We start from the raw sequence: 119,221 nt of genomic DNA on the forward strand, positions 1-119,221 counted from the left end.
TCGACTCACCAACACTGAAATGAGTCCTACTGTAAATAAGAGTGAGAGTGTGGACTGCAGCATTAACGTCAAACTGAAATGTTATTTTCTCCATGATTAAGTGTAATTATCTCAATCAGACTTTCAGCAGCTCTCATGTCTAATTCCTCTGCAGTCATTACTCTTAATTAGAGCTCTCTCAGTGATTCATAGAAGACATTGTTTTACTGCCGGAGCTCCACGGCTACAGGCCGCCTATCGCTTCCTCCTTAGTTCCTCTGAGCCAATCATAGCGGCCCGTCCAGGTGGTGGCTTGGTCAGCCTCCGGGGCGCTGATTCAGGATCAGCTCTATCACCTGTGGAGGTTTGAGGCTGATCTAGGAGCAGCGTCTGCTCTGTCCAAAAACCAGCTCTTCCAGTCTATAAATGCAGCTCAGCGTGAAACCGGTCATTAGCCCGTCACAGCTCCGATCGTAAATCAAACCCATCGGCTCTGTTGTCATGGTAACACCAGAGGCTTTGTGATTTTTACTGGAGCCACAAATCAAGGTGGGACGGTTGAGCCGACAGGACTCTGGCACGCCGCCACCGTTTCCAGGGAAAGTCGAACAGTTTTTAGGTCACGTGAGGATTCTAATGATCCGGCGCTCAGGACACAGGAGCGCTGGTCGCTCACGTCCTGCAGGACCAGCTTACGTTTGTGGCGTTTGTGTAATTTGGCGTGCCAGGTTTTTTCCTTACGTGATGTCCACAGCACATTAGGGAGGAACATTAGCTCATCAATCATCCGCCTTGTTAATGAACGCAGGAGTTTACCTGGCAGTTATAGAGGTGGAGCCGTGTCACATAAACGCTGTCTGATAATCGATGGACGTGAATCACCGACTTTTATAGACGTTCCATTCCTGTCTGACATCATTACGTTCTGGCAGTTGATGCTAAACGTGCTGCTGCAACTGGAGGAAGGTTCAGATATTAGTCCGATACTTAGAGGGCGTTAGTACCTGATGATTATCTGCTGATGTTAGACGACTGCAGAAATCCTCACCACATTTATGACTGCATTTTTTTTCTTATGTTCAACACCAACATCTGCACATGGCAACTCTAGTTTATTTACCAGGTTAAAGACTGTGTTCACAGTTGTGTAAATGAACATTAATTGCTGGTCTGCGACAGGATATTGAACTCTGATCCAGACAAGAGGATGTGGGAGTGATCTCGTTATTAAAACTCACTGTCACTGAAAAGTTAAAGTTGCCTTAGATACATGAAAGCATTTGATTTAATATCTTTTAGAAATTCTGCGAGGATGTTGTGAACAGAAGCAGATGTTTACAGGTGAGACGTCACAGCAGGAACACCTGCGACCAGCTGAGTCTGAAGCGAAGGCTGCAGCTCGCTGTTGATCTCAGAGGGAAATTTTCACACAGTACAAAGACCCAGTTTGGTACCTGAACCTGTGTGTGTGTGTGTGTGTGTGTGTGTGCGTGTGCGGGTGTGTGAAGGTGGAAAGTGAGTGGAGGAACACTGGATGACTGGAAATCCCCACCATCAAGCCTCGACACCGTCAGCTCTTCTCTCCTCATCTCTTTATGCTTTTCTTTAACACACACACACACACACACACACACACACACCAAACTTTCCCTCCATCGAGTTTCTTTGATGAGTTGGTGTCACGCATGTGTACGGTCACACACACCCACACACACACACACAAGCATGCAAATACCGGACCACATGTAAATACATACAGAAACACACAAAGGTGCACAACTGTTGACCTGCTGCCACAAAACTTAATTGACTCCATTCACAAGTTAGAAACCTTACGTCTCTGCAGAGAATCCTCTTTCAGCAGGATTTATACCTCCTAAAGGCACCTACCTCCTACCGACCTACAGCACAGGCTCTGTGTAGATGCTATAACCTGACGTGCACCTCCCCAGAAACGTAACTCCACGTCTGTCTCTGTAAGCTGAAACCATTTCCCTCAGCGGAAACAAAGCTTTGATTTACTTTAATTTCACAGATAAGAAACAATAAATCGTGAAGACAATAAAGCCTCCACACAATATCGTTTTAAAGCCTGTGTGTGATTTGTCCTGACTTCATATGTGTGGAGAAATGGTACAGGGGGTGAATTTAACTCATCCATAGGACACATCTTTTATTAAGTTACACATCATTAAGGGCAGGACCGCTTGATAATCGCTTGATAATTACAGGCGGGGCTGCTTCATCCAAATATGGTCACTTCTAGCTTCAAAAAAATACGTTGGCTACGGCTTGAATGCCGAACTCGAGGCTTCAAAACTGGAGTCCACAAACCAATGAGGGACGTCACGGTCAACCCAGTCTCACTCTGAAGTCATCGAACACCTGTGTTTGGTCAGTGACTTCTGGCGTCAGACACTGAGTGCGTTTACATGGACAGTTTAATTCCCTTTTCATTCAGAATGAAAGTTCATTCCTATTAAAAGTGATCTTGTAAACACCTAATTCAGAATGAAAATGGCCAATGCAATTGAAAATTCAATCCGATATAAGGGGCTGGAATATTCCGTTTCTAATTCCGAATGAAAGAATATCTTGTACTTGTATACACTCATTCCTCTTTAAGTTCATTCCGGTCTTTCTGCACATGCTCGTTTCCTTGGCCTTCTGGCGCCATGACGTATACAGCGCGCATAGCAACGGGCTGAGATAGAGCAGTCGGACTCGTTGCACTAGCCGGTTTCCATTCTCCACAGCACGGTCTTCTACCTCCCTTCTTCGACCTTCTACCTCCCTTCTCCTCCTCAACAGACGAAGCATTAGCAGAACAAGGTTGTTGTCGTACTGCTGCTTCAAGAATATAAGCAAAACAAGCCTGAAAAAGGCACTAAGAACGGCGTCGTCAAGCATCTTGTTATCCGGAGCGAGGACTACAGTGTTTTCTTCCGGTAAACATAAACACGTAACATCCGCCCCGCCCCCTATCCAATCAGAAACCTTCCCTGCCCCAAACCTTGCACTGACCCGAATAAAGGCGATTAAACTGATCTCTGTGTAAACCCTCATTCTGAATGAATATTTCCGAATGTAAACTACCTGGAAAGACTTTAATTACGAATGACTTCATTCAGATTTATTTCATTCTGAATGAGAAGCCATCATGTAACCGCACCCAAAAAAAGCTGTCCTTTCACTTTCCCGTTGGCATGACACGCAACTGATTGCCGTTATTGTTCAACAACGTCTGGCGGCGTCAGGGGGAAATGTGAGAGGGCAACAACAAAACTTAAGACAGTGGAAGTCAGCCAAGTACTGGGGCAGAAGGGGGGTAGATGGGTCCAACAACCACCGACTTTCACCCAGGAGGTCAGTGTTCACTTCCTGTAAGATTGCAAAGCCAAACCCTGTTCTTTTGTCCTAAACCCAACCACATGTGTTTGTTGAAGGAAAAAAAACTTCAGTTGGTGGTGTTGTACCTACGTAGTGCTTTTATTTTGAAAGAGACTGTATGCAAACTGTACATTTCCTGTGAAAACAGAAGTGTATTTTGAAAACAGACAATGCATGTAACAGGCTGAAGTTGACACGGCGTCCCAGAACGTCAACAACCAACACACCCAGGGTACCTTGGACGTCATATGTGGACGTGGAAAGTCCATGACCAAACGTGGACATGTGACGAGGTCACAGTGAGGATGTGATGTCACAGTAGCTACGTCCATTAATTCTACAGTCTGTAGCACGCACATTCAAATGCTCATGCCAGTTGGATAAATGAGACTTGGATTATTCTGCACGGGCTGTGACACAGTTTGTAACAGATGTTTTTTAAATGTAGTTGTTAAATGTTTACTTCAGTTCATGAAGAATGATCTCTGTTTTCAGATTCTCCATGGAGACATGAACACAGTGAGGAATTGAAATACAGATGCTGATTTGTGGGTGGATTTGTCCTTTAGTGTCACAGCTGACAGACAGAGAGGAGGCTGAGAGGATCAGAGGACAGATACATGTGATCAGTGATGGTGATGTGAGTGTGACGCTGAGCTGCAGCAGCAGAGCAGCTCTGATGTTAATTGTTTTTATGTGCAGTGATTAAGTTGATTAGAGGTTTGTTAACAAGTGGCTGCTTTTAATTTGTCTCCTCTGGATAAACACACACACACACACACACACACACACACTCTCACACACACACAGCTGATGGATGATTGATGCTAATTGTAGCACTCGACTGATTGGAGGGTCTCAGCCTCAACAAGTGGGAAAATTTAGTTACCAAAGTTACCAAAACACAATAAAAATCTACAGTTTCAGAGACGAACCTGTAAATGTAAAGCCTGCTCAACAAAATGGACTCCACATCATGAGGTAAAATAACAGCAGGCATGGCGTAGCGTTCTTAGTTCCTCTGTGTTTGTGTGCGTTTGTGCCCTTGGGCTTTATTTTCGTGGCTCAGTTACTTTGGTGTTTTCCTGACCCTGAAATTGGCACAAAGTTGCTGCGCTGCCACGTTGATGAGTTCATCAACCAGAGCAAAGTAAACACTCTGCGTTAACTTACTGTTTGTCGTGTCAATCACAGGAAGATGTTGATTTAAAGGGCTGCTGGAGAGATGAAACTGAATCTGCTGCTTCTGTAGGTCATAAAGGTCTGTCTGTTAAAAAGTCTGTAGCTGCTTTAACTTTGAACTCACATTCAGTCACAGCTGACTGCAGTTTGCACACTCGTATGCACATTGTTTTACTTTGATGTCACGTTTAATGTTCATTACTGTTGTAGTTTATTCTGGTGCTGCTGCTGTAACATGCAAATTTTCTCCCTGACATCGGCTAAATGAAGCATCCGTCCTTCTTTCTGATAACTTCCTGCTGTCAGTCGTGTTCAGCAGTGAAACACGTTCAGCTTGACTGAGAGTGACTGACATTCACTCTTCGACCGTAAAAGACTCAGTACACTTCCATGTAGTACACTATGTGCACTATGTAGGCTACTCATTGGCGTAGTGCGCAAATTTCGACAGGGTAGTGTTGTCCCAAACCAAACACGGCCGTTGTGCGCTTACCGGGAAATGACAACCGCAAATTAGCTAGTTAACAAACTAGCATTAGCATTCACACTCTTGTCAGTAAACGTCAGTGTAGTACACTTTGTATTTCTTACGTGATACACTCATTTCAACAGAGTGGCGTTGTCTCAAATCGTACACTGCTGTTTTGCACTTACCAGAAGTGAGGACGGCTTTTTTTTAAACCCGCCTCTTCTTCTTCTCTGTCTTCTTTTCAAACGGCGAATTGCAAACGGACAGTGGAGCATTATTGTCAACATTTGACCGCTATGTCTCCCCACACATAAACAAACTTACGCCACAACATCAATGCTGATTATAATATGCCTCCATGGCTAGCAGCAAGTTAGCTAGTAAGCTAACATTAGCACTCACATTACTGTTGGCAGTGCCAAATCAGTATAGACCCAACAAACATCACTGACGGCTTCAGTGGTTCTCAGTGCAAAAAGCATGTAGCCAGCTCAGGCTCCTTGTTGTCTCCAGCCGCCATGTCAGAAATTCAGAAGATGCTACGTCACAAAGATGGCGACCGCTGAGGGTGAGAAGTGTCTGTCATTCCCCACTCAACCTTTGGACTATTTTGAGTGCGCCAGAAGTACGCTGCATTTTCCTGTACTATGCAGTGTGAACACACGTGTTTAGCACAGAGGTATGAGATTTGAGACACACTGTTGAGGCTTAATGTTAGAGTGGATGCTACAGTGGGACACGTCCTCCCGTCTGGAGGGCAGGGACACAAAATACTCAGGTAAAAAATGACAGTCCACGGCTCCACATCCACGGGTGTGTGGACACTGGAGGAAAGCCGACTTCAGCTCTGCACATTGATGCTTCTGATGAAACACAGGAAGTTGTAACTTTAACCTCAGTTATTGTTTCAAATATGAGACGAAGCACAGAGATGAGATGATGTCAAACACATCATCTAAATACTGACTGACTCCGCAGTGTGTGTGTGTGTGTGTGTGTGAACCTCGTTGTGTCAATGCTCCCTCAGTTATCTCTGCATCTGATCAACAACAGAACATCCCCTGAGCGGGAGAGCCGACTTCTCATGAAGTCAGAGGATGTGAACATAAATATGAGCACGAGTCTTTTGTGTTTCGCTGCATTCTCTGGTTTGATAATTGAATCTAATAACCGTCATCCGCCGCCGCCGCCGCTCACCTGGACTCACCCGTCGCCTCACTCTAAGCAGATAAAGAGAAGTGATAATTTGTTTCTGTCAGTCGTGCACCTACATGCCTCCTGCCATCTGTTATTTCATTTCAGCCTCCCATTGTGAATATTGAAACGTCTCCATGGCAACGCTACCAACAGACAGGCAGGTAGCAGCGACTGGGCGGGGGATGGGGGGTACAGCTTTATGATGTCTCTATCATCATCATCATCATCATCATCATCAGTCTACGAGGCTCCAGACTCACTTTATTACACTGTTACAGTGATTTTATTTTATGTCAGATCTGCTCTTCTACTTCGTGGCGACGCTGTAAAACTCCTGTTAGAGACTGTTTGTTATTTATGAGGAGCTGTGTTCAATCGTTGTTCGTGAGAGCCCCCGCCCACGGGGACAGGACCGCTCCCTCACGATCCAACGCATCGACTTAAACATAAGTCAACACGGTCACGTTGAAGCCAAAGTGCCAAAAAAATACATTTAAAAAACTCGACATCAACATCTCTCTCCTGAAATCATGACCCGTGACCTCGATGTCAGCAGTTTCATGTAGGAACTATTTGCTTCTTATTAAACAACACTCACCAACCGTATCACTGCGCAGAAGGAAGTGTGCATCTACTCATGAACGAGAGGCTCGTGCTTGTGACAGTGTGACATGTAAACATTAATGGCTTCATCCTCAATGAGCTGTATCGTTAGCTAGCAGTCAGGAACATGAATATGTACAATGTAGAACAATAATAATGATGATAATAATAATTTGTTAATATTAAATAGATAAATAATAATAGTAATACTAAACTGCTGTTAATATAGATAATAATAAAAAATGAATAATAAACACATGATAAAGATACTTCTACTACTACTACTACTACTAATAATTATTATTATTATTACTATATGAATAATAATAGCAATAACAAAATAATTTGTTAATAATTAAATAAATGAATAACAATAACAATACAAAATTTTTGATATTATAAATAATAACAAAATAATAATAACTACATAATGATACTAATAGGCTACTAATTCCAATACTACTAATAATAATAAATGAATATTAATGAAACAGATTAATAAATAATAACAATTATAAAACATTGGTAATATTAATAATATTAATGAAAAATAACAAATACACAGTAATAATAATAATAATAATAATAATAATAATAATAATAATAATGAACTCTGACAAAAAAATTAAAAATCAAAAATTCAAATGACCTTAATTAAACCAAAATTTAATTGTAACATTCTCTCATATAACAATCATAACAAAACCTCCACATCAATAATGTGCACATTTATTAATCAGTTTTACTTCAAAAGCCCCAAAATCTATAAATCACAACACGTGACGCCGTCTGTCTTCAGAGTTGAAAAGGAAACACGTTCAGAGGAAGAATCTCTTTCTGTTTCTTTATGACGTCACGTCAGCAGATTTCCAACAACAACCAAACATTTGATTTCATCTCATTTTATTTATATTTTTTCCAAATCTGAACACAGGAAGTACAAAGCTTCTGTCATTTTTTTGTCCCTTTGTGAGAGGAGTGGTACAGTTAGTGCATTGGATCCTAAAACGATGAAAAAATAGATCTGACTAAGAAGAAGAAGAAGAAGAAGAAGTGCTACATAAGGAGATGATGAGGTAAATCTGTCCAGGAAGAAGAAACCAACAGATGAACGGATGCAGTGAGAGAAACAAACAGTCCACACTTTATAATTATTATTATTATTATCATTATATACACGTCAGATGCATAGAATACTTTCAATCCATTTTTTACATAAATACCTACATTTGTTTCCAAAAAGACAAAAAACTACCAGCAGACTGAGACGTGATCAGCTGGTTTCTGATACCGTGCCGCTGAGAACAACACGCCGCCGAGCGCTCAGTGGAAAACAAGCGCCATCATCCTGCAGGGGGAACGACTGTTTATTAAAAAGGATTAATCCGCCACTGAAAATAGTCCCCAACAGAGTCACTGTCTGATAAAAACTCTGGTGAGCAGCTGTCTGAGGACATCACTGATGAACATTTATATCTGTGATTTAAAGATCTTCAGGAGGAACCAATGAGCTCTGAGCTGAGAGCAGCAGACAGGAAGTCAGACAGTACTCAGAGTCGGACATGGGATTTACTGACGATGATAAAAATATAGAATAATAATGAATAAAATTGTGTGGAGACAAAAGACTTCAGGTTCCTCCAGCAGGAAGTTTGACTTTTAATCCACTAATTAACCTTCACTTGTTAGATATCGTCAGCCTGTGATGTTCTGCACGTTTCACCAAAAACAAAACAGAGTATAAACGTAACCAGGGTTGGAAATTAGCACCAGCCAAACGCTGGTAAAATATGCAAAAAGCTGATAGATTTGTTTCACTCCAGAAAAAACAAACAATTGTAATCTATGGAGGGACTGTAACTTTCAGAATCCAGCAGTCACTGAGGCAGGTAGACAGAAATGTTAATTTCCAGCCCTGGACGTGACGTAGAAACCTTCAGGTGGTCTTTGTCAACTCATAAAGCCAAAAAGTTAACACCAGTAATAATCTCAGTGTCCTGTGCAGCCTGGTCTCACAGCTCAGGCAGTGTAAGGATGCCCTTTAGCCTTTGGATGAGACTCCCTGGAGCTTTCAGTCAAAATCAAATCAAATCAACTTTATTTATATGGAACTTTTCATACAAGCCTCTGTTTGTGTCCGTATCTAACGTTGAGCATAAATGAGCCACAGGATGTTTTTTTGCATCACACAGGCATTAATGTGCGTCCATACACAGAGAGCTCCTGACTGAATATCTCCATCAGAGAAACATCTGAGGACAGAAGGGACAGAAACTTTGACCTCAGTGAGGAGGTGAGTCTGACCTCGCTGATAGGTGTGATACTTTCTTTTAAAAGATGAAAAAGAAAAAAGAATTAAAACATACTGTTAGTGATTAATGGGCACAGGACTGAGTGAAATAAACAGGTCTAATTACAGAACGTAGTCTGGGTGAAGTCAGGGTGTCCTCATGTCTCTATGATTGTTTTCACCCAGCGTGAGGACGCCACCAAGAACTGACAAGATCTGATGTTTCACCGTACTCAAAGGGGAACGTTGCTATTTTTCATCTTGGACCTCAACTTCCTGGAGTTGTGTGTCACAGTGACTGAGAGGAACAACAACAATTTTAGAAATTGGTCCAGTACTGAGCAATGTGTTCATCTGCCAGTGTCCGTCCACTAACAGTGTTTGTGTTTGTCACTGACAGGATCAGACTGTTATTCTGAGTGTGTGACATCATGATGAAAGGATCCCTACAGAGATAGAGCTTTGTGTTAAAGAGTCCTATTTGTTTCACCCAGGGGTCGGCAACCTGCGACTCTTCAGAGCCTCTCCATTGGTTCTTTGTGGCTTTGACGTAAAATTATATTGAAATGAACAACAGTTATTTTCTAACATTCAGATTTTCATTTGTCACTGTTATAGGCCTGAAGTGATTATTGTGTATTACAGCTGTAAAAATGTGCAGCCTGTACATCGAATTAAAAATTGCTTTAATATTTCATCAATTAAAATGTGTGTCACACGTCTACGACCTGCTGCCTTTACTCTAAATGGACAGATTCATTTGCTCTCACCACCAATGCTGCAAAGCTAAAGTATTAAATAATTATAAATAACCCACTGAAGAGTCGCCATATTGTAGTAAATCATATAACGAATGTTCATTTGGACCTCTTTGTAATGTCTTTATTCAAGTATAATTTGCAGCTCCAGACAGATTTTTATCCTCTTTTTTTGACCAATAATGACTCTTAACAGTAACAGTTGCCGACCCCTGGTTCAACCAGAAACAGTCCTGAAATCACCGTCACCAAACCCACCAGACTGCATTTAGATCCACAGTCATGTTAGTGTGTATAGAGGCAGCATGTCGTCACATCTAACTGGTGCATTAAGGGTTCATTTAAACCAAACCAGAGCTGGTGATTGTTGGAACAGTGGGAAGATGAACCAAGATGGTTTCTGTGAGTTTGATTGTGTTTCTGTTGACTCTGAGTGAAGTGTGTTTAATGATGATAAGTTTAAATTATTTATTTATTTGTTTCTGGTTCAACACAAAGGATCTGACTCTTTAACACAAAGCTCTATCTCTGTAGGGATCCTTTCATAGTGATGTCACACACTCAGAATAACAGTCTGATCCTGTCAGTGACAAACACAAACACTGTGAGTGGACACTGACTGTTTGACCCACCACTGGACGGTTTCAGAAACAGTTGTTCTGATTCGTCACTTCGACACAACAACATGTTGAAAAATCGACTTTGAAGTCAAATGAATTTTCAGACCAAACAGAGCCTGGAGAATAAAAATAAAACCATCACAGCCAGATACTTTTTGACAGAGTTTATGTGTTTCAGGTGGACTCTTGTTTTGAACTTTATCTGAGAAATGTTACAGAGAACTTTCCTGTCCAACTCCTCCACCTCACACCACCCTGTGTTTCTTCTTCCTGCTGGAGGAACCTTATTTTCCTCCTCTCTCAGACATGTTTCTCAGCTGAGCAGATTTCCTGCGAGCCGGTGGCCGTCTGTTGCAGACAGACGCTCAGAAACCAGCTTCTCCTCTCACTTTAATCGTCTCTCTTTTTTTTTTTTTTAAATTTTATTTTCAGGAACGCTGGCTTTCGTTTGGCACCAAAAATCCACCACAGAGTGTTCAGTCAACAGCTGTGACCACGTTTGGACTCCTGTTTATTTTTATTTTCGCCTCTCGGAAGCGTCAAGTCTCCTCGTCAGTCCGACTCTGACAGGAAGGTACAGTTTGTTTTTTTTGAGCTCCTCCTTCGTGGCTGATCAGAGTTTTGTTTTTTATCCTCGTCTGTCACAGAGAGTTTTGACCTCTTGTTGCATGAGCGCGATGCATTCAGGGACATCCATCAGTCCTTGGAAAGGTAAGCTGTTGACATCCGTGTGTGTGAGTGTTGGTCATGTGTGCTGCCGTGCGTGTGTGTGTGTGTGCGTGTGTGTGTGTGTATGTGTTTTCTATAAATCTGAGTAGGATGTAATAAAAGTCTTTATGTGACTGTAATTAATTTTTACATTTTATTTTTATCACTTTACTGCGACAGATTATTGAACCTTGAGTCTGTTTCTGAGAGATTTGAGCTGTAATCAGACTAATCAGTAAAGATCTGATTTCCTGCAGATGTTTCTGACAGATTGTGATCACGCCGATGATGCCAAATCATTTTTGGCAAACGTGTGAACAGGAAACGCCTCCACCTGTCTGTTGGTCTGCAGCTACTGTTACAACACTGGCATCACAGCGTCTGTGCTTCAGGACGGTGATCTGTTGGAGTTAGTTTTGGTAACTTTCCATTTTGAGGTCTGTTTTGATTCCTGTCACATGAGTCAGAACGACATTTGTTTTGTTCAAGTGTTGAAATCAGAGAGAGGAGATGATGTCATGTTGCAACATCAGGTTTTATTTTGAAATTCAGGCCTGGGCTGATGTTTGACAGGACCTGAGGTCACTGAACTTTAGTCATCAGTGTAACTGTGAACTTTCTGACTTAACCAGAGAAAATATCACAGTCAGAGATACTGGCCTCAGTGTTTAGTTTTTCCTCCTCGTTACCTATGATTAATGTTTCAGTCCCTCCAGGAATTCACCGGGTGTTTCTGGGATTGTTGCTCCTGCAATAAAACTGCAGGAGCAAGTGAAAATTGCAGAAATAGTTGCGATGCTGTCTCAGACTCCACGCCTTTAACTAAGAGCCTTCATTCATCCGTAGAGAATTCGGGTACAGTCACACATGAGCGAAATTAACACCAGCGAATATTCGCCTTCTGTTCACTTCCTTTCAGTGCGAGCAGAGGGGTGAGAAAACATTTGCTTCTGATGGCGAAGCAAAATCGCATCTTTGCATCACCTGGATTTCAACTTTGGTGAACTCTGACCGGTGACGCCGCAGCTTCAACCAACAGCAAAGACGTTTGTGTGGAGGAGATGCTCGGTGCTTCTTAAAGTCAAGGATGCTTCCTTTGTAGGACGGATCCTTCCAAGTCAGATCCTACAGAGGCCAGACTCCTTCCTAGCATTCAGTGAACACACATCAGAACACGTGTGTGTCATTGAAGAGGCCCCGCTAGGGTCTCAGAAAATATCACGGTATTACAGAATTATTTCTTATCATCAGTCAGAATGATCCTCAAAGGGATGAAAACAGAAAAGTTATTGTTGGTTGAACAAACGTTTTATTACAATAACTGAAAGTTTGTGTAAAAAGTCTCCCCTGAGAAAATAACTCAAATATTAATGATAACTTTTAAATCACAGTATACTTTAAAACCGTAATATTGCTGCAACCCTGGGCCCCGCCTTTAATCTGTCTGGAGGAAGGACTCGGTCCTTGGAAGAATTCAAAGGATCCTTGACATTACAACAGTCCTTCAGTGGGATTCAGTGACGTCACCGTCATGAAATTCAGACGTTTAAAGATCCTTCCTCGACTCTGAGAAGCACCAAGTGTTTTCCTGTCTAACCTGCCGATGTTGTGTGATATTGTCCATGAAAGGTACAAAGTGCCCGACATGAGAGAAGCAGCCTGGCTGCAGTGAGTCAGGAGACGAGCGTGAAACGTAACATTGGGGAAAATTAACATCAGATTTCGCAGTATTTATTAGCGAGTTAGCTTTCCGCATGCGGCGTACTTGGCTTCAGCAGACGATGGTCACGCCCCTGCAGCTGCTCACATGCGACCGTACCCTTACAATCTATTTGTGATGACAGCTGAACGCCAACAATCAGCTGTTGCTGCCATTCAACACAGCGCTGAAGGACCGTCTCCATGAGCCGCTCTCCTCCTGCTCTGTTAGCACGAGCTAACACAGCAGCAGCGGCTGTTATTAACCGTTGGGTGACATTAGCCGTGAGATGCTAACAGTTAGCCCTGTCACTGTGTGTGTTACTCTGTCCCAGGTACAGAGGAGAAGCTGAGCTAATCTATACGATGCGTGCAGCTCCTGTTTTAAATGATCTAATCTGCAGTAAAGTTTTGGTTGGATGAAATAATTCACTGAATTTGTGTTAATTATTGTGACCGTCCTGCAGAGACTGGATTCTTCACAGACTTGTTTTCAGACAAATAAAGTTTGTTGAGAGGACAACAGTTCTGAGTTTGTTCTGCTCTCAGCTGCGGGAGGCGTTCAGGGACTTTCTGCTCACTCACACCATCAGTTACACGTTTACTGTTAATGAATTTTAAATTCAACGATTCAGGAGATTTTAAAGTGACACGTTTTTATTATTTCTTTAGACTTACTTTATGATTTAGAGCTGTTTATTTTACAGCTAAGTGTTTGTTGGTAGAGTGAAGTTCTCACTGTGTGTAATATTAACAATATTAATATTACACACATATATAAATAATATTATATCATAATATTAAAAAACTTAATTTTTTTACAGCGGTTCAGGCCTCAGTTTGACCATGGTTGATTTTACAGAGAAATTAAACTTATAATAATCCATGTTCATAATGGACTTTACTTTCGTTTAAAGGAGGAAAAACTGAATCAACAGCTGAAGTTTAGAGACTTGTGTTAGCATCGTTAGCTCATCCTCCTGTTAGCATCGTTAGCTCATCCTCCTGTTAGCATCGTTAGCTCATCCTCCTGTGAGTCTAACCGTTGATATGCTATATTTAAACATGTAAAAAGCACCTGAACGCACCTTTAAAGGTAAATTTAGACGTCTGACACGAATCAGAGTGACTGTAACAGTGTGTGTGTGTGTGTGTGTGTGTGTGTGTGTGTGTGTGTTTGTGTTTGCTGCAGTCTAGTCCTCACTGAGGACGTCCACGTCCTCCACTGCTCCTCCTCCTCCTCCTCCTCCTCCTCCAGGCTGCTGTGTGGCCGCTCTCCAGCGGTTGACGTGCTGACTGCCCTTCCTCTTCTGCTGAGCTTCAGGAGACTCCTCCTCCAACTTCTGCCGCTTGTGCTTTGTCCTGCGGTTCTGAAACCAAACCTTCACCTGCAGACAGACAGAGACAGGTGTGTCTTCATACAGGTAAAATATTAATATTAATATTTTCAGATTTTATTAGTTTAACTGGGAGAATCTATGACGACGTGCAGCTCAGTCACTATAAGAAAATGTTGGCGTTATACGTTTCTGCAAATCACAGAAATGTTACATTTGTACCTTTTATACAGATCATATTTCTAAAGTGACATCATATATGAGCAAAATGTGTCATCAGAGAGGGCGTGGCACCTTGGCGAAAAGCCTGACGAGCTGCAGACCACCCTTCCTACAGCTTTTAAGCCATTGAACACCATTGTTTTTTGGCGACTGTTGGTGTGTTTCCTGTCAGGATTGTGTTTCCTGTCAGGATCGTGTTTCCTGTCAGGATTGTGCCCCCAAAACCTGAAATCTTCCGAACCATAACAAAGTGGTTTTTATGCCTCTGCACCAGTGATATCAGTGACCAGAGGCATTATGTTTTCAGGTTGTCTGTCGGTCCGAGTCATTCTCATGAACATGATATGTCGAGAACACCCCAACAGAATTGCTTCAAATTTGGCACAAACATCTGTTTGGTGATCAAAGGTCAGGGTCACTGTGACCTTGTGTCATTTTCAATCTTGTGAATGTGATATTTCAAGAATAACTTGAGGGAAAATCTTCAAATTTGGCACAAACGTTCACTTGGACTCAGAGTGAGACTGTCTCATTTTTGTGAACAGAATATCTTAAGAACACATCTGAGGGATTTTTCAAAATTTGGCAGAAATGTTCACTTGGGCTCACGGATGAACTGAACCTCAGATTTTCACAAACAAAGGTCACTGTGACCTTCGTCCCTTTCCTTCTTGTGAACGTGATAAGAACATCTTTAAGCAACTTCTTAAACTTGAGCACAAACTTCCACTTTGAGTCAAATGTGAAGTGAATAGAATTTGATTATCAAAGGTCATTATGACCTCATCTGCCAAAATTCTCATGAACGTTTTATCTCAAGAGCACCTTCTAAATCTTCAAATTTGTCACAAACATCCACTTGGACTCAAGAATAAACTGATTGGACTTCTAGCTTGTCGATATCTCACCGTACATTTACGACAGTGTTGCTGAAACGTAAAGAAACACAGAGTTTCAACATGTCTTCTACATACTAACAGATATAACGTATCTGTGGTTTGCAGACATGTATGACGCCAACATTTATCAGGTGACTGGTTTGTACTGTGGTCAGTGCTACATGTCACAGTAAAACTATCAGGGGTGTGAGAAAATATTAATACGCAATAGTTTAGATGCAAAGATTTGTGTCAGTGGTTTATTTTGTGTTTTGTGCCAACTTTTTGCCTCAGTCCAGCCATCCGTCCTCCATCATCACCCGAATATGTTCTGTATGTAAACTATTCATTAAAAATTAAAAAAATAAATGTTTTTGAGAATCGCTGCAGCATCACAAAATATATCAATACTAAAGTGTAAAAATATTTTCTTACACCTCATTTCATATATAATGATTCATTTATTGAGCAGAATGGATCTGCTGCTTATTTTTATTAGAGTTACACAGTTAACACTGAGAGGAGCCGCTCTGCAGGAGTGCTTTTACTTTTCATAATCAAACACATGTTGCTGCTCTGATGTTTTTTACTTTAGACTTTGACTTCGAGTATTTAACACCATGTTTATAGTCACCAGTGACAACTTGTTCTGATACTGTGCTTCCACATATTAAGAGGCCTGTTACTTCTTCTTCTGTCAACTCCAAAACATCATTCTGTCGACTGTCAGCTCCTGATGCTGTAGTGCTCCCTCCACTCCTGACAGTAATAATACTGACTGTGATTTAATATCTCCACACTGGTAAAACATGAGCGTGACTGTTAAAACACGTCCTGTCTGCAGCAGCGAGCGCGCTGACTCAGAGCTCAGGTTGCACAATCTGTCAGATTAAATCTGAATGACAGGTCGACGCTCAGGTGTCTCCTCTGAAAGGCCTCAGGTGTCTCTTTAAAATCACATCGTCTCCGTGTGACGGGACGTCGTGTAATTATGATGCCGTGTCACTCTGAGTAATCTGTCGCTGTCAACTCCAACGCTGAAAACTCACAGAGGCGTGAGAGGAGCCCATTTCTGACAAAATACAGATAAAACTCAGAGCTCTTGTTATGTTATGAGCTTCATTTGGAACATGAGGACACTTTACAGGAGGTTCAGTCAGTGGGGGAAGATTTACACAGATCTTTTATTGAAGTAAAAATATAAATACCACAGTGTAGTAAGCCTACAAGTTAAAGTCCTGCATACAAAATCTTACATCAGTGAAAGTACTCATCATGCAAAATGACTCCATTCAGGACGTTAAATTTATCACTTACAGTGTTTATAATCAGAATATTACAGAATTATTGATGTGTAAATGTAAGCAGTATTTTAATGATGACTGCTGTATATATTTTAATCTTTAACAATTTATAACTGATCAATTTTACATCTAAAATCTGCAAAGTAACAAACAAGTGTGCAGTGAATAATATAATAATTACCACTGAGATGTGCAGTAACAGTATAAAGTGGTGGAAGGTGGAGATACTCAATTACAGTACCACAAAATTGCATCTAATTAATATACTGTATATGAGTAAATGTACTTAGTGAGGGCCCCAGTCACACAGGAAGTGTTTTGCAGGTTACAAAACGTGATGCGGACTGTTGAATGCCAGGAAACCACCCATCACCCCCTCACCCTAACCTTACCACGTGATCAGTTCACTGTTTCTGTATCCTGCAGTAATCAGTGTGTAGTTGCTGCCATGTTGAGGCAGAGAGACATGAGACCCTAAAAAAGAGGCTGGATCATGGGGAGTACCACCAGTTGGTCCAGGAGCTTCTCCTCCATCATGGACGTTTACAGTACTGCACTTATCTGCTGTTTTCTATTGAGATGGTGCTAACTGTGCTTTGTAAAGTCGTATAGCTCTGGGTATCCAGCAACCACTACCACCAGTTTCTCCTCCATTGTTTACCAGCTGTAAACTGGTTGTCGTGACCACCACAGAAGCCCCGCCTCTCACATCATACCATTGGACAATGGGGTAAAAGATGACGAGTTCAGAACGCTCCGGCATATAGGCCAGGTGCCTAGAGTGCAGAAACGTGAGGCGCGTAGAAAAAACAGCGAGCAAAAAGCTTCATTCTCATTAAAAACTGTTGCAAGAAGCCGCCTCCAGCTGCTAAGGCAAGGCGAGGCAAGTTTATTTGTATAGCACAATTCAACACAAGGTAATTCAGAGTGCTTTACAGAGACATTAAAAGCAACAAGACACAATTTAAAACAATAAAAACAGTCAATTAAAAAGGGAAATAGAAATTGAGAATGATAGTGATAATAAAATACAGTAACATAAAATAAAAACTGGCTCAATACATTGGCTCTAAGAGCACTGCATACACAGTCATTATCGCTAGAACATTTGTATAGCTGCCTAAGCTATACGGCCAAGGGTCCAGGCCGTGATGGCTTATATCACTCCTGCTACTCCTTGCCACCAAAAAGTGCTCTTAGACAACATTTAAGTTTAATTTCAAAAACCGGCTCTGTCAGAGATTTCAGCTAGGATCTCTTGTCCCTGGCTCTGAACCATTCTGAATTTGGTTGGTCGGGTCTGTTTTTTAATGAGTGTATAGGACGTCTCCCTTAATAATACACCCAATGCGCGCCCACTATTTGCTCTTGAGTCCTTCACTCAGAGTTTTACCGTCCCGCCGGACACAGGTTCCACACACTGGTCTTATTCAGATCGTAATGAACTCTAAAGATCCATCACAGGACGTCTAAAGCACTTCCTGTGTGATGAGAGTCGTAGTCTTCACCTCTGCAGTACAGTGTTGCAGACTGCAAACTTCATTATTCCCCAAATAAATCAGAATGTAACTAAGTACTGTACTTAAGTAGAAACTGCAGTACTTCTACTTTAGGTATTTCCATGTACTGTAACTTTCACCTCCTCCACGACATCTCAGAGGTCAATACTGTACTTTTTACTGCACAACATTTGTCTGACAGCTTTAAACTTCTACAGCAGTAAAATATATAAATAAAACAAACACATTAATGCAGCAGGAGTATTAATTCAAAAACACAAGATAGAATAGGACATACTATTACTACTCTCTGCAGACTTGACTGATAATATTTAGAGACTTTTACTTCAGTGAGGTTTTGAATGCAGGACTTTAACTTGTAGTGAAATGTTCCCACAGTGCAGTATTAGTATTTTACGGAGGTGAAGATTTGAGTATTTCCCTGCCGATATAACAGGCTCCTCTCTGTGGTGGATGAAATAAAATGAACAGATTTTAAATATATTTTCGGTATTTTTCTGTAAGTGCCTGTTGAGGACGTGCCGACAGCCGTTTCTTAAAGCTGGTGTTTTAAGAGTTTTTGGATCGAAGCCCTGAGATCTCTTACAGGAACGCAGAGCGCTCGATCATTATGGTCTATAAAATGCAATGACTGCAAAAGTTTAATTTATGTGTGATTAATAACTGCTGATGGCTGTGGTTCTCCGCTGATTGATGGATTACTCTCTTTCTTTCTCCTCCTGTGCTCTGTTGTGAAATTAGCTCATAAATATCCGTGGATGATTCACGTCCTTTCACTGGCGTCAGGACTCTTTTCGCCGTGGCGACCTGATGACAAACACTGTCAATCACTCCTGAGGAAAGGCAGAGGGAGCGCCTCGGAGCTGACTAACCGTCGACTCACTTCCCCTCCATCATTCCCCTGATCTGGATCACAGCCAGACACCTGAAACAACCTGACGTCACGTCATACCTGACTTCAACCTGATGAACACAGAGGGACACTTTGCTGGAAAACTACACTGAGGTTGCTCAGAGACCAGGAGTAGTTTGTCATATTGGTTACTGAGCGAGGTATTAACACTGGCAGAGTTTAAGTTTGATATATTAGTACATCAAAAGAAAAGTCCGAAGCAAGACGAAGCAACAAAGACAAATAAGTCATGGTACACTATACCATGAAAAGGAAAGGTTTAGTTCATCAAAAACAAGAAAAATTGTAGTACGCTATGCCAAAAATGAAGATCATTCTATAATATGCCAAAAAGGTCATATAATAGTATATCATGAAAAGTAAAAAAAAAAAAAAAGGCTAATATAGTACGACAAAAGTATGACAAAAGTCATAGTGATGAAAAGTTTTTGAATTTTAATTTTAAAAAGGGCATAGTATATAATGTAAAAAAAAATGTCATAAAGTCATAGTATAGTATGTCATTGAAAACTGTTCAAAACGTCATAGTATAGCATGTTGTCCAAAATAAAGAAAAAACGTCATAGTATAGCATGTCGTCTGAAATTATGAAAAAAAGTCATAGTATAGCATGTCGTTATAAACTGTTAAAAAAGTCATAGTATAGTATGTCGTCCAAAACCATGAAAGAAAGTCATAGTATAGTATGTTGTCTGAAATCATGAAAAAACATTATCGTATAGTATGTCGTCTGAAATCATGAAAAAACGCCGTAGTATATTATGTCATCCGAAATTATAAAAAAAGTTATCGTATAGTATGTTGTCAAAAACCATGAAAAAAGGTCACAACATAGTTTGTGGCAAAACAAAAAATAAAGGTCATACTACAACATAAAAAAAGAACAAAAAGGTCACGGTAGCATGTCATAATGAAATTCACAGTATCGTTCACCATAAAGATTTTTTTTCAGTCATTGTTTGACTGTCATGTCCATTGCTGCCTGTTTTCACTTTTGAACTGTTTAAGACCTGATGCTCATTTGACCAGAGGTTTATTTATAATTGTCTGTTCATTATTTGACATTGTACCGAAGACGTCTGTTGCCTGTTGGAGCTCATCACTGTACACCTACAGTCGTGAAAAAAATAGGACACCCCATTAAATATTCAGTTCCTTAATAACAAATGTTCACATATCGATGTCTGATCTTGTTTTTCTTTATCTCTGGGAAAGAAAGTGATTTAATTGCAGGTAAACAACAAAAGTTAACCTTGTTTTACTCATTAAACACAAGATATCAATAAAAATGCATATTCTAACTGAGGAAAAAGTTAGGACACCCTACCCCCTGATAGCTAGTGTTACCCCCTTTGGCTGAAATAACTTCAGTGAGACGCTTCTTGTAGCCGTCTACCAGTCTCTGACATTGGTCTGAGGAGAGTTTGTCCCACTCCTCAATGCAGAATTCTTTCAGCTGTGAGATGTTTGAGGGGTTTCTTACATGTACAGCCCGTTTCAAGTCACCCCAGTTTTGGGTCATTGTCATGTTGCAGGGTCCAGTTCCGCTTCAGCTTTAATTTTTTTACAGATGGTCTCACATGTTCATCAAGCACCCTCTGATAGACGATAGAATTCATGGTGGATTCTATGATGGTGAGCCGGCCAGGTCCTGCTGCAGCAAAGCATCCCCAAACCATGACACTTCCACCTCCATGCTTCACAGTTGGTATGAGGTTCTTTTCCTGGAATGCTGTATTGGGTTTACGCCAAACATGTCCTCTCTTCTGACGTCCACATAATTCAATTTTAGACTCATCTGTCCAAAGAACATTATTCCAGAAGTCCTGGTCTTTGTCTGTGTTCACTCTGGCAAACTTCAGTCTGGCCTTCATGTTTCTCTTAGAGAGCAAAGGTTTCCTCCTTGCACACCTCCCATGAAAGTTAAACCTGTGCAGTCTCTTTCTGATTGTAGAGGCATGCACTTTCACATCAACAGTAGCAAGAGCCTGCTGTAGGTCCCGTGATGATACTTTAGGGTTTTGGAGACTTCTTTTAGCATCTTGCGGTCTGCTCTCGGGGTGAACTTGGACGGCCAGACCTGGGCCTGGTGGCAGTTGTTTTGAATGTCCTCCACTTGTAGACTATTTTCCGGACGGTGGAATGGCTGATTTCATATTCTTTTGAGATCTTTTTGAATCCCTTACCAGACTCATAAGCTGCTACAATCTTCTTTCTGAAGGCCTCAGACAGCTCTTTTGATCTCACCATGGTGTTCACTGTCACTTCAGCAGTCTGGAGCACACCAAACTAAATGTCTGAGGTTTAAAAGGGCAAGCCTCCTTCAAAAATGCTGAGTAATGATGTTCTAATCATGTGCACCTGATGTGATACACCTGTGTGTGATTTTAGCCATTTTAAGTGGGAATAAATGTGGGGGTGTCCTAATTTATTCCTCACCAGAAATTGCATTTTTTTAAAATTACATTTTACAGAAAGTTATAAAAATCTTTTCTTAAGTTTTAATTGTTTAGTTATATTACCTGAATCTCCCAGTATTGTTAGAATTGATATTAAATATCCATATGTCCACAAACACACAGGCTTTCATAGGGTGTCCTAATTTTTTCACATGACTGTACATACTTTTACTCACCTCTGTATATACAGTATGTATTTATATCATCACTATGCATATAACTTGATTACATTCCTGTTTACATTCAGTTTATTCATTGCTGCTACTGCTTTATTTATATTACCTTTATATTATATTTTTTCATGTTATGAACTGTCTCTTATTTTAACTTGGTCTATTTTATGTTTAGAGTCTCATGATGTTTAAACTTGCGTGATCTTTTTTATTTACATATTTAATGAGCATTGTTGGTGAGAGCCTAAGACTTCACATTTTCATTGCCACTGACTGTTTCTCTGCTACTGTTTTGCACATGGTAAATAAAAAACTTGAACTTTGACTTGTATTTATTTATGTAATTTTATGAAATTTTGTATGACTTTTTTTTACTAGAAAAAAAAACATGTTTTGTTCAGCTATATTTTTCTTAAGGTTTTTACTCATTGATTCATAATTACTTTTTTTCCTTTATTTCTGTGAAAAATGTAATTTTTGTGTAGCTCCTCTCTGAACACTTTAATTGATTTAATTGATTCTTGGACTCCCGTAATTATTCATGTCTGATTAATGTAGTGATTAGATTTGAGATTAGGTTTTTTTTAATAGCTTTGATTTATCAAAAGTCATTTATTTATACAATAAATAATTCAGGGAGATGTTCTGGAATACATACTGATACTTTGCTTACCTATATTGTTACAATTTATTCTCAATTATTGTCTCAATATGTCATAGTATAGTATGTCGTCAAAATGTATGAAAAAATGTCATAGTATAGTATGTTGTTAAAATCTATGAAAAAGAGTCATAGTATAGCATGTTGTCAAAAACTATGAAAAAAAAAGTCACAGTATACCATGTCGTGAAAAACCATGAAAAAACGCCATAGTACAGTATGTCGTCAAAACCTATGAAAAAACGTCATAGTATAGTACGTCGTGAAAAATTATGAAAAAACGTCATAGTATAGCATCTCGTCAAAAACTATGAAAAAACATCATAGTATAGCATGTCATCCAAAAACTGAAAAAACATCATAGTAAAGTATGTCGTCAAAAACTATGGAAAAAAGTCACAGTATAATTTGTCGTCAAACCTGAAAAAACATCATAGTATGGCATGTCGTCAAAAACTATGAAAAAGTCATAGAATAGTATGTCAATAAAATCTATGAAAAAAAAGTCATAGTGTAGTACGTCGTCAAAAACCATGAAAAAAGTCATTATATAGAATGTCATCCAAAACTATAAGGGACGTCATAGTATAGTATTTCGTCAAAATCTATGAAAAAACATCATAGTATAGCATGTCGTCCAAAAAACATGAAAAAAAGTCATAGTATAGCATGTCGTCCATAACCATGAAAAAAGTCGTAGTATAGCATGTCGTCCATAACCATGAAAAAAGTCGTAGTATAGCATGTCGTCCAAAACCATGAAAAAAGTCGTAGTGTAGCATGTCGTCCAAAACCATGAAAAAAGTCGTAGTGTAGCATGTCGTCCATAACCATGAAAAAAGTCGTAGTGTAGCATGTCGTCCATAACCATGAAAAAAGTCGTAGTATAGCATGTCATCCAAAATCATGAAAAAAAGTTGAAGTACAGTATGTCATACAAAACCATGAAAAAAGTCGTAGCATAGTATGTCGTCCAAAACCATGAAAAAAGTCGTAGCATAGTACGTCGTCCAAAACCATGAAAAAAATCGTAGCATAGTATGTCGTCCAAAACCATGAAAGAAAGTCGTAGCGTAGTATGTCGTCCAAAACCATGAAAAAAAGTCACAGTATAGCATGTCGTCCAAAACCATGAAAGAAAGTCGTAGCACAGTATGTCGTCCAAAACCATGACAAAAAGTCATAGTATAGCATGTCGTCCAAAACCATGACAAAAAGTCATAGCATAGTATGTCATCCAAAACCATGAAAGAAAGTCGTAGCACAGTATGTCGTCCAAAACCATGACAAAAATTCGTAGCATAGTATGTCATCCAAAACCATGAAAGAAAGTCGTAGCATAATATGTCGTCCAAAACCATGAAAGAAAGTCGTAGCATAGTATGTCGTCCAAAACCATGACAAAAAGTCATAGTATAGTATGTCGTCCAAAACCATGACAAAAAGTCATAGCGTAGTATGTCGTCCAAAACCATGACAAAAAGTCATAGCATAGTATGTCGTCCAAAACCATGACAAAAAGTCATAGCGTAGTATGTCGTCCAAAACCATGACAAAAAGTCATAGTATAGTATCTCATCAAAATCTATGAAAAAAATCAGAGTACAGCATGTCGTCCAAAATCTATGAAAAAACGTCACAGTGTACTATGTCATCAAAAACCATGAAAAAAGTCATAGTATAGTATGTCGTTAAAATCTATGAAAAAAGTCACAGTATAGTATGTCGTCAAAATGTATAAAAAAAGTCATAGTATAGTACGTTGTTAAAATCTATGAAAAAAAGTCATAGTATAGCATGTTGTCAAAAACTATGAAAAAAAAGTCACAGTATACCATGTTGTGAAAAACCATGAAAAAACACCATAGTACAGTATGTCGTCAAAAACTATGAAAAAACATCATAGTATAGTACGTTGTGAAAAAGTATGAAAAAACGTCATAGTATAGCATCTCGTCAAAAACTATGAAAAAACATCATAGTATAATATGTCGTCAAAAAGTATGAAAAAACATCATAGTATGGCATGTCGTCAAAAACTATGAAAAAGTCATAGAATAGTATATCAATAAAATCTATGAAAAAAAAGTCATAGTGTAGTACGTCGTCAAAAACCATGAAAAAAGTCATTGTACAGAATGTCATCCAAAACTATAAGGGACGTCATAGTATAGTATTTCGTCAAAATCTATGAAAAAACGTCATAGTATAGCATGTCGTCCAAAAAACATGAAAAAAAGGCATAGTATAGCATGTCGTCCATAACCATGAAAAAAGTCATAGTATAGCATGTCGTCCAAAATCATGAAAAAAAGTCGTAGTATAGTATGTCGTCCAAAACCATGAAAGAAAGTCGTAGCATAGTATGTCGTCCAAAACCATGAAAAAAAAACACAGTATAGCATGTCGTCCAAAACCATGACAAAAAGTCATAGCGTAGTATGTCGTCCAAAACCATGACAAAAAGTCATAGCATAGTATGTCGTCCAAAACCATGACAAAAAGTCATAGTATAGTATCTCGTCAAAATCTATGAAAAAAATCAGAGTACAGCATGTCGTCCAAAATCTATGAAAAAACGTCACAGTGTAGTATGTCATCAAAAACTATGAAAAAACGTCATAGTATAGTACGTCGTGAAAAAGTATGAAAAAACGTCATAGTATAGCATCTCGTCAAAAACTATGAAAAAACATCATAGTATGGCATGTCGTCAAAAACTATGAAAAAGTCATTGTACAGAATGTCATCCAAAACTATAAGGGACGTCATAGTATAGCATGTCGTCCAAAAAACATGAAAAAAAGGCATAGTATAGCATGTCGTCCATAACCATGAAAAAAGTCATAGTATAGCATGTCGTCCATAACCATGAAAAAAAGTCGTAGTATAGCATGTCGTCCAAAACCATGAAAAAAGTTGTAGTGTAGCATGTCTTCAAAAATAATGAAAAAAAGTCGAAGTACAGTATGTCGTCCAAAACCATGAAAAAATTCGTAGCATAGTATGTTGTCCAAAACCATGAAAAAAAGTCACAGTATAGCATGTTGTCTAAAACCATGAAAGAAAGTCGTAGCATAGTATGTCGCCCAAAACCATGACAAAAAGTCATAGTATAGCATGTCGTCCAAAACCATGACAAAAAGTCATAGCATAGTATGTCGTCCAAAACCATGAAAAAAAGTCACAGTATAGCATGTTGTCCAAAACCATGAAAGAAAGTCGTAGCATAGTATGTCGTCCAAAACCATGACAAAAAATCATAGTATAGCATGTCGTCCAAAACCATGACAAAAAGTCATAGCATAGTATGTCGTCCAAAACCATGAAAAAAAGTCACAGTATAGCATGTCACCCAAAACCATGAAAGAAAGTCGTAGCATAGTATGTCGTCCAAAACCATGACAAAAAGTCACAGTATAGTATGTCGTCCAAAATCATGAAAAAAAGTTGTAGCATAGTATGTCGTTCAAAATCATGAAAAAAAGTCGTAGTATAGTATGTCGTCCAAAACCATGAAAAAAAGTCGTAGCATAGTATATCGTCCAAAACCATGAAAAAAAGTCATAGTATAGTATGTTGTCCAAAACCATAAAAAAAGTCATAGCATAGCATGTCGTCCAAAACCATGAAAAAACGTCATAGTATAGCATGTCGTCCAAAACCATTAAAAAAATTCGTAGCATAGCATGTCATCCAAAACCATGAAAAAAAGTCGTAGCATAGCATGTCGTACAGAACCATGAAAAAAAGTCGTAGCATAGTATGTCGTCCAAAACCATGAAAAAAAGTCATAGTATAGCATGTCGTCCGAAACCATAAAAAAAGTCATAGTATAGCATGTCGTCCAAAACCATGAAAAAAAGTCATAGTATAGCATGTCGTCCAAAACCATGAAAAAAAGTCATAGTATAGCATGTCGTCCAAAACCATGAAAAGTCGTATGTCGTCCAAAACCATGAAAAAAAGTCATAGCATAGTATGTCATTAAAAATTATGAAAAAACGTCATAGTAAAACATGTCGTCCAAAACCATTAAAAGTCGTATGTCGTCCAATCGACTCCCGTAATTATTCATGTCTGATTAATGTAGTGATTAGATTTGAGATTAGGTTTTTTTTAATAGCTTTGATTTATCAAAAGTCATTTATTTATACAATAAATAATTCAGGGAGATGTTCTGGAATACATACTGATACTTTGCTTACCTATATTGTTACAATTTATTCTCAATTATTGTCTCAATATGTCATAGTATAGTATGTCGTCAAAATGTATGAAAAAATGTCATAGTATAGTATGTCGTCAAAATGTATGAAATAAAGTCATAGTATAGTATGTTGTCAAAAGTCGTGAAAAAAAGTCATAGTATAGCATGTCGACCAAAACCATGAAAAAACGTCATAGTGTAGTATGTCGTCAAAACCTATGAAAAAAAAGTCACAGTATAGCATGTCGACCAAAACCATGAAAAAAAGTCATAGTATAGTATGTCGTTAAAATCTATGAAAAAAGTCATAGTATAGTATGTTGTCAAAAGTCGTGAAAAAAAGTCATAGTATAGTATGTCGTCAAAAACTATGAAAAAACGTCATAGTACAGTATGTCATCAAAAACTATGAAAAAAAAGTCACATTATAGCATGTCGACCAAAACCATGAAAAAAAGTCATAGTATAGTATGTCGTTAAAATCTATGAAAAAAGTCATCGTATAGTATGTCATCAAAAACCATAAAAAAAAGTCATCGTATAGAATGTCGTCCAAAACTATAAGGGACGTCATAGTATAGTATCTCGTCAAAATCTATGAAAAAACGTCATAGTATAGTATGTCGTCAAGAACCATGAAATAAAAGTCATAGTGTAGCATGTCGTCCAAAACCATGACAAAAAAGTCGTAGCGTAGCATGTCGTCCAAAACCATGACAAAAAGTCGTAGCGTAGCATGTCGTCCAAAACCATGACAAAAAGTCATAGTATAGTATGTCGTCCAAAACTATGACAAAAAGTCATAGCATAGTATGTCATTAAAAATGATGAAAAACGTCATAGTATAGCATGTCGTCCAAAAACATAAAAAGTCATATGTTGTCCAAAACCATGAAAAAACATCATAGTATAGAATGTCACTAAAAATTATGAAAAAAGTCATAATATAGTATGTCGTCAAAAACTACGAAAATAAGTCATAGTATAGTATGTCATCCAAAAATATTGAAAAAAGTCATCGTATAGAGTGTCGTCCAAAACTATAAGTGACGTCATAGTATAGTATCTCGTCAAAATGTATGAAAAAAGTCAGAGTACAGTATGTCGTCAAAATCTATGAAATAAAGTCATAGTATAGTATGTCGTCAAAAACCATGAAAAAAAGTCATAGTATAGTATGTCGTCCAAAAACTATAAAAAAACAACGTCACAGTATAGTATGTCGTCAAAAACCATGAAAAAAGTCATAGTATAGCATGTCATCAAAAACCATGAAAAAAAGTCATAGTATAGCATGTCGTCAAAAACCATGAAAAAAGTCATAGTACAGCATGTCGCCAAAAACTATAAAAAAAACGTCACAGTATAGTATGTCATCAAAAACCATGAAAAAAAGTCATAGTATAGCATGTCGTCAAAAACCATGAAAAAAAGTCATAGTATAGCATGTCATCAAAAACCATGAAAAAAAGTCATAGTATAGCATGTCGCCAAAAACTACAAAAAATACGTCACAGTATAGTATGTCATCAAAAACCATGAAAAAAGTCATAGTATAGCATGTCGTCAAAAACCATGAAAAAAGTCATAGTATAGCATGTCGCCAAAAAACTACAAAAAATACGTCACAGTATAGTATGTCGTCAAAAACCATGAAAAAAGTCATAGTATAGCATGTCGCCAAAAACTATTAAAAAAAACGTCACATTATAGTATGTCATCAAAAACCATGAAAAAAAGTCATAGTATAGCATGTCGTCAAAAACTATTAAAAAAAACGTCACATTATAGTATGTCATCAAAAACCATGAAAAAAAGTCATAGTATAGCATGTCGTCAAAAACTATTAAAAAAAACGTCACATTATAGTATGTCATCAAAAACCATGAAAAAAAGTCATAGTATAGCATGTCGTCAAAAACTATTAAAAAAAACGTCACATTATAGTATGTCATCAAAAACCATGAAAAAAAGTCATAGTATAGCATGTCGTCAAAAACTATTAAAAAAAAGTCACATTATAGTATGTCATCAAAAACCATGAAAAAAAGTCATAGTATAGCATGTCGTCAAAAACTATTAAAAAAAACGTCACATTATAGTATGTCATCAAAAACCATGAAAAAAGTCATAGTATAGCATGTCGCCAAAAACTATTAAAAAAAACGTCACATTATAGTATGTCATCAAAAACCATGAAAAAAAGTCATAGTATAGCATGTCGTCAAAAACTATTAAAAAAAACGTCACATTATAGTATGTCATCAAAAACCATGAAAAAAAGTCATAGTATAGCATGTCGCCAAAAACTATTAAAAAAAACGTCACATTATAGTATGTCATCAAAAACCATGAAAAAAAGTCATAGTATAGCATGTCGTCAAAAACTATAAAGAAAAACATCACATTATAGTATGTCATCAAAAACCATGAAAAAAAGTCATAGTATAGCATGTCATCAAAAACCATGAAAAAAGTCACAGTATAGTATGTCATCAAAAACCATGAAAAAAAGTCATAGTATAGCATGTCGCCAAAAACTATGAAAAAACGTCACATTATAGTATGTCATCAAAAACCATGAAAAAAAGTCATAGTATAGCATGTCGCCAAAAAGTATAAAAAAAAAACGTCACAGTATAGTATGTCATCAAAAACCATGAAAAAAAGTCATAGTATAGCATGTCGTCAAAAACCATGAAAAAAGTCATAGTATAGCATGTCGTCCAAAAACTATTAAAAAAACGTCACAGTATAGTATGTCATCAAAAACCATGAAAAAAAGTCATAGTATAGCATGTCGCCAAAAACTATAAAAAAAACGTCACATTATAGTATGTCATCAAAAACCATGAAAAAAAGTCATAGTATAGCATGTCGCCAAAAACTATTTAAAAAAAAACGTCACAGTATAGCATGTCATCAAAAACCATGAAAAAAGTCATAGTATAGCATGTCGCCAAAAACTATATAAAAAAAAAGTCATAGTATAGTATGTCATCAAAAACCATGAAAAAAAGTCATAGTATAGCATGTCGCCAAAAACTATAAAAAAAAAACGTCACAGTATAGCATGTCATCAAAAACCATGAAAAAAAGTCATAGTATAGCATGTCGCCAAAAACTATAAAAAAAAAACGTCACAGTATAGCATGTCGTCAAAAACCATGAAAAAAAGTCATAGTATAGCATGTCGCCAAAAACTATAAAAAAAAAACGTCACAGTATAGTATGTCGTCAAAAACCATGAAAAAAAGTCATAGTATAGCATGTCGCCAAAAACTATAAAAAAAAACGTCACAGTATAGCATGTCGTCAAAAACCATGAAAAAAAGTCATAGTATAGCATGTCGCCAAAAACTATAAAAAAAAAACGTCACATTATAGCATGTCGTCAAAAACCATGAAAAAAAGTCATAGTATAGCATGTCGCCAAAAACTATTAAAAAAAAAACGTCATAGTATATTATGTCGTCAAAAACCATGAAAAAAAGTCATAGTGTAGCATGTCGCCAAAAAGTATAAAAAAAAAAACGTCACAGTATAGTATGTCATCAAAAACCATGAAAAAAAGTCATAGTATAGCATGTCGCCAAAAACTATTAAAAAAAAAACGTCATAGTATATTATGTCGTCAAAAACCATGAAAAAAAGTCATAGTGTAGCATGTCGCCAAAAAGTATAAAAAAAAAAACGTCACAGTATAGTATGTCATCAAAAACCATGAAAAAAAGTCATAGTATAGCATGTCGCCAAAAACTATTAAAAAAAAAACGTCATAGTATATTATGTCGTCAAAAACCATGAAAAAAAGTCATAGTATAGCATGTCGCCAAAAAGTATAAAAAAAAAAACGTCACAGTATAGTATGTCATCAAAAACCATGAAAAAAAGTCATAGTATAGCATGTCGCCAAAAACTATAAAAAAAAAACGTCACAGTATAGCATGTCATCAAAAACCATGAAAAAAAGTCATAGTATAGCATGTCGCCAAAAACTATAAAAAAAAAACGTCACAGTATAGCATGTCGTCAAAAACCATGAAAAAAAGTCATAGTATAGCATGTCGCCAAAAACTATAAAAAAAAAACGTCACAGTATAGTATGTCGTCAAAAACCATGAAAAAAAGTCATAGTATAGCATGTCGCCAAAAACTATAAAAAAAAAACGTCACAGTATAGCATGTCATCAAAAACCATGAAAAAAAGTCATAGTATAGCATGTCGCCAAAAACTATAAAAAAAAAACGTCACAGTATAGCATGTCGCCAAAAACTATAAAAAAAAAACGTTACAGTATAGCATGTCGTCAAAAACCATGAAAAAAAGTCATAGTATAGCATGTCGCCAAAAACTATAAAAAAAAAACGTCACAGTATAGTATGTCGTCAAAAACCATGAAAAAAAGTCATAGTATAGCATGTCGCCAAAAACTATAAAAAAAAACGTCACAGTATAGCATGTCGTCAAAAACCATGAAAAAAAGTCATAGTATAGCATGTCGCCAAAAACTATAAAAAAAAAACGTCACATTATAGCATGTCGTCAAAAACCATGAAAAAAAGTCATAGTATAGCATGTCGCCAAAAACTATTTAAAAAAAAACGTCATAGTATATTATGTCGTCAAAAACCATGAAAAAAAGTCATAGTGTAGCATGTCGCCAAAAAGTATAAAAAAAAAAACGTCACAGTATAGTATGTCATCAAAAACCATGAAAAAAAGTCATAGTATAGCATGTCGCCAAAAACTATTAAAAAAAAAACGTCATAGTATATTATGTCGTCAAAAACCATGAAAAAAAGTCATAGTGTAGCATGTCGCCAAAAAGTATAAAAAAAAAAACGTCACAGTATAGTATGTCATCAAAAACCATGAAAAAAAGTCATAGTATAGCATGTCGCCAAAAACTATTAAAAAAAAAACGTCATAGTATATTATGTCGTCAAAAACCATGAAAAAAAGTCATAGTATAGCATGTCGCCAAAAAGTATAAAAAAAAAAACGTCACAGTATAGTATGTCATCAAAAACCATGAAAAAAAGTCATAGTATAGCATGTCGTCCTCCTTAGTTTCCCATGATGCTTACCTGTGTCTCAGTCAGACACAACCCACTGGCCAGCTGCTTCCTCTCGGCTCCGACGACATAGTGATTTTTTTCAAATGCTCGTTCTAAGCGCAACAGCTGAGAGGGCGAGAACGCTGTCCGGATCCTTTTGGGTTTTCTGGAGAACGGACCATGAAGCAGCAGGTTCTCTGGACTGCTGTCGTCCCCTGAACACAAACACAAACAAACAAACACAGCGATTAAGAAACAATAATCTGTAGTGACACCTGCCCCACATGTTTACAGGAACAGGAACTGAATATAAATATCACATTTGTTGAATCGTTCTACCAGAAGAGCTGAAAAAATAAAGACAGAACAACAAAACTTAGACACTTTACTTTCCCCTGTTGTGAACTGAATCACTGCAGGATGAACTCTGCAGTGGTGTGAGACAGCGATAAAGTGATCAAGATATTTACACAGATGAAAAACAGTAAGTTAAAGTTGGTATATAAATGCTCAATTTAAATGTTCACGCTATGAAAACAACCAAATCTGTCGTTTTATCACCGTCAGTGATCGTCCAAGTTTAGCAGAGTCCAGTAATGGAAAGTAACTGAATACATTTACTCAAGTATTATACATAAGTGCTGTACTTACTGTATCTCAGTAGCTTCTTAAGTTAAATCAACTCTTTAAAAACCTTCTTGGATCAGCTGGGTTACTGGTGTTTTGTTTTTTCTTTTTTATACATATTTATTGATCATTGTTGGAGTGAGACTGAGACTCTAAGATTCATTTTTCTCTGGTGACTGGATCAGTCCAGTCACTAGAGAAAAATGTTGGTATTGAACGTTTGTGGAAATCACGGATACGTTACACTGGTACGTTTCATCTGTCTCCTATCAACGTTTCTATAGTGAAGCAGTTCTGCTACAGTCTGAGATCTCAGGACTTAGTTTTGTTTTGTCTGTTCCTGGTTCTCGGACTGAGCTGGGAGACAAAGATTTCCTGTGCTCTGCTTCTGTGACCTGGAGTAACCTTCAGAACGAGAAACTACATGAAAAATCTCTGCTTAACTTTAAAGGATGAGTGAATCAGTTGGTTCTTGTCATTGTGTGCAGGTGTTCTAATATTTCTACATGTTACTGTGAATATTTTATGTTTTTATTGTGGTGTTGTTTGGCTGTAACTTTCCATGTGCTGCCAGGTCTTCCTAAAGTCAGCGGGACTCACCTGGTGAAAAATGTGTTAAATGAATAAAATCATCTGCACTGACTTTGGGTGAGACGCCTGCAGCTGCAGACCAATGTTTGACACCAACAAACAAAACCAGATTGTTTTTACCGACACATCTGTGCTCAGGGTTTGTGCCACAAACCAGATATTTAAGTCACAACATGATCTTTTCCTCACTGTGAGTGTTTTTGTGCCTAAATATGACGTTAAAAAAGTTTCAAACTATCTGCAACATAATGACGTAGCAATGCAACGTATCTGTGGTTTATAGAAACGTACAAAGACATTTATTCTGGTGACTTAGTTTAATAAGATGTTAGTGTGCTTTTCGTCATCCTCGGCCTCTTCAAACACCTCAGGGAGTTCATACGAGTCGTCTTGAGCAGTTTGAAGAATCAGCATATAGTGCAGACTGAGAAATCATTTTTCAGACAGTTGGAGTTGACGGGCTCAGAAGTAGGAGACAATCAAGATGAAGCCAAGTCTCTGAACATTTCACCTCATACAATATCAGCATGTATCAGTGAACCTAACCTTTTATTTTATCCTCTAACTGTGGCAGATTCTTCAGTGATTGTCCTGCAGTCAAATGTTTCCACTCCGCTCTCATTTTTGTGACAATTAAGAACATCAGCATTTCATCAAACAGTTTTCATTGAGTCCTGTTTCCACAAATATTAACTCCTGATACTGTCGATCCCTCCGCTATAAAAAGAAACAGTTTTCTGTTTTTATCAGCAACTTTAGTTCCTCAGGTACAAATTCTGTGGCACAGAGTGCTGCAGGAGTCGCTTCTTAAACGAAGGAAAGTATTGAGGATTTTAGCACTTCGCACAAAACTTGAATCTTAAATCAATCAGGAAAATTTGATGATGATGAAACGTGTGACTGTTTTATAGTGATGGGAGTAAAATCACAAAATAAACTCTATTAATTTACTTTCAGTCTAAATGTTATTGATCTTATATTTGCAGCTGACGGTCTTTACAGTTATTATCCTTTTCTTTTTAGGAGAATATTAACTCTGAATTTTACCCCAAGCGACAGGCAGCTGAAAATAATTTGAGTTGAACTTTGACCCTCAAACAGCTGAAGAAGTGAAAGCAGACAGAGAGAAGACAGACCGGCAGAGAACGATGATACAGATCATTTATCCATTAAAGTATTGAACAGTTTATGTGAAGAGTTGATTTACAGAAACAGATAAGAGCCCTTTTTAAAATGAATAAATCACCAGTCTGACAAATATTCATTTGAGGGCACAAAAACAAGATCATTTAAAACAGTTCAACATTTAAAAGCTTTGAGACAACCAACACCAGTCTGACTGTTACTTCCTGACTTTTAGGAAAATCAGTGACAATGGAGATCTCTGTTTCGGCAGATTTGTTAAAGGTAAATATGCACGTGTGTGTATGAACATCTTACATTACATCTTCATCTTACATTAAAATAATCACAGAAATCCACCTATAGCTCCTCCCTCTGCGTCAACACTGTGCTCTCCTCCCCTCATGTCTGTGACCTCCATCTTTGATCGAACCCTCTCCTCTGACCAACACATCAAACACATCAGCGTCCTCCATCTCAGAAACACCACCCACCCCATCCATCCCTCTGCTTTACAGCCATTCATCACTGCAGACTGAGACAGTCTCCTCTACGGGTCATCAACACTCTCAACAAACTACATCCAGACTTTAGCTGCTCGTCTCCTCACACACCTGTGACCACATCACCTTCGTCCTTCATCACCTCCACTGGCTCCCCATCCCCCAGCATATCCACCTCACACTCCTCATCATCACCTGTAAAGCTCTCCACAACCTGAACCCACTCACCAGAACACACCTCTTTAACACTGCCTCCATCCTCCATCCTCCCTCTCTGCATTGTTTCCCCTCTTATCAAGTATTTTGTTGTTCTCTGTGAAGCATCTGAGTATCCAGAAAAGCACTATATAACTCCAATGTGTTATTGTTAATAACATTATTAAAAAATATAATAAATTGTTCTTGTTTGGGGACGCCCAATAGCTCAGCAGGTGGAGTGGGGACAAAGGCTGCATCCTGTCGCAGCAGCAGTGGGTTCGATTGTTTGGACTTCCTTTAACTCAAAGGAAGGTGTGTGTGTGTGTGTGTGTGTGACTGAAGTCTGACTCAGCGTTTGACCACAGCCATGATGATGTCATCAGTGTTTCTAAAAACAAAAACTGGGTCAGTTCACACAGAGAAACATCGTCTCACTGTCACAAACACGTCTGTCGTAATAACATTTAACATGTGACATTAATAAGAATTCACATATTTATTACACAGGCTAAAGATGTAGAAATATGTGTGAGAGGTTGATCAGCTGTAAATTCCTTGGCACACACACACATTTCAGAGGACCTCTCATGGACGACTAACAAGAAGCGTCTGTACATCCTGAGGACGCTCGGGACACTGAACCCGTCACAACAGTTTCTGGTGTCGTTCTGCCGCCGCTCCACTGACAGCATCCTCACATACGGCGTCTCTGTGCGGTGCGGTGGATAAAACGCCTCAGCAGAAACTCATAAAATCTGCATAGATCATCAGACATCAACAGCTTGCTGCCCTGGACGACACCTTCACCTCCCGCTGCAGAAAACACACAACATCATGAAACACTCGTTCCATCCTGCTCATCAGCTGTTTGACCTGCTGGCCTCCAAAAACACTACAGCTCCATCAACAGTCTGAACCCCACAGTCGTCACCACTCTGACCTCTGACCTCTGACCTCACTAAAACACAGGACAGTTCTTTTATAACTTATTTCATGTGCAATAATCTGCATGAGCATTTTATTTAAATCCCATTTTAACTGCATACGTTGGCAGAGTGTATAACATGTGCAAATGTGTAGAATGTGAACGGAGGCATTTATTTATTTATTTTTATTACTATTTGTTATTTCTATATATGAGCCCGGCCCATGAGTGCACCTGGATTTCATTGTATGTTTGTACAATGACAATAAAACAAAATCTAAAATCTGAAAAACAGAGGAAACTGGACGATGTTCATCAGAGAAAATAGAAATTACTGGTCGATTATTAACTAAATTTTAATCATCAACTAATTGTTTGAGACATTTTCAAAGCAGAATGTCAAATATTTGCTTCTTAAAATGTGTTTTTTTCTTTTTCTCTCTGTTTTATATCTCAATTAACTTTAAATATCTTTTTACAAAATAAAACATCTGGTAACTTGTGACGGACGATTTCTTATAAAGAAAAATAATCTGCAGGATAAAAATAAAATAAAATGAAATTGTTTACTTGTAATATGTAAATTAAGTATATACAGTTATTAAATAATGTCGTCATTCACTTCAGAGGAAAGTACTTTGTTCTTTATCCACACAGCTGGAGCCATTTACAGTTCAGTTAAAGATGCAAACCACAGAAATATAAATACAAAAACCTGAACCTGCGACAACATTAAAACTTATTTTGCACCCTCAGGAACATTTTCCTGCTGACAGCGACACACTGTCTGTCTGCACGCTATCTTCCCTCTGTGGTGTTTCTGATTTTCCTTCAGTGTTTAAAGGCTTTCATTTCTGACCACTCAGATTTTCACACGTTAAAGACACAGACACTAATTTGTTTATTAGACGTGACGACGTTCAGTAAATCCGTCTGAAACTAAGTCGGTAAAAATGGACATTGAGTTTCTCTTTGTGTCGTCGCTTTCGCTTCAAACCCACATCAAACATCTGCTTCACGTTTCTGACCGCTTATTAAAATCAAACGTGAATGTCACAATAATATTTTACATAAAAACAAAGTTTCCTCAACCGCTGCAGCTCGGCTGAAAGGAGCCGCCACCGTCGACACGCCGCACGCAAAAAAGTCGGTTGCTCGGCGGCTTCGAGGAGGCGAGGAGGACAATGATGGCGTGCAGAGAGCCGACGCGTGCTCACGCCTGTTAGCCAACGTTAGCGTGTGTAAAGTGATATTCATATGCAAAGCCGCAGTTGGGAGCCGTGGCTGATGGAGGAGCTCCGCTTGCAAATGTGACGGTTGATTTCTGTTGAATGTCAAATGAGACGAGACGAAGCTTTAATGTAACAACGACATGGAGTCCACAGGTCAGAGGTCAGAGGTCAGAGTCGCTCAGCGGGTTCGGTTTGAGTCCAAGAAGTGAAAACAGCCGGAAACAACCAACAAACGACACAAAAATAAAGTGAGTTTAAAGTGAGACAAATGATCTGCTGCAGAGAAACATCAGCTCTGAAACTCTTCTGTCAGTTAAGGGTTAAGTTTAGTTTGGTTAAGGGTTAGAAAAAAGTTGTGGTCTGGGTTAAAATGAACAGATGTCTGTCAGAAGGGGCTTTCTGGGAGACAGCTCACCAGGAAAACTTCTCCCGTGTGCGACTGCTGTGGGTTCAGTTACTGTCCAACACTGTCTGTGCCGTCTCCGAGTTTCAACTGGGTTCAGAAGTGGAAACAATAATGTAACATGAGTGCGATGCACGTTTGTCATTTACTGGTATAAAAACGATCTGAAAGTCATTAAAACACCGTCAATAATAAAATGTCAGAATTATGTGTCAAGGTCGTTTTAAAAAGTTGCAGCAAAGTTTGTCACAATAAAAGTCATAGTGTGCTTTTTTTCATCACATGCTGGCTCCCAAACTATGAGACCAGCTGATCTCAGACTTTGGTTTCAAAATGAGGGATGACTCCTCCCACAGCCGCCTGCAGGGCTGCTGTTAGAGGGTGGAGACTGAACCAATGTCAAACTGGTGACCTTGAACCTGCCTCGACCTCTGAATAAATACCAACATCTCCATCTCTTCCCCAGAAGTCGTCTGCACACTGACACACACTCACACACACCAAACAGACAGGATGAAACCAGGAGCCATAAAATCATGACTTGTGTCACTGTGCGCCTCCTCCTCCTCCTCCTCCTCCTCCTCCTCCTCTCATACGACACATGTGTCACTTAAAGATATTAGAGAGTGAGTCCATCAGACATAGTGTTTCTGAATGAGCCGTCACTGTCACACACACACACACACACACACACGTTGTGGCACCGATGAAACAGGCAGCAACAGAGCACGGCCGAGAAGTTTGACGATCTCATCATCAGATTTACGGCAGAGAAACATAACAAGACCTTAAATTAACATTTAAGGTGGCATTCAGAATTTAAGGTGGTTTTCCTGGTGATCAACCAAATAGTCTCCAGCGTCACCTGATTTCACCTGAGACATGATTTATATACACTCACATATATGTTCATATATGCTGCACACACAGCGTGCACACTGTCGTTCTGTCTCTGCTGTAGTTTAGACACTGAAGCAGAGAGGACCCCTGCAGTGTGTCACAGTCACAGACCTGTAATTTACCCATGGTGCAACAGTGTAATGGTGCAATGCAACATATTTAAACCTGTACGAGTCAGTACATGAACACACCGTCACACACACACACACACACACACACACACACACACACACACACACACATTGCTGACATTATTTGTAACACTGAACTGATTCTACTTCTGCATCTAATTTATGTTCTGTTTGATTTTTAGTTTTTTTAATTATTTTTTGTATGTGTGTGTGTGTGTGTGTGTGTGTGTAATTAGACCAGGACCAAAACTTTGACTCAGAGTTGCACAAGTTCTAGTTGCTGCAGACATGAAACCATCAGACAAAGAGAGACAGAAAAGATCCAGACAGACAAACTGCAGCAGGAGACTCATGATGAACCTGCACATCTGCACATCTGCACATCTGTCAGGATTCATCCAGCGACTGTCTTTCAACAAAATGTGTTTCAAACCAGGAGAAACATTCAGAGGTTCCAACACTCCATCTTTAACTAACTAACACTGTTTATCCTCGTCATCTCTGATCTTAGATTCACTTCATATCACGAGAAAGTCGCTGTAAATGAGGTGAAAACTGATTCTTGGTTTGGGTGTCACTGAATGTTTCAGGCTGCAGACAGAAGAATGTTGAACTGTTTCAGCTCAAAACTCAGAATCAGAATTAAAACTCTGAATCTGAAGCTCACGAAGATAAAAATCTGAAATCTGCAGAAACAAAACGAAGCAGAGACGAGGACACACTTCCTGTCAGACTCTTCACTGACAAACTGCTGCAGCTGCTGTGATGACACAAGAAGAGAAATGTAAACAGATGCAGGCTAATGCTGCTAATGCTGCTAATGTTGCTAATGCTGCTAACGTTGCTAATGCTAACGACCCACTTCTTCTTCTACTGTTGGTTACAAACGCATCAGAAACATTAAAGGAAATGATCATTTGTAGATCAAGTGTTACATTTTGATGAACAGAGAATCCAAAAAGGTGAACGTTCTTCATAAACTGAACTGAACGAGCTCGACATTTAACAACAGCAAAACAGTGTCAAACCATCAGTTTCACACAACTCGTGCAGAATAATCCACATCTCATTGATCAGTCAGGTGATCAGGACTTCACAAACACATCATCTAAACACTGATATAAAACACGTCAGTACAAACTCCTGCCTTTAAACTCGGCTCAGGCTGGTCTGAGCTTTTAAGGACCAACCTTAAAATGACTCCATCTGAACATGTGACTCCAGAGGAAGCTCCCACCCAGCCTGTCTGCGTCCTCACAAACCCTCAGCACTGCTTCCTTGTTTGCTCCCATCAGCACATTGTGATCGTGGCCTTTCAAAACACGTGGGTTATACGTGAAGTACTGGCTCATCATCACACGGGACATGTACGAATTCAGGTGCTTTAGTTTTCGCAGGAAAACACACAAACAGCTGATGACGAAACACCAACGTTACACCTGGTGACAAACAGGATGATCTGCAGGTGAAGTGTGTTTGAGGAGCATCGCTTCCCTTTCAGGACTGGAAAGAGCTCAAGTATGACACAGAGGAGGAGGAGGAGGAGGAGGAGGAGGAGGAGGGCGAAGAGAGGAGGAGGAGGAGGAGGAGGAGGAGGAGGAGGAGGAGGAGGAGGGTTGTTGGGGCAGATGGCACATCAGGCTCCCCTGGCACTGACAACAAGTCCAGACCTGTCAGACACACACAAACACACACACACACACACACACACACACACACACCTCGGGATGGGACAACATGAAAATGTCATGTCCTGATTATCCTCAACATCGTCCTGATAAATCTTCAGAATAAAACTGTTCAAACAGTCTGGACTCACTTTGACTCAACGTCTGGTGATGAACAAATGAACAAATATTCTGACAACAAATATCTGTTGTTTTTTGTTTTTAAACAAACAAACAATCTTACAAAGCCTCCTCAGACTTTTAAACTGTGTGAAGAGACATCTGAAAGTGCTGCGTTCAGAAATCTCAGCATCAATATGAACTTAAAGTTCCAACAGTAAAAGTACTCGACACAAAGAATAATAGTTCATAATGTTTCAGCGATAATGTTAATAATTTGCATATATATATATATATATATATATATGTGTGTGTATTAGTGATCATATTGAGGTCACTTCACATTCTGATCAACATTTCTCACTATTTTTACTGTTGTTACAAACCAATCAATCAATCAATTAATCCATAATAAAAATGATCATGAGTTAATAGTTTAAACTGAATTCCACCTCAACAACTGATCCTGCTGTTACATTAACGCATCATGTAATGAGGTCAGATATAATATAATAACAGACACATTAAAGCTCCAGTGTTTTGATTTAAAGTGTAAAGTGTTTCATTGTGTTTCTGTTCCCTCAGAATGAGCTGTTTATATCTCCACAGGCAGCAGGTCCTCGTCTACACAGATCACCATGTTGCACCGCCATGTTTCTACAGTAGCCCAGAGCGGACAAACCACACACTGACTCTAGATAGAGACATTCATGTTTCTGCGTCCGCCACCGCAGTTAGAGGCCAAACTGCAACGTGTAGAACCAGAGTTACACTGATTAGTAACTTTGTAATTTAACTACATTTTACTGAAGGAACATTTTACTGTAATAGATTACTGTCACTGTGTGGTATTAGTACTTTTACTGCAGTGAGGGAACTGGATCAGTTTTATTCCCAGCTAGCGTCTGCTCAGCTGACTCTCCTCTTATTGTTGACGTGTCTGATTATGAGACATCAGCAGCGTTCAGCCGGACGAACATGTAAATGTACAGAAACAAACTATAGAGGTGAGTTCAGTGACGTCAGAGTGTCACACAGTCACTATATGAAGAGAGAGGGTGAGAGTTTGTCCTCTGCCGCCTGGACGGACACAAAGACGCGTCTCTGCAGACTGAAAATGATCAGAAAGTTTCAGGGTCAAAGTTCATGGAGGGGAAAAAAAATCTGAGGAGCAGGAACTAAATGAAGAGAGGTAAGATTCAGCTGCCTGGAGCAACCCTGGAGTCCCTTCAAGGACCCCTGGAGTCCCTTCAAGGACCTCTGGTTGTCCCCAGACCACAGGTTGAGACCCTCTGATGAGACGGAACAAGAGACAGAGCTGACTGGAGGCTGACAGCCACTTCAGATAATGAACACAAATGTGTCTGTGGGAAAGAAGGAGGAGGAGGAGGAGGAGGAGGAGGAGGACAGAGCTAACAGCGACAGGTAACTCAGCTCCGTGTGGACGCAGCTCAGATCGACCACAGCCTGACAGTCCTTCATCACCACAGACACTGAACCAGCTCAGAGGACATGTTGGTATCGTACGTTTCTGCAAACCACAAACTTGTTATGTTTCATATCAACATTTCTAAAGTGGCGTAGTATCTGAGCCGACTCCTTCAGGAGGTGGAGCGGGTGGTGGACAGTGAGGCACCTGCAGAGCTGCAGACTGTTCAACGCTAACAAACTAATCCAGCTGTTTCTGAGAGACGTTGCTGCGTCTCCAGTCCGGACTGCACCATTCAAACTGTGTATTTGAGCCCAAACATGATGTTTTTCTAACTGAGAGCTTTTTGTGCTGGAACATCTCCACACTTTGACCACAGAGACGCTGAAACATAAAGAAACATGTCTGTGACACAGCAGACAAACGCAACAGATCTGAGGTCTGCAGGAACCGACAACATCAACATCAGCTTTCCTTACTGCAGCACATTTGTTCAGTTTCAACCAAGAAACCAAAAACCTGTTTTCATTCCCAACTCTGTGTCGAGATCTGAGCGTCACATACAGACTCATAACGGCAGCTTTCATGGCGTCATGAAACACACCGGCAGAATGTGCAGAGAACTACTGTGGTGGAAAGAACCAGAACGTCCCTGTAGGACAGGAAGGGTCAAACAAACACTGGACTTTCACCTGAGAGCTCACTGCTCACTTCCTGTAAGATTTAGTTTCCAGATGAATGATGAACTGTGACATTAAAAATATTAGTAGTTGTTAGTGATCAGTACGGAGCAGACACAGAATAATTTGACACTGCTGTCATTGAAATTAAAATCAAAAATAGATTTTTGTGGGCTTTATGTATGAACAAAATGATTAGATCCAGGGTTTTTTATTATTATTATTATTATCATTATTAAGTCTATTCTCATTTTTAACAAAATATATATATACAGCCTTTAATGATTTAGGTCTGTTCATAAAACATTGGGGCTGAGGCCTCAGACACCAGGTCAACTGAAACTTTAGGAAATAAACCTAAAAACAAAACAAACTGTGTTTAAGTTTTACTGAGAAAAAGACTGTGTGAATCTGACGAACACAAACTTTAACGTTACTATGGTAACACAAAGTTTTAACAGACCTGCAGCATAATAACGTACAAATGTGACGTTTCTGTGGTTTGTAGAAATGTACAATTGTGACATTTACTGTGGTGACGGGGCCGCACTACAGCTCCAAATGTGGATTAATCCACCACTGAAAATAGTCCCCAACACAGTGACTGTCTCCTTCTGTCTGTCTGATAAAAACTACAGTGATCAGATGGTTTTAGAAATTACTGAGACTTTTTTAAACATTACAATTAATCATTCTTTTTATACTTTAATTCCAGAAAAAATATCAAGAGTCACAATTTTAAATATAAGTTGATAATAAACAGTTAAAACCAGTCGTTGATATAAAGAAATAAATCAGCTTTTAAATGTTGTGATTAAATATTATTGAGTAATGTCAGATATTTCACTGATGTGGGGTCTTTATTCATTTGAGACGGACACTTTGAAGTCGACTTTCTTTTCAGGAGCTCAACAACAACAACAACAACAACAACAACAGCCAGCTGCATCATCTGATAAACAAATAAGTAAATAAATAAATAAATTTGTGACATTGTAAAATCTTATCTTTTGCAGAATTATCTCCACCACAAATATGAGTCCAAAGTTTAATCTGGGGAACTGGTTTTTATTTTGTTTTGTTCTGTGTTGTTTTGTTTTGTCGTGAAATAACAGCGTGTTGACAGACGGACCAAAAGTGGACAGATACTAAAATAAAAGTGACTGAATGAATAAAGACAATAATCTTATTGATCTGTGAGATTTGTCGTAAAGCTTCAGCTGATCTGAGTGGAACTTTGTGTTTTAGAGACTTGTGTCGTCAGAAGGAACCAATGAGCTGTGAGCTGAGAGTCACAGACAGGAAGTCAGACCGTATTTAGAGACGGACCAACGTGTTGTCACAGGTGATGACGCCAGCAGACGTCTCATCGACTCTATCCTGTGTTCTGCGTCGCTCACTGGAGTTGTACAGTTCGTTTTTCTCTGCAGGATTTATGACATCACAGCCAGTCTGGAGCCAATCACAGTCCAGTGTTTGACTCACACACTTGTGATGCTGAGACTTGACGCAGGTCACAAACACTGAAAATGTTTGTTATAATTATTCAAATCAGAGCGTCGTTAACGTCTGAACTCGATTCCAACAGTTAGAACTTCTGTAGGATGTTTAGATGACTTCTGTCGTCTGACTCCGCCCCGACGCACAGACTTATCTGACAGGACGTCTATGAACCAATCACAGAGCTCCACATCATGTACAGTGGACTACAGTGGAGCCACGCCCCCTTCATTGACAGCAGTGACCATGAGGCGAGGAGGAAACACAAAGTTTCAGTCTGTTAATCATGTCGTTAAAGTTCATAATTTATGTTTAAAGTGTAAATGAGATGTTTAATTACTGACGCATGGCAAAATATCAAATTAAATATTAACAGACTTTACTCTGGATTTTTTCCAAAATATTGGTCCACTGGAGCAGACGATGGAGCCGAGCGTCCCTGGAAAATTAAATCCTGTGTAAATATGGATACAATCATCTTATGGTGCGTTGTACTGATATTAAGGATAGTTTGAGTCGTGATAACAAACACAGTGTAAAATATAAATACAGTGATTTAAAGCTTCACTTTGTTCATTAATAAGATTTAACTCTTTGTGTAAAAAAAATAATGTTGTGTTTTTTTCTGAATTAAGTCTGTTAAGACCTTTAAATGTTGTTTTTACTGTCAGCTGATTTCTGCGTTCAGATTCTAAGATACAGATATTAATATTCAGAGTGATATTTAATATGACGGCAGATTGAGTCCCAATGAATCAGTTTGTTTCTTCTCAGAGGAAAAAATCTGACCTTTGAAGAGTGTGCGTGTGTGTGTGTGTGTGTGTGTGTGTGTGTGTGTGTGATGAGCTGACAGATATCTGCAGAGTTGATGAGCAGCTTTGAGCTTCTAAACTTCACTAACTAACTTCCTGTTGGGACCCTCCAACAAACACCTCGTGGCCCCGTGTGGGCCCCGAGCCTCAGGGTTTGTTTGTTTCATTTTGACTCACTGAAGCTACAAAGCTACAAAGCTACAAAGCTGAGCTGTGACTGTTGGACTCCACCACACATTTGATTTGTAAAACTTCTCCTCTGATGTTTGAAGGTTTAAAAATAAAAACGAAATCACCAAAACTTGAAAAAGCTCATTTCTAATTTTTGAAGACACATTTTCTTTAAAAATCAGCTGTAAAATAAAAACAAAATATAACCATTTAAATGTGTGTAAACCCCTCAGCCAAGATAAAGATAAAATAAAACAGTCCCTCCCCACGGCTTAGAAAATAATTTGACATTCCTCTCTGTCTCTGCTCCTCCTCCTCCTCCTCCTCCTCCTCCTCCTCCTCCTCATAAATAACAAACATTTCTTCTTTCAGATCAACATCTATAAAAACATTACTTTAGTTCATTTTTTTCTGGAAAGTGCATCTGTAATTAGATAAAGCCTCATTTGCATATTTAAATATATAATTTCAGAAAACTTGAAATACAAAGAATTAATTGTCTTCCTGTAAATAATCGACTGAAGAAGAGTCGCAGTGAAATCTGATAAATAAAAATGTGTCTGAACACTGAAATAAATGTTTATCAAGCAGTTTATTATTATCATCATTATAATAATTATTTTTATAATAAACTAATATTTATCATCAGTTTATTTAATGAGATAATAAAACGTCCTGTTTTCAGCCCTGAGACAGAAACAGATTTAAACTCATGATAAAATTCTAAGAAACACCAAAAATCTGAAACACTTTTATCCAAGAGGAAACGTGTGATATTTTCATTGTTATTTAATTATTAGAAAGTTATATTTTTGTTTTTAAGAGGCAAATATATATACATATATATATAAATAAATGCTGACTGACGAAACTGATTCAATATTCGTGTGAAACTAAAACAGCCATTAAATTAAAACTGACCCTCAATCAGCTGATTCTGACTTCAGTTAATTCAACAAAGAATTTAAAAAAGATTGATTGATAAAATCTGCAGATTAATCAATAATGAAAAAACTGTTTGTTACAATCAGACACGAACAACGAGGGGTTAAAACCAGGAGAAGGATTATTGATTGATGTACTGATTGACAGCGAGCTGCACCAAACGGTTTGTACATTGTGTCAATAAAGTTTGTTTGAACTGAGTCATATTTACAACTAAAGGCAGGTGAGTCACAGTGACGTCACTCTGAGAGTCTCATTCAGGTGTTTATAATTGTTTCACCTTAAATTAACAGAAACATTTAATGAACTGCGGAGTTCAAACTGACTGATGGCAAAATAAAGTCTGAATAAAAACTGCACCAAAGTTTAAATAAATTAATTAAATTCATCAGAAAGATAAAAATTCATTTTAAAAGATAAATGTAAAATAAACTGATTCTAACAGGCCTTAAAATGTGTCTCAGACTCTTCACTGAGCAGCTGCATCATTATCATTATTATTATCATTAATATTATTATTATTATATCACATGAACACATCAGCAGGAACACTACAGGACATATTTCAGGTCGCTCGTGCTGCAGATTGAAAAGCTAAATCTGAGCGTGCGCTGTGAGGTCACCTGCAGGATAAACCGGTGACATCACAGCCTCAGAGGTCAGAGGTCAGAGGTCAGAAGAGAAGAAGTGAACTGAAGCTCAACTTTGTTACAACTTTATTATTCTGGTTTCTAAAGATCCCAAACTGTTGACACGAAGCAGCAGGTGCAAGTGTTTGTGTTTGACGTGAAAAGATGAAGTTTAAATCATTTAATTCAGCTTCAGTGAAAAGTTGTGATGTCGACACACAGTTAATATAATATACAGTTAATAAGAATAAATTATATGATCTTTAATCAGAGTCTTTAATGAGGAAGAGAACCCGGATGTTAAAGGGTTAAAGATGAAGAAAAACTTTCTGCTCTGCAGGAAAATAAAAATATCAGAAATAAACCTTCAGTTTTTTTTTCTTCTGTTTAATTTAATAATAAATATTAAAGTGTGTTGAGCTGATTTTGAATCAGAGCTGAAGCCTGAAAATTAAATTCTCTTCGGTTTTCATCAGATTTTTTCTACTCTAAATTAAAAAGAACAAAATGATTTAAATATTAAATCATTAAAAATATATTATATTATGATATAATTTCAGTTCTTTGATCAATTTGAAATAATTGTTTATTTTGTTTTACTTTATATGTTTAATTATTTATTTAATTCATTAATTTTACGCATATAAACAAATATTGTCTGCGTCTTTTTTTCATTCAATTATTTAATTTGTTTTATTTTAAAATGACTTATTATTTTTAATTATGTCTATATTCTAATATATGTAAGAACATTATTATTTTTATAGTTTTAACTTCCTCACAGTCTGTTATTTGTTTTATTGTTGTATTTTACAGTTGAATCATTTACAGTCACAGAGCCGCTCTCCGCCGGGTCGCCTCCCACATGTTGAGAAACTCCGGATCGATTGTTTCTGATTTATTTCTGATTATTTCTTTTTGTCTGAATCTGAATTTTGAATCTGTAAAAAACAAAAAGACGAAACTTTTCTCTTCTTTGACTTCCGCCGCTCTGACGTTCAAACCTCGAGGCTTCACTTTGTTTCATCACCTGATCATAAATAATAAAACTTATAATAAATCAAACTTCGGACACAAACAGCTGTTTCCGCTCGACGAGGCTCAAAAATCCGTGAAAAGAAAAACAAATATTTGATTTTAATATCAGCTGTTTTTTCTCCGTGACATCATCAGGATGATTTTTGTCTTCATGAATCCGTCAGATGGGTTTCATCATGAATATTAAATTTATTTAAAAGAAAAAGAAAACAGAATCAGGACGCTTTTAATTCCTGTAATTTAATTTTGTTAAAGGCCCGGAAGTTAAAACCCACCTGACTGAGACTCTGTGACGTGTCTCAGGTTCAGTTACAGCTAATAATAATAATAATAATAATAATAACAATAATAAGTTAAAACTGATAATTCGATCATTGTAAATTAAGCTTAATATCTCTGACAGTGATTCACGCTGTTTAAACAAACTGACTCTTTATGACTCAAACGAGCTCCTGTAATATTCTGTTAAACATGTGACAGAGAAATAAACTGTTTCATGTTTAATTTGCTTCTTTACAGATAAACTCTGAATTTACTGTCAAGTTTCAAAACTAGAAAAAGAACAAATCCGTTAAATTCAGGACAAACATTAAAACAGGTTTTTAAATCATCAGAAGAAAATCAGTTCCGAGTTTCACGTTTAAAGTTTCGATTCATTTGTTCAAAGTTATTTTATAATTAATATAATAAAATAGTTCAGTGTGCTGAGAGGACACATGTGACGTCAGAGCTGCTGTTTCCATAGTTTTAGATTCAAAACAAACACGATGCGTTTATAATTATTATTATTATTATTATTATTATTATTACAATAAAACCACAGACACATCAGCCTGTTCTGTTTCCGGTCACAGGTCACGTGCGCTGCAGTCAAAATCAAACACGAGCCTCCGTAAAATAAAAACTGGAGCACGAGACGATAAAAATAAATCCTTATATAAGATCTGATAATTGTTTAAAATGACTCGTGCTCAGTGGGTGGTGTGTGTGTGTGTGTGTGTGTGTGTGTGTGTGTGTTGTTAGTTATTTCCTCAGTGAGTCACCGGATGAAACTAAATCTTTGAGCAAACAGAAAAACCAGCGAAGAATCACGTTTCAATATGATCACTGATTATTATTGATTATTGATTAAATGTCAGAAACAATCAGCAACACGAAGAGTCTGAGTGTAAAATTAATCAAAATACTAAACGGAAATTTTAACCTCCAGAAAACAAATTAATCTTATTTCCTGTCACACTGAATCTGTGTCGGCAAATTCCTCCAATAACTGACCAATAACACCATCGATTATCGATCAGTATTTACTCTGCAGACTGACTCAAACTGACTCTCACATACTGTTATTAATTACTTCTCTCTGCTGATATGAATATTATACACATCAGTGATTATTAAACATTTAAATTAAATTAGAGAAAACATTTACACATCATCAATAATAACAATAACAATAATAATAATAATAATAACAGCAGTCTGTATGAAGGTAAATAATAATAACAAAAACATTAATGTCCTGTCTGATATACTGTCTCACACACACACACACACACACACACACACACACACAGACTCGCTGATTAAATCAAATCAATCTGTAAATATTGATAATATCGGGACAGATCAATATCTGATAGAGGCACCGTGTGTGTGTGTGTGTTTTCATTTAACCTCTGACCTCTGCTGCCTGACAGAATAAAGTGTCCCACCTTGGAAGCGGTGTCCCAGGTAGCGGCTCCGCAGCACCCACGGGTAGAAGCTGAGCGCGTCCCGGTGCTGCGGGCTGAAGAAGCTCTGCGGGGGGATCTGCAGCGGGTGCAGCGGCAGCCCGCCGGGGCTGTGCGCGTGCGTCCCGGGCTCCTGGAGCACCATGTCCGGCCCGGCAGAGTACAAAGTCCTCCCGCTGCTCCCCTGGAAGCACGAGCCGAACACCCCGGCGGCGGCGGCGGCGGCGGCGGCGGCAGCGGCGGAGGGGTGCAGGGACTCCGGGAAGCGGAGCGCCGTGGGCCGGATGGGCTCCTCACCGGAGCCGCCGCCGCTGCTCGCCTCCTTCCCCACCAGAGACTCGATGGTGAAACACTTCTTGTTGTTGCTGTGGTGAAACATCGTGGAGCACCTGCAGCTGAGCGAGGAGGAGGAGGAGGAGGAAGATGATGAAGATGTGACCGTCCAGTTAGTCCAGTTGCTCGGACTGGGAGAGCTCACAGTCTCAGTTCGCTCCAGAGAGCCATGACTCTCCTCAGCTGATCCTGACTGCTGCACCTGGACCTGCTTCCTCTCACCTGTGTCCGGGGCGGTGTCTGCGCGCGCTCTGCGCTCTGCGCTCTGCGCCCTGCGCTCCGCGTGCGGCGGATCAAACCCAACAAAGTCCCGTTAAAGTGTCCGGTCAGAGCGGGGCGGGTCCTCCGGTGAGCGGCGGGGCCGCGGGGCTCTCAGCAGTCGGTGTGTCCTCGCGCCTCGTGCCGCCGCGCGCTGCAGTCTGAAGCCGAGCCGGGAGGGTCTGTCAGTCACACGGGCTCGAGCTGCGAGAGATACCTGCCCTGCCCTCCCTGGCAGAGGTGCGCTGAGCATGCGCAGAGGCAACCTCTCAGACAGCCATTTTGTTAGTCAAGTGGATGAAGAGGAGGAGGAGGGATGTTAGCAGTGATGATGACTGACAGTGATGAAGATGAAGAACATGATGAGGTCATCAGGATAATGATGATGATGTCACTGATGAAGGCCTGCATCATCAACAATCATCAGAAACATCCCATAATATTATTATAATATTCATATAATGTCCTGTAATATTATCATTAATATAATTTACACACTGTTGAAAATAAGAATTAATTAATGAACTATTTTTGTACTTTATTTTTATTTTATTTATTTATTTCATGAATTGAACATAAATATTAAATCATGTCTTTATAATCAGAGTTGCAGTGATATACTGTGATGTTATAATTCATGTTCATCATCCCGTGTACATTTGATTATCTACAAAATTAAAAAATAAAATATAACTGGACAAAAGAATCTCAACTTTAATATTTTGAAAAGGAAACTTTTTCACCCTGTTTTACAAAAACTTGCATTTTGTAAAAAACAGCTTCAGCAATGGTTTCAAGACGAGCTGCAGCGTAGATCTCAGATTTATTTTACTTAACACAAACTTATTAACAAAATGTGTTTCAATAAAGTAATAAAACATTTGTGTAACCAACAATAACTCGTCTGTTCTCTTTCCTTTAAGGATCAGTCTGACTGATGAGACACACTGATATTATCTGAGACAGATGTGCTGTGGTCACACTGATATAACCCTCCTGTTTATAACCTCCTGAGAGCGCGCCTCCTCACATGATGACGTCACATATGAGTTAACTGACATCACACTTCATCGTGCTTCACTCAGACATAGCCTCGCGTCACCAGCCTGGTTTCCATTCACTCTGAATTCTGGTTCCGGTCCAGAGAGCGGATTCGGAATTCACCAAATTCACCAAAGTAAAACTTTAAATTCTGGCGCACCATCGTCTCGTCACATCCTCCCTCACCTATTTGACAGGTGTAACATTATCAGGCAGCGATGTTGGTGATGCCATATTGTTGTTGCTGTGGTTGTTGTTGTTGTTGTTGTTGATAGAGCATGCTACATGGCGAGCATCACGCAGTTTTCCTCTCTCTTCCGCCCCCACTGCCCCAAACTTTAGTGAAAAATGCATTAACAAACTACAGGTATAATGTACAAAACTAGGATCAAGTGCCTATTAAATAAAACAGACAACTGAAATAGACAATAACTTGTAATACAGTTAAATACAGTAAAAGAAAAAGTTAACTTAATGGCTTGGGGCTTTTCTTGTAAATTATATTCTTTAAATTAAAAAGTTTCACCGCATTTTTATTAGCTTGGTGCTTTTATTTTGACAGAAAGGCGCATCCATCGAATTCTGGATCCTGTCTCTCTCGCCCTGGTTCCGGTTGTTTACCACAACGTTTACCAAACGGCCCCAGACTACTCACACCTGTTGTCCTCGATCGTGGACACTTTGTGTGCCCTCTAGTGGCAGAAAGACCACAACACACTAATCCATGTAAAAACAAGATGGCTGCCATCTCTGCCGAGTCAGCCTGCAGCCGATCCCGACACAAATGTGGACAAAGCCTGATCAGATGTTACGGCTGAAACTTGTTAAATTATGATTAATAAAGTTTGTAGTTTGATACGGCAACACATTTGAGAATGTGTTGATTAATATCTGTAATGACTGACAGAGTGTGACTCACTGCAGACGTGTCGATTGGCGCTGGAAGAATTCATCAGATGTTTTATTGTTTTATTTCAAAACAAAAAACTTAAATTAAACTTAAAGTAAAAGTTCTCAGTGTGCAGAATAAAGTTTATCTTATTGTTGGGCTGACTGTTGATGGTCATCAGTTTAATGTTGCAGCTGATAAAAGTAGAAATCATTTTAATGATTTTATTTTCTGTCAGGAAGTTTCATCTTTAATCGTATAATTATATAAGTATAAAGTTACATGAAGAAGAAATACTCAGGTAAAGTAGTGACGCCAGACTAAATATGATCATGTCAGCAGGTGTGTGTGTGTGTGTGTGTGCGTGCTGACTGTCAGCTGAGAGCTGGAAACGTCTCGCGGTGATTAACCAGAGAAAAGAGGGAGGTGTCCTCTGACCTTTGACCCCCGGGGTCAACTCTGTTGTTCTGTGTCAATTGACCTGTCGCTCAGCAGACACACACACACACACACACACACACACACACACACACACACACACACACAGTTAAAGGAAGTCCTTTTATCGTCCTCTGATCTTTTCATAAAAAGATGAAGCGTTTTACTTTCACACAAACGTTTAACAGTTGAATCACTGATGAACAATTAACTGTTCAAATATTCAACATATTATTTCATTCTTCTTTAACTGTCTTTAATCTAAACACACACAGTGACACAGTGACGTGCAGCTGCAGCTCCTCCACACACAGAACAAATATTCAGACGATATAAAGCTCCAGTTTGTAGAATATATAATCAGTGTGTTTCCTTTAATCAGCTGAAAACCAGAATGGTTGTTTCTGTTCCCTCAGAACGAGCTGTTTATATCTACACAGGGAGCAGGTCCTCGTCTACACAGATCACCATGTTGCACCGCCATGTTGTGTACAGTAGCCCAGAATGGACAAACCAAACACTGACTCTAGATAGAGACATTCATGTGTTCATATCAGCTACTGTAGTCAGCAGCTCATCTGTGATGAGCCAGACACAGACTTTTAACATGAAACTTTTTAATTCAGTGTTTTTACTGGTTTAAATCAGCTGGTCTGTTTGTTTTAGAGACAAAGAGTCCTCTGTGGATAAATCACCATCATCATCCTCACTGTGACCTCGTCACATGTCCACGTTTGGTCATGGACTTTCCACGTCCACATATGACGTCCAAGGTACCCTGGGTGTGTTGGTTGTTGACGTTCTGGGACGCCGTGTCAACTTCAGCCTGTTACATGCATTGTCTGTTTTCAAAATACACTTCTGTTTTCACAGGAAATGTACAGTTTGATACAGTCTCTTTCAAAATAAAAGCACTACGTCTGTACAACAATGTGAATTGACATTTTTTTTCCTTCAACAACACACACATGTGGTTGGGTTTAGGAATAAAGAACAGGGTTTGGCTTTACAATCTTACAGGAAGTGAACACCGGCCTACGTGAACCTACGTTGTTGTCCCGCTGCGTTTCCCCAACATCACCAGCCACGTATAATGCCGGTGTGAAAGGACGGCTTTTTTAACAACTTCAGAGTAATAACAATAATAGTAGTGATAGTAAATAGATTAAAGTAAAATAGATAAATAAAAACAATGTTCAACAATAATAATAAAATGAGGATAACTATAAACAGATTAAATTTAAAAAAGGAAAAAGAAGTGAGAAAATAAATTATTTGTTTATCTTGAGAGAAAATGAGAAAGTGGAGAAGAGGAAGTTAAGTGTCACACATCGCTCAACAAATGTGTGAAACACTGACATACTGTGTTTTATTACAGCGTGCTTCATGTCTTTAATGTTTCAGTTCAGGCGCTACAATCACTTTGTTATTTCATTACATGTTTATATATCTAAAAAGTCAACAATAACTTTAAATATTCCGGCGTTAAACTCGATCTATCATCTGGCTGTCAACAGGTGTGACGCAGGTTACAGGCTCGACTCTGATTGGCTCTTTGTTGTGTGAATAAAACATTAAGGTGTTTCAAAGTTTTACAAAAACAGATTTAATGTCTGTAACTTTGTGACAGAGGAAGAGAATCAGGTTTCACGTTCAGGTCGTGTTCCTGTGTCGTCTGATCAGACAACATTTGGACCCTCGCAGCCCGGCCTCGGTGCTTCCTGTGCAGCTTTGGGACCTGGGGGACAAATGCCAGCTCATTCAGGAGCCTCTAATTGTGGCCCGGGACGCTGCACAAAGGCCCCCTGCCTCCACCCTGAATGGGCTGCCCTGCGGAGGCCCGTGTGAACCGCCGAGCCCCTTCTTCCTGCCCGTCCCGCCGCGCCCCCCCTCCGCCCCCTCCACATGTTAATTAATAGGCCTTACTGGCAGATTTGGATCCCGCTCAGCTTTGATTGAAGGCGGCCATTAGCATCTATTAATTTAGCCTGTGGCGTTTTATCGCAGCTCTGAAAGAGGGAATTAAGTGGTGTGAGTTATTGTGCGTACTCGGGGTGTGAGGCTGAGTTAAAATGTGATTATTGTCCCCGCAGCCTGGAGCCAGCTAACTGCTGCTAAGCCCTCTTGAAAGTGAAGGGGCGACTCCTCTCATTAGAGCCAACAAGGGGACGATATTAACAGGAAATAGCTGCAAATTTCTTTTTTCCACTTCTAATCTCTTCTCTTTATGTTCCACGTGAAAAGGGCACTTAAAAATGTAAAGGGGGGAAAGTGGAGCACGAGCGACGTCGTGGCGAAACGGTCACAGTGATGATACAGTAGTCCAGCCGATGGACGTCACCTCGGAGCGTTCTCCTGGGTAAAATAAAAGATGGAGATTTAATTGGGGCGAGGAGGAGCAGCTGCAGGAGGGTCGGACGCGGCTAAGGTTCGGCAGGTTTCAGGTTTCTGCAGAAACAGCACGAACAAAGAGTTTCAAGATTTCAAACTGTGTGACGGATAAACAGCACGTAGAGCTTTCAGTTTATGTCTCTTTAAATCTTCTTAAACTCATTCACTACTTCCTGTAACCTACAGTATCTGTGAGGAGTCAAGTGTGTGACGTGTTTGTCATAATCACCACACGTCCTCACTGTGACCTCGTCACATGTCCACGTTTGGTCATGGACTTTCCACGTCCACATATGACGTCCAAGGTACCCTGGGTGTGTTGGTTGTTGACGTTCTGGGACGCCGTGTCAACTTCAGCCTGTTACATGCATTGTCTGTTTTCAAAATACACTTCTGTTTTCACAGGAAATGTACAGTTTGCATACAGTCTCTTTCAAAATAAAAGCACTACGTCAGTACAACACCACCAACTGATGTTTTTCCTTCAACAACACACACACGTGGTTGGGTTTTGGAATAAAGAACAGGGTTTGGCTTTACAGTCTTACAGAAGTGAACACCGGCCCCCTGGGTGAAAGTCGGTGGTTGTTTGACCCCTCCCACTCGCCCTACTCGGATTTTCATTGCTTTTGCTTTCATTCATGTCCCACTGCATTTCCCTCTGATGCCACCAAGCACTGACAGGCCGTGTATCATGCCGACGTTAAAGGACGGCTTTTTTTTTCACTGCCCAGGCGCCACTATTTAATGACCTGAGACAGGTTGACCCGATCATCATAATAAATATTGGCACTGATTGTTTCTTTATGTGTCAGCAGCGCTGCGGTGAACGTGTGGTTATGTTCAGGCACAATTTTGCCAGTTTGCATGTCACATATGTCGTAGCCCAACAATATCACGTAATATGATGCTGTGACTTCTCCTCTTTTTAACCTCCACTGAGCATGCTCAGTAGTGTTTCTCCTGCTGGCTCCACCTGTGAGCTCCTGCTCAGCATCACTGCTTTTTAGATTTCTTTTCTCGACTTGAGGAAACTTTTACAAATATAAAAACCTTTATGGGAAAAAAATAGAATAGAAAGAGTGATAACTGATCTTGTTTGCAGGTGGAGGACTCAACAGTTTAACACACGTCTCTTTTATAATGGCGGTCTGTGGAGAAAACGGCTCGGCAGCTCAGAGGAGGGCCATAAAACTATAAATGGTTGTATTTGGTATTTATTTATTTCACAGGAGATTATTAAAGAAAACAATCCTTTATGTTTTGTTATTGCCCCAAAATGACTCTATTGATCACAGACACAAACTGTAAACAGGAAGTATTGATGGATTTTCAAATTTCCAACGGTCCTTGGTCAGAGGTCAGAGGTCAGAGGTCAGACACAAACACACTTCAAATAGTGACATTTCATCAAAATCACGTTATTCTATGTCTCTTCATATTCTGCTAGAAATAAACAGTTCACACAACAAGAGTGAAAAACTGAGAGCTTTTGTAACTCCAGGATTTCATCTTCAACTTTTAAGTTTCAAACATCAAAGTTTAAGTTTTAAAAATCTAATAACTCATTTATGGTGGAGGGTTAGTGATAACATAACTGTGACTCATTCAAAGAAAGTCAGAGATGTGTTTGACAGAGTTGTTACCGAACAAACAGCTGAGATAACTGAGACGAAACGAGATGAAACGAAATATTAGGTGATGTCACGCTCAACAGAAAATATCACAGCCCAAAAGTTAGTTTGTCTCAGAGCCGCGACGCTAATGAATGAACAGGTAAAATAATATGAAAGCACACACCTGTGCTGATTACAGCTACAGGAGGTGACCTACAGAAAGTGTGAAAGCAGCCTGAGCAGGTGATAAACTCCAGAGGTTAAAGACACACTGGTCACTAAGGGTCACGTATTACCCTCCCGTCACTCAGAGAGACTCAAGGTAAAATATCTGTAGCTTCAGGGAGGGTCAGACCGCAGCCACCCTCCTCTGATAGATACAGAACAGTCCCTAAGTATACTGTGACTCTGATACTTTTAGTTGAGTGTAATTTTGAATGCAGGACTTCAGAGTATTTGCACCCTGTCGTACTGCTACTGTTACTGAAGTAAAAGACCTGAGTACTTCCTCCTCCCTCACAGAGGTGTTAGCGGCCGACGCTCTCAGTGTGACATCACGTGGCCTCACAGGTCGATAAACAGAGAGCGTTGTGACCCGGAGTGTTAATGTGGAGGCCCAACAGCTCGGAGCTGCAGTCAGAGACGAGCTGAGCGGATGTGAAAGGATCAGAGTGTCAGTGAGCGTCTGACAGGCTGAGACAAAACCTCAGACCTCTGTCAGTGTGTGTGTGTGTGTGTGTGTGTGTGTGTGTGAGTGTGTTAGCCATGGGTCACAGCCTCTGCTGTCATGTCACAGTGTTCCCATGGCACTTCACAGCCACCTGGAAACACCTGAAGCACAGAGCAGAGTGATGAACGCATGAATGAGCAGCAGTGATAGAAACAGAGGGATGAAAGAGACGAAGGAGCGTCAGTCAGAGGACGAGTGACATCACAGATGTTTAGGTTGTGTTCAGGAGCTTCTACCTGCAGGACACACACATCCTACATGACGACCTCATCCTAACACATTTATTTATCATTACTGCAGTATTCAAATACACAAACTGACAGCTGCGTTTAACTGAGATCATATTTTATGACTTCGTGTGACACATAAATTAATTAACTGACTGACTGATGTAAAGTACTTAAATGACTCTAATCAGCTGTTCCTCTCCTCAGTGTGATACTGATTACTGCTGAACTGCAGCGCCCCCTGCAGGCAAATTACAGATTTAAATTTCTCTCACAGTGGACGTGTGATAAAACTAATAATTATTGTTGTTGTCTTTTTAAATATATAAACATGCAGTGAAATGATGATAATAATAATAATAATAATAATAATAATAATAATAATAATAGTGTGACTTTAACACCTGAACAGAAACATGACGCTGCAGTTTGTGAATGTTTCACACATTTGTTTGACACAAAAACCCTCTTTCCTCTTCTTGTTCTCCCGCTGTCTCATTTCTCTCAAGATAAACAAAGAATTAATAATTTTATCTTCTTTAAATTTAATCTATTTATACATCACATGTCATCACCTTCAGTTCCTGATCACATCAAGCTGAAGAAAAAGTAAAAATCAGAGTTCACTGACCTGAGACCAGTGTCAGGAGGTCCCAAGTCAAACCTCAGAGACAGCTGATGGCAGAGATGTGTCCATCAGAGGAACCCGCAGGATGTCCTGTGCTGTAAAGGTCACAGGTTCAATCCAGCTACACTGTCCTGTGCTGCCCTCTGCAGGCCACGCTGGTGTATCACACTGACTGACTGCAGCTGCTGCTTCATACACAGAAATCAATATCTTCATTTGACTGTTGAAAATTCAGCCACAACTCTAAACACAAAGAGAGAGAACACTGTCTGAGCTGATAAAAGGTCAGATCACATTTTTCTGCTCAGAAATAAATTCTGAATTAGAATGTGATGATTTTAAGTTTTCAGGCCTCCTTAAGTTCAGTCTGATCGAATCACAGTCCTGATCAATCACATCAGATGAACTCGTTACAGACGATGAATGTGTTCAGATGTTTGTCAGTTTTAATTTAAAATGAGCAAAATAATCTGATTTATATTCAGTAATCTGAAATCAGATACACACACTGATGATGATGATGAATACACAATCAGCAGGATGTTTTAAGTCTCTTTGTGATCTTCTCCAGACTCATGCTCTTCATCTTTCTCATCTCACCTCCTCTTCACCAGCAGTGGACTGAATACATTTACTACATTTAACTATACTTAGGTACAACACAGTATTTTCATTCACTGACTCTTTATACGTCCAGTATATGACACATTTTATTATTCATTCATATTTTTGCTCCAACACAGTTTCACTTACTACGTTTTTAGAACATGATGCATTGTTGGAGATTAAATGACCCAACAGCATAAAGTCTAGTTGTAATAAGCAACAACAATAAGATGCTGCCGACATGTTTGTTTGTCTGCAACAATAATTCACTTTTATGAGACATCATGTCGTCGTACTCTAAAAAGGCCACTCTCTATGATGAGTACTTTTACTCACAGTGGAGTATTTTTACACTGTGGTACTTTAAAGGGATAGTGCACCCAGAAATGTAAATTCAGCCATTATCTACTCACCCATATGCCGAGGGAGGCTCAGGTGAAGTTTTAGAGTCCTCACATCACTTGCAGAGATCCAAGGGGAGAGGAGGTAGCAACACAACTCCACCTAATCCTGCCTCTCTGTGCACCGAGCTCACGTGAACACACATGAAGGCGGTGCCCATGTCTCACGGTCTCGTGCAAGTGTGCACACGTGAGCGCGGTGCCCAGAGAGGCAGTCAGAGCTACAGGCTACAATGAGGCTAAAAACAGAGTTCAAATGAGGTTTTTCTAAACAACTTTTTATGTCGGGGCTTCAGGACACTTGGATCACTACGGACGAGCAGTATGGAGATATTTTGTGGTTTCAATTATGTGTTTTTGGACGTTTGAATCTGGGGCGCCGTCAGCCTCCATTAGGTGGAGTTGTGTTGCTACCTCCTCTCCCCTTGGATCTCTGCAAGTGATGTGAGGACTCTAAAACTTCACCTGAGCCTCCCTCGGCATATGGGTGAGTAGATAATGGCTGAATTTTCATTTTTGGGTGCACTATCCCTTTAAGTTCAGTAAAAGATTTGATTAATTTTCTCATGTTGGAGTTTTGGAGACAAAAAGCAGAATACACAGCTGTTTTTAGTGTCACAGCATCTTTTAAACACAGCAGCAACTCAAAGTTTATGGCAAAGAAATGTATTGAAATATTTGAGAACACAATAAAGACAAAATATCAATGAAACTAAAATAGTCAGAATATTAACTGCAGACCTGCTTGATGAAAAAATAACATTATTAATTGTTTTATGCAAATGTTTTGGCAAATAGTTCGTGTTGTCGGCCAACATGGTCCATTTTTTTTGTACCCATTTTCAATCAGGTTAGTCCCCAAAAGGGGAAACGCCTGCAGAGAAAAAGAATGACATGAGACACTGGTTCTGGTTATTATTTTTGGTGAACAGTTTTGTTGTCAATACAGACAAATTCACACTTATCAGTTTTAACTGAAGCTTTTTATTAAGCCAAAAACAAAAAGGAAAACAAACCGCTGTTTAAATCCAACCAAGAAAAGATGAAATACATTTTTACAGGTAAGAAGCTGAAAAAATTTAAAACTATACAACATGAAAACAAAAATCTCTCTTTTCCAAACTCCTGGTAAAATACTGGTCAAAGTGCTAGTGCATAAGGAGAAAGAGTCCGAACACTGACAAATGTTTTTTTTTTTTTGGCAACACAAACGTCTCGTCCCAGAAAATCCATCGTTAACAAAGAGAAAAAAAAAAACTGATAACATGGTAATATTTTTCACATCTTTAAAAAGTAACACAAATATCTGACAGTCATCAAGCTTTGATTTATACAGTGATTATTGATCTGTGATTGTTATCGAGTAGCTCTTGATGTCAAACTAGTAAACAGCTGACTGAGGTCAGTGACTCGGGTCACACAGCATTTAACACAAAAATGTTTCTGACAAAAATGACGTCCTGTAATTTACTGTGATTAATAGACTCAAACATGGAGGTGAAAAAACTCCACAGAAATTTCAGCGTGAAATTTGTGTTGTTGTTCAGCTGCTAACCGTTTGGATTGTGCTGAAGTTGTCTGTTTAAACTGATTATCTGATTAGGTACCAAGTTAGCTAGCTTCGTACCTAACTAGCTATTTATGACCCATCTGACTTTGTGAGCTACTTTGTCTTGCTAGCACCATGCTGTTACCGGCCTGCTAGCATGTAATTTATTAGCTAACTAGCCACAGTAGTCTGCCAACTAGCCCCCCAAGAGTTAGCATGTCACCAAACCCTTATCACCACTTTGGCAACACGTGGATGAGTTTCGCTCAGTCACTTTCTGGTGGGACCAAACATCTACAGTCACGTTAGCAGCTCACTGACACTTTAATGCTGATTAAATAACTGAAAACCAAATTTTTGTCTGGGTGCACATTTTTAAAGTAACTGTAAATGTAAGATTTTTACCACAAGATCAGCTAAACATCAAACTCAACTTGAGCTGTGATTGAGCCCATATTTGTACTGAATGCTAACGTGCTAATGGTAGAATGTTGTCAAGCTATTCGCTAACTAATGGATGTTAGCATGATGGTGTTTAGCATGTGACATTTTGCCTTGTTAACATGCTTCCACTCTGGATAGTAACATCATGTTTTATTTAGCAAGTTACAATTCTAACGTTAGCATGGCATGTTAGCATTAATCTCAAAGAACAGAAGAGCTCACAGGGATTCTGTCTTTTGCTCTGGAGGTGCTGCTGCCTTTAAATGGGATCGTGGGCACCGTATAATCACAAGAGTCCATACAGCCGTCGCTAATGACTTAATAAACTCAGATAGTTCAATGTGGGCTGAGAACTAGTGAAGCTAAACACTGGACTCAACTTTCACCGCACCAAACAGAATGCTAACGTGTATGGAAGCAAATAACAGACATTAATACTGAATGCCACTGACTTGATAGCGTTAACATATTTTACTTTAAAAAATCGTGTATCTCAATTTGTTTGTTCTAAATTCACGTCTTTGACATTAAGTATAAAATTTCTTGATTTCTTCTTTTGTCTCTCATTTGCTTTTATTGACATGCTGGCAAAATGTTACTAACTAATACATGTTTACATTGTGGTATTTAGCCTTTAGTGTTTTGCCATGTTATCATGCTAATAGTTAGCATGTAACATGCTTCCTCTGTGGATGGTAACATCGTATTTTAGCCAGTTAGAATTCACTCCAAGAAAAACAAGGCTCAGTGTGGTTTGTTTTTTCAGCTCCTGAATATCGTACATTTTACATCTGACACAGGAAGTGAAGTGGTGTCTTCCCCAACAGCAGAAATAAACAGATGGCTCTAAATTAAAATGTGTCAGCTGACTCCAGCAACCAATTACATCAATTTATGACAAAGTTGTGACATGAATGAGAAACCTAAAGCACGGCACGCAAACAGGAAGTGGGTATAATGAGCAAAGTGACTACAATAAAAAGACAAAACATTTGGCATCATGTCTGAACAGTACTAGAAAAAAGAAAAATCACAGTTGGGGAGTGTAACAGGTCGGCTGTGTTTAGTTTATCGATAGGTTCTTCAATCTACAGGATTTAAATACCTGAAGGACGTCCAGGCGTGTAGATTAAGTTTATTATGGATATTTTGAGTAACAGTAACCTTTAAAAGGTTCTAGTTTGCAATCAAAAGGAACCCTGAGAGGATCCTCAATGAATCACTAACAGTTATGTTTTATTGTGACGAACTCTAAGATGCTTATTGACACCTTACAGTCCTCACAACAACCTCCAGGAGAGCTGTAATACTTTTAGGGGATCTAGAGGACGCTTGAAGCTTAAAGCTTTCTGGCACCTTTGACTTGAAATACTTTCTGGAAGAACCAATAGAACCTCAAGTACCTGAAGTCTACGTTTAAGTGGATGAAAAATGAACTCAAGCACTTCATAGAGCTTCACTGCTGACTGCGACTTCAGGACAGTCTGTGTGAAAACTGGATCGGTGGCACTTCATCTCAGATCCTCTGTGGAGCTGCTCAGTGTCCGACAGCACAAGATTTCATCAGGTGTCAATCGACTGATGTGATTTTGAGGATCCTCGCTGGGAAAAGAGAGACGTCTGGCTTCCTCCATGGAGTGAATACAGCAGAAGTAGTGGAGTAGGTGTGGAGTGACGACTGGTCCAGTTTGAACCCTCAGAGTTTTGAGGTATCAGATGAACGCTGGCTTTAGAACCAGAACATCAGAAGATCCAGCTTTATGTCGACATGATCAGTCATCGTGTGAGTCTCAGGCACTTTATCGGACAGGTAGATCATAGAACTGTAAGGTACTGACGTCCGATCACACCAGCATTTTTATAACAGCTGAATTATTGACGTGATTCATGGATTTGTTCACAGAGAAGACTGTAAGGTCAGGTTTCATGTAGAGCTTAACTTGGAAGTTGCTCTGCTGAACAATCCCTGACGATGTTCATGGGAACAGAGAGACAGGAAGTCCAATGAAAACTATTTTAAAAAAACACACGAGGAAGAACTAAAACTGTATTTACTGTGTTGCACCATCCACTGTTATATAAACCCCGAGACACACATGGTCTGCAGTCGGTCATGAGCTAACAGTCGATGGTGTAAATACGTCTCTCAAATAAACTTGATAACTTATTTTCTAGTTTTCTTCCAAGCTAAAAAGCTAACTGGCAGGTCAGCTCCAGCTTGGTAGGCTAGTTCTGTCACGTGTTAACATAATGATTAACAGGTGTAGCTTCAGGAAACAGGAGCAGGAAAGTATTCAGTCTTGCTGTTTTTACGTTACCAGCTAGCTAAGATTCTACCTGTTAGCTTGCCAAGTAGCCCCACAGGTAGCCCCACAGGTAGCCACTACGTTGGCAAAGATTTGCTATGTGACTTTCAGGTGTGACCAAGCTCTTAGGCTGCTGCCACACTCATCTGTCCATCTTTGTTTTATAACCGACAGAACAAAGATGTTTTAACCCTCCATTATCTGTCAGCTGACGGAGGCTGCTCATTTCAAAAGAGTTAAAAACAAACGGATGATTGTGGCGACAGAGTTACCCGGGATGGTCTGAGGTCCATACAGTGTGTTCACTCAGGGTGCAGCCCTCAGTCTGTGGAGCTGGTGCGATGCTACGTCAGGGACTGACGTGGTTCATTTGAGACCCTGAACCTGCTCGGCTGCGTGCTAACATCCGAACATTAACCAGTGGAGTCGCAGTTAAAATGAAATATTCAGTCTTGTGGTGTTCTGGATCAAAGTCGACAGGATCCATTTTTAAACCTTGAGACTTGACCTCAGAGCTGCAGAGTTGTGTTGATGCTTCCTGTTGCTCTCTGTAACAGAGCGGTCGACCAACAGCTGCGGCCCAGTTTGAGTTTAACGCTCAGTTACAGAGCGGTAAATCTGACCGACTGTGTTTTACCTGGTGATTAATTACAAGTCTGGTGTCTATCTACACTGAGTGAGATCATCTCGGTGTGATCTCCTGCATCATGGCGGGCAGGTGGATGGTCGGACACGAGTCTCTGTGTCTCAGTTTGAACATCAGCTGCTCTTTTTCCTGAGAAAGCTTCTGGTTTACGACCGCCTGCCTCTCCAGCGCCATCTTCAGGTCCTGCTGCTCCTTTGATAACTCCCTGAGACGAAGAGAGAAGAGACAGGATTCAAAACTACTGACGGACAAAATGAATGTGATTGAATTCATGTTTAAAGTTCGAACCCAGGCAGGAAAACTTCTTCAGGATGTTTTGGAGGAAAGACTCTACATGTCAGTGACATCAATCAGCACAAAGGCTCCACGTGTTCACTCAGAAAACAACCTTCAGTTTGCAGCCCGCAGAGGTTCCCTTTCAAGATTAGAGTCACCAATTCAGTATCTGACCAAATGTCTCTCCTTCTGTTCCTGAGATATGACGTTAAAACATGATGATGTCACAGTCAAGCTGACCTTTGACCTTTTGACCTTCATTATTTTATCCTGTTAGACATTTGTGTCAATTTGGTCAGAATTAGTGAATGAATTCTTCAGTTATGGACAGAAACATGTTTTGTGAGGTCACGCTGACCTTTGATCAGCAAATTCTAATCAGTCGTCCAAGTGGACGTTTGTGCCAAATTTGAAGGAACTCTCTAATGGTGTTCTTGAGATATCGAGTCACAAGAATGACACAGAGGGCGTCACACTGACCTTGAACTCTGACCACCAAAAACAAGTCAGTTCATCTTTGAGTCCAAATGGACATTTGTGCCAAATTTGAAAAAGTTCCCTGGAGATTTCACAAGGATGGGACAGACAAACGTACAACCCAAAAACATATTGCCTCTGGCCGTGGCTGTCGTCGGCACAGAGGCAAAACAATAACTTGATTAAAGCCTGTAACAGGTTCATGAAACATTTTCAGCCCTCAGTTTCTTCCTGCTAACTACACAACAAAGCCAAACTCAAATTAAACGGCTCCGCCCACCAGGTAAGTTCCTGGTTACATCCATGTCTGTCCAACTCATGTTATACATGTAATGAAGACTTTGAAGAAACTTTATAAAAACTATGAAGCGTATTTTTTTGGGGAGACATGGATGCTTCACACACATTCATACATCTATATAATCACATCTATAAAAGAGTCACCAACTCAGTACTGAGAGTAAAATTATGTTAATAGACAAAAATCCTTCATTTGAAATGTTTTTTTTTTTTTTCTTTAAATATTCTTCCCATAATTTTAGTTTGAAAATGATCCTGAGAACAAATCTGTGAATGATATTGGGAGCAGCTGTAAAGTGTCCAGCAGGTGGCGCCACCTTCCTGATTAAAGTGAAGAAGAGGAGACACGTACTGAATCAGAGTCTGACAGTTGTCTGTGCGAACCCTCAGATCCTCGTTCTGCTGCAGGATGTGGACGATCTGGTCCTCCAGAGACAGATTCTTCTCCACCTGAGGACCAAAAAGAAGAAGAAGAAGAACAGGAAGAAGAAGAAGAAGAAGAAGGAGAAGGAGAAGAAGACATGAGAAACAAAGTGAAGATAAAAATCTACTGTCAGACACACATGTAAGAGACATGTAGAGACACGTGTGTTTTCCCACCAGAGCGTCCATCTGCTGCAGCTTCCTGTTCTGCTCCTGCACGCGCTCACTCTTCATCTCAATCACAAACAGCAGAGACTCCTGCTCAGACTCCCAGAATGCACCTGGGCTGCCATGGGCCTGGAGGGTGGGAGGCGACAGAGAACTGAACACACTCATAACGTCTGGAGGAATAACTGCTCTGACTACAGAATGTGAATGCTGCCTGTTGAAAAGCTGACGCTGCATTAAACACGGAATTATATCATTAATGTCTGAACGCTGTGGAGTATTTTAATATATCTGGTGTCAGTTAACATTAAGTTAACTGCGTTAGTTGGTGGAATTTCTCTCATGTAGGGAATCCTCTGTGCTAAAAAGATACCTGAACAGTTTTAAAGTCATTCAGTCCTTCACTACACTCCCTCTGGCAGAGCACAGATTCAATCAGACTCTTTTATCAAACAACCTCTAATAACATAACTTTATTTTCATATTAAAATATTTTTTATCATTAAAAATGTATGTAAAATGTAAAAGATATTGCTGTGACAGTATCAACAAACGTCTCCTTCAAACAGCTGATTTATTCACGTTTCTCACCAAAACCTACATTTTACAAGATGACACTGAACACATCATGAGGACATTGTAATTGACCTTCACGCAATACTTGTTTTTACTGAAGAGAGCTTGAACGCATCACAATGCAACTCACTGGGTGTTGCAAACACCCGCTGCTAACAGCTAAGAGCTAACATTAACTTACAGCTAACAGCTAAGGTTAACTAGCTGCTAACAGCTACGAGCTAACATTAACTTACAGCTAACAGCTAAGGTTAACTAGCTCTCCTTCTGCTGATGACATCACAGATTTGTTGTTCATATGAAACATTTTCAGGGAAACAATATTGTGTGTTTTCTGATGTGTCGATCGTGAGTTACTGCGTCCTTTTGTCCCGACAGCATCTGTTTGTCCCAAACATGTTTTCAATTGTCCCCGGGCCGACAGGACGCCGTTAGCCTGGAGCTGCTTTTTAGCCTGAGAATAATAGAACATTGGTGATGTCACAGATGGCAGTGAACACCTGAGTGTGAACCCACCTTAATATTTCTCTGCAGGTCTTTCTTAAATGTAGACTCGTGAACTCTCCTCTTCAGCTCGTTGTAAACCTGCAGCTCTGCTGACAGCTGCTCCACCTCAGCCTTCAGTCACATCACAGATTAAACATTAATGTTACTGTAGAGTCATTAAACACACACTTCCACATCTGCAGGTGTGAAATGACATTTCATCTAATATTTATATCTTTTTACCTTGAGGACATTTTCAGACGCCTGAAACTTTTCTGTCAGTTCAGTTTTCTCTTGTTTGTGTTTCTTCTGCAGCTCTGCAAAAAAAACAACAACAACAACAACAAAAAAATAACAGGACAAATGTTGGTTTATTTACGTAGAATGAAAATAGTAAAAAAAAAAAAAAGAAACCTTCCCCATTTTTCTAAGGACCCCTCAAACTCCCTCAGTGACTCCTGGTTAATAAGCACAAATTTAAACCTTGAAAATAAAACTTTTTGACATAAAAAGCAAAACTCTAACAGATGTCATAACAGGCTGTATTTAATCACAAAAGTACGTCATTATATTTCTTATCGTCTTGCTGTGTCTGTGGTTCGTTACCTTCCACGCTCCTCTCATGTTCCTCAGTCAGAGTTTGACTCCTCTGTTCATGCAGCACGTTCAGATCAGCCGTCGTCTCTGTTTTCACCTGAAAGATCCCATCAGACAGGAGAGCACTTTCAGCTGAGACTAAAGACAAACTCACTGACCCTCAGAGGAGAAATGATGATGACACTCATGACGTCTGTGGAAACACTGGACGCCCACTGTCACTGTGACCACATCAGTCTGAATGCAGAGTGTAAACAGAGTTTATCATGAACAGTAACCAGAGACGTTCACAGCTGCTGCCTCAACCCGACCGGTCGGCAGAATCACGTCTATAAATAACCTCTGACTGAGTTTCTCATCACTGAGCAGAGTTTACTCCCTCTGCCAGATAAGTCATGTGACTGTGACATCGTGTTCATTCATGTGCTGCTCTCTGTGACAGACTCTACTGGACTCAGTCTGTCCACCAAACAGAAACCTGCAGTTCCTTTAATGTCCACTAGAGGCTGGCTCCAAGAGCGAGTCACAGACATGTAGAAATAAACATGTTTACAGCCCGTTTGGTCTCTGGAGATCATTTCAACATTTGTGACGACTGTACAGGCTGAATTTATATATATAACTCACCTGTTTACATTTTATTAAGGATTAAAGTTATATATGATTAGGGGCGTGGCCTTTTTGAGTGTCTGCAAGGCATCGCCACCGTCTACAGATACAGTCAGCCAGGCTGCAGTGTAAACACTCAGGGCATGTTCACACTGTCAGTGTCCATCCACTAACAGTGTTTGTGTTTGTCACTGACAGGATCAGACTCTTATTCTGAGTGTGTGACATCATGATGAAAGGATCCCTACAGAGATAGAGCTTTGTGTTAAAGAGTCAGATCCAGAAACAGCCCTGAACTCACCGTCACCAAACCCACCAGACTGCATTTAGATAAACACTCACTCTGTCATCATTAAACACACTTCACTCAGAGTCAACAGAAACACAGTCAGACTCACAGAAACCATCTTGGTTCATCTTCCCACTGTTCCAACAATCACCAGCTCTGGTTTGGTTTAAATGAACCCTTAATGCACCAGTTAGATGTGACGACATGCTGCCTCTATACACACTAACATGACTGTGGATCTAAATGCAGTCTGGTGGGTTTGGTGACGGTGATTTCAGGACTGTTTCTGGTTGAACTAAAAGGATCTGAGTCTTTATCCAAACAGTGTTACACTGTTTAACCACTGGTAAAAAGTTGTGAGCCTGCAGGGACCTGTAGTTCATGAGGCAGTAAATCTCTGCTTAATAACGTTTTATCATCTGTTAATGGTGTTGAGTCACGCTGGCGCTGCCACACTGTCTCATGGAATTTACAAAACATGTTGTTAGTCTATTACATCATAACGTTAATGGCTGCAGGGTACTTATATTATGTTGACTTTAATTAATCACATCAAAAGTAAATAGACACAGACTGTATCTATCAACCCCTCGCCCCTCCACAGCTCCACCCTATTGTCCAAATATGGTCACTCCTGGCTCCAAAAAACCAAGATGGCGACGCCCAAAATGTTTCAAAACAGGAGTCCACAAACCAGTAGGTGACGTCATGGAAGCTACGTCTGTTATTTTATACAGTCTGTGTGTTGAAGGAGCAACAGCAGGATGGAATAAGTACATTTATTTAAGTTAAGTACAAATTTAAGGTACTTTAACTAGAGTATTCCTATTGTTTGCTACTTTATACCTCTACACCACTTCACCTCTGAGGGATATGTTGTACATTCACAGCACTATTTTTATCTGACAGCAATAAAAATAGTAAAATAATAAAATGTATAATAACAGTAATATTCAGAGATACAGATACAGTAAACAGCACAATATAATATGCCCACTAATTATTCAAACAGACCATTACAGTTCAAATATCTCATTTCCCTCCAAATTCAGCTGAATTCAAATATTTTTAAAAAGTGACATTTTTGTTTTTTCTTCCGACACACTGAACTCCTCCATCAATCAGTTTACAAACCTCACCTTATCTTTACTGTATCGGTTTTTTGTCCACATGTAAAGATCAGTGAAGTTTAATGGATCCTGAGAAACGACCTTCTCACCTTGTCGAGGATGCTCAGGACGAGGGCGCACACCTCTTCATCTGCGTGGTGTCTCAGAAGCTCCGCCCTCTCCGGGTTCCCATTGGCCTCCTTTAAAATCCTCAGCTGCCACTCAAAGCGCTCCAGCTGCTTCTCCAGACAGACATCCGGCTCGCCTGATGTGCGTTTACCTGCAGGTGAAGACATGAACGTGTGTATGAATATTTTAATTTATGAATAATATAAGTGTCTGCTAAACCCTCACAGTCATGAACTAGGGCTGGGCGATACGGCCTACAATCAGTATCACAGTATTATTTTGGGGGGATGCGGTGACGGTATGATATCGCGGTATCGTCTTCTTTCTTTTTTTTTTTTTTACACCTTAATTAAAACAATTTAAAAAGCCATACAAGTCTGGGATGGAAACTATTTATTGTCAGAAGTAAAACAGTTGCTAATCCATCTATTATTGTGTATATAATGTTATATAGTATGTACAAACATTAGAGGGAAGAGGGAGGGCCAGCGGCTCCGTCACGTAGCGAGGGAGGTGTGTGAGGCAGGCAGGCCTACTTTAATCTGATTTTGCATTTTGATGTTTCTCTTAAATGAAGACATATAGGTGACTTAACCTGTGTTACAAACTGAATTTGGATTTTCTCCCATGAGTCCCAAAATTTAGTGGTGTGTGAATTCAGAACCAAAACACTGAACTGCTCCTTTAATAAACTAAACTCCTGAGGACTTGGACATGAAGCCCAGAGCTTTGACTACTCTGCACTGAAAATCTTCTTTAATAAAATTATAGTTTTTACAGTTTAGTTTCTGCTCTTCAGATTTTTTTCTTTCCTTTATGCACTTTGATCTGAATCTGAAACCTTCAGACTGTTAACCTGCAGGATGAATCTTTGAATCAGTCCAGGCTGCAGAGAACAAACATGTGTGACTCTCAGAGTATCCTCACGTTTTAATGGACAAAACTTTGTGAACTTTTTCATGACCTGGACTGTATATAAACATGTTGAATCTAACATCACTCAACACGCTTCATGTTTTAACCTGTAAATAACTAAAGCTGTCAGATAAATGTAGTGCAGGAGAAGCAGAAAGTCACATGACAGGAAGTAAAGCAGAAGTACATCACTTCTGTACTAAAGTACTTGAGTTAGTTCTTTCACTTCATGTTTCTTCAGCAGCTGAAGAGTTAAACTCAAACTGGGAAATAACGTTCAGGAAGTGTTTCTGACTGTTATTTAATTTCCACCTGTCGATTACATCATCGACATGCAGACACACGCCCACACACTCACACAAACACACACACACACACACACACACACACACACACTTCATTCAGGTTCAGAGACGTCTCCAGGTTGGACTTCATGTCTTCAGGCTTCAACTCATAACAAAGTTTTTAACTTTAATTAAAATAATTATCAACACTGTAAAAACCTGAATATTTCTTTATTTCGAGCCCCTTAAACAACATAAAACTCTGTGTGTCGCAGTCTGGTGGATATTTAACATGTTATTTAAAATGCACAGACCTTTATCCAACACAGAGAATAAACAGACGGACTGTATAACGTCACTGTGCTGCTGCGTCTGAGTGTTTGTGAGGAGTCAACAGGTTCCAGCCTGTCGGAAGATGAACTGATTTTTAAACAAAGAGCAGCGGAAGTTTCATCCTGCTGCTGTGTGACAGACACAAAGACGAGTTTAACAAGAGTCAGACGGTGAACATTCACGTGATACAGAAAAAAAACAACAATATGGAACCAAGCTGCGACGCCTGAGGCTGAAACATGAAGCTACAAACTGCAGTTCCTCTGACAGCCACTGGAGGCTAACTCCGTCTGTGAGTCAGTCCTAACAGACCTCCATGATATCTGGGATATGTACAAAGTTTGGTGCCTTTCTAATTCTAAGAGTACAAACAGTACATGAGAACAGCCTCAGTAATACTAAAGGCCCTGACACACCAAGCCGACGGTCGGCCGTTGACCAAAGTCGGGCCGTCGTTAAGCGTCTGCCGCCCTAGTTTTTACTGTGTGTCCCGCACCGTCAGCACATCGGCGGCTTTTCTTCTTCCCACTTTAACCTGAATAACAAACCGGAGCTAGCTGGGAGCGGCTAGCAGGGCATTAGCTGCAGCATAACCGGAGGGAAACACAGCCAGTTAGCCTCCACTAGTCTCTGAGCTAGCCCCGGCTCTCTGTTAGAATCCAACCGGAGAGCCGGGGCTAGCTGGAAGCGGCTAGCAGAGCGTTAGCCGCAGCATGACCGGAGGGAAGCACAGCCAGTTAGCCTCCGCTAGTCTCTGAGCTAGCCCCGGCTCTCCGTTTGGATCCAACCGGAGCACCGAGCCCTGGTTTGTTATTCAGGTTAAAGTGGGAAGAAGCAGCGGGTTTATCGGGCAGCTGAGTGAAGTGGAGCCTGCGGAGGAAACACCGGGACCGTCTGGATGTAATAGTCCGTGGAGGTGCTGCGGTGCTCGGCTGCACAGATAGGAAACCCCTCGGCTGACAGGATGTACCACTCTCTCACTCCGCTCTCTCTCACGCAGGCGCAGAACGTACGTGCTACTTGGCCGTCGGATGTAGTCCGTGTAGTGTGTTCAAATGCAACTGACAGGGCGACGTGAGGCGACGTAGACGACGCAACAGTTGGCTTTCGTCGCCGCTAGTTCTTTGATGTCGGTTTGGTGTGTCTGCACCTTAACCGGTATTGACGATAATAATTTCATTAGAATATTTCTTATTCTACTTTTTTTTCCCGTTTTTCTGTGACACATCAGAGTGAACTATAAATAAACAGCGGTGTTATTATCGAGGTTCCTGCCTTTTTTTGTCCTCTGCCAATCACACGTCTGATCTGTTGGGACTATTTTCAGCGGTGGATTAATCCATGTTTGGAGCTGTAGTTGTAAATAAACCACGTGTGTGTGTTGATGGTGATGAAGGAGCACGTAGCTCACTGACGTGTTTTTAACAATGAAGGAGGAAGAATATCGATCACAGTATGTGTGAGGACTCACTCACTGTGTTTAACCGTTTTATTGCTCATATCTTTGGTGTTATTCGCCCACACTGATAGTTTGATGTCTTTTTCACATTTAAACTAAAGAATGTCAGTTTCTAATTTACATGTGATCTGTAGGAGGAGTAAAACATGCAGAAGGACTTTAAACCATCTTTTAGAGTCTGATATTTCCTCTTCAGTTTTCCTCCCTGACTTATAACCAGTTATTTTGTGCAGTAACATCTGTGACTGTGCGTCCACGGTGATTCACACAGAGCGATGACGTCAGCGTGTTCGATCCATCCTGTTTTAAATGAGCTTTAATCTGAACCAGCTGCTCATAAACTGGAGGAAACGAGGTACAGTGAGTGTGAGGTGACTTCCTGTCTGCGCTGAGTCAGATGGTCGTTCGGTCACCTCAGCTCAAACTAACGTACCTGTATCACCTGTGGTGAGTTCAATGCCCTCGTTCACAGGAGATTCTGTCACTGTTGAGCCTCCTGCAGCTCCATAAACTCATTTATCTTATTTAATCTCCTCATGTTGTTTAACGTCAGCTGCTCTGAGTCTGATTTTAATCCTGTTTGACAGACATCATGTGAAACACGTCACATATTGCAATTTTCAGAAAATTGCAGCAGCTCACAAACGTTCTGACTGTTCTGATGCAGTTTTCAATGAAAATAAAAAGTTTCATAGGATTTGAAATGATCTTGATATTCTGTCCTGTTTATTTTTATCACATTAAATCTCTGTATGTGAACGAAGAGACGAGCGGCAGAGTTTCAGGGATGTAAGAACCATGTCGAAACAATCTGGCTGTTCGTAATGTCAAAAAAAATATCAATGACTTTGTGTCACTTCTATTGATCAGCTATTTGCTTATTTTCAACTGAGACAAAGACGTTCAGAGTTTTGGGTCTACAGATGACGGATACAGAGACGTAGAGGCCTCATTGGCTGCTGTATCGTACATTAACATGAATGTCAGCGTCATGTTAGACAGATAAAAACTTCTGTCAACAACTGACAGTAAACAGAAGAGCTGCAGATTTTATGGATAAAAAGCTCTATTACATTTATATTTCTACACTATATTCAGTGAGTCATTCTTAAATAAGATGTCATTTATGATTTACATGTTGTAAAAATACAGTTTTTTCTTGAGGTAATTATAATCTGAATATTTAGTTTTACAGTTCCTCATGAATTATTTCCAGCACATCAGTGATTCAGTTCCTGTCAGTGTAACACACACTCCTCTACTGAGCGTCCAGCAGAGATTAGACACTAAATATTCACATTATAATTAACTGGAGACTAAACTTGATTTTTCTGCTACATGTTGAACATAATCAAGACTTATAAAAACAACTCATTGAAATCAGTGTTCGGAAATAAGCGTTATAGTGACTTTAATCCAGACAAACAGCAGCTCCTTTGTCGTGTGTGTACAGCAGGTGTTTCTCTCTCCACAGCGGCGCCGTAGTGTTGACGTAGTGTTGCCACAGGTTGACACAGTCAGAGCGGCGTGTTCATATAAATGTCTCTGACTGCAGATGATTCTCATGACATTTAGGTCAGAAAACAGGAAGTGAGAGAACATACAGAGGGTGCAATCAGTCAGAGGAGGAAACACACACACACACACACACACACACACACATACTGAACACACTCACCTCCGTCATCTCGGCGGCCGCTCTCTTTCTGGTTCTTCTCGCCCTTCTTGCCTTTGCTTTTCTTCTGATAACGACAGGAAGAGAAGAAGAAGAAGGTTTCAGTGACAGCGTCAACAAACGGATCTGATATGAGGAGAGTCTGGAAGGTTTCACCTCAGACCTGCTTCAGTCCTCCAGAATCAACACAGACACAGAGCTCCAAGTTTAAGGACAAATATGGTGAACGTTTATGAAGTGGTGAATGTTTGGTTACATTAAATCACCTTGTTCAAAGTTAGGTTTCATCTGTTCTACATGTTTGTTTTAAACATATAACAACTACTATGTTTACACCTGACATCAACACGACTGCGGCGATTAGGAACCTTGAAAATAAAGACCCTCAAACCTCTGCAGACCAAATCTGGAGTTTCTACTCCTCTGCACACTCAAGGCACTTTCACACCACGGCACATTCACCCATTCACACACTGGTGGCGGAGGCTACCATACAAATTGCCACCAGTAACCATTCACACACTCTCACACACAGGTTCAGTATTTTGCCCAAAGATGCATCAGCACGTGGAGCGGAGGAGCCGGGGATCGAACCTCTGATCCTCTGATTAGTTGACGACCTGCTCTGTCTCTGAGCCGCAGTCGCCCAAAAACAAATTATACAAAAATTCAGATAAACAACAGCAGCTCATATAGATTAAATAGAAGTGCGAAAAATACATATGGCGGACATAAATTAATTGAATTAAATTTTATTTTTCTCCATGGTTATGAAAAGTTACAACAGTTTCTCTTTCTGCTGCAGAGAGACGTTTGTCCCAGAGCTGTGTTTATGTTGTCCGCCTTGATGAAGGAGCTTCATTCAGCTGTGACGGAGAATACAAACAGAGTTACACTCCACGACGGAGTCACTGAGATTTGGAAAGGCTCCTTGAGTTCATCATTTTGCCTGTTGATATCTTTGGAGTCAGAAGTGACCATGTTTGGGTGACAGAGAAGTGGAGGACGATACCAGCAGACTGATTTGTTCCTGACTTCCTGTTTGACTCCTGTCAGCAGCAGTGATGTGAGGGTTATAAGAAGGTGTAATAATATTAGTTTCCTGAGCTCACAGTTTCAGACTGAAGTGTGTGAGGAACATGAAGCAGGAGGTTTGGTGGTTCAGAGTTTGGCCCCTCTGAGGCCTCCCAGCAGCAGCAGCTCTGGGTCGGAGTCGTCTAACTGGGTCAGTGAGGTGGTTATGAAAGCAGCTGATGGAGGTCTGACTCTGACCCTCATTAGTCTCCACATGACGCTGCAGCTTTGCTTTTTCCTCTGTTACATAACTGCTGCTCCAACACAACAGGGCCACTGTTTGTTTGTTTACTCTGCTGATTAAGAAACCTTCCTCCTCCTCCTCCTCCTCCTCCTCCTTACACCTGCACATTCATCAGCCTGTTTACAGTGTGTAACACAACACAACAGCAGGTGTGTCGTCCTGCGCTGTCATCAGAGGCTTTATGGAAGATAAAGATCGCACAGTTTAACTACTGAAGCAGATGAGCGTGCACGTCAGATGGTGTCAGTCTGAGAAAGTTCCAGTAGCGACAACAACTGTTCACACTGCAGACGCCCGACACAGGAAGACGGACTGATCGAACAGAGTCTGATAATAAACTAAATAAAACACGCATCAGTATCAGTGGAGAGAAAATGATGCTAACAGTTAGCCTTCTGCTAACAGGAGCTAAAGGCTAACAGATGCAGCTTCATTTATGTAGCTAACGTTAGCTAGAGCCTCCAATCACAGTGTGTCCTCCCAACATGGCCTCACTCTGAAGAAACCAGCGCTCGGGTTTAAAGACGTTTATTGTTGACGGACATCAGACATCAGAGAGAGTGTGTGTGTGTGTGTGTGTGTGTGTGTGTGTGTGTGTGTGTGTGTGTGTGTGTGTGCGTGCGTGCGTGCGTGCGTGCGTGCGTGCGTGCGTGCGTGCGTGCTGTACGTGAACATCAGCAGAAACTTTCAGGTTTCACTGCAGTGAAACTCTGCTACTGGTTAAACTGTGTTATTCACTGGTGAGGGGGTGATGGATTACACACACACACAAGCTTGGGCATGTATCCAAACATCCACACACACACATGGACATTGCACAAGAACACTGGGACTAAAAACACACACACACACACAAAGGAACTACACACTGAAATGCTTACTGTATTGCCTCACACCCACACATTACTCAAGCAGAGTGAGAACAAACACTCACACCCTAAACATACACACACTCTAACACACACACACACACACACACACACACACACACACACAGTATAAACTGGACACCGACTTTATTTAAACTCTGAGCAGGAGCAATAAATATCTCTGGTTTCAACATGTGGCTGGGTTAATCTAAACATCTGTGGAGGAGGAAGAGGAGGCTGGTGAGGAAGAGGAGAAGCATGTGTTCCTGCAGGCGCTGCAGAGGCCCTCCGTCACATTTTACAGAGGAGGTCATAAATCAGAGCTGAGGCTCCTCCGCTGTGTTTGCACAGCACTTCACTGTCAGGACGAACCTGAACTCCTCGTCTGGTTCCTCAGAGACGACGCTCAGTCTCAACAACATGAATCATCTCTGATTTCAAACCACAGCTCAGTGATGTCACAACGACACTGGCAAGGTGAAACAGGAAGAAACCAAACGCCAAAGTTTACAACATGCAGAGGTTAGAAAGGTCACAAAGTTTAAGATAAAAACTGGATCTAATTCTGTGACGAGGAGTCAGTGCAGATGGATCATAATTATTTTAGTCATCACAAAATCAAGTCAAGAAAACGTCCAAACAGACGTCATCACATTTTTTTTCCCTCCAACATTTTGGACAATTTAATAATATATTCTGACATTTTATCAACTTTTTTTTTTATTATTATTATTTTCCGACATTTCGTTAACAGTTTTTCAAACGTTTTATGTTTTATTTTTTGGACATCTTAATAATAATAATAATAATAATACTATTGCTTCTCTGACACTTCAATAACTTTAATTTCATAATATTTTTGGGCATTCCACCAACATTTCTTCAGACATTTTATTAATATTTTAGGACATTTAATTAACATTATTTGGGCATTTTAACAACTTTTTGTTCTCAGATATTTTAATAGTATTTTTCGGACATTCTGATAACATTTTTAAAACGTTTTTTAATTTTTTTCTGACATTTTATTAATTTTATTATTATTGCTAATGATAATAATAATAGTAATAATAATAATAGTATTAATTTTGTTAATGTGCCCCTCTATGTTGTGCTCTGCAGTTGGAGCAGTAATAACCCTGCAGCATCACTCGTACGTCGTAGCCTGTGATTCAGTCGGCGCCGTCATCGTACAGTCTGCAGACATGTAACCTGATGTCAGACTCAAGTCCCCAGGATCAGTGTCAAAAGAACTGATTTAATATCGTATCATGATGAAAATGATTTACATCCCTATTAACCAATAAACTTATTGATTCATCAACTAATGGATTCAGTTCTGCCTCTATGGACACATTCATTAATATTGTTGGTATGAATTATTAGTTTCTTTGTTAACGTTGTACGAAGCAGCTTCTGATCAACAAACTGAATAAAGTCTTGTCAATGTGAGAACTCGACACCAGAACAGGATGTGATGTCATGCTGCTGTAGTACACAGGATGCTGACACATCACCAGAATGAGACGTCTCCTTAATCAAACACAGCCTATCAGTGTTTCAACGGGCTGACTGGACACATTCACACAGTTAAAGCCGACCTCTGACCTCTGACTCTGCAGGGTACCAAAACAGGAAACACATCGCTCTGATTTAACAGAGTTCAATCAATGAGACTGAGCCATGAGAACATCTTCAATTTAAACAGAAACAGAGATCATCTTAACCTGAACTGAAACGGTACAACAAAACATTATTGTCAAAGGATCATAGGTGAGGTGAGGTGAGGTGAGGTGAGGTGAGGTGAGGTGAGGTGAGGTGAGATGAGGCGAGGCGAGGCGAGGCGAGGCGAGGCGAGGCGGGGCGAGGCGAGGCGAGGCGAGGTGAGGTGAGGTGAGAGTGGATTGTTTTGTGCTTTGGAGCTACAGTTCCCATGATACTCTGACGGACGTACAAAGGAAGCACAGCAACGAGTACTAGCCAATCAGAGGGAGAGTAGGGTGGGTCACACCTTTGCTGTCCTAGGAAATACAAATTCCCTTAACCATGGGGTGCATCCCAAGTCTCTGATCTTATCGCCCAAGCTGACCGTAACTCCTAAATATCACCAGAGAGACAAGAAATCCTCCGTCACCGTCTCATCAGTCAACTCTCCACGCTCTCGTCACGAGATCAGTGAAATCTAAAGGTAAAAGGTAAAGGTAAAGTTCCACTGATTGTCACACACCTGAATGTGTGAAATTTGTTCTCCGCATTTGACCCATCCCCTGAGGGAGCGGTGAGCAGCAGCGGTGCCGCGCTCGGGAATCATGTGGTGATCTAACCCCCCAATTCCAACCCCTGATGCTGAGTGCCAAGCAGGGAGGCAATGGGTCCCATTTTTATAGTCTTTGGTATGACCCGGCCGGGGATCGAACCCGAATCTAAATCTTGTTACTCTGCTGATGAACAGAGCAGATCACCGTCAGGTTATCACTGTGGCATCTGTTAGACTAAGGGACGTTTGTGCCAAATTTAGAAATTCGTTCACGGCCCTCTTGAAACATCACATTCACAAGAATGAGACACACAGTGACCTTTGACCACTAAAATCCAATCAGTTCACTGTGAGAGGGGAAAGATGCACACTGGTGGGCGCTGTGTAACGCAGCTTCACCCTCTATGGAGATTTTTGGTATTGTCTAAATCTATGTCCTGCTTGAAAATATATATTTCACATAGTCCTTATATGACCCAGCCCTAATTCATTGTTGCGTCCAAATGGATGTTTGTGCCAAATTTGATGAAATTCCCTTCAGGTGTTCTTGAGATATTGTTCTCATATATTGACGGGACAGACAACCTGAAAACATCAAGCTTTCAGCCACAGCTGTCAGCAGCACACAGCCATAGAGAAGACGATGGTGGGGTCAGTTTAACTGTGGTAACACAAACTACTGCAGCGAGCCCAATGTGTGTGTTTGTGCCTTTTCCTTGTGTGTAAATAATAAAACAGAGCAGCTCCTGTCTGCAGTGAACCCTCTGACGAACCCTCCACCATCACTGGATCATTGTGGATCAAGATCCTCAGCAGGTTCTGCAGCAGGTTTTTTTCTCTGGTTTCTAAGTGGATTTATAAACGTTAATACAAGATGAAAATAACAGTTAATTATATCCTGAGAAACTTTCAGTCACACTGAATCTAAAAATATGTGTCTCAGTTCTGTGTGTTCAGATTAGACTCTGAGAAGAATCTGTCAGGGTGCTGCTCGGTGTGTTTCTGGGTCAGAGGTGAATTAAGTTGAATAAAATCAGACAGTAAACAGTTTATAGTTAAACTCTGTGTTCCTGCAGCCTGTGTATGAGACTGTGTGACTGAGTCAGTGACAAACATGTCTCTGAACAACAGTAATGACTGTTTTCCTCCTCTGAAAAACCACAGGATAAAGAGGGATGAAAAAACGCTGCAGACCTTTGAGGACGTTTGTGACTTTGGACCTTTAAATCTCAACCTGGTTTTTATTCTGCTCTGATTTAAAGAACAAACACATCACTGTTTTCCCGTCAGGACACTCTCAGTCTCAGCTACCTGACAAAATGTCCGCCCTGGTGTTTGAATGTTCCTGCAGCTCGTCGTCCTGTGAAGAATCTCCTGGACGAGGTTAAACTCACAGAGAGACGAAGAGCAGCTCTTTTATTTCCCTTCAACGTGTCAAATATCGTACATCACGTTTCCCCCTGAGGAGCAGGACGGAGGATCTGGACTCTGAGGCCTGAAGCTGCTCCGTCCTGACCTCCGTCCTCTTCCTTTAAAACTTCCCCCAGCAGCTCCTGACTCAGATCCTCAGATCCTCTCTCCACCTGCTGCTCCTTCAGAGGACACAAATTCATCACAGAGACTGGGACGGTCTTTAAGTCGACCGCAGAGTCGTGTCATTAAACTGCTCGCTGTGACAAAAACAACTCTTCATGTGGCGTCCTCCATGTTTCTGCAGGACAAACCGTCACCGTATCAAAGAGAAGCTCGCTGTGATGTCGCCGAGCAGCACGTCTGAGGTTTTACAGTCACTTTATTCATGTTTGCTCTGAAGGATTACGAGCTGAGTTTGACTCCAATAAAGCTGCGATAACAACTTTGATAAACCTCATTAGATCAGGACGGAGTGATGAGAGGAAAATATCTACGTGTGGCTTTTCTCTGGGATTATTTTCTATAAATTAAATCTTCTGACTGTTTCATCTGTTTCCACACCTTTGTTTTATTATCAACAAACAAAAAATGGACTCAGGAAGTACAAAAAGACGACAAAAACTAAGACACAAGTTTAAATACAAGACTAGTTTGGAAAAATACACTCCTCCTCCTCCGAGAGTCAGACTGACTCATGTCTGTACAGTTCATATGAAGCTACAGTCACTAACAGTTAGCTTAGCTTAGCTTAGCTTAGCATAAAGCCTGGAAACAGTTAACTTTATTTCCTTTTATCTCTGTTTGTTTGTTTGTTTGTTTTATTTTCAATCTGCTGATCTCAATCTTAAAATCTGATTATAGAACAGACTCATGTTGTGTTCACACCGGGTGTGAATACAACAGTTCACACAACTCAATAACATGTAAAGTCAAAGTAAAGACACAATTAGACACGAATGCCCTCCAGGTGGCGCAATGGACGGGAATAACATGAAAGAAGTGAATGAAGCTGCACGAATAAAGTAGCGTGATTTCGCATCATATACTTATTCGTGAGAGTTGAAAAATCTGAACTTCAGCGACCAATTCGCCCCACGACAGCCAATCAGCACTGAGATCCTCCAGGGACACATGACGCAGAGGACGAACAAGCAGAGGTTCATTCATCAATGCAGCAATTTCACGTGCCGATGACGTTAGTTATTTACACGTATGAAGCAAGTCAACACAATTCTAGTATTCAAACTTGTGTGAGTAATGCAACATTAAAATTCACATCGTGTTTGGTGTGAACACATTAATCTGTCATTATTGGGCGGTGATGTCACAGCTCCCATTCAATTTGACTACAATTTTAAGTCACAGTTTGAACTTCAATACTTTACAGCGCCGACCGAATGGCGTCAACACTATCAGGTGTGCAAACAAGGCCTCATCATTTGGTCCAGACACACCAAACTGAACGAAAGACCCCTGCTGTGTCGCCTCTCTGCACTTGTACAGTGTTTTTCTGGTCTTCTAACCGACGACCCGCTCTGCCTCCTGAGCTACAGCTGCATCAGCACCTCGGCCATAAAGCTGCATATGAACACACGGTGAAGACTACAGCCGAAGGCCAACCAGCCTTTCACACTCTGCGTCTGTATGACAGGAAATAACTCTCCACAGCAGCAGACGGCGGTCCCTGTGCTACATGTCCTCACCTCTCTCCTTTACTGACACTCTGTGTACAGCGTTTTCAGATGTGACGCGCCCCAGGAGGCGTGGCCAAAGACTCAGATGTTGGTAATAATTTGTCTTGTAAGAACAGAACAAACTCAGTTCTTATTGAAGCTGAAGCCGTTAACAGATCAACTGATGAGCTGATTTATAAAAAATTAATTTCCGACTTTTTCAATAATCAATCAATCGTCAAAGTTATTCATAAAGTAGAAACTTTTTCCCTCGTAATTTACTAAATAATCAGAACATTAATTGATAATAAATATATTGTTGCAGCTGGAGGCTTAAAGAGCCCAAAACTCTCTGTTTTGATGTGTTGGAAACTCCTGAACTGCAGTTTGACGACTCAGTGACCACGTTACTTCAGTCTGACGTTAAAATCTGAACGGACTGTAGGAAGTTAGAGATCCTGTTTCCTTCAGCTCTTCGACCTGCTGCAGGTTTTAAAATGGAAAACAGAGTGTTAAAGTTTCAGCTTCAGTGTGAACGCAGCCTGAAACTGTTTGACTGCAAACACTGGAGGTCAGACTGAAACTGTTCAGGCAGAACTCTGTTCAATTATTCCAGGTTTTCAGATTAAAGTCGGGACAACTCGTATTTTCAAAACACTTCAGTCACACTGCAGTCTGTCACCTGTTCGACAGTCTGTGTGTAACACCTCACCTTAGCTCAGCTTAGTGAGGCGTTCAGGGTCTGTGGGGTTTTTAACACCTCACCACAGCTCAGACAGGTTTACAGTGAGGCGTTCAGGGTCTGCGTATGGACCATGTGTTGGCTCAGAAACGACTGGACGAGCTGGAGGCGAGAAACGACCTGCAGCAACATGAGTGCTGCGTTAACATCCAACAGTTCAACAACACAAAGTCTCAGCTGTCGGTTTGATTTTGTCCTTCAAGACAAAAAAAATCAGCAGATTCTCACAGTGAAGAATCTGGAAACAGCAAATCTATGATAAAATATTTTAAGCAGATTAGCAGTTGGCTCATGGATTAATTAAGTTATTGTTTTATTGAAGCCTCATGACTTTATTCCCACAATCCTCTGCAGTGAACTGAGTCCACACACACTGGAGCCCTCTGATACAACATTCTTTGTAAAACCATCTTTAAATCAGAGACGTCACGTCCTGACTGAGTCTCAGACCTGTTGGAGCTCCACATGTCTGTGGCTGTAAAGCTGAAGACGTTGCAGCGTCAACATGTGAGCAGCAGACGTTTGGAGATGAGATGATTTAGAGACGTTTAATTAAACGTCCAAACTCCACGTTTACAGCCACAGAGAGCATCTGTTCTCCAGAACAATGATGCTCCCACAGATGTTTACAAAGACAGTTTGATTTTATCTCTGCAGTGTTTCATTGAATCTGAACCTGCTGCTGCAGATCTGTGTCGTCGTGCAGATACAAAGTCCATCACATTCTGATAATGCTGCAGTGTTCACAGCTCCACCTTTTAGTACCAGATCTGTGTGCTAGGTACCCCAACAGAGGGGGGACCAAACATGGGGACGCTAAGGAACGCTTCTGTTGGGACCATCCACAACTTTCACTGTGGAGACAGAAACAATGAAGTGAACGGCGAGGAAATGAGGCTTAAGTGGGATTTATACTCCTGCACTGATCTGATGCTGTAGCCCACGCTGTAGCCTGACGTGCACCTCCCCAGAAATGTAAAGGTGGTGCTAACAGTCTGTTTCTGTGAGCTGAAACCATTTCCCTCAGTGGAAACAAAGGCTACTGGGGCTGACCCAAAAAATTTGAAGCTTCAAAGCTTCGTTTGATGGCACAGGATTTGATTGTGATTTTTTTTTTTTTTTAATATTCTGTCTTTTTTTTTTTCCCTCCCGTTTTTTGGGGGGACCTTGAACGCAACACCATCTCCAACAAGGAAATATAAAGCCCGACGTGCAATGAATGGAGACCTATTATCCTGCTTGAACACAGACGACTAAATTGTTTCGACAATGTGACTCAAAATAATGATAAAATAGATTTTATTGATGTAAGATAATATGCTGATGGTGACATTTTCCACCGGTCCGCTGCGCTCTGAGTCTGGTGTCAGTGACACATGCTGCTCTGAGTCGAGGGTTTGAATTTTTAGTGTTAAATCAAAAGTTAAACACTACGTATCAGCAACCAGAAGTGTTTTGTTGTTTGTGAATATTTTTATCTTAATTCTAGGGTTGCAAGAAACAACCTTTTCACCATAATTTGTAAGTTATTAACTTTTTTGGACTTTTTTTTTGTTTTTCGCTCACTTGCTGACGGGCGAACCTGAGCACGAGGAGAAAACCACATATAATGGCTGGGCATCAGTAGCTCCCATAGTTTTCTCCTCGTGCTCATGTTCACCCATCAGTGTCAGTCACATTAGACTATACCATCATTAGTCATAATAAAATAACATCAAATTGGAGTTCAATGTTTCTGTGTCTCTGTATAAAGATAAACTGCATCAATACAATGTTATGACATTATGGAAGGTAAAACGTGTAAGAACTGGTATCTGTTGAAGTTACAGTTTAAACACCTCTGAAACTGATCAATGAAACTGATCAATGAAATGATCAATGCAATAAAAGATGTTCCAAATGGTCTTTAAGGTGCTGGTTACCAACAGGAGCTGGTTCTGTAGGGAACAGGAATGTAGCCAGACCAAAAACTCACCATAAAAAAGTTCACACTTTGTTTCCACTGAGGGAAATGGTTTCAGCTCACAGAAACAGACTGTCACCACCACCTTTACATTTCTGGGGAGGTGTACGTCAGGCTACAGCGTGGGGTACAGCGTAGGCTTTACGTTGTCACAGCCTACGCCGTAGATATGGTGTCGATTCGACACAGAAGTATAAATCCTGCATAAGGGCTCATTTATGCTCCAAGGTTTACAACAGGAGCATAACGAAGACCTCCTCCACCGTCATTTTTGTTTCTTGTTGTCAGGAACTTTTGAATCCGTCCTCTAGTGCCATCTAATGGATGCATCTGTGTCGTGGGCAGTGATGGAGACAACGTTTGAAATGAACATGTTTGTTTTTGTTGGTGAAGGGAGCAGAAATGAGCCTTTAAAATGCTGCATCTTTTAAAGGTCAGGGATCTCGCCGCTTCCCAGCATTGGAGGCTTGATGGACGCTAATGCAGGATTTAAACTTCTGTATTGAATCGATGACGTAACTACAGCATAGGCTCTGCGTCGACAAACAGCCAACGCTGTAGCCTGACGTGCACCTCCTCAGAAATGTAACTCCACGTCACAGTGACGCAGACCTCCTGTCTGTCTCTGTAAGCTGAAACCATTTCCCTCAGTGGAAACAAAGCTTTGATTTACTTTAATTTCACAGATAAGAAACAATAAATTGTGAAGACAATAAAGCCTCCACACACTGTGTGTCTTGTAAGTTCTGAGTTTATCGACGTAGATTTATTGTGTGATCTAAGTGTGTGACTGAGCAAAAATAAGACACTGCACACAGACAGGTGTACCTCGTTGTTCCCTCCTGTTAAAACTGTTTCTTACCAACACAACAAACTATATCGGTGATGTGACTAAAAACACTGAAGACCCATTCAATCTGAATTTAAGACATTTTAATACTTTCTAAGCACCTGTGGCCGCCCTGTATATCACAGGACACAGCGAGGTACCAGCTGGATTATTCTTTTGTTAATGAGCTGTATTAAAGAAACTCAAACACGTGACCTCCTTCCTGCAGCACGGTGGACAGAGGACATGGAGAGCAGTTTAACTCCATCACACGCAGCCTCGCAGTTCCTTCTCTGTGTCCCTTATAAACCCTGCAGCAGGTGAACTGTTGACTTCCTGTAGTTGTGAATGAATTCCAGTGAAAGGCGTCGGCAGTGTGTGGTGATGTCACTGATCTCCTGCAGCAGCAGCAGCAGCAGCAGCAGCAGCTCAGACTCTGAGCCTCTAAATCTGGTCTATTCTGAGATCATCAAAAGGTTTACTGGAGTTCATCTTATGCAACAGCTTCTCTAACTGGTCTCTGATCAGACTCACTGGTTCTCAAACATCTGAACTACATGTTTGTCCCAGCAGGAAGCTGACGACTGATGCTTCTGTAGGAACGTTGTCTCAACCTGCTTCCTGCAGAGGTTTCCTACATTTCCCAGAATGCCTTTCAATAAGCTTCATTCAGCTATTCAGTATGTGGATGTGCACACCAACAGTTTGATCAACCCAGCCGCCAAAATAAATGTTTTCATTGTACGTTTCTGCAAACTACAGATACGCTGCATTCATTTATTGTTCCGTAACTGCTTCTCCTCTTGGGGGTCGCGGGGGTGGAGCCTATCCCAGCTGACATTGGACAAGAGATGGGTTCACCCAGGACAGGTCACCAGACTATCACAGCCTGGCCCTAACTCTAACCCTAAGCCACGCCACCACACAGAGAACATGCAAACTCCACACAGAAGGGTTCCTCCACCTGGGGTTTGAGCCAGGAACCCTGTTACTGTGAGGCGACAGTGCTAACCACTGCAGCACCGTGCCGCCTATTAAGTAGCAGATACATTAAAACTTAACAATTCAACACTGCTGTGGTTAATGTGGTTAGGTTTAGGACAGATTATGATTTGGAAAAGATCATGCTTGGCTATAAATACCAGGTTTAGAGGCACAATCACAGCTGGAGAAGCCTTGAATGTCTTTATTAAAAACTACGGCTGCCCCATAACACTCAGCCAAAAGTTAGTCGACCACAAAGGTCATTAGTCGGCAAGATTTCATTGGTCGCTTAGTCACAGAACAAAAAACAACAAGCAAATAAATAAATAAAACAAACATGAAACTCTATCAGGAGCTGCACCTTGTCAAAATAAATCCAAACCTATATGACTGGAGCATGTGTGACTTTACTTTGAAAGGACAGACACAGGAAGTGTCCACGCTCAGGAGTCAGGTTAATTTCCAGGGCTGGTACCTGCAGTTATTCCACAGGCTAGTTAATAACATGTCGGGCAGGAAATCCAAAGTGTGGGATCATTTTGAGAAGGTGAAGGACGAACCCAAGGTGATATGTAAACTCATCTTCATTGGTCGACTACAAACATGACGTATCATGTGAAACATGGAAGTAGCTACATGCCCATTAGCCCACAGCGTCATTAACAGGCGGCTCGCTCAGTGTGTGACGTGCACTTGGAGATAAAATATAGGCCTATATTAATGAAGGTTCATTAGTACGGTTTGTATTTCTCTGTAATGTAGCACAGTGTTAACAATGTTACTGATACTATTCTTTCTCACACCTTCAACTCAAACCTAGGGATGGGTATCGTTAAGATTTTAACGGTACTACTACTCTTATCAATACTGCTTATCGATCCGGTATTTTAATGGTACTTTTATCGATACTTTTTGAGGAAGAAAAAAACAAATTAATCATAAATTGCTTTATTTTCTCAATTCTCATTATGCAACAAAATAGTTTTTTAACAAAACATTTTACTTTTTACAACTTGAAATGTAAAATACATAAAATAATAGTGTTGTCACGGTACCAAAATTGGGACCCACGGTATGATACCAGTGAAAGTATCATGGTTCTGAGTAGTATCAGGATACCACAGCAAAAATGAGGCAGATGTGCCTTTTGTCATTTATGAAAAGATAAATCACTTTTCTATAATACATCAATGATATTTCAGTGGAATAAATTACTTATTGACTTATTCATACTTCAAAAACAGCATCAATGAGTGATTAACATAGGGGGGATCAAAATAAAATAAAAAAATGAAATAAGAATCAACCAGCCACCCTCCTCCCCTGACAAGTAAAGAACAGTCCCTTCATAAGTAAAGAACAGTCCCTAAAGTGCGGTGAGGTTTGTGGGCCGTTCCCTGCCACAAAGAGTAATGTGAACGGCTCGTTTCGTGTTGGCTGCTAGCATAATGTTACAAACCTGGACTGGATGTAAATGAACTAGCTGTGCTAGGGCAGTCAAACCCTGTACGTCTGCATATGATGCACTTTCACAAGGTGTTTTGACAAATTACTTGCGTTGCCGTCCTTACACGCAAAACATTTGTCACACTTGACAACGCACTGTGTCTGCATCACCTCTTGTAATGTAAAGCCACACTTTTGACCGTTTGGCTCTCTCCGCCATCGTTATCTATCTAAAGGTAGGCTACGAGCTTAAGGTGGTGTGTGCGCTGTCTTGTGTGCGTGTATGTGTGTTCGTGTCACTGGAACAACAGCCCCGCCCCCTGCTCTCCACTCACACACAGCAGGCAGCCAGGGTGAGCGACACAGATCTCTCGTCTTCAGGGAGAATAGCGAAAATTATGATACAATGACGGATAATTGACGGTGTTGATGAGATAAATGTGCAAGATAACGTTTATCTTGTAAAAAAAACAAAAACGCGACTGCTCAAGTACCGATAGCAGAACCGTTAAGGTCAGAGCTTATCAATACTGTGGTCTTGTAGCCCCGGGGCTCGTTCAATACCGGAGTTCGGTACCCATCCCTACTCAAACCACCAAAATATATCATTTAATCATTACATTCATATCAGAAACATGCAGGAGACTAGTCCACTGATGGACCCTGATGAGGACTGTTGGTCCACTGATGGACCCTGATGAGGACTGTCAGTCCACTGATGGACCCTGATGAGGACTGTTGGTCCACTAGGGACAGTCTCAGTCGGGGGGGGGGCAGCTCTGGGACATCTCTGTCACAGTCGGCTCATAGCTCAGTGTTTCACTCTGTCATCAGACTCAGTGTCGACACCAAAACTTCAGAAACAGCTAAGCTCTCGTCGACAGCTGACACAAAGCAACGTCCAGTGCAAAATAAAGACACAGTCACAGACTCAGCAGAAAATAAGACTTAAAGTGTAAAAATTTTCTTCTGTTAATCTGCAACTGAGAAAACAGACGATTACAGAACCTGAGCTGCGTCACGTAGAAAACATAAAACACCCGAAATAACCTGATGAATGTTTCTACAAGACAAAGACTGTTTGTTAGAGAACTTTAGACCAGGAGCAACACAGAGGCCAGTTCACATAACTGATCAATAACTGATCAATAACTGATGGGCTTGTGACTGATCAGCAGATTCGTTCAGTCTGAACCTTTGGCTTTATTTCCTGTGATGTCAGCAGCTCTGAGCGGCTTGACAGACGGACTTCACATTATTCAACACTGAATCCAAACCTGATAAAAATACACACACCCCCCCCCCTCCCCCACGGCGTCGCTCAGTTTGGGCAGCAGTGACCCACATGAAGCTGCCTCGTCATTTTCTATCAATAACCGGTGGAAGACAACAGCTGTCCGTCGTCTGTCCCTCTGTGCGGCGAGGACACTGCAGACCAACAGCAGAACATATAACTCTCCCCCAGAGTGGGGGATCGGAGTGTTTATATCTCAGATATTATAATAAACACACCCACTGACTGTGTGTCAGCGTCCTCACAGAGCTGCTTCAGGTCAGACACATAACAGGACTTTACAGGACTCTGACACCATGTCAGTACATGTCAGTGTCACTGCAGAGCTGCACACAGCAGCAGAGTCATGTCGGGCCGAACAGGGTCGGATGTCACATTCATTAGATCTCACTCTCTAGAGGGCACTGTTAAAATAATGTTGGGGTCAGAGGTCACCTACAGGCTCACTGTTCGGTTGGTCCATTTCAATTAGAAGTTTACATTAAATTATATTTTTTAACTTCATTTTTGAGATTAGCCCCTTTTACACTGCCAGATTTTCGGTGAATGTTGGGCCGTTTTGCCGGCAAGCTGTGAGCGTTTAGACACACAGAGCCGGATTGGCGAGTTGATCTGAGGTGTCCAATAGAGTGTGCCAGTAAACCCGGAACTCCGTTAGCGCTTTTAGCACTTCCGGTTCTCTCGTCTAAAAGTCAATACATTTTTTGAATGGGATTTTGGTAAAATGCCTCAAATAAGGTCTGCAGTTAATAGAGTTGTACCGATACCGATACCAGTATCGGAAATGCCTCCGATACTGCCTAAAATGCGGTATCGGGTATCGGCGAGTACAGCCTATGACCAATCCAATACCACGTAATGCCTCACGTCGTTACGCATACGCACGCTACAGGCAAATGAAACGGAAACGGAGCGGTGTTTAAAAACATTCATGTCAAATGTCTTTTTTACCAAATTGTGTGGCTGCACTTGTCTTGATCCGTGTCAACACTGGATAATAATAATAAAAAAGTTTTATGGCATTAATTCTACTATTATGTATTTATTTCTTCATATTTTACATAGAGTTTTAGGAGTTGAGACATACAACAATTCATATCCCATCCATTTTTATTTTACGCGCACGTATCGGATCGGTACTCGGTATCGGCAGATACCTAAGGTTCAGGGATCGGAATCGGTATCGGGAAGGAAAAAGTGGCATCGGTACATCTCTAGTGGTTAACAAAAGCTTAAGCGAGTTTCAGGTTTTGTTCTACGACATAAAACACGTCAGTAAATACCCTGCTTGTGAATTTTGAAGTTTTTACGTGTCGTAAAAAAGGCGGTTGCTAACAAGTTGCTCAATACGACTACAAACCCTGTCGGGGACATTAAACGTTATCACCCCCGAACAGGCGAGAGTGCTGGCAGTCCGCCATTACAGCTTCTTATTTAGCTTAAACTAGGGATGTCCCGATCCACTTTTTTCACTTCCAATCCGATACCGATATTACAGCCTTGAGTTTTGGCCGATACCGATCCGATCCAAACACGTATTATACATATTCACTTATTTTGTTGTCAGTCATGTTAGAAAAGGTTTGATCAAGCAATATTACTCTAACAAGAACAACTACTTAATCGGGTTAGTTAGAATGATCCACAACAGTTGGTATGAGAAACTGACCTGTTTATTGTTAAGAGGGTTAAATAAACAAACTTTAAACTTCAACATTAACATTAAATAAAAAATATAGCTGGTTTGCTTTGGCTGCTTTGGCCCCTTAATAAATAGAAAATAAATCAACACAAGAAATCTTTAAAATATCTAACAATGAAATTAAAATAGCAGCAGGCCTCCACACACTTGTGCTTTGGCCCTCTAATAAATAAAAAATAGATTAACACCACAAGACGTTGTTGACATTTAACAAACAATGCAGCCTTTCCTTTTCAGTTATTTTAGTAGTGTTTTTGTAGTCCATCCATGGCTCCAATTTCACTAATTGTGTTTTTCCGTGAAAAACTGGATTGGAGTTCTTGGATCAGCATTTTTCCATGCATTCCGATCCGATGCCGATGCCCGTTTTTTGCTAATATCGGCGGCCGATACTGATCCGAATATCGGATCGGGACATCCCTAGCTTAAACAGTCCGATTTCCCCATTATACAATGTTTTTAAAATAAAGCGGCCAAAATCAGTTGAAAGCTTAGTGGCAGTGACGTCAAGAGTCATGCAACCGTGGAGTAGTCATGTAGTCCGTTAAAGCTTAACGTTAGCTTTTTACTTCTGGCGATCGCATTTAAGCTTCAAATGTGGTATGAAAGGTGTTCATATGTGAAGATTATCTCGCTGAACAAAACCTGTAAGTATCATAAACTTGTGTTAGTCACAGAGCTTATTTTCTGACATAATCCAAAACACAATGCAAAAATCACATTCACTTTCTCTTCCAGGAACCAGCGCGATGCTCAACTTCCGGGTTTTGACGTCAGCCCTGGCACACTCTATTTTCTGCCTCGTAGGGTAGACATATTGGCCGAACCTTTTTGGTTTAAAAAGACTGAGGCGGCCTTCTGCAACGGGAGGGGCTGTTGATGACTTGTGGGAGGAGCTGTTGATGAGGCTGCACATGCGAGCCACTGGCGGTGGATAAACAGGAAACAGCTGATAGCAGGAATTAGATGAGCAACTGGGGAGACAAGGAATTGCGCGCCCTCCTTGTCCTCGCAAACGAAGAGGCCATTAACCGTCAGATGACGGGGACCGTGAAGAACGGGCTGTCTTACGAGAGAATCACCGAAGGACTGACCAGCCGCGGCTTCCCTCCCACGTCACTGTTTACGTCACACGCTGAGCTACACGTTTTGTTACTTGCTCACGCCCCCCATTGCCCCGAAAAAGGCACATTCTGTATAAACAAAGGTAGGTAGGCGGCATTTTGCTGCACTCCCTGATTTTGTTTTTATACTGCCAATGCTGAAAAAACACTGATTGGGCTTTCCTGCAAATTTGCACAACTTCTGTCTAAAAAGGGCTACAGACTCCACTTATGTTCCCCCTATTAAAATAACACAGGGACAACCAGTCCCACAGCGAGTCACCACCATGAAGATGTTTGTCACATGACGTCTTTGACAGAATAAGTTTGAGCAGAGTAAAGTCTCTTCAGTGCTCCGCGACACGTCAGGCTTCAGTTACATATTTAAACTGAATCTGTTCAGGATCCAGATTTTAAGGTTTTAAATGAAAAAACAAAGTGTGACATCAGACCCCGGTCTCCCCCACTGGAGGGACAATTTTGCAGTACATGTACTCGAGTATTTCTACTACATCCCAGAGTACTTTTTACTGCACTACATTTACCTGACAGCTTTAATTACTTTACAGATTCAGAAGATTAAAAACAAAATAAATCAGTAATAAATGATGATTTATCACAGATGAATCTAAAGTCATTACAATGAGCTCCACCTTCAGCAGCTGATCAACATTAAACTGATCATTAATGCATCAATTATTATTATTAAATAAAATCATACATTGCATTCTGCAGAATGACTTTAGTTCATTTTACTGATCAAACTGACAGACTTTATATATTTTAATGATAATACATTCATACTTTACTGAAGGAACATTTTCAGTGCAGGACCTTTACTGTAACAGAGTATTTCTACTCTGTGGTATTTATACTTTTACTAAAGTATTAAAAGCTGTGAGTATTTCTCCCTGCTCTGTGCAGCAGGACCTCACTATAGTCTGTTTAGTATTTGACTGTTTTTGTGTAATTTAAGTGATTAAACGTCATAAATCGATTTAAACTGATGAAACAAACTTAATTTCGGAGCAGTTTCGTGTTAAATGTAATACAGTGACATTAAATGAGTCCTGGTGTTGATTACAGCCGTTAAATCTCAGTGTCCCTCCGGTAACAGCACCGTGGGAAAACAAACACGATGTCAGATTAGAAACAGATGTTAAAAAGTTCACCGTGTTTTTACCGCATCTTTCTTTGTCTGGCGCCAAATCGGTTTTTAATGAATCCGGAGTCAACTGTGATCAATAAACTGATTAAATCACAGAGAGGTGACGGTTATATTTGGCTCCGTTATTATCCGGAGCTCAGTCTCGGTGTCGGTGCACGTTTTGTGGCCGCAGCAGCAGCAGCAGCTCCTCAGCCTCCCAGACTAACTCAACATGTACCGGACTCTGCTGCCGCCTGCCCGGGGTCTGCCCGGGGTCTGCCCGGGGTCTAACCGGGGACCGAGCCGCGTCTGACCCGCTGTTTGTGCCGGTGAGACTCACCTTACTGTGGCTGCAGCCCATTCCTCCTCCTCCGTTAGAAGCCGCTCTCTGTCTCTGCTCCTCTTCCTCCTCTTCTTCTTCTTCTCTCTGTTGACAACTTTCAAACACTTTCAAACAAGAAGTCTGTGAACGCACCGCAAAGGCCGCCGGGCGCAGGGGGCGGGGCTTATCTCCGCTGCATTCAGGAACACTTTGTAAACTCGGCAATCCAATATTTATTTTATTTTATTTTATTAATTCAATTAATTCAGTGATACAGTTTTAATTACAGGTAGAGGTAACGGAAACGAATGACACAGAACATATTTAAGAACAGTTTGTAAACTCATCAATCATATTTTATTCTAATTTTATTCTGAATGATACAAAAGATGAAATAAAATTTAATGAATTAAACAGAAGGTACTGTAACAGGGGATTCAGACAAAAAAAATTTAATTAAGATCGAAATCGTCAATCCATTTTATTTTATATTTAAAAATTCAAAGATAAAATAAGATAAAAACTTTATACTGCGGGGAAGCAGGGAAAACGGATAAGACAAAAAATATATATTTATAGATTTAAAAAAAAAAAAATGTAAGATAGAAATCGTGAAATGTCTCTGTAATCGACCATGGAGTCAAAAATAATATAAATATGAAATAGAAAATACAAAAAATTAAAGCAGTAACGAATCTTAAAAGTTCGTCAAGACTCAAGAAACATAATAAAATTACAAATGAAAATATAACTTTATGATTACAAGTCAAAAGTAATAAAAGTATTAAATATAAAATACTTTGAGGAATTTTAGAAAAATAATAATAGTAATAGATTACTATGAAACAAAACAATACCAACATGGAAATAAAACAGAATAATCAACAGTCAGCCAGATTAAAGCAAACTCAACATATAAATATTTAAAGGTTTTATATGACACATTCAGTGATCAGCCTGTAACTCCAAACATCAGAAGCAGTTTCCTACAAAGTGACGCGTGCAACACATCTGTTATTTTAACCGTTACCGAAGTTTCACAATCAGCCTGAAAATATCTCAAAACTTTAAATAGTGACAGAAAAATCCCTGCATGTTATAAATATAAATATTTTGACCTATTTCAGCAGAAAACTTCCCTGATTTGTTCTAAACAGAGACTAAAAATGTTTCTGCTGCTTGATGTGGTTTTAAATTTAACGTTCAGCCTCAAGTCGCCAGAGTGTGATGTCATCTCTTCTTGATTATAACAGGAACATATTTTAAACATGTTCTCACAGAGGAGTGAAAAATATTTGACCAGATAAATGTTGTGACAAAAAAAAAAAATTCTTAAGATCTTGAAAATTGACAAGTTGCTAAGCCACGCCCCCTTAGTTACTGTTGCTATGCCTGTCAGTCTCTCCATTTACAGTGATAAAGGTCATTTATCAGATCACAGTTCATATTAATGTTTTAAACAATGTGTCCTCATTTCAGACAGGAGACAAACACAGCTGTGTGTCGTCTGACAGTGACCCTCAGTGTAGCCAGCTCAAGTGACATCAGGGCACCTGCACAGGTATTTATCAGCTCCAGCTCTGATTGGCTCAAATCAGCAGGGATGAAACCTTGACACCTGGTGGACACTTTCGTCGGCCTCCATTTATTAACCCTGTGTTACGGCACATTTGTGATGTCCGACATGACACACGATGATCATCGAAGAATCGTGTTCACAGCTCTGGTCTTCAGGCGCTGGACAGTTATGTTGGTGGAAAATATGTAAATGAGATGCACAAGTCTTGGGTATGAAGAGTGTGAACATCTGTGCAGGTGGATGGGCTCTGATGCAGAGTGATGTTTCCAGTGTGCAGCGCTCCCTCAGGCTTCTGATGAATCTTAAATATCCATCATGAGTATTGAAGATGGCGACGCTCTGTCATGAATAAGTCCGCTCAGACCATTTTTGTTATGTGGATGGATCCATCAAGCTCAGGACTTTGACCCAGGAGGCCGGTGTTTGTGTCCCCTGTGAAACTAGAAGTCAGTGTCAAGTCATTTTGTAACCTGAGTAGAGAACGATCTTTGCCTCGAGGCCCAGACACACCAAACAGACTGCAGAGAAGTAGCAGCACTGAAGGTCCAAACGTGTCGTCACACGTCGCTGCTAATTCTCCAACATCAGTTTGGTGAGTCTGGGCCTTTAGATGTTCACCAAATGCAGCCATGTTTGAGTCCAGGTTAAAAATGTGTCTTTTCATGTGTCTCTTATGGAACACTAAAACTTGTGCTGTAGCCCTGCTGCACCTGCACTGTTTTCATCTGCTTAGTATTTTATCTCTTTATTACTAACTTGTACTTTCTGTTGATTATGTTTTATAACTGGATGCTCCTTGGTGCCTGTGTGTGTGTGTGTGTGTGTGTGTGTGTGGGTGTGTGTGTGCGCGTGTGTGTGTGTGTGTGCATTAAATGTGCTGCAGAAATAACGCTGCTGTAAACTCTCATCAGTCTGTTGATGTTAAACTGCAGCTGAACTTTCAAGTGTGTTTGAAACTTCCCATGAAACCTCTGACATCATCACATTTCTAACAGCTGATGTCACCGTCAAGTGTGTGTGTGTGTGTGATGTATAAGTACATGAGGTCAGATTCATTTTTCAAGGTAAAGTAACACGTTATTAGTTTAATCTGAACAGACGTGAAGCTGCACAGAGTGTAACCAAGTGAACATGAGGTCTGAATTCAAAATGGTGGCTGTAGTTTCTGGCTGTAGTTTTGAGGGTGAAGCTGGAGCTCTGCAGGAATTTTCTCTTCCAGCTTCTGTTTTATGGACGTCTATACGAGCAAAACTTAAAACTCATAAAACACTGAAACACACACACACACACACACACACACACACACACACACACACACATTTACAGGATGTCTCCACTTCTGAGGACTTTCCACTGACTGTGGAGCAGCTTTGTCATGTTCATGGGCTTGTGAGGACACTGGTGGGTTTAAAGCTGCACAGCCTCCACACAGTGTCCACACAGTGTCCACACAGTGTCCACACAGTGTCCACACAGCCTCCACACAGTGTCCACACAGTGTCCACACAGCCTCCACACAGTGTCCACACAGTGTCCACACAGCAGACGTCAGCTGCTTTAATGAACCAGTGAACTTGAGTAAACGTACTCTCAGCTGTCCTGAGGATCACTGCTGTGCTGTGTTTGTGGTCTCCTGCAGCTCTGTGAGTGTTAATCTTTTACTTACACACCTGATCCGATTAAAGGCTCCTCACACTGACATGGTGCTGCATTCATGGGCATCGGTTTCTCTGGATCAGCCAATCAGCATCGAGCTTTTAATTGGATCAGGTGTGCAGGAACAGGAAGTTGGAGCAGCTGAGAGACAAACAGAAACAAACAGAGGGTGTGTCTCTGTCACTTTGTAGTTTCTAATACACATAAGAGGCCGTTTACACATGGCCGGCTATTTTCATAAACAGACATTTCACCGTCTCCGTTTTCAAAAAGATCTTCGTTTACACTTACCCGTGTATATATACACAAGAGCATGCCAAACCTGTAGGTGGCAGTGTAACGAGAAGCTCAAGCCTTCCATGTATCCATTGTCACCATAGCAACATAGGTCGCACTTTTTACACAGGCGCAAGTTCCGGCGCATACTGTGATGTCGGCTGCCTATAACTCCGTTTATCTCCCTTTATCTCAGTTTACATGCAAACGCACAACCGGAGTTTTCCGAGTTTTTAGAAAGACTCGTTTTCAGTAGGAGAAATCTCCGTTTGCGTGTAAACGAAGGGCACAAACGAAGGAAGATGTCTCCGTTTATCAAAATCACAGCGTACGTGTAAACGGCCTCTAAATCAGGTGACAGATGAAACTGAGAGAAACAGCTGATCTAATGGCACATTAACCCCTCCTCTTCCTCTCTGTGATGATCACTGCAGTAATACTTCATCCAGTCAGTGAAACACAGACGCAGCTCACAGACAGAAGCAGTCTGAGGTCAATGTGATCAAGTTGCTGTTTCTCAGAGTTCAGGATCTTTGTTGTCACATGTGAACGAGTCACAGGAGCAGCTCTCAGGCTCCGCCCTGCAGCGCTCAAATATGGAAATGAAAATAAGAATCAAATGAAATGAAAATCATGTTAGTTAAAATCTCATTAAGACATCAGACATGAAGACTGCAGCAGGACAACAGCTTGATCATACAGACAGTGTAACAGACTGTCTGCAGTGGTTTCTCTCCTGCTGTGTAAATGGCGCCTCCTGGTGGACAGGATCCTCCCTACAACCAATCACTGCCCCATATGTCTCTCTACAGACCTGTGTGGTGCTGTGCCAGGTAACGCACCCAGTTTGGGTCATTTACTCTCACACAGTAAATAATCAGTTATGTTGCAGGACCTCATAAAAGATGTCAGGCCCTGAGGAAACAACAGCTCTGGATGTAAAGTCACGAGTCCCTCTTGTCTCTTTGGGGCCATCGTCCTCCTCGTGGTTTAGCTCCATCAACGCTCTGTGAAACCATCTTTTACAATCTGGAAATAATTTGATTTACAACAATAGATAAGTTACATATTCTATTTGATAATTAAGTCAGAGAAAATTGTTGAGATGACCACATCTTTACTGAATCCCACCATGACAGTTTTATATTAGATGTGAACAGGTGATAAATATCATAAGTATAAATCCTCACATGCAGCTGAAGTAAAAGTATCAACACCACAGTGTTAAACTCCTTCATTCACAATGTTACTCTGGTAAAAGTAGAAAATCTTCAGCTTCAAAATAAACTTAAAGCACCAAAAGTTAAAGTACTCCTTACACAGAATTACAGAATAATATTTTATTTATTCATGATATTTTATATATTAATCTGAATCTGTCAGATAAATGTAGTAAACAATATTTCTCTGTGACGAGGTGCAGTGGAGGTGTAAAGTTACAGAAAATGGAAATACTCAAGTATAAGTACCTCAGAATTGTACTTTAGTGCAGTACTTGAGTAAATGTACTGTCATGATGTCATGACGCCATGTGTGCTCTATGTTGTCGCCGTGGTAACAGGAAGAGAAGCAGCTGTTGTTGGATGGAAAGTTATTCTGAAAACAACTGCTGCTGTCAGAGACGAGTCCACGCTAAAAATACACACAAATACACATTCCACACATGACCTGCTCCATGTGTGTGTGTGTGTGTGTGTGTGTGTGTTTGGCCACCCCTCACTTCTTCAAAGGCCTGTTTATTGGTTGAGGCCCTGTTTAGACGACAACGGTTTCTCTAAAAATGGAAAAGTCTGTCCTTTGTGTTTTAAAAAACTTCTGTGTTTATATGACAACGTTATTGAAACGATCCCCGTTCACACGGAGCAGCAAAATCTACTTGAAACGCTGTAGTATGCACGCCAGGTCAATGGGTGGCAGAGTAAATTTGCAAAGCAACACCATGACATGACACCATGCGCCTGCGCTGAAGCGCCTTCCTCTACAACACCGTGATTACAAACCAAAACAGAGAACACACAATGGGGAAAGCATGCACAGATAACTTTGTCTGGACGGACGACGAGGTGGAGTTGCTACAGTAGATCTACACTTTGCTGGAGAGGCGTTGATAAATTCAACAGGGTGAGCAGCACAAACAGAGCTCGCCATTGTTGTTGTGATGGTCGACTTTCTCGCGCATGCCTAGTGACTGGAACCGTACTGAGCATGTGCGAAAAGTCTCAGTTTTCAGAGGACCTGCATATTGCAAGTTTACATGACAACAGAGACGCTGCCGTTTCCAAAAAGTTGCACTCTGGAGCCCATTTTCAAAACGTTGAGTTTTCAGGCACCCAAAACGCTGCTGTCATGTAAACGATCGGCCAAAACGCAACTAAAGTTTACTGTTTTCAGTAGGGCTGCAACGGTACATGTATTTGTGTCAAACTGTTCGGTACGCGACTTTCGGTTCGGCACGACCCTGTACCGAATTATAGGGCGCAGGATATTATTTTATTTTATTTTGTTTTATTTTAATTCCATTTTTGCGAGCCGAACCATTTAAAATATCTAGTTCCCCAACGGACATAATTGAGTGACGGACCAAGTCCCGTAAATCTCCGCTTTCAGTTTGTGCAGCGCATTCTCGTATTTTGACAACATGGCAAGTGAGCCTGACGAACCTGAAGACCCACCCGCAAACCTTAAGTCCTCCGTTTGGGAACACTTTGGTTTCACGGTAAAATACGAAAATTGAAATAAACAAGTGGACAAGACAAAAGCAGTGTGCCGACACTGCAGAACAGCGGTCGGGTATGTACTTGGAAACACGTCTAACATGCTAACGCATCTAAAGCGACACCACCCGAGTTTGAACGTTAACCGGCACGACTAGAAAAAGCAATCTGGTGCAAACTACGATATCGTCGTCGCTTAAAAAGAAAGAGTGTTTCCCTGACCATCGCGCTAAAGAAATAACCAACGCCATTGGAGGTGAGTAAAATTATTTAAGCTGCACTTTAGATATAAGCATGTTTTGTTTACTGCACTTTAACAAAGTGGGAAAGCTAAGTAAGTTCCTAGTAAAACTGAATCTGAGCAGGCTTTAAAGCTGACCAGCTGCACTATACTTTTTATTTTAATTGAGTAAAACTGTTAAAGCAGAAATTTATATTTATATTTTTCATTCAAAAAATGTGTTAAAAAAACAGCAGGATTTTATTTTTCACTTTTATATTTCTATTTTCATTCAAACAATGTGAAAAAGCAGGATTTTATATATATATTTGTTTCATTCAAAAATTGTGTAAAAAGAGTTAACTGCTGTGGTGGTATGTTTTAATAAGGTTACCAATAAGTAAAAGATATTTAATAGTTGTCTATTTTTTTCATTACTGTACTGAAAAACACCGAACCGTGACTTGTGTACTGAGGTACAGTACAGGCCAAAAGTTTGGACACACCTTCTCATTCAATGCGTTTTCTTTATTTTCATGGCTATTTACATTGTAGATTCTCACTGAAGGCATCAAAACTATGAATGAACACATGTGGAGTTATGTACTTAACAAAAAAAGGTGAAATAACTGAAAACATGTTTTATATTCTAGTTTCTTCAAAATAGCCACCCTTTGCTCTGATTACTGCTTTGCACACTCTTGGCATTCTCTCCATGAGCTTCAAGAGGTAGTCACCTGAAATGGTTTTCCAACAGTCTTGAAGGAGTTCCCAGAGGTGTTTAGCACTTGTTGGCCCCTTTGCCTTCACTCTGCGGTCCAGCTCACCCCAAACCATCTCAATTGGGTTCAGGTCCGGTGACTGTGGAGGCCAGTCATGAAAATAAAGAAAACGCATTGAATGAGAAGGTGTGTCCAAACTTTTGGCCTGTACTGTATGTACTGAACCGAGATTTTTGTGTACCGTTACACCCGTAGTTTTCAGTTGAAATCGTTGTCGTGTAAACAAGACTTGGTTTTTCGGGTTCAGGTTAGAGTCAGGTTCAGGTCAGGTTAATTGTTGGGGTTAGGCATTTAGTTGTGATGGTTTAGGTTAGGGTTAAGGTAAGGGTCAGGGTTGGGGTCAAGGTAAGGGGCTGGGGAACACATCATGTCAGTGTCACAATGAACAAATGTTTGTGAACGGCTCTTCTCAGCGTCTGGTATGAAGCAGGTCAGCCTGTCAAACATCTGAGTGCTCCAGACTTCCACTTCCACCTGTTGTCTTCGTCAGCCCTCTGCTCACGCTGCCTGCTGAGAGGAGTGAATGAGAAGATGTTGAGTCCAGACAGTCTGCAGGCCTCGCTACAGTCTGAGCAGAGGGAGACGTTTGACACGTTGGAACAAAGACAAGCGTCACATGTGGATACTGACAGTTTGTCTTTGAGATCAGAAGTGGAAATCACTTTTGGAAGTCTCCTTTAAATTGAGAGTGCTGATGTTCATGGAGGAGGATACAGCGCCCTCTGGTGCTACAAACATAATTTACATCCTGCTGGTTGAAGTGACAGATGACAGGCTGTCTCTGGTTAGTAGAGGAGTCACTCATTAACTGTTCAGACCACTTTAAAACAGTACAAACCCGTGATGTGTTCTCAAAGCTCCAGTGTGTGATTTAGTGACGTCTATCAGTGAGGATTACAGATTACAGATTACAACCAGCTGAAACTTCTCCTGGTTAGAATTCCTTCAGTGTTGATTGTTGAGGAGCTGAATTATCCTCAGAGGTCTCTTCCTCTCAGAAACACACACACAGCAGCTGATTTACACCAGAAACACTCTGAAGAAAGACGTGGTTAGGGTGTGAGTGTTTCCCAGGTGCCGCTTTAGTTCAGTTCAATAACAGGCAGATGCAGTTGGAAGATCCAGAGTCAGGTAAGTACACAGTCCAAACAGATGAACGAGCAGACGACAGCCTGAAGGTAGGTCGAGGCCAGGTGGAGGGTCCAGAAGCCGGCAGGTGAGTACTCACAGGATGCATACACAATGGTGTCTGTGACTACACCATGAAAGTCTCAGGACCGCAGGAAACCACAGGTAGACAGCCTGACACACTCACACTGTGGCGCTGTCATTGTAACACCTAGCAGACACAGGCAAACAGGAACCAAGGAAAATAGGTCACAAGGTCGGACACAGAAGGCTGAGGCGTTTACCAGGCATGAGATGAAGCAGGTGGTGTCAGAGGCAGGTGGTGTCAGATGCAGGTGGGTCAGAGGCAGGTGGGGTCAGAGGCAGGTGGTGTCAGAGGCAGGTGGGTCAGAGGCAGGTGGTGTCAGAGGCAGGTGGGTCAGAGGCAGGTGGGTCAGATGCAGGTGGGGTCAGAGGCAGGTGGGTCAGAGGCAGGTGGGTCAGAGGCAGGTGGGTCAGAGGCAGGTGGGTCAGATGCAGGTGGTGTCAGAGGCAGGTAGGTCAGAGGCAGGTGGGTCAGAGGCAGGTGGTGTCAGAGGCAGGTGGTGTCAGAGGCAGGTGGTGTCAGAGGCAGGTGGGGTCAGAGGCAGGTAGGTCAGAGGCAGGTGGGTCAGATGCAGGTGGTGTCAGAGGCAGGTGGTGTCAGAGGCAGGTGGGGTCAGATGCAGGTGGGTCAGAGGCAGGTGGGTCAGAGGCAGGTGGGTCAGAGGCAGGTGGTGTCAGAGGCAGGTGGTGTCAGAGGCAGGTGGGGTCAGAGGCAGGTAGGTCAGAGGCAGGTGGGTCAGATGCAGGTGGTGTCAGAGGCAGGTGGTGTCAGAGGCAGGTGGGGTCAGAGGCAGGTGGGTCAGATGCAGGTGGTGTCAGAGGCAGGTGGTGTCAGAGGCAGGTGGTGTCAGAGGCAGGTGGGGTCAGAGGCAGGTGGGTCAGATGCAGGTGGTGTCAGAGGCAGGTGGGGTCAGAGGCAGGTGGTGTCAGATGCAGGTGGGTCAGAGGCAGGTGGGTCAGAGGCAGGTGGGGTCAGAGGCAGGTGGTGTCAGAGGCAGGTAGGTCAGAGGCAGGTAGGTCAGAGGCAGGTGGTGTCAGAGGCAGGTAGGTCAGAGGCAGGTGGGTCAGAGGCAGGTGGTGTCAGAGGCAGGTGGGGTCAGAGGCAGGTAGGTCAGAGGCAGGTGGGGTCAGAGGCAGGTGGGGTCAGAGGCAGGTGGTGTCAGAGGCAGGTGGGGTCAGAGGCAGGTGGGTCAGATGCAGGTGGTGTCAGAGGCAGGTAGGTCAGAGGCAGGTGGGGTCAGATGCAGGTGGTGTCAGAGGCAGGTGGGGTCAGATGCAGGTGGTGTCAGAGGCAGGTGGGGTCAGAGGCAGGTGGGGTCAGAGGCAGGTGGGTCAGATGCAGGTGGGGTCAGAGGCAGGTAGGTCAGAGGCAGGTGGGTCAGAGGCAGGTGGTGTCAGAGGCAGGTGGGGTCAGATGCAGGTAGGTCAGAGGCAGGTGGGTCAGAGGCAGGTGGTGTCAGAGGCAGGTGGGTCAGAGGCAGGTGGGTCAGAGGCAGGTGGGGTCAGAGGCAGGTGGGTCAGAGGCAGGTGGGGTCAGAGGCAGGTGGGTCAGAGGCAGGTGGGTCAGAGGCAGGTGGGGTCAGAGGCAGGTGGGGTCAGATGCAGGTGGGTCAGAGGCAGGTGGGGTCAGAGGCAGGTGGGTCAGAGGCAGGTGGTGTCAGATGCAGGTGGTGTCAGAAGCAGGTGGTGTCAGATGCAGGTGGGGTCAGAGGCAGGTGGTGTCAGATGCAGGTGGGGTCAGATGCAGGTGGGTCAGAGGCAGGTGGTGTCAGAGGCAGGTGGGGTCAGATGCAGGTGGGTCAGAGGCAGGTGGTGTCAGAGGCAGGTGGGTCAGATGCAGGTGGGTCAGAGGCAGGTGGGTCAGAGGCAGGTGGTGTCAGAGGCAGGTGGGGTCAGAGGCAGGTGGGGTCAGATGCAGGTGGGTCAGAGGCAGGTGGTGTCAGATGCAGGTGGTGTCAGAAGCAGGTGGGGTCAGAGGCAGGTGGGGTCAGAGGCAGGTGGTGTCAGATGCAGGTGGTGTCAGATGCAGGTAGGGTCAGAGGCAGGTGGTGTCAGAGGCAGGTGGGGTCAGATGCAGGTGGTGTCAGATGCAGGTGGGGTCAGAGGCAGGTGGTGTCAGATGCAGGTGGGGTCAGAGGCAGGTGGGGTCAGAGGCAGGTGGGTCAGAGGCAGGTGGTGTCAGAAGCAGGTGGTGTCAGATGCAGGTGGGGTCAGAGGCAGGTGGGTCAGAGGCAGGTGGGTCAGAGGCAGGTGGTGTCAGAGGCAGGTGGTGTCAGAGGCAGGTGGTGTCAGAGGCAGGTGGGTCAGAGGCAGGTGGGTCAGAGGCAGGTGGGGTCAGAGGCAGGTGGTGTCAGATGCAGGTGGGGTCAGATGCAGGTGGTGTCAGAGGCAGGTGGGGTCAGAGGCAGGTGGGTCAGAGGCAGGTGGGGTCAGAGGCAGGTGGGTCAGAGGCAGGTGGGTCAGAGGCAGGTGGTGTCAGAGGCAGGTGGTGTCAGATGCAGGTGGTGTCAGAGGCAGGTGGTGTCAGAGGCAGGTGGTGTCAGAGGCAGGTGGGTCAGCAACAGGACATCAGTCTGTAATAACGTGATGGAGAGTCTTGCATGAGTGATGAAGAACAATCAGGGGTCTATGTACTGAGTGTAATCAGGAACAGGTGTGATGAGTTGCCTTAATGAGGCGGGTGTGATGTGCACTAAGTGAGGGAAACTACTGACTGGGAGCTGAGTGACTGGGCAGGCAGAAGTGGTTAAAACCAGTACATGTACCATTATATTGAAGTGGAGACAGAAAAAACATTTGTCTAAACAGGAAGGCAACAAGAACAAAAAGGAGGAGCAATCAGGTGTCAGATGAGGAGCACAGAGGAGCGAGGATAAAGATATAGACCCAGATATGAATGTATGCAGGTGTATTAGTCCCATTCTTCACATGCACACACTCGTCACAGTTCCTCCTCCACACTGCAGGTGGCGCCATACGCTCAAATATACAACAGACAGCAGAATGTTCAGATCTACAAGATGAATCTGACATATTAATACACAGTTACTCAAAAATCTGGAACAGCTTTAGTATCTTTATAAATGGAGCTGTGTCTGTGTCTGAGAGACTGATGGGAGCAACAATCACCAGCTCTGGTTTGGTTTAAATTAACCCTTAACTCACCAGTTAGATGTGACAACATGCTGCCTCTACACACACTAACATGACTGTGTATCTAAATGGAGTCTGGTGGGTTTGGTGACGATTATTTCAGGGCCAGAAGAAGAAAGGCAGAGATCACATAGATCAGATAAACACAGTCAGGGCCTGCTCCCTGATTCAGCCACAGACTGTATATAAAGATGGCCGATGTGCCTCCACCTCCTGCACTGTACAAAAATGAAGCCCTTTTTTTCCCCATCAAATCACTAGTGATCACCAAACACTTGAACAAACAGCAGTGTGACAAGAACAAGCTAAAATGACAGAAACCATCTTTTGGAAAAATGTATTTGAAGTGTTTGAAGTTTGATCTTTAAGTTTGTCCCATGTCCCATCCACTAACATGGTGGGGCAGAGTTTCACTGTAGCCAGCCAGCAGGGAGTGATCCAGATGTTTCGGCTTCACCTTTGGCAAGTTGTCATGTCGCCCATCTTTGTATACAGTCAATGAACCAAACCATAGATATGTAATAATATCTGGATCCAAGATGGCACCTTATCATTCCAGTGGAGTCTCCTGGTGCGTACACGCCACAAGAATCTAGCCTCCAGGAAACTACTGCAGTGTGTGGCCCTCTGGATATCTGCAGTAGTGTGTCTCCTGCTGGCTCCGCCCACAAGTTCCTGCTCAGCCTTAAGGCCCTGACACACCAAGCCGACGGTCGGCCGTCGACCAAAGTCGGGCCGTCGGTGAGCGTCTGTCGTCCTAGTTTTTGCAGTGTGTCCCGCACCGTCGGCACTTTGGCGTCGGCGGCTTTTCGGCTGATTGAGCATGTTGAATCGGCAGCGGAGCTTGTCGGTGAGAGAGATCACTCTGATTGGCTGTTCAGGTTTTATTTCCTCGCCCCTGTAGCGAGTGAATCTGCCTGTAGTGAAACCGGGGCTAACCGGTGCTTCCTCCTCAGGCTCCACTTCACTCAGCTGCCCCACAGACCCGCTGCTTCTTCACACTTTAACCTGAATAACAAACCGGAGCTAGCTGGGAGCTGTAATGTACAGCACACCGGGCTTAGCGGGGAGCCATCTTGTTTATTGCTGACAATCTTTGTACAGAGCTACGGGTACTCAGCAGGGACAACAGACTGCAGTTTAGAAAGGCAAAGCACTATATGAACTAGCACGTTTCAACACAATGTGTTACATCTCCCCTCCTTAGCAAAAGAAACATGCATTACATTTCAGAGATAAACATATGAACTAAGTCAAATTCTACTCATTTGTTATTTGTAGTTTTTCCTTACTTAAATGACTAACAAACTTTAGATATCCAGTCTGCAGTATCAGTGAAATTAAATGAAATCTGAAATCAGTGAAAACACTCATTTAACTTGCAATTTGGCTATATAACGAGATTTCACACACAATAACTAGGAAGGAGTGTTTACTATCCCTTCACTTCCTTAATGTGGAAATAACTAATCAAACATAAATCAGTTATAGATTCAGTCTATCTGGAGGCTTCACAACTCTGCCCAGCCTGGTAGTAGTCTGTCCAGCTGGCCGGGCTCGAGTGGGGCTCAAAGGTGCTTTGGGTGGTGAAAGAGAGAGTTCAGTAGGAGGTGGAAGTCATGGCTCCTTCTCAGGCAGACCTGATGTTTCAGTCCAGGGTTCCTGACGTATCCAGTGGCGTGGATGGTTGGCTGCTGCAGTGCTTTTGCGAAGGTGTTGACTGTTGCGGTGGTATTCCTTGTTTCCACAGTCCACAACACAGGATCGCGGTGCACTGTGTGGTTTAACCACAGCTCCAGGGGACCATTTGTGGCTGCCAGGATACGGTTGCATTCTGACCTCATCCCCAGGCTTGAGGACAACAGGGGGGTTGCCTGCTCTCTTGCGGTCATGGTAGAACTTTTGAGTGTCCTTGGTCTTGTCCAGAAGTTGCTTAACTTTGAGAGGGTCATAGGCTGCTGGTGCAAGCAGCACACGAGCAGTAGGCAGTGTATTGCGAGGCCTCCTGCACATGAGCAGTTGAGCTGGCGACAGGCCTACTGTCTCAAGTGGAGTAGTTCTGTAATCCATCAGTGCGAGGTGCTTGTCTGGAGCTTTACACCACAGCGTCTTTACAGTTTACACTGCACGCTCTGCTTCACCATTTGAGTGTGGAGTGTGTGGTGAAGATGTCTTGTGTGAGATGCCATAACACTTAGAGAAGTCTCTGAATTCTTCTGAGGAGTACTGTGGACCGTTGTCTGTCTGGAGACTAGCAGGGATGCCATGTCTGCTGAACTGGGCTTTCAGAGTCTGTATGGTGGTGCGGCTACACATGTCTTTCAGTTCATCCACTTCAATAAACTTTGAGTAGTAATCCACTAGCAGGACGTACTGTTATCCTTCAAACTCAAACAGATCTGATGCCACCTCCTCAAATGGCAGCTCTGGGGTTTCTGTTGGCTTAAGTGAATGTCTGGGCAGCTTATTTTGAAAGTCTGCACACTTGCTGCAGTTTCTGACCACTTCTTCAATTTGTGCACTCATTCCTGGCCAGTACAGCACTTCACGAGCTCGCTGTTTGTTTTTTACCATCCCCAGATGAGATTGGTGTATAAGTCTTAGCATGTGCTCTCTCATGGTGGGGGGTACCATGCCATCAGATATGACGAGCTGGCTTCTTGAATCCCAGTATGGCTGAACAGCAAGGGGCGTGTCCCGTCTGTGTTCAGGCCAACCATGTTGAATAGTCTGTTGGAGACAGCTTAGCTCCTCTTTTGTGTGCTCCTGCAGTTCTGTGTGCTTCTGGTTGCTAACTGAGACAAAGCCGAGCATGGAGACACTCTCTAGTCCATCCATCTCTGGTGTCTCTCAGTAAGCTGCGCTCTGGACAGCGTGTCAGGCAGCTCCATGTCCTTTCCTCTCCTGTATCTCACTGTTAAGTCATACCATTGCAGACGAAGTCGCATTCTCTGGATGCGCATGGGAGTAGACAGCAGTGATTTCTTGAAGATATCCTCGAGCGGCTTGTGGTCGTTGTAAACCATGACATGTGTGCCAAATATGTAGTTGTGAAACTTGATGCAGGCATGCACAATGGAGAGCATCCCCTTTTCGATTTGCGGATAGTGCGTTTCTGTGTCAGTCAGCGATCTTGATGAGAAGGCAACAGGTTGACTGTCCTGCAGCAGGACAGCTCCAAGTCCACTGCTGCTGGCATCGCTGAATATCTCAACAGGCTTTGCAGGATCAAAATACTTGTGCACTGGAGGGTGCGTGCACAACTCCCTCAGTTTGTCAAATGCTCGCTGCTGTGCTGCTTGCCATGCAAACTCTACCTCATTCTTGAGGAGGTGACGCAGTGGAGCATCTTCCTTGCTGAGGTTCGGAATGAACTTTGACAGGTAAGTGACAAAGCCCAAAAAACGGCGGACACCATCTTTGTCTGTTGGTGGCGACATGTACCGAACTGCTTCCACTTTTGCTGGGTCTGGTTTCAGTCCATCAGCTGTTATCAAGTGTCCCAGGTATGGCACTGATGTCTGGCGAATGTGACACTTGTTGAAGTTGAGCCTCAGTCTGTAGCTTGTTGCTCTCTGGACTACTCTGTGCAGGATGGCATCATGCTCCTCCATCGTGGGGGCTGCTATGAGAATATCATCCATCACACTGATAGCTCCTGAGATGCCCTCAAGCATTTCATCCATGATGCGCTGGAAAATTTCCGGTGCACATTTCAGTCCAAATGGGAGTCTCAGCCATCTGTACCTCCTGATCAGAGTGTTGAAGTTTGTGATGAAAGACGATTCTTCATCCAGTTTTATATGCAGAAATCCTGACTTTGCATCCAGAACTGAAAAAACTTTCGCACCAGGCATTGCGGACACAACCTCCTCTATGGTGCGCATGGGGTGGTGCTCTCTCTTTACGACTTTATTTAAGTCACTTGGATCTATGCAGATTCTTATCTTGCCATTGCGCACTGCAGTTACCATGGAACTCACCCACTCTGTCAGTTGTTCAACTTTGGTGATGTAGCCATCTTTCTCCATCTCCTGTAGTTTCTCCACTATCTTTTTTTTGAGTGCAGCTGGCTGGCGGCGGACAGGATGAACTACACCTTTAGCATCTGGATCAACTTTGATCTTGTATGTACCTGGTAGGGTTCCGGGGTGTGTGTCTCATCCAGTCCAGCTGGTACACTCTGTGTTAGAGTAGTGGCACCAGTATTACATGAGATGTTCTTCCCAGTAGTATTTTTCAGTGAGTCAACACGAACAATCAGGCCTAAAGCCTCAGCTGTATCACCACTGAGCACATTCTCCTGTGCAATGTCCACTATTTCAAACTCTGCACTCACTTCACACTTCTTGTGTTTGGCCAGAAGATCAACCGCAGCCACCGGCTTCAGCTTGTGGTTGGAATAGGAGCGGAGTACTGTGCTGGAGCGTTTCAGCTCACCTGTGTGCATGAGTAACTGGTATTTGTCCAGAGTCAATGTGTTGCACTTTGCTCCTGTATCTATTCTGAATTTCACCTCCTGTGACAGAATTTCCAAGGTTACTGTCCATTTATCCTCTGCAGCATCATCAGTCTGTGTCAGGCTTATGTCCAGAATTTCATCATCTGGGGAGTCCAGACTTGGCTCGACACTCACTGTACTTATTGCTTGCTTACGACACACAGCCACCCAGTGATTTGGCTTGTGACAGTAGGAACACACTGAGCCTTTAGCTGGGCACTTTCCTTTGTTCCACTTGTGTTCGGTGTCTTTTCCACAACTTGTGCAGCTTTTCTGCTGGTTGACTGGTGCCTGTTTCTGATAAATTGGCTTCATTTGTCCTTTGTTGTACATTTTCTTATTTGGTGCTGAGAACTTTGGTTTAGCAGACACAACAGATACTTGAGAATCTTCCTCTCTGACAATTTTCATCTGTTTCTGTGACATTTCAAACTGCTGAGGGATTTCTATAGCTTTAGGTAGCATCAGATCCTCACCTCTGTCCAGCAGTCTTTCTTGGACACGTTTTTCTCTCACTCCTGCGATTATGGTGTCAATTAACATGTCGTCTGGATCAGGGTACTCACAGTCCATGAGAATGAGTCTCAAATCCTTCACAAAGTTATCAAAACTTTCACTTGAACCTTGTTTCCTCTGTTTGAAACGGAGTCTGGCTATCCTTTTATTTTTCCTCGGTCTGAGCTTGCAAACTTATCCAGTACCTTGGTAGGATCCTCTTTTCCACCGTCAGCCCAGTTTAACGTCTTGTAGATTTCTCTGCCTTGCTCGCCAAACCACGTACCTAGCCAGCCGGCTGGTTGTTTAGCTGTTAGCTCGCATAGCGGTCCGTCGAAGACAAACATGACGTGACTATTGAATCTTTCAAACTCTTGATATAAATTCGGAGCTTCCCAGTCAATCTTGGGGTGTTCAAACTGTGAAGACGCCATAATTGGGTACTTCTTTTTTTTTTTTTTTTGTTCTTGACAGACTTCTGACACCATGTAATGTACTGTACACTGGACTTAGCGGGGAGCCATCTTGTTTATTGCTGACAATCTTTGTACAGAGCTACGGGTACTCAGCAGGGACAACAGACTGCAGCTAGAAAGGCAAAGCACTATATGAACTAGCGCGTTTCAACACAATATGTTACAGGAGCGGCTAGCGGACCGTTAGCCGCAGCATGAGCATGAGCTAGCCCCGGCTCTCCGTTTGGATCCAACCGGAGCACCGAGCCCTGGTTTGTTATTCAGGTTAAAGTGGGAAGAAGCAGCGGGTTTATCGGGCAGCTGAGTGAAGTGGAGCCTGCGGAGGAAACACCGGGACCGTCTGGATGTAATAGTCCGTGGAGGTGCTGCGGTGCTCGGCTGCACAGATAGGAAACCCCTCGGCTGACAGGATGTACCACTCTCTCACTCCGCTCTCTCTCACGCAGGCGCAGAACATACGTGCTACTTGGCCGTCGGATGTAGTCCGTGTAGTGTGTTCAAATGCAACTGACACAGGGCGACGTGAGGCGACGTAGACGACGCAACAGTTGGCTTTTGTCGCCGCTAGTTTTTCGATGTCGGTTTGGTGTGTCCGCACCTTTAGACTTTACATCTTTTCTCAGCTCGAGGAAAGTTTTGCAAATATAAAACCTCCGTGGATCAAAAATTCAGAATATAAAGAGTCATAATTGAGCTTATTCACAGCTGGAGGTGTCGACAGTGTGACAGAAGTCTCTTTTATAAAGGTGGTGTGTGGGGAAAATGATTTTTGGGCTGCAGGACCAAAGCAGGCCAAAAAAAAACAGATCACATGACCCCTCTGCTCACATCACTGCTGTATCTGTCACAGGTGATTTTCACCACAAAGCCTCGTGTACCTGAACACCTTCACATATCAGCAGCTGCTTTTTATTTTATGTCCCAACAAGGAGTCTGAGATCTTCCACTGCTGTCGGTTCGTAAAGTCTCCCACATGAGATCTGCTGAGGCTGCTCTCTGTGTCTACAGCACTAAACTGTGTAACTCCCTCCCACAGATCTTTGAACAGGAAACTCCTTTGGAAATTTAAAAAGAAATTAAAGACTTCTCTTTTTAATTGATCAATATGTCATTTCATCAGCAGTGCCCGTGGCTGGGCTCCTCATAGACCCTCCTGGAGCTCAGAGGGGAGCTCTCTTCCACACTACACTCACACACTGCCGACCTCACTGACACACACACCTCAGTTTGTTTAAGTTTTCCTCTCGTTATTATTTAAATGAACACACAGTAACATGTTATGTGCGTCTCTTCTTTTCGTCGCAACCGTGCGGCTCGGTTTGTGTTCAGGTCAAGGTCAGGGTAAGTTTACAGGAAGTTAATGTGCGTCTATGTAATGTCCCCAAGAGGGACATAAACACGTGTGTGTGTGTGTGTGTGTGTGTGTGTGTGTGTGTGTTTCACATCAGTGGGTGAAAGCTGCTCTCTCCTTCCTGCTCGTGACCTTTGACCTCTGAGAACATCTGCTGAAAACCTGAAGTGTTTCTGAACACAAAGCAGCTCTGTGTGTTTGAAACCATCTGCTGCACACACACACACACACACACACACACACACTTCTGTCTCTTTACTGGAGTTACTGGTTACTGTGGAGTTTATTGTTTTACATTCAGTGGGAGATAAAAATTATTTCATGACCTGAACTGCAGCCGGACACATTATTAATCTATAAAACTTTTACTCTGAAAAACCAGTTTAGTTTCAGCTCAATGACACAAAGACTCTGAAAACTTTTACTTTGAAATTATGAACTGAAGTTTCCTCCCACTCTCATTAAAAAAACGTTAAAGAGATCTCACTCACACACACACACACGCACACACACACACACACACGCACACACACACACACACACATACACACTGAGACTCAGCTTCCTGTTGACCTGCTGTGTGTTTTACTGTCTCTCTGATCTGAGCTGAATTCCAGGATAATTACTGATCATTAACAGTCTGCTGTTTTATATCACACACACACACACACACACACACACACACACACACACACACAGATCTTCCCAGTAAACTCAGACTGTGTGGGTTCAGGTCCAGTTTAAGAGCAGCCTGGTTCTGCTGGTTCCTCTCTGAAAGAATGAGGTCAAAGATACAATTGTCTGAAATGAGTTTCCTCTGTAGGGTGTCTGGGCTCAGCCTTAGAGATAGGGGGAGGAGTCAGACATCTGGAGGGAGCTCGGAGTAGAGCCGCTGCTCCTTCATGTTGAGGTGGTTCAGTATCTGATCAGGATCCTCCTGGTCCAGCTGGTAGGAGGCCCCGGGGCAGACCCAGATGGATGAATGATGGATGGATGGATGGATGGATGAATAGATGGATGGATGGATGAATAGATGGATGGATGGATGAATAGATGGATGGATGGATGAATAGATGGATGGATGCTAAAGTCAGAGGAATAATGTCAAAGTAAGGCCGTGACATCATCACTCATCACTTTCTTCAAATGTTAAACCCAAATGAAGCAGCCTGTCTGTGAGCCAGAGGAAACAGTTTTCAGATTTCTCTCTCTGACCCAGATTTCTAACACGTTTAGTCCACAGACCAGTTTTTGACTTTTGATCCGATCAAACTGAAACGTTGCCGTTACAGAGACACACAGTGACCTTCAGATGTTTGTTACGTACAGTCGATGAGATGAGGAGACGATTTTTGTTTGTGTGACCTAAAAAGCAGCAGCAGACAAACAGCTGCGTGCCAACCAACCTGTCTCCTCTCAGCATGAAATATTTTCCTCCTTTTAAATGTTTTACAAGTGGAAAAGGTCCCCGAGGGTCAGAGGGGGAATAATTCAGGTCAGACACATCCAGGTCACACCCAGCTGTTAGCTGTTAGCTGTTAGCTGTTAGCTTACATAACTTCAGGTAAACTCTGTGTATCGGTTTGGTTTCTCATAGATAACATTCCTAACTTTCCAAACAGCCTCTGATCTGCTCACTTCAGCAGCAAACGGCTGACTGGCAATGTTCTGATGTCGGAGCTTCCTGTGGGTACTTGACTGCACCAAAAATGGTCAAAGTTTGAAATCAGCTTGACCTGAATCAGCTGAGAGCAGCTGTAGGTGAGTGATGATCACCTGCAGAAACGTGAGGTGAGGTCTGGATCATGATTCAGTGATTTCAGGTGAAACAGCAGCAGAAACTCCTGATGAGACTGAAGACTGAAGACAAACGTCTCTCAGTCTGCTGAGCAGCACCACAATGTGAGGAAGGTCAGATCTGGCTGTAAAGTGCTGACTGTTAAAAGCTCTGAGAGATTCCTCACATCACAGACACACAGACAGACAGATGTACACACAGACAGACAGATGGACACACAGACAGACAGATGGACACACAGACAGAAAGACAAGGCTGAGGCAGAAAATGTGACAGGGTCTGATGGAAACAGATTTAATAATAATAATACATTGGATTTATATAGCGCTTTTCAGGATACTCAAAGACAAAGCCCAACAACAGCAATAAAAAATAAAAAAAAACAGATTTGTTTGTTATTGTTGTACCTTCTTCTTCTCCTGATTTCTGCTCACAAAATAATGGATGTAGCCACCACGATGTCATCCATCACGGCATTTGGTGTTATGTGTGTCGCCATCTTGGATTTTTGGAGCCAGAAGTGACCATTTTTAGGCCAAAGGGTGGCGCTAAACCTAATGCTAGCTGCTAGCTTGGTTAGCATGGTGCATTTCAGCAGGTGCACAGGAACGCAGCTCAGCCTCACGTCCAGTGTTTCCCACTGACTAGGCTGACCAAACGTTCTCTTTTGCCCGGACATGTCCACTTTTCACGTCCCGTCCGGGGCGTCCGGGGGGTTTTTATAAACTGATGATAATGTCCGGTTTTCCGTGTGTTTGTGTGTGTGTGTGTGTGTGTGTGTTAGAGTGCGGCACGGCCGCATATTTCTGTCCGAACCCGAACCAAGCCCGACATTATTTAATGACCAAAGCACTGAGTTTGTGTCGCAGTTGTTATGGTTACAGGCTATTTAACAGTGCGGGCGTGCTCAGCGGCGAGGGAGACCACTGTGTTTGAGACGGGAGCGGGAGCGGGAGGCGGGAGGTCCGATGCTTCCAGAGAGGAGAGAGGTAGAAACAAACAGCCAATGTGTGTCTGTGTGTGTTATGTTCAGGTGTTGTCACGTAAATAACAGTGCCCAAGCAATAAACAGGACAGACAATAGGATTTTATTTATTTTTAAACTACATTTTCACTGAAAGCTGACCGAATCCGACCCGAGCCCGAATACAATTTATAGCTACATTTTTGACCAAACCCGACCTGTCGGGTACCATCGGGCTCGGATCGCCACACTCTAGTGTGTGTATGTGTCCCCTATTGGGGCCTATCTGAATTTCTGTCTTTGAGAGATATTATTTTGTAATATAACTGAATTTTCTATCCATACATATAAATTTTAAATATATTAAAATGATAAGGCATCTTTGAGTAAACTGCGAGTATCATTTAAGTAGGCTATGTAGGGGTCGGGCCGAGTGTCCTCTTTTTTGGAAATCAAAATATGGTCACCCTACCACTGACCACTTGCACTATTACAGCAAAAAAATCTCCTGCGGCCCAAAAATCATTTTCTCCACAGACCATCGTTATAAAAGAGACCTCTGTAAACTGCTGACACCTCCAACTGTAGACAAGCTCCATTATGACTCTCTTTGCCTGCATTTTTGAAACTATCCTCAAATCTGTGACATCATCACAATGTAAAGTCTGTGGGCCGAGCGGGAACTTGTGGGCGGAGCCTGCAGGAGAAACACTACTGAGCATATTCAGTGGCCTGCATACTGCAGAAGTAAATCTGGAAACTAGAACCTTTTCTTTTAGTGTGCACCAGGTGAGTAACTCCACTGGACAGAACAGGCGCCATCTTGGGGTGTGGTATCAAATTATTATTATAAATCTGTGCTTTACAGCTGTGGCTAACTGTGCTAATGCTAATTTTTGCTGATAAAACGGCTTAAAACCATTAAAACAAAATGTATTTACAGTAATAAAAGAACATCAACTCCCTATGCCTCGATCAGGCAGAAAACGTTTTGCAGGTTCCAAAAACAAAATGTCGCAAGTAAAAAAACACTTGCTGCACCTTGTTATTGTTGCCAGGCAACCACCCCATCACCTCCTCACCCTAACCTTCCTGTGTGATCAGTCTACAGTTTGTGTATCCTGCAGTAATCAGTGTGTAGCTGCTGCCATGTTGAGGCAGAGGGTGCTGTCTGTAGCTCTGGTTGAGGGTGAGAGGCTGTCAGCAGATAAACAGAGATCTGTGTGGGTACATGAGACCCTAAAAAAGAGGCTGGATCATGGGGAGTACCACCAGTTGGTCCAGGAGCTTCTCCTCCATCATGGACGTTTACAGTACTGCACTTATCTGCTGTTTTCTATTCAGATGGTGCTAACTGTGCTTTGTAAAGTCGTATAGCTCTGGGTATCCAGCAACCACTACCACCAGTTTCTCCTCCATTGGTTACCAACTGTAAACTGGTTGTCGTGACCACCACAGAAGCCCCGCCTCTCACATCATACCAGTGGACTATAGGAAAAAAGCAGAGATGACGTGGGGCGCTTTTCTGCTCTGAGCTGAAGTTTTTTCAACTCGAGGAGTTCAGAGCGCTCCAGGACAAACACCAGGCGCCTAGAGCGCAGAAACATGAGGTGCACAGCAACACAACAACAGCGAGCATGAGGACGAAAAAGAACCTGAAGAACCTCCTGACCGACCTCCATTAACAGAATCCATCTTGCAGAGACTTGTTGCATCAGTGTCTCGTGATGATGCTGGAAAAATTTTAAAAACTCTGTGTCAGTCTGTTCGTCCGTCTGCGTGGGAGCGTCTTTAGATGTAAACACGATATAAACAGTGATGAGTTCACTGATGTCTGTGTTGAATGTAGATCAGTGACTCTCTCAGAGAGCTACTGCAGCTGGAGAGTCCAGAGCATCATCACCATCATCATCATCATCATCATCATCATCATCATCATTTCAGTAGGTTCTTCTGTACTTTGACAACAGGTTCATGTCTCTCAGTGGCAGAGAGGAAACGTCTGTGATCAGTGATGTGAACTCAGTCACAGATTTGTTCTGTACCTGCAGATTTGCTCTTCGCGTGGTGTCGGTGGCTTGGTGGTAGAGCAGGCGTTCCATGTACAAGGCTGTTGCCACAGTGGCCCAGGTTCGAGTCCAGCCTGTGTCCCTTTGCTGGATGTCATCCCCTCTCTCTCTCCCCCTCTCACACTTAACTGTCCTGTCCATTAAAGGCAAAAAATGCCCAAAAAACATCTAAAAAAAAAAAAAAAAAAGGATTTGTTCTTCGCAGCATCAGCTTCACCAGTTTGTCTCAAACAGTCGAAGCTCCACGACAAATTCATGCGCTCATAACATCTGTAAAATCTTTTCTTAGCTCAAACTTAGATCACCTTGGCCGTGTATCGTGTCTGTAGACGTGTTCTCTGTGTGACTTTAAAGACAGCCTGACCTCAGCTGATGTCTCATCCTCAGAGAGATGACCTCATCCCACCAGGAGTCCGACTTTTATGTGTTACTTGTTTCTCCAACTGTTTGACCTCAGACGGTCGGCCCACATGTCGTCTCTGTGGTCGGGCAGGGCTGAATATTTTCCGTCTATCTTCATTATGCTGATGACGCCCACGTGTATCTGAGAGTGAAGCCACACACAGAGCTGAAGCTGATTGTATCGGCTCCAGTTTACAGCTAGAACTGGTCCCAGTTTGATCCAGTAAAAGACTCTGTCCATGTGTCCTGTCACATCCAGAATCTGGATATCAAAAACTCCCAAATATCTTGTGTTCACATGATTTTATCTATTTGTGTTTGACATATTTTGATGTTAACTTTATCTCGTCTTCACATTTCACTAACGCAGTGTAACACAGAAACATACAATAAAAACATTTTCTTCTGGTGACTGAGCAGAAGTTTGTGTCCACACTGTCCATCAGGTGTGTTAAAGACATTTAGATCCTCAGACGTGTTTGGACATTGTTGATGGATGGATCCAGGACAGAAACACGTCCACTGTCTCCATCATGTCTCACAGGTTTCAGAGAGCAGCAGCAGATGTCCTGTCCTGTGTGTCCGTCTCTCAGAGGTTGTAAAAGTCTCGTCCCCCTCAGTCCTGTGAACTGAGCTATCGGTGCTGAGCTGATTAAAGCCGACGGCTCAGATTCAAACCGCAAGTTTACATGAAGTGAAGCCTCCTGCAGCTGCAGACGATCAGGACGTTTCCGTGTTTGTGTTTGTTTATCGTTTCACCTCCAGATCTGAATCACAGCTGGCTCTCATCACCGCAGGAGGAAGTGCTCAGACCTCAAGTAAGAGTACAAATACTGCAGCGGAGATGTACTGAGGTAAAGTCCTGCGTCCAGAACTTAACAGTAAAAACAAAACCACTTGTAATATCACATTTCTCACTATGACGTGACCTTTATCAACTGTGAAACAACATGTCAAACACATGCACTCAGGCAGGTAGCAGTGATGTCTCGATGACTGCGGCCGAGCACAATGACCCCCTCCTCCCTTTCAAACAAGCAGAATGTGTTGAGACTCACCTCTGTCTGCAGCAGACCAGAGAGACAGGTGTCTTTAAAAGTCTCTGTGTGCTCAGCTCTCAGTACGTCTGTAGCTTCTCACTGAATCGCTGTGGTTTGGAGTTCTTTCTTTTCTAACCTTAACCACAGCAACTTTACGTTAATTATGCAGCTGTACGTTAAGGAGTTAATGTCATTTGTGTGGCGCTAATTAGTAAAATATCATACGAAGCATTCTCTAAGAACACATTGAAAGAAACATGGTGAGGACGTACTTGAAAAAGACTCAAAGCTCACACAGATCTGAACACGTGACTCCAGGAGAAAGTCTGGAGTCCCAAGCTGCCTCCTGACAGGCGCTCAGGACTGCTTCCTAGTTTACTGCTGTCAGCACATTGGTCACATGATATGTGGATATGTACGACTTTGGGTGCATTACTTTTTGTTGGAAAACATTCGAGCCTGATCCTGGTGCAGGGTGGACTAAATCATTTTTGCCTTTATGGGTGAGAAGGGCCTCTGAGAGCCGTCTCTATTTTTATACAAAGTCCAGTCTTTAAAACAATGTATTTGGCCAAGTTTAATTTATTCATGACACTATTCATTTCGAAAAAAAAATCAAAGAAAACCAAATGTTTTACTCTCGGCTTTTTGAGGGCCCCTGGATAATCAGTCCCCCTTGCCCCCCCTCTACAACACCCCTGTCAGTATCGTCATATCTGATCCACCTAAATGAAATATGTTAAAGCTGTTCATCTTTTATCCTTCACCAACTGGAACCTAAACAGTCTGATCAGATGACTGTATTATCATCAGGTGTCGATGTCGCCCTCCTGTCCTCAAAACACCTGAAGAACAAAAAGTATGTCGTCCATGTTGTTTCTGTCCTCAGTGAGCGCAGTGATATTTCAGTCATCTGTAACTGAGACGTATAAAAACATGTCTTTCAACCAGCCTTACCTCAGTCTGATCCTTCAGATGTTTTAGTGGTTTAGATCTGCAGCTCACTTTCTGTGATGTTGGAGGTCAGAACCAGAGCCAGAGAGCAGGAGACTCGTCCCACAGGAAGTCTGTTGAAACCATCAGATCTCAGCTGGAGTCTGTTTCTGACTGAATGAGACTCTGTCTGATTCTGCTGGACGGCAGCTGATCAGTGGGATGCTCACCTGGACAGGTACGTCTCAGTTTGTGCCACGAGTGATTAAAATGGACAAACATTAATTTGCTTTGACCATCAGAGGTGAAAGCTGCAGTGTGTGATGTGACCAGTAGGGGCGCTGTAGAGAGACAAACATGAACTGGCTCAGTGTTCAGACAGAAGGAGAATTAGAAGGGTGGCGGTCAGAAACTATTTATTAGACGATGTTATTTTACAGAACATATAAAAGAGATGTGCACAGTCAGTAGCATCAGTGGTGTGTGTGTGTGTGTGTGTGTGTGTGTGTCAGGGTGTCAGGGTGAGTGGAGGATGGTGGAGATGTTGCACACTGAAAGAAAAGACAAAACAAACCAGTCAAACCAAAGGAACATGTGGGAGCTGCAGGAGAGGGAGGCGGACTGAACAACTCAGCTGTGTAGGGTCATCAGCTCAGGTGAGTCCAGGTGAACCTGCTAACGATGTGCACATCTGCAAGAGGTGGAGGAGCAGAGACACAGGAGGAGCAGAGACAGTGGAGGAGCAGAGCAGAGACAGTGGAGGAGCAGAGCAGAGACACACGAAGAACAGAGCAGAGACAGTGGAGGAGCAGAGACACAGGTGGAGCAGAGACACAGGTGGAGCAGAGACACAAGTGGAGCAGAGACACAGGACGAGCAGAGCACAGACAGTGGAGGAGCAGAGACAGTGGAGGAGCAGAGCAGAGACAGTGGAGGAGCAGAGCA

The 119,221-nt window shown here is 41.5% G+C and overlaps 2 protein-coding genes across 2 annotated transcripts; both read right to left on the bottom strand.

Moving 5' to 3' along the window:
- Positions 1 to 7,706: 7,706 nt before the first annotated feature.
- emx3 (empty spiracles homeobox 3) lies at positions 7,707 to 49,629 on the bottom strand. The gene is made up of 3 exons (XM_033618411.2): positions 48,968 to 49,629; positions 31,663 to 31,847; positions 7,707 to 14,282 (listed from the first exon to the last, which is right to left on the bottom strand). The coding sequence occupies exons 1-3, from the start codon at positions 49,362 to 49,364 to the stop codon at positions 14,088 to 14,090; spliced, it is 777 nt and encodes a 258-aa protein (XP_033474302.2). The 5' UTR covers positions 49,365 to 49,629; the 3' UTR covers positions 7,707 to 14,087.
- A 9,888-nt stretch (positions 49,630 to 59,517) lies between these two features.
- On the bottom strand, positions 59,518 to 92,804 carry ccdc69 (coiled-coil domain containing 69). The gene is made up of 9 exons (XM_033627018.2): positions 92,674 to 92,804; positions 73,597 to 73,660; positions 68,909 to 69,078; positions 66,801 to 66,888; positions 66,438 to 66,511; positions 66,225 to 66,326; positions 65,142 to 65,261; positions 64,894 to 64,991; positions 59,518 to 63,693 (listed from the first exon to the last, which is right to left on the bottom strand). The coding sequence occupies exons 1-9, from the start codon at positions 92,692 to 92,694 to the stop codon at positions 63,525 to 63,527; spliced, it is 906 nt and encodes a 301-aa protein (XP_033482909.1). The 5' UTR covers positions 92,695 to 92,804; the 3' UTR covers positions 59,518 to 63,524.
- Positions 92,805 to 119,221: the final 26,417 nt, after the last annotated feature.

The sequence above is a fragment of the Epinephelus lanceolatus genome, chromosome 7, assembly GCF_041903045.1.
Source record: "Epinephelus lanceolatus isolate andai-2023 chromosome 7, ASM4190304v1, whole genome shotgun sequence".
Lineage (NCBI taxonomy): Eukaryota > Metazoa > Chordata > Actinopteri > Perciformes > Serranidae > Epinephelus > Epinephelus lanceolatus.

Excerpts from the sequence above, each read along its gene's own strand:
- ccdc69 (XM_033627018.2), bottom strand. The coding sequence starts at position 92,694 with ATGGGCTGCAGCCACAGTAAG. Across the intron at positions 73,661-92,673 it reads TGGGCTGCAGCCACAGTAAG|AAGAAAAGCAAAGGCAAGAA; the intron begins GTGAGTCTCACC and ends TGTCGTTATCAG. Across the intron at positions 66,327-66,437 it reads CGTCTGAAAATGTCCTCAAG|GCTGAGGTGGAGCAGCTGTC; the intron begins GTAAAAAGATAT and ends ATGTGACTGAAG.
- emx3 (XM_033618411.2), bottom strand. The coding sequence starts at position 49,364 with ATGTTTCACCACAGCAACAACAAGAAGTGTTTCACCATCGAGTCTCTG. Across the intron at positions 31,848-48,967 it reads CCTGGGACACCGCTTCCAAG|GGGACGACAGCAGTCCAGAG; the intron begins GTGGGACACTTT and ends GTTTGTGTTCAG. Across the intron at positions 14,283-31,662 it reads TGTGTCTGACTGAGACACAG|GTGAAGGTTTGGTTTCAGAA; the intron begins GTAAGCATCATG and ends GTCTGTCTGCAG.